General features: G+C 40.6%; 1 protein-coding gene across 5 annotated transcripts; it reads left to right on the top strand.

The window, feature by feature from the left end:
• The first annotated feature begins 22223 nt into the window (after positions 1-22223).
• Positions 22224-103364, top strand: LOC148000836 (uncharacterized). 5 transcript variants are annotated; one of them, XR_015638247.1, is made up of 8 exons: positions 22224-22411; positions 44289-44408; positions 76022-76085; positions 84565-84864; positions 89188-89333; positions 91078-91171; positions 92701-92774; positions 102296-103364. XR_015638247.1 is itself a non-coding variant. In XM_087586784.1 (6 exons), exons 2-6 carry the CDS (start codon positions 44322-44324, stop codon positions 102411-102413), a joined length of 519 nt encoding a protein of 172 aa, XP_087442910.1. In that variant the 5' UTR covers positions 22299-22411; positions 44289-44321; the 3' UTR covers positions 102414-103364. The 5 variants fall into 5 exon arrangements, 2 of the variants coding, with proteins under 2 accessions (XP_087442910.1, XP_087442911.1); XR_015638246.1 differs by lacking the exon at positions 76022-76085; XM_087586784.1 differs by lacking the exons at positions 76022-76085; positions 84565-84864 and having other exon boundaries at positions 22299-22411.
• Positions 103365-136358: the final 32994 nt, after the last annotated feature.

Raw genomic sequence — 136358 nt, 5'->3', positions numbered from 1 at the left:
CCCATTTTGTTGACTGCCTCTTCTGTCTTCATAGTTTCACCTTACAGCAGCCTTTCAGTTTCATGTTTTATGAAAATCCATTTGCCAGTTGTTTGTATTTCCTGTGCCACTGGAGTCCTTTTCAGAAATCCCACAGCTTTTCCTTTCAGTTGAACTATATTCCACACTTTTTCCCTCTGGAAGTTTTAGGGTATAAGGTCTTGTGCTACCATACTTGATCCACTTGAAACAGAGTGAGAGATGAAGATCTAGCTTCGTTTTTCTATGCAAATGCAGTTTTCGCAGCACCATTTGTTGAAGATCCTTTCCTTTCTTCAATGTATTCCTTTGGCATATTTGAAAAAAGAATCATGTAACTGTAGTTGTGTGTATTTATATCATCATTCTAGTCTATTCTGTTGGTCTATGCATTTGCTTCTGTGTCAATAGCATTCTATTTTTATTATGACTCTGTGGTAGATCTTGAAATTATCTCTCAACCCCCACCACTAGTATTCTCTTTGTTCTGGATTGCTTTAGATGTACTTGGTCTTCTGTGCTTTTAAATAAAATTTGAGATTCCTTTTCTATATATGGAAAGAAATGGTCCTGGAATTTTTATTGGTATCTATTGATTGCTTTCCACAAGATAACAATTTTCACAAGATTTCTTTTCATCCATGACCACATTAGGTTTTTTTTCTCTTTCTAAGGTTTTCCTTAGTTTCATTTTTCAGTGTCTTGAAGTGTTTATTTTAGAGGACTTTTGGCTAGAATTATTCTCAGGTATTTAAATTTCTGAAGCAATTGTGAATGTGCTTACTTCCAGGATTTATCTAACAGTATGCTTGTCACTGGTATAGGAAGGATATACGGGTTGTCTCTATAGGTGCAGTGTCATTACCAAAAGACATGGGCTATTAAACAAAAATCCTAGTCCCAGGCATGATATATTTCCCTGCAAGTTATTGACCACAGAACTCTTAAAAACAAAGCAAAACACAGAATATTGTCATTGCGCTTGGTTACCCCCTACAGCTCCACAAAAACCTTATCGCTGAAGATGCCACACGTTAACTTCAGGACCTCGAGAAATCAGTCTCCTAACTGGTACTTCCTTTGTGCCAAGTAGCTTTCAGAATGCTGTTCAGTCTGATGGGGGAGAAGAGAGATCACTGCTTTTATTCAGCAATAAACCTGAATGCTGCAATACTGACCTCACAGGTAAAGTGTGTCTATTGCTACACCAGTGGCATGACTAGAATGGAGCCGTATCCATGGTAATTGCTACAGTATTCATAGTAGCCAAGGTACAGAATCACCTTAGATATTCATCAGCCAATGAATACATAAAACTGCCCTCAAACTCACTATCACCTAATTTGTACTTCTGATTTTGAATTAGAACTTCCGATCCTCCTGCCTCTACCTCCCAAGTACTGGGACCATGGCTTACAATGTCCTATGATCCCAAACCTTTAGGCAAACTAAGTAAACACTGAACCAAATGAGTCACCTCCCCAGTCTCCTGTGAGCTTTTCATTAGCTCAATGTGTTCAGTTAGAGTAGCAGTTCTCAACCTGTAGGTTGGAACCCCTTTAGGGGTAGCATAATCATTTCAAAAGAATTGCATCTCAGATATCCTGCACATCAGATATTTACAGTATGATTTATAACAGTAGCAAAATTATAGTTACAAAGTAGTAACAAAAATAGTATTATGGTCAGGGGCCACTGCAATATGAGGAATTATATTAAAGGGCTACAATATTAGGAAGGTTGAGAACTACTGAGTTAGAGGATGATGTAGACTTTTGGTGGGGGAGAAGAGAAAAAGGGTCTCCAAGTTCGTGGTTCCAATTTCAGTCTGAATGAAGCCATTTATTCCATGCTCCTGAAAAAATTCAGGCAAAGGGAGTAGCTTTCCTGGCAAGTTCTGGCCACCACAGAAAAAGATCAAATTTCAATGTGACTTAAAAGAAGTTCTTTCCCAGTGGTGATTTTCTGGTTGCCAAGTCAATGATCCAAAAAAGAAAAGGGGGAGGGAGAAGATGGTAGGAAATGAAGGGATAATTAATGCAAGTGGGTCCACCATTTGTACTAATCACACAAAGATTTGAGTCCCGCTCCCTGCAACATGACAGCCACGGTCAAAGGAGACATCCCATTGTTTTCTATCACCAGAACTTCCTGGCTCTTTTCTACAGCGACACTGAAAATTTCTGTGTTTGGAACTCACAGCAAAATGAACTGCCATTCTCAGATCACATAAAGAGCTGTAAATGCCAGCTGAAATTAATAAAAGAAAAAAGATTATTTCTGTGAAACACAACTGGCAAACATGTCCAGCCAAGGCAGTCTGCTCCAAAACTCAAAGAACATGAGTTTTGAAATTTTGAAGTTCCAGGCATCAAATTTCATATTTTATTTGTTACGGTTAATCTATCTATCTATCTATGTATTTATGTATCTATGTTTGTTTGTTTGTTTGTTTGTTTGTTTGTTTCTTTCTTTCTTTCTTTCTTTCTTTCTTTCTTTCCTTAATGTTGGGAGTTGGCTATGATTAACTTTTGAAGTTCATTAAAATGATTCCTTAGTAAAACGACCACTTTAAGGGGCTGGAGAGATGGCTCAGTGGTTAAGAGCACAGACTTACTCTTCCAGAAGTCCTCAGTTCAAATCTCAGCACCCACATCGTGGCTCACAACCATCTGTAATGGGATCTGATGCCCTCTTCTGGTGTGTCTGAAGACAGCGACAGAGTACTCATATACATAAAATAAATAAATAATCTTAAAAAAAAAAAACAAAACGAGCACTTTACCAAGATGCTGTAGCTCTCCACTGAACATCTTTAGTTTGTCTCAACAACTAAACCACTGTCCCGCGTGTTATTGATTTGCATGTATGTTCAAATGTTACTACACACAGTTATTAAACTAAACTAGAAGCTAGTAACTAAGACTCACTAGAAGACAACGACGGAAGATGATTCTGATCCAGTATGGACTAAAAGATGAAAAGCTGAAAAATTCATTTTCCCTTAGTTTTGATATTATTTTTGAGGTTCGCTATCCTACAAAATAAAACAGAATAATGAAGACTCAAGGGCAAAATAAAGAGACTGGGCCACACTTCACTGCACCCTGGTGCCAGGACCGGCTGCTTGATAAAAGTATAAAATCTACACTCAAATCCCCACTAGGTGAGGGAACCTTTCTACCCTAGCCTCGTCTTAAATAAATCTAGGATAAGGGAAGCAATGTTCTATGGCCCAACCAAGCATTCAACATTTATGGCTACCACTGAATCAAAATTACAACATGTATATCCTCTTAGGACCCCAGGAGCATGTGACCTAAATTCAGCCAATAAGCCCTGCCCACCTTTGGGATGCAGAAACTGATTCAGATTAGATAGGCATGCAACCTCAGTCAACCAGATGAACTTTTAGAGCTCCTACAAGATGCTCTCTCTCTCTCTCTCTCTCTCTCTCTCTCTCTCTCTCTCTCTCTCTTTCTAGAATGGAGTGTCAGTTTGAGGCTCAAAATTACTGCAGGATATGTAGCAGAGGATGGCCTTGTTGGGCACCAATGGGAGGAGAGGCTCTTGATCCTGCTTCTCCCAGTGTAGGGAATGTCAGGGCAGCAAGGGGTGGGTGGTTGGGGTGGGGACACCCTCATAGGAGGAGGAAGGGGGGAGGGGATAGACAGTTTATGGATGGGAAACCGGGAAAGGGGATAACATTTGAACTGTAAATTTAAAAAATCCAATAAAACAATTCCTGCAGGGATACACACTATAAAGGATGGTGCAGCCATCCCTACCATTAGGGAGGGATGACTCTGATGAGGATCCAGACTCTCTCGGAGGAGGTTACTGAGGGTACCGGAGCCAGACTCTGCTGAACCTCTTCACCCTACAAGATAGACCACCTTGGAATTTTCTTCCATATGAAACATTTTTAAGAAGAGAATGTAATATCATGACCCGTGGGGCATCAGGAGAGCCCCATGTTCAAGTTTGATGATCACTCCTAGCCCACATTGTTTCATTTATTCATTACCATAACCACAGGACTATGACTATTCATTTTACGGGTGAGACTACTGAAACTCTGAAAGTCACAAGATGGCCCTGGAAGTTCCAGAGTTCATCTCTCCAGTGCACTGTAGGAACCCCTGCAGTGTGTAGCCTGAGACAGCTGTTCTCAATCAGGAGGCCATGACGCCATTGAGGTTGAATGATTCTTCCATAGGGGTCACATATCAGATATCCTGCATAGCAGATATTTACATTACGATTAAAAGCAGTAGCACACTTATAGTTTTGAAGTATCAGCAAAAGTAATTTATGGTTGGGGGTCACCACACCATGAGGACCTTTATTGAAGGGTGGTAGCATTAGGAAGGTTGGGGACCCTTAGCCTAAGAGCATAGCGCCTCCCTCATACTCTAACAGCTGTAAGCTGTCACCCAGAGCCATAATACCCATTTCTCTCTTCCTCAAGGTAAGTTCCTTTGCATCTCCAGGCATCTGACATCTCTTATCTGACTTTCTTTCTAGCACCTTCTCTATAGCAGGGCTCTATATTTTTTCTCTTCCAGAATGAGAAATTCAGGAGGGCAGAAAACTTAACCTTGTTCACCCCTGTTTTCTCAGTGCCTAGCCTATAGTAGCATGAGTGGGTGCTCAACAAACATTTGCTGTATTTTTATGAACAAATATCCCAAGATGAAGGCCCCTGGCTCACCTGGAGGCTTACTCTCCTGGGGTGCGTGAGTAATTAGATGAGTCTGCACTTATCCTCAAACAGCCAAGTGTCAGACATGCTGTAGATCCCATCACACATGAGCTACCCAGAAAGTTATTTAAGAGAACAGAGAAAAGCTCTGTATGAATCATTAACAGGGCCTGGCCAAGGAGAGGGGAAATGGACTGGAATCAAGTGTTGTAAAAGGGTGGTACTTGGCCAGGTCTGTGCCAATCCTCAAGCTTCCTTAGCACAGCCTTCTCCAACCTCTTTTCTGGAGTCCTCCAAGCCCCCAGCTGAGCTGAGTACTGGGCAGACTCCCTAAGTCTTCTCAGTTTCACAAAATAGACTGTACCCTGTCAGCCTACCACCACAAGAGCGTGACTGGACCCTAGAATTTGAATCAATCACTATCTCAGGGGCTGTCCTCAAAGGGAAAGGATTTACTAAGTGTCCTCATCCACCATTTTATTGATAATTGTCTGAGTCCATTTTGTGTTGCCCTAGCAAAATACCTGAGACTGGATACTGTATTAAGAGGTTTATTAGCATATCAAAGTTGCAGCTCAAGGATTCAATCAGGGTTTTGCCTGTATCGAGTGGGACACTCCCTGGTTGTGACTGAACACTGCAGAGAAAGAGAATGTTCCACTCAGAAATTAGGTCAATCATGTAAGGTGACCTCACTATGCAACAGCCTGATTTGTAAGGACTAGCCCACTCTAGGAGGTAGGCGGGAACCACTTCATGAGCATGGAGCCCACTTGACCTAATTACCTTGTGCTAAATTCCAGCATTTCTCTGCATTGCCACAACTGGTGACTGAACTTCCAGCACATGAGGCTGTAAGAGACACACACGCAAGCCATATGCAAACCACAGCCCCTACTGAGTCTCTGACGCTGAACTTGAAACTCAACTGATGTTTCTAACAACAGCTGTCAGGGACTGACATATCCAAAGCTGTGGTAGCTGTGGCATGAGACAAGGGCTAGTGCCTTCCTCCTCATAACTCTGAGATCCAGCACAAACCTGCCTCACAGGCTCATTAGAGAACTAATATGGTGCCATTTTTCAGTGCCTATGACCATTTTGTGTCTGTAGTGTGCTTTTTATAATCAATTGTCCTACTTAACATTTTTCTGTATGTAAATGTATGTTACATGTGTGAAGATGTATGTACACATGAACACGTATGCACATGCATGTGGAGGACAGGTGTTGACACTGGTGTCTTCTTCTATCTTTGTCCATCTTATATACTGAGGCAATCTCTCAGTTGAACCCAGAGCTTGCCACTTTGGATAGTCTAGCTCTGGGGATCCCTTCTCTCTGCTTCCTGTGTTTTGGGATTCCAAATATTCCTGCTTGGTAGTGACATGGTTGTGGGGATCTGGAAAGACACATTACCCCATCACGTTGGCCCCTAATGAACACATATTAAGTACCTGCTCTCATCAGACATTGAGCAAGCTAGGAGTTGAAGGATGAATGAATGATATTGCTTGCCTTCAGCCCATATTCTGTTAAAGAGATGCGTATGTAAGTGGGTAGATTTGAGATATTCTTGAGCTCTAGGTCTCTCCTTCTCATGCTATAGCAAACATGCTCCTTGCCTCTCTTAGGAGTTCTAGGAAAATCACTCAACAGCTTTGTATCATGTGTGTTAATCATGATCTCTGCTGATTTCTTAGTCCATTTCTTATTTCTGATCCATCCCCATTTATCAAATACAAGTGACTCATGGCAGTGCTGGGACCAGAATCAAACAGACATAGAATTTCCAATCCTTCCAAGTTTGGATCCTCAGAAGACTTTGGACTAGGAGTTGGCAGAGGCAGATATCCTGAGTTTGAATAGTTACTATCCTTCAATCAATGTGATCAAGCAAAACTGGAATATAAACTTAGAATAACAAAATAGGGATAGGGATGTGGGTCGGTCAGTGAAGTATTTTCCACACAAGCTCGAGTTTATAAGTTTGATGGAAGAATATACATGGTATAAAATGGCCCTAGGTAAGTCACACTGAAAGACACATTCTCATATTCTTGAGTTCTCTGGACATAGACCATGGCACTAATATACCAGCATAGTATTAAAGGAGAAAGAATAGTACACCATTCATCACTGAACCCTTAGTGATAATCATAGTAAAGGTTCATTATGCTTGGAGGGTGAATTTTCACTCTAAATTCATGCGGAAACAACCCCATTATTGTGGCAGTGAGAGGCAAGGCCTTTGGAGACATGATTTAGTCATTTTCTAATAAAAAAATCCATGTGTAGGTAAGAGACAACCAAGATTTGTCTTGTTTTATTCCACTAGCATTGGAATCAAATCCAGTCAACTTGAATCCACCTTCACCCTTAACAGGATGCTGTGTACCAGACGTGAGCCACAGTGTCTGCATTAGTCAGGACTCTCTAGAGGTCCAGCACTGATAGAAGTGGGATTTTGTAGATTGGGCTGCATGCTTTGGGCTGTGCAGATAAACAATGCCTTTCTGGACTCAAGCTACAAAGACGGTCGACTCTCAGTCGGTAAGGATGCATGCCTCTGCTGTTCCAATCTGGGGATGACATAGACTATTGCTAGAAAGCCACTAGCCTTCAGTCTACATTGGAAGGCTTGAGAAATTGGGTTCTGATGTTAGTAAAGACTGGTGGCAGCAGGAACAACAACATAGACACACTCACCTGCAGGAGCAAAGGCAGAATCCCCGCTCATGTAGAGCTTAATAGAGGAAGATACAAAACAAGTGAGAATTACTATACCAAATAAGTACGTTAAGGGCTGCTTATGTCCTTTCGATGTGCAGGGCAAAGGAGAAACAGCTTCGCATGCCATGAGGAAACAATAGTGTAAAATTGTGTGAGAAGTAAAAGTGTACGACCTGGAACCTTGATCAACGTCTGATGTACAAAAGCTATCCAGTATTTTTTTTTAACAAAGACAGAGAAATCTTGACTGCCACTTTCAGCTTGCATAATCAGTGCATAGCAGGCTATGATCTCAGCTGCCTGCATGCCTGTGGGTATGTGTTGGTATTTGACAGAGGGATGGTAGACATTGTCTCAGGCAGAGCTCTGAGATATCACACCCATTCTCTGTGTTGTGCCCTGAAACGTAGTGTCCAGTGCTCTTCATTGATGATCCTACCTTCGAGCATTCACCCTGTCATCCACTCTCTAGGGAATCTCTTTCTGACTCCCAACTAAACCAGTTCCTGATAGAAACAATTCCCACCGCTTCCTCGCAATGCAACAAGAACACTTCCTAGAATGCTTGATGAATCACAATGTTTCTTTTTCTTCCTCTTTCCCTCTCTTTTCCTCTCGCCTCTCTCTCCTTCCTCTCTTCCCTTCCCTCATCCCTTCTAACCCTCTCATCAGACTGTCATACTCACAGGGCAGAAACCACATGTGCTTGTGCTGCAGTCTTCCTAATATGCAGGCGCCCTTCAGCAGATTAAACAAGAGAGATTTCGCATTAATAGCAGCCTAAAGTTATAAGAACTCATCTTGAGTTCACATACATTCTGTTAAACTACATGCTCCCGGGTAAAGTAAAAATGGAATTTAGGTTATAACCTGCTACTAGGAAACTCAGAATTAGTCTTCCCTGCCTTTTCTGCAATGTCTTTCAAGTAGTCTATATTTATGCTGTTTTCTAAGCAACATACATTATGCAACAGCACACTGACAGTTCTATGGATGAGCTAATAAAATAGACGATGTATAGCTTTCTCGGCTCTTTGGAGAAAAATGGGTAATGGCCCTTTAAATTTAACTGGAAGAGCCTTTTACACTGTATCTCTGATTGTTCCACATTCTGACAGTCAAATGCATTATTTATAATTAGTAATGATGGCCTTTATAATTTAAGAAGACCAATCCAAAACATATTTAATACATCATATACTAAGTCAAATAAAGGAACCAGGAAAGAGCGTGGATGGACTAACAATGCAAAAAAAAAAAAAAAAAAACAGGCAAAAAGCAATCCATTATACACGCAAGAGAGCACCTGCCCTGCAGAAGGAGGAGCTTGAGAGACTGGGAGACTCTTCTTGGGAGGTGGTGACAATCTTTATTTTTTTTCCCCTTTGCTTTGCTCCCCTCCTCTCTCCTTCCTCTCTCTCCTCCTCCTCTTCTCATCCCTCTGTACTACATACAGTTAAGAGAGTATTTTGTCCAGAGTCTCGCTATATTGCCCAGGCCATCGTTGAACTTAATTTGTAGCCTAGGGAAAACCTCAAACTTGAAGTCTTCTCGCCTCACCTCTACCGTGCTGAGATTTCAGGCCTGGACCTACACCAGGCTGATGTTCTCTCTTGACCCAGTCGCTGATTACGTGGACATGGGTAATCTGGGGAATTTCTTATAGCTGTGTAGCCCTGTCGTGTCTGTTTTCCTCTGTGCATTCCTGTAAATTTTTATAAGCTCCAGCATTTAGTGAAGCAAGGAATTGACCATTCTTGGGAAGACATAAAGGACTTCGAAGGAAAGCCAGTTTTTAGAGTAGCTGAGAGATGAAGATTTTTTAAAGAGTTAAATGAGTTAGTTGAATTCGTCACACTGAATTCAGGTCAGCTGCTCTTGAGAAAAGAGTCTGAGCGCAGCTCCACCTGGGTGACTGATTGTGGCACGGGGTAAGAGGGGCTGGGCAGTCTCTTCTCATCATCCCCACCCTTACCCCTCTTCCTCCCCACTCCTTATGTGATCTCACATTCCAGCCTGCCTCATCCACATGTAACTGTTCATAACTGTTCGGTTCTATCTCCCTTTCCCAAGAAGATCTCGCTACCCCACACCACCAGTTCCTCTAAACTAACCACAGCGGTTCTACAGACATTAGCTTGGTTATCCTTTACTTAGGAGTAATAAGGGAATAATGTAAGTGAATGATTAACACATTTGTCTTCCCGAGTTACCTTACTCAGTGAAATGTTTCTCCATTGTGTAAATGTACCACAGTTTCTTTATTCATTCTTTTGTTGAGGGAGACCTAAGTTGTTTCCAACCTGGCTATGATAAATAGAGCAGCAATGAACATGGTTGAACAAGGGCCCTTGTGGTAGGATGAAGTATCCTTTGGCCCAAAAGTGGAATAGTTGGATCTCAGTGGATTGGTTTCTGTCTTCTTGAGGAAATGCCGCACTGGTTTCCACAGTGGCTGCTACCAGTCTTCACTCTCATCAGCTACCAATCATTGGTGCCCTTACTTTATACCCTAGCCAGCATGACCTTTCACTTGCTTTATTGATCTTAGACCTTCTGATAAGGATAAGATGAAATCTCAAAGCAGTTTAAATTTGCATTTCCCAGATGGCTAAGGATGTTGAACCTTTTTTAAGTGTTTCTCAGCCATTTGTAGTACGTAGATGAGACTTGCAACTCAGGTTCCTGTTTCAGTTCCAATAGTTTTCACTTCTGGATTTCCTCAGTTTGGGTTTTCTTTTCTGATTCTATTTCTACACTCAGGTCTTTAACTGTTTTTATTAATTTCCTCCTACTGTTTGTATTTCTGTAAATTTCTTTAAGGATTTATTCATTTCATCTTTAAGGACCTAAGGATTTTTATCATAGTCCTTTAGGCCTCTCTCTCTCTCTCTCTCTCTCTCTCTCTCTCTCTCTCTCTCTCTCTCCTTTTCCTGCATAGTTCTATGTTATAGTTCTCAGGGTCTGCTGTAGTAGGATTGCTGAGGTCTAGTGCACACACACTACCCTGGCTATTTCTGTGCTGGTACCTAGGCATCTGAGTTTGGGGGGGAGATTGTAATTCTAGGTCTTGTCATTGTTGAGTGGGTATTTTGTTCCTTGGTTTCTGTTGTCCTCTAGTTTGAAGGGGAGTGTGGTGGCTGTGTGCTACCTGGTAGGATATTCTTCTGGGATCCTGTTATGTATAGTTACTGGGGGTTCCTGGTAACAGCTGACACTTGGGGATGGGGATGAGGTGGGAGAGGGGACCCGAGTGTTCTACAAGAGGAAGGAAATCAGGATGTTTCATAAGGGTCTGCTTTGTCCCCTGGGAATGGTGACAGAGGATAAGGAGGGCCTCTGGACTTGGATTGAACAAATGCAGGGAGAGGTAAGATCTGCAGTTAGCCTACTTACTTCCAGAGAAGCCCGGGGTTTCCCACAGTATGCCTACTGGGGTAAGGAGCTAGGATAAAGCAATGGGTGGGGGGAGGGGAACTAGGAGGGGAAGAGCTATGTGATCCACTGGAGACGGGGGCTGTAAGTTATCTGCTACCAAGAGACTGGTTTTGGAGGAACTGAGAAAGAGGTAAAGATCTGCAGTTAGCCTACCTGTTTCCTAGGCTGGAGTGGCCTGTGGGCTCCCAGGGAGTCTCTCTTGAACATTTTAAAGAAATAATGTCAGGGTTTCTCCCTCAGAGATTTCTTAGATGATATTCATTTGGGGTTTGGCCCCTGGGGTTTGTGCAAGTCCCCCTTGTGGTTTTGCTGTGGACTGGAGTTGGAGAATTGTTTTTAAAGTTACAGGTATACTATGCTACATTATGCTTTGTCAGGGCACGGTGCACGGCTGTGGTATCTTAGGCTGTGCTATGACAAAACACAGGCTATGGGTGATACTGCACATGCCTGTATGGTAAAGAAGTTCATACATGTTTAAGTGCCAAGTTCACGGTTTGATTACCTCCAGGAGAGGAGACGGAAACTGGCATCAAGTTGGATAAAGGGCTAGCCATAACACACATCCATATACAATTTTCACACACACACACACGCACGCACACACACACACACACACACACATATTTCTTGTATGATAGATGGTACAAATAAAGCTGAACTCATTAATCAATTCCAATTATTTACTGACCCTTGGCCCTGTCTCAGGCTTTTTTTCTAGGCAGCAGAGCTGAAGAAGCAGTAAACAAAACCCAGATAAAATTCTTGACCTCATGTAACTAATAGTCTGGCTGTATAGTCAGTTAATAAATGATTATATAACTAATTACATACTCTATCAAATCATTAGCACTGCAGTGAAGCAGGAGAACCGGAATGGAAAACATGGAGACCAGGAGAGGAAGGCATCTCTGTCGGAATTCTGAGACCATAGCTTTCTGATAAGGAGGCGATTCAGAGGACCAGAAGTACCTGAAGAAGGGGCAGTGGATCCTAGGACAGAATCTGGACTGCTCCTGTTTTCACGCTCACCCAGGGAACTGGAACTGGCCTGGAGGAGTAAGAGAATAGCTGGCAGCTAAGGCAAGCATGTTGGATGATTCAAGGCTGGAGTGCGGAATTTGGGTTTGGTGCTCCATGTGGGAGGGCACCTTAGGGCAACATCGACAGAAACATGCTCCTAATCATGGCATTGGTATAGGACTTCACATATAAGTTCATAACACATACTCTTTCATTTCAAATAACGCAAGTGTTATCAGATACTAATATAATGCTCACTCATTGACTGGACTCCTCCTCCGTTCACCAGAGAGGCATTCGTGGCACACTGGGAGCTCTCAGAAAGCAAATGTGTTTAAACAATGGACTAAAAGACCCAAGGAGAAATATTCACATGAGGTGAATACTGGTGGCTGAGAACAAATTACATTTTCTCAGTTTGATGTCAACACCACACAAGCAATGAGCCCATGTGCTGGGAGACTTGTCTGATTTCTATGGAGGATTCTTATACAACCGAAGCCATTTTCCAGGAGGCAGCAGATCACAGACCAATCCAGCACACTCGCAGGAGGGCAGCCTTCCAATTCTCTTGTTAAAGCTTCTCTTGCCAACACCTCCCATTTCCTCTGTTTCAGCTCGGATATGGAAGACATATCGCATCACAATTTAAAGTGACTCGGCTCGTCTTTAAAGAGAACCTAGTAAATGAACTTTTTGCTGCCTGACACTGTCAGTCGTGCCTCCGCTCTGGGGCCAGCATCCTGCTGTCACAAATAGTCATGGTTTGTATTTTCTGCTGCAAGCTTATACAGTATGCATTGCCTCTGCCAAGCATCCCAGATCTGCCCAGGGGAAATGGGAGTTCTCAAAGCCAAATGCTGAGCTACTTCTCTAGGAGCTTTCCAGAAGGTGCACACATGTGCGCGCATGCACCGGAGTGGGGGAGGTGAGACTCATGACCCATGGGCAAGCATCGTTTTTCCCCACCCACAACCCAATAGCTTACCGTGTCTACGGTCTCAGCTAAAACGGGCTCAAGGGAACTGGAAATGATCGCCTCTTACATTTCTTAATTCCCTTATGTTTCATCGTTTGCTGTCTATTTTGTGTGTGGAAAGGAACGATCAAGATGAGAGAGTGTGAAGAATCCATTTAAAACCAATATACACTGCTCACGGCTATGGAGAGAGGAAAAGGTCAATTAATATTTTCCCTTTACCGCCGGCCTGCCAATTCCGATAAAGCTGTAAGTTTGAAGCCACAGAGGAGTCTGGAGCTGATAGATGTCTACCGCCGAGCTGCAACTTTTACAAACGATCCCCCAAACAAAGCAAGCCACATTTAAACTGAATGGTGCCCACGGAGGACTGTCCATGGCTGACTGCATTGTTGAAGAGGAGAGGGCGAAAGGCATACAGAACCCATCCAGTGCACACATTTTAGCACTCTTTCCAGAGGCTGCAACGGTTTTACACTGACATTTCTCATACTTACTCATTAGCTGACAGTAGCTAGTACTTAAGAGGCATTTTCTGTGTGCAAAGCATCTGTAAGGTAGTGAAGAGCTACATTTTTCAACATTGAGGTAACTCACCAGAGAATCTGGCTAATAGGAAATTTCTGTTCCAGTGGTCTGAGATAGGACTGAAGGAACCAAATTTTTGAGAAGCTCATGGGTGGTGCAGACACATTGTCCTTCCAATTAGCAGGATGCAGTAACAGGAGAGTATAGCCTGGTGAGGTTGATCATACTGTCATCACTTTTGTTAATCAGGAAACTTAGGCCCAGAAAGTACAATAGATTGCCAAGGTCTTAGGCAGGAAAAAGGACCAAATTATATTGTTTTCAAAGCCTGAGAACTAGTGTCTATTGCCTCTCATCAAAATGAAATCCTCTTGATGGCTTTATCCCATAAGTAATGAATAACTTTAATAGGCAATAATAAGTGTAAGCCTTTTGGTTTAGTCAAGTCAGCCTCCCTCCATTTGAACAGCCTTCTGAAGCCTGTGTAAGGCTTGGTTTATTAAGAAAAGCTTGTTTTCCTCAATTAGACCAACAGGCAATGGCAAACCACCCTGACACTTCCCAGACTGCTCCTGGCATACTAACCGTTGTAAATGCTATTCTCCCTTCACAGGAGACATTAAGGGGACCATCAATTTCAGTAGAGAGATATGCCCTGCATTAAAATTCAGGCTGGGTATTTCTTTTAACATTTCCCAATCTAATTATTATGGAGAAGCACACAGTAAACATTCGCATATGGTATTAAAGTGATTTGTCTGTGTTCAGTTCAAGTCCAGAAACATTTATTAAATACCTTCTAGCTTCTCAGTGCTGGGACTCAGGCTACTGCAGAGTAGAGATATGAAAAACAAAGCCAGGTTTTCTAGGAAAGTTCAAAGGCATCCTCTCGTCACCTCTTGCTATTTACAAGTTGCAGATAATTAATCAGTATCACGAAGAAAAGACCCAACCTTGGACATCAATGGGTGATATCCACTCACATTAGACACATTTAATTTTAAAAGGTTTAGGAGATAAATAGGTCCAATATAGTTGCTATGACTTCTTTCCATACCCCAAACAATATGTTTGTTTTTGTGGAAAAAAATGCTACTTACTGAGATCTCCTACTAGTTCACATTAAAGCTAAAATATACTCACCTAAAAATCATTAATAGAGATACTGGAAATACAATAGTTGACATAAAGGTTGAATATGTAATGATCTAATCAAGCACATGGAGCACCTACTATGTGCAATACTGTAGATCAAATTTTGGAACACACAATGTATGTTAAATATTGCATATATCCTTAAGAAAACAGGCACCTTAAGGATTCTTAAAATTTATGTGCATGCAAACTCCCAAATATACATATATATATAAAATTATATATATACATATATGTATAATAAATATATATTTAAAATTCTAAATATATATAAACATTTATATATAAATATATATAAAATTCTATTGAGCACTAATAATGAATCAAACCAAACAATGATTTCTGCAAAGATGCAAGACAGTGTAGATATTTTTAAATGTATGTTGAGAGGAAGACCCTAAAGCATAAATACTGGGCACACTCATTGTTCTGAGATTATTTACTATGAATGAACTAGATTGCTGTTGAATGGTCTCGTGTTTCTGAAGCTGTTTCATGGAAACTGCTTAGTATCTGACGACCCAATACAAAGAGACTCTCTCTGCTGTTTCCTTTAAATTTTACTTTCACTTTTGTGTGTATGAATGTGTGTTGTATGCCCATGAGTACAGGTATAACCTTATGAGCAGAGGTAGAGGCCAAAGGAGAAAAATCAAACTGTTTGCTTGATCACCCTTTGTCCCGTTCCCTTGAGATCGGGCCTCTCACTGAACCTAGAGTTAGATGGCCCACCAATTCCCATCAATCTTCCTGTCTCTACCTCTTCCACAGCACTGTGGTTCAGTACACATGTGACCATGCCTGGCTTTCTTAGATGGATGCTAGAGATTGGAACTTGGGGCCTTATGCTTGTTCAGCAAATGCCCTTATGCATCCTGCAATCTTTCATAGTTCCTGGTCTGCTTCTTTTTAAAAAACAACACATCCTATTATTTTGCACATTGATAAGTTGGCTCCGTGTCATAAATTTCAAGAGTGTTAAGAGTTACATTTTTCTTATTGTGCTGAATATCCAATGCCTTGCATAGAGCCCAATATCAACAAAATGTTCAGTAGTTGTTTTAAGTCTTTAGAGCAAAACAGTTGTTCATTTTCTTCAACTCTTTCATAAATAGCAAGAATACAAAGCGAAGTTCTAAAAGTATTTTTCAAATAAAATAAAATTGTCATAGTCTAGAAAAATACTATGTAATAATTTATTCTTTATGTAGAAATTTAGTGGAGGCTTTCAAAGAAAATGGACTTGCTTTGAAAACAGATGAGTCTTCATTTAAGACCCTTTAATCTTGTTAATGCATCAGCAAATGTGAAAGGTGAATTAACCTTTAATTTAACCTTTATCTTACACATTGCATGAAAAGAAATATTTCCCCTAAGTGCAACGTTTTATAGTCTGCTCATGCTCGAGATTTCCTTCTGAGCCTATGATTCTGATTTGGTCCTTTGGGCTGAACTGTAGTTCCTGATAGTTTTAAAACTCCTTTAGATTCGAAGGTTTTGCCATAGTAAGAATCCTGTTCAGTGAAAGAGTGGTGTTTATAACAAAATGTGCCCCTTTTTGGAAAGCCTAGGATTCATTTCTCTCATTTTCTCTTCTGTGATCTGGTACAGACTTCTCCCTCAAAGCTTCTTCATCCATGCTAAACCTACCTTAAAATGGTAAACACCAAAAATTATATGAAGCCTTAATATATAGTAGACAGTGACAATTCATTATCATTGTGATTAAATAAGATTATTGTGGTGGTTTTGATAAAAATGGCCCGCTATAGGCTCCTATGTTTGAATGCTTGGTCCCTAGTCAGTGGAAATATTTGAAAAGGATTGGGGGGTGTGGCCTTGTTGGAGGAGGTGTGTTACCGAGGGATAGGCTTTGAAACTTCCACACTAAGTCCCTAAGTCCAGTCTCTCTCTCTCTCTCTTTCTCTCTCTCTCTTTCTCTCTCTCTCTCTCTCTCTCTCTCTCTCTCTCTCTCATTTTTTTGCTCTCTGCCTGCTACTTGCGGATCGAGATGATAAGTTCTTGGCACTGTTCCAGAGCTGTGTCTGCCTACCTCCTGGCTTGATGATCATGGACCAACCCTCTAAAGCTGTGAGCCAGCCCCAATTAAAGGATTGCTTTTCTAAGAGTTGCCATGGCCATGGTGTCTCTTCATAGCAATAGGGAAGATGAAGAGTTTGCTTGCTTGCTTGCTTCATTTTCTCACATCTAACAGGAGGATATTGACTCTGTAAGAACAATGAGGGAAAGTGATGCAATAAAGAGGCATGGTAAAAGCAAGAGGCTGTTCCCAGCTTACAAGAAACACTGCTTTACACTTAACTGTGTAAAGGGGAGCATAGTATAAAATAACAGCAAAGGGTAGATCTCGGTAAACAGAGAAATTAGCAATAGTTGTGTGTTAATGGAATTGTATTGTTACACGATGGTATGTGACACACTCTTGTAGGGTGGACAGCATTGTGTGAGTGTCCCTGCTCCACTGTCACCATATTTTAGGATATTTCTGATTGCACTGGGGATGGGAATGAACAGATCCAGCATACACTGCAGCTCACTGCAGCGTATTTAGACTGCTGTGGAATGGGACGCCTCCATGCAACATGAGATGGTATGTCTACAAATCTTGGCAAAGGAAACAGTATCTAATATATCTGACACTGAGCGTACTTGGGAACTAAGTGCATGGCTTCAAGAGGAAACAAAATGATCTGAATGTATGAAATCAACGAGAACTCCCGCATATTTTGTAGTTATTTCTGCAAGCTGTATGTCAAGTAACTAACTCTATATACACGTAGTTTTAACGTGTAGTTTTATTTGGGAAATAGGAAAGTTCTTTGTCCTAGCTGTTTTTGTTTATTTGTTTGTTTGTTTTGTTTTCCTGTGGTCAACCTGACACAAGCTAAAGTTATCCAAAGAGGGAATTACAATTGAAAAAAATGCTTCTATTAGATTGGCCTGCGGGCAAGCCTGTAGACTTACTAGTAGTGGCTGATGTGGGAGGATCAAACCCTTTGTGCTAGGCTGGGCATGTAGTCCTGGATGGTATAAGAAATCAGGCTGAGCAAGCCACAAGGAGCAGGCCAGTAAGCAGCATTCCTCAGTGGCTTCTGCTTCAGTTTCTGCCTCCATGTTCCTGCCTTGAGTTTCTGCCCTGACTTTCCTCAGAGATAGAGTATGACTTAAGAGCTGAAAGATGAAATAAATCCTTTCTGCTCACATTCTTCTGGCCATTGTCTTTTATCACGGCAAAGAAAACCCTAACACACAGTTTTGAATATGTCTCATGATATCAGAGTGAGACTTTCAGCTGCACTCTGCCCTTTATCAACACCGTTAGACCCAAGATGAAGCCCAGGAATCTGCCATGAGTAAACTGGAATCTTCCTTGAATTCAAGGACCCTGATCAATACCACCTTGAAATCATTCCATGCTCCCTTTATCTCTTACTGTCTGGTGCAGTTATGAGTTGGGTAGAAGATGGGTAATCTTTTGAAATGGCTCTCGAGAGGACTCCTAGGTATTTGGAACTTTTGATATCTTTAAACATTTGTGCCACTTGAAACTTGAAGACTATTAAAGCGGGGACTGAGGAGACAGCTCAGCCTGTCAAATCCCTGTCATAAAATTATGAGGACCTGAGTTTCAAATACTAGAACCACATAAAAGCCAGCCTCAGGTGCACACATTTGTAACCCTGGCTCTGGTAGCAGGAGGACCTCTGGAGTTCATTCAAAGACAGGTTCAGTGAAAACCCTTGGCCACAAAAGTGAGGAGGTAAGCAATGGAGCAAGATGTCCTCGGGCCACCTCCAGTTTCCACAGACAAGCAGCCTCCAACCCAAACACAGCAGCTATTAAAGAAACATGATTTACCTAATTCTATTATTTCCCTGGTGCAGAGAACAGGAATTGATTCAGAATTAAAATTCTAACCCTATTCATCTTTGGGTATAAAACTGGGAGAAACATGGTATCTTTCTCCCTAGGTTCATCATCCTGGGGTGGCCTGAAAATAAAGGATCTGTCTCCATTCCACACATCTCTATCAGCTGACATTGCTAACGATGAAAGGTTGGGTCTCCTTCTGCCCTGCTACCACGGTCCCTCCATTGGAATTGAAGGCAGGGATCCCAGCCTGGTAGAATAGGTTTCAAACGTCCATTTCTCCATTTCCTATGGCTCTCATTCTGGAAAGCTTCCTCACAAACAAGTGTTAAGATGGGACTATGAAAAGCCATTTATAGGGTTGTTCTGAAAACACAAAGGTTGTCATATAAAGTTTTTATCATATTGCCCTACACATAATAAATGCCTGCTAAATGCTGATGGTGATTTACTTTCAGAACACTTTGTTTTATACCTACCAACTCTGTAAGGGGACCTCAGAAGACCCTTTTTATTTATAGCAGCCCTGAATTTTAAAACATCAAGCAAGTGTCAGCAAATTGGAGAGGTACAAAACACTGGTTGGCATTCCGTGGATGTAAGCATGAAATGGTTCTAATACCATAGAATATTATCTCTCTGGAAACACTGTGACTCAGTACCAGAAAATAAGGATGATTATATTATATTTTAAAGGAAGCAGCAAATGTCTCTGCTAACAGGTCAACAGTGAAGGTGCAGCTTGTTCCTTAGAAGGCACATATTTATTTATTTAAGAAATTTCCCCATGCACACACTAATGTGTTCAAACAGCTGGGTGTTGGTTTATCAGGTCTCAAAGACTTTGCTGAGAGTTTGGCTGGCAGTTGGAGTTGATGTTTTTCATTGTAGCTTTCTTGCCAGCTTGCTTATCTGATGCCAAACATGGGCACACTGGTGCCCCTATTGATTTTGGGTGTGTCTTCTGGAGTTATTTAGAATAAGTGAGGTTTTTCTATTCTCATGAGCTGTTACTTTTAGAAATGTGAACAGCTTGGGTCTGGATAGAATAAAACTATTTCAAATTAACTAAGCATCTTAAGTTTTATGGGAGGAGTACACTTTGCCACCATTTGACATTTGGGAAACAACACATGTCAGTAACTATCAAAGATCGGAGCCATGGATATACCATAATTGACGCTTGACACCTCAGTCTTTACTTTCTAGTGTTGTTGATGGGCCACACGAAATTTTGCTATGGAAAAGTGACAAAGTGTTTCTGAAAGCCTGACCCACCAGCCTGTCTTTCTTTCCGTGGTAATATTTCAAGTGGCCCCTAACAGCTAACCTCATGCAAACTCTTCTACTTTGCCTCTCTCACTGAGTTTTTCTTCTAAAATGAAATTTTTGAGAGGATTCTTAGAGTCTTTTGTTTAATTTCCTGATAGGCAAAGGTAGGACCCATAGTGTCTTTTAGGATGCTCCTTCTGTCCTAATGGTTGCAGTCTAGGTGCTCACAAAAAGTCACTGAAAGAAAATTTCCCCAAGAACTTGTATTGTGGATTTTGCAGGAAGAAATGCATGCAACTGGCAATGGGCTGGAGGTGGGGCTGGCTAGTTTGAGTAATTTGAGGTTTTAGCACAGAGGCTCTTTACTTCTCTGGCACATGTCCCTGGGAGTTCTTAAGGGAGGTAACTATTGGCCCAGAAAAGGAGAACAAAGTGAGGGGGGTGGTTGGAGAATATGGTATTGACATTAGATGGATAGTACACATATGAAAAATACATATTTGGACAAATGGTCTGCTCCTGAGGGACCAGCTGGCCCTAAGAAAAACAAAAGATAAGCAATCTTGAGTCAGGATGTATTAAGTCATGCTTCACAGAGTGGGTGTACCAGGCTCAAGGGAGGCCAAATTTACTTGGCTATTTCTAGCCCATAACAGTGCTGCTTCGTATCTTGGTTCTAACAATAATAATGTTACTTTATATTGAAGAGGAAAATTAAGGAAAGGAAGAAGAGAAAAAAAGATGGAAAGGAAATTAAATATGTATATAATTATACATATTTCAGTTACATTAATTTTATTCATTTATATTTATATATGTGGGCACATGATCAGAGGATAAATTATTGGAGTTGGTTATTTCCATCAAGTAGGGTCTGGGAATTTTACTAAGGTCATCAGCCTTGGGAACAAAAGACTTCCCCCTGCCTCAGCCATCTCACAGACCTGAAATTTTTAAAAAAGGTAAAGAAGACAGATGATGAAAAGGAAGTGAAAACAGTGTAAATGCTTAGAATAATTTCAGGCATAATGAGTGAACGACTAAAAGGTTTGATATTAGTCTGCGTGTCGAGTTTATCTCTCAATGTATTGTAACACTCATTTGTAAGCAGGGCCCTGTGGTAGAGCCAAAGAGGGACAAGTTCAGAGTTAACTTGAATTCTGTCATAAACCCCTTGATCACTTTCAGCCTCAGATATCAACAGAAGGAGGCCCAGTACCTCTTCCCCAGGCCTTATGGTAGAACTTGTAAGGTTGCCTAGCTAGTCTGCTCAGAAGAATTGCCTGGTTAGGTTATCAGTAGGCATCAGCTCATTAGACTAATTATGTTATTTTGGATTATTCTAACTGAAATCCTCATGGGAAATGTGGTGAAGGCAGCCATTCTGTTTTCTCTGCTCATCAATACGAATGTCCAGGACACACCCATTAAAGTCAATTGCACAAAACTAACCCAGAAAGTAGGTAAGAGATCTAAGCAAGGATCTGCCATTGTGCTATTTCAGGAAAAAAAAACAAATTTCAACAGCTGAAAGTATTAATTAATGCAAATAAGCTTGGCAGAGAAGTTTGGGAGTGAGAGGTAAGAGGAGAGCAGAGTTATATCTTTGGCCAAGGTCAATTAGAAATGATAAGGACAAACCCCCACATCTCTGGGGGAGCAGGATCGGTTACAGCGGCGTGCTCTGCACAGTTTCCCAGATTCCCTCTGCAGAGTGCAGGAGAAAGATTAAGTGGGGAGCTTGAATTCACGGATCTGAAACTAATTTTTCTCAGTCGTCAGAAAGGATATAAATAATTATCATGATGGCAGTCCCCTCTGCCATAAATCTGCTGCGGTATCATGTGGCTGAGGTCAGGACAGACTCACCTCCATAAACTAACGGATGTTCCAGATCTATTGTAAAACTGTTTATTCTGTGTCTGCCCCATGGGAAATGGCTGTCCCTGGTTTGCTCTGGCCAACTGAATGTGGTAGGGAGAAATATGTACCGGATGAAAGCACAGGCCTGGATCTGCAATATTTGCTGGTTGGTCAGTCAGATTGTGAGCAAAATTTAATATTATATGCCACTGAGCCACCTCCCGTATTCCCTCTCCCCCCCGCCCCCACCTTTCTGCCAAGGATTGAACCTGGTACCTTTCATCTGCTAGGCAAGTGCCCTCCCAGAGAGTATGTATGGACTTATTATACAACATTATTATGACAAGAGATGGCTGGTTTTACATATAAATGGGCTTTGTCTGGAAGGCCAAACAGGAATTGCATGGTGTGCCTGTCTTCACTTTCTCACTAGTTACCAGATCTTACTACCCCAGGTTAGAAATCTCTCCATCTGATTCGGAATTCAATTATGTTTAGAAAGGAGATGTTGCTTAATATTCCCCGATTGTCTACTTTATTCTAGCTCCTTAGCAATTCCTGTTAGTGAGGTTAATCATAAACCATGTCAAAATGATAGCAAATTAGCAAATATACTGTGAGTCCTTTGGAGCCAGACTCCAAGTTAATATTAACTTTACATATTTTATTTTGTTCTCTGTAAAATTCTTAGCTGTTGAGTGATATCAACATTTCTCATGAAATAGATGAAGAGCATTTCCAGGTGATAACTTGGCCTACATCACATCCCAAGGAGTTGGGGGACAGTCTGAGTACATAGACCCTGAGTACATGTATTTCATGATCTGTATGGTTCACAATGGATCATGGATCACTGCTGCATCATCTTGCTCAGTACAATGGGTCTGGCCGCATATCATTTACTCATAGATAGAGAGGCTTCTTCACAAAGAGAAAATGTGTTCATTCACTGTAGAGAAAGACAGACTGGAAGGGGGGAAATGGCTTTATCCCAGACACAGAAGGAGAAACAGCCGAGTGGGTAAGCCTTTATAGATTCAGCAGCTTAAGAAATGTAGAATAATTAAAGCAAAGTGGTAGCAAAACTCCCAAGATAGACATTCCTCATTTTATCAGCGACTCCCACTTCCCCCTCAGACTGAACAGCTTTGTGTGAGCTTGGGAGCCTGGAAAAGCCTATTGTTCTATTGCCACTAGAAGCAGCAGGAATTCCCCTGTGTGCTCAGAGATATGCTGGCCTTTCTGCCTGTGTTCTCTGCTCCTTATTTTCACTGTCGCTAATCATTACGTTGAATATGACAGTCCTAAGAGAATGAGTGTTCCTTTCTTAGGGCAGGAAGCCAGAGACAGGGAAGATCATTCGTTTGGGATGCCACAGAGCCATAAGATTATCAAGGCGACACTGAACTCCAGCATCTCTCACTGATAGTTTCTCTCATGCTCCATGTGTACTCACCAACAAATTCACCTGGCTCAGTTTTCTTCCTGTGTCCTGACCTCTTCCATGGCTGTCACTCTCACCTGTTTTCATCTTGTCAGGAGGCTGGTTTCCACAACTGCCGGCCCACAGTAATGTGCTGGCTCCGAGTAGGCTTGAGTGACTCCAGAGTGCCACTGTAGTTGTAGCATAACCACCTAGAGGATCCCACTACCGCTTTGTCTGACCACACCCTACTGCCATGACTGTATGACACCACAGAGGGAGTTCTATGTTTCAGGCTATCACCTCCCCCTGTATAGCATCTGGTTTCATACCACTCACAGATTGGAGGGCAAGTTCTTCAGACACCTCACCACTTCCAGAAATGCCGGCACCGGTGGTGCTTGTTGTTAGCAAATGCAGTTTCAGAAGTGCCACAGAACCTACTATCACTGGATAAGTGTGACCACATGTACCGTCGAAGTCACTTTGCAGGAAGCATCCCATATCCAATGCTGAGTGCACCAGTCTGGCCTGAATTGTATGGTTTACAGAGAGAGTGGTCTTTCTGACACTGTCTCAGTAACTTCTGTGCTCTTGTCATTGAACACAACGAAGAGGCCACAGGGACAGTATACATTGGTATGCAGTTGGAAATAAAACCACTCTCCCAAGATATCTTCAGACGAAGTCTTTTTACTCCAAAGCCCATCACATAAAACTGACAGAGGTGCCATATCCACTAGATACATGCATCTCAAAGTAGGAGCGTGAGAAATGTGAAGAACCAACACAGTGTGATGGTCCCAAACGAATAACCCTCTAGCCAGCGTCCCAAAGAAATGGATACAGACGAAATCTTTGGTAAAGAATTTGAGTCTCAGTAAGATGTCAAAGAATACTGATGAACAATTAAATGTTATGAGAAAGCCAGGCACCAATAGCAGACTTGTCAAAGCATAGCAATTTTTTTAAAAGAACAAAATTTAAATATTACAATGTAATGTTTACTGTGTATGAAGGCCTGGGGAGATGGTTTTTTCGTTAAAAGAACATATTGTTTTTGCAGAGGACCTGAGTTCTGTTCCCAGCACCCATGTATTTTAGGCAGTTCACAATTACCTGTAACTCCAGCTCCAGGCCAACTGAGACCTCTAGCCTCCTATGTGAGGGCACCTGCACTCACATTCACCAACTCACACCCATAATTAAAAATAAAAACAAAATATTCTTAAATGCCCAATATTGTTAGCCAGCAGAAAAATGTGAGTCAAAGTTATAGTGAGAAGCTATCTCATCCCAGTTAGAAATATTAATTTTTCCTGGAAGTAGAGGTTCATGCCTCTAATCTCAGTGCTTAGGAGGTAGATGCAAGTTAATTACTGAGTTCAAGGCTAGCCTGGTCTACATAGTGAGTTCCAGGATAGCTAGGGCTACACAGAAAAGAACTGTCTTAGAAAAAGAGAGAAAAAGAAAGAGAGGGAGAGAAAAAAGAGAGGAATAAATAAAGAACTTATTGTTAAAACACAAAGAATAATAAATACTAACATATTAGGGAGAGTGTAAATTAATTGCAGCCACTACGGGGAAAACATGAAGAGTTCTCAAAAGCAAAGGTGGATTCAAAGGAGATGAGGTCACAAGTGAAAAGGTTCTTGTACGCCCGTCTTGACTGCAGTGCTATGCATGATAACTGGATGTGGTACCAGCCTAGGTACTCACTGACAGATGATAGTGTGAATAATATATGACACCTAGACACAAGGTGGTATTACTTACCCAAAAAGAAAATGAAATCCTCCATCTGTAGCAAAGAGCGTAGAACTGGATGACATTGTGTTAAATAAATATGAGGCAGATACAGAAAGGCCAACACTGCATGCAGGCTCTCTCCAACACATGGAATCTAATCAAAATTGACCTGAAAGTAAAACTAGTGACCACTGTAGGTTGAGAAGGGTGTGAAGAATTTGTAGATGGTAGAGAAAAGGAGGTCGGGTTTGATCTGTGGAAAAAATGAAGCTGGATACATCTTATATATAAGAATACCATGCTTAAATATACTAATATGTATATTTAATTACAGTAGCACATTAGTAACTTTTTACAGTTCTACAACTTACTTATTGGTTAACTTGCATTAACCTTGCATAGGTCTGAGTTCAAAAGGACAGAGCTCATTGCCTCTTTGGTTCATTGGCAGTCTTGAGCATGTAGTATGAACGCCATGAGCTTATGTTAAAGAAAACAGATGGACTTTACTTGCAAGCTTGAGCCACAGAGTTGGGCTCACTTCCCTCCCACATCCTAGTCTTTTGGGCATTACTTTAGCTCTATGAATCCCAGTTTTGTTTTGTTTAGTGCAAAGTGAATATGATAAGAAGTTCTGTTACATGAAGAAGAGGCCCTGGGATACTTAGCTTTGGGTCCTGAATGCATGAAACAATCAGTAGATACAAACTGTTAGATACAAATTGTTACTGGACCTACTAGAAAATCAGAATACAATTTTAGCTTTTGCTTTCTTTAGTGATGTAATGACTTCAAATAAAAACCAGGTTGGGAACGGCATTAGGATGAAAGACTGCCTTGATTCACTTAGTCCCCGTGACATCCTGTGCTACTGAATGACTTTCATATTCAAAAGATGAGGTTACTCAGTCTTTTTTTTTTTTTGGTTCTTTTTTTCGGAGCTGGGGACCGAACCCAGGGCCTTGCGCTTCCTAGGTAAGCGCTCTACCACTGAGCTAAATCCCCAGCCCCGAGGTTACTCAGTCTTAAAGAACTTGAATAACACGTTCAAAGTCACCCAAGGGTCTCATTGGTGGTTAACATATACTTACATTATCCTATTATCTTTTCTTGACCCAACCATCTCCTTACCTCAGAAGAAACACTTTGAGCATAGGAAGCCACTGGACACCCTAGTCCTGCACTAGTGCTGAATTTGGTTCTGTGAAAATTGAAATTTTCTTTCCTTCCATCTTGTCAGGTCACATTCAAATGTCACTTCATCTACTTAGCCTCTTTGACAGCTTACAAACTTAACTCCATTCCCTGCTTAAATAATTTGCGACCTTCTCTGTGTTTTTGGTTACTACAATGTTACCTTCCTTATACATTAAACTGGGATTTTCTTGAGTGAAGAGACATCATAATTCTCATCTTTCTGCCTTCACAGTACACGACACAGAGCACCACGCACTGACTTCTGGAACCGCAATCATCCTAGATTGGCAGGCCAACATTGCATTTCTCAAATGCACCTTGGCAAGACCTATGCAAAGAATATGGGGAAAGACCCTAAAGCCTTTGCACAAGTGATTAAGTTCTAAAAAGTTTGACCCAGTGGCCAGTCAAATAAGCAGAGATGCTATCTTAACATACAAAAGAAAAGAAATGTTATTAATAACTGTGAGCTGTGAACACTGTAATATTTGTTAAGAAAGGACTGTGTCTGTTTACATCAGCTGCTGGGTGAAGCCTCACAGAGACAGTTACTCTAGGTTCCTGTCTGCAAGTATAGCAGGATACCATTAACAATGTCAGAAGTGGGCTCTCTCTTATGGCATGGGTCTCAAGCTGGGCCAGTTATTGGTTCCCCATCCCCTCAATCTCTGCTCCATGCTTATCTCCACACATCTTGTAGGCAGGACAAATTGTGGGTCAAAGGTTTTGTGGGTTGGTTGATATCAACATTCCTCCACTGGAAGTGAGGGAATCTTGTGGAAAAGGTGGAAGAAGGATTGAAGGAGCCAGAGGGGTTAAGAACAACACAAGAAAATCTACAGAATCAACCAATCAACTAACCTGGGCCCATTGGGGCTCACAGAGATTGAACCAACAACCAGAGAGCATGCAAGGGACTGACCTAGGTCTTCTACATATATATATATATATATATATATATATATATATATATATATATATATCAGATGTGCATCTAGGTCTTTACCTGGAACTCCTAACAACTGGAGCAAGGGATATCTCTGAGTTCGTTGCCTGCCTTTGGACCCTTTCTCCTAACTGGGCTGCCTTGTCTAGACTCAATAGGAGAAGAAACACCTAGTCTTACTTCAACTTGATAGGCCAAGGCTAGTTAATATCCATGGGAGACCTCCCCTTCTCTGAGAAGAAAGGGAGAAGGGGATGGGGAATGGTGAGATGAGAGGCAGGAGAAGGAGAGGCTGGAGGGAAAGCTGTGGTCTGGATATAAAGTAAGTAAATTAATAAAACCTTTTAAAAAAGAAAGAAAAAGCCAACGTGATAAAGAGCTTCAAATCCAGGAAAAAAAAAAGAATCACTCCTGTTAAGTTAGGTACATGTTGGATAAATTAGAAGCATTTCAAAGTAGTTTTGGTATATGCAATTTATATCAAAACCTTGAATAGAATGGATACTGAATAAATGCTAGCTAATTTGTGAAATTTATTTGAAGTGAAATGAATCATGCATTCATATGTATAGGCATAGAGGAAGTAGAAAACCAGAAAAAGAAGATTCTCTTCTGACCCTTAAGTAGATTCCTATAATTTGGTATATTTATAGAAATGTATCTCGAATACTAAAGATAGCACAAATAATGGAAGATGGATTGAAGGGTGACAAATGACTTAATTGGAAAGGAAAATTCATCTTGTCACTTATTACCTGAATACAAATGCATGCAAGACTAGCCGGAAGGCAATTTTCATTTTATCCAGGATAAGCCAGAGCTTCAGTTTCCATAGCCTGTCATCTTGAATGTCTCAAACAGGCACTCCAGCAGTTGGTGCAATCTTGTTAGAGTGTTTGTTACCACGATTGTTAGGTGCTCTTGAAGTTGATAAAATACTGCACAGTATAATCTCATTATAGCAGAATTTGTTGAGGAATGGCCTTTCATGGGAAATACGTTAGTTACTGGATTTTTAAAAGACAACTGTGTCTTTCTGTAAGACAGACATTCTTTGATGGTTCTATCCCAAGAAATACCTGCTTGCTTAGAAAGTTTTATGGTGATGAATTTCTTGTGTACTGATTTCTATACCCTCCAGTTGATTGTTTATCGTAAATGATAATACAGAAATAAAGGAGTACAATCTGGCATTATCAGACCTTGCTCATTCTATTCCATTGTGGTTAATTTTTTTAGTCCTCCTTTCTTTTTATTTCCCTCTGTACCATAGGAGGCAGTTCTCTGTGGACTGTAACACTTAACCATACTTTACTCATGGCTTGTATATGGATTTCTGGGTATAGATCCGTGGGAGAGGGTGAACAGAAGGAGAATGAGTTTGGAAATTTTTCTTTGGCTCATGACCTGACAGGACATGCTCCAGTCATTGTTTGGAAAGTCACATTTTCCTTGCAACCTTAGTGAGTGTGATGTCAATCTTCATCATCAACCTGACTGGATTTAAAATCGCTGTGGAAATTCATCTCTGGGTTTGTCTGTGAGGATGTTTCCAGAAAGGTTAGCTAAGGGAAAGCCCACCTTGACACCTTGAAAGCTTCAACTTGGGTCCCTGAATGAAAACAGAGGAGAAACCAAGTGATCTATCAGCATTCCCTCACCTCTGCTTTCCAATTGTGGGTGTGACATCCGACTTATGTTCCTAGTTCCTAAAGCTATGACTTCTTTGTCACAAGTGACCCTACCCTCAATCTGTAAGTAAAAGAAAAATCTTCCTCCTCCAAATTGTTTTGGTCTCTTTCTGCCTTCGGCTTAGTTATTTGGGGTAGGCTGGCTGGTTAGTGAGCCCCAAGATTCATCTGTCTCTCTCCACTACCAACACTGGCTTAAACACATTAACCCTGTAGAGTCCAGTATTGAGGGACTTTCACTGATCCTTCTTGATGATTAATTAAGACACAGAGGCATCGATATAGTGTAAAGCTTTGACTTTTTGCTAGGGCAGTCTCTCAGTTAGCTATCTAACCATATCCTAATTTACCCGCCACCCAGACTCTCCATGTGATTCTCACTGCCTGCTTCCAGCTCTATCCACCTCCCCTCTGCCTCCTTCTGTGTCTTTTAGAATCTACTACATCTTTCTTCTGCATCTCTGGTGCCTGGAAGCCCCACCCCCATACTTCCTGCCCCAGTTCCGGCTGTCAGCTCTTTATTATACAGATATTACAATTCCAGTCTGAACCAATCAGCAGCAAGACAAGGCCTGATCCATCTCCTAGGTGTGCCATTAGGCATTGAGGGCTGCTTGACCTCCAAGACAGCTTGCTTTTTAATGATAATCTCAGAGAATCATCTCTTGGGCACGTGTGGAAGGAGAACCATTTACATATTGAAAGTGGGTGATAGGTCAGAAATGACATACCAAAATTCTGCCAGCTTTAGCTCTGTATTGGTGCAGAATTAACAATTGAAAATATAGGAACACATCTTTATATAATGTGAGGGAATGTTGCCCCAACAATCTGGCTGGTTTCAAACTTACTATCCTCCCACTTGAGCGTTCTATTAGCTAGGATTCCAGGCCAGACTAGATTGTATCATCTTGTAATAACCCAACACTGAGGACCAAGAATCCACTACATGAAGCCTTGGGAAATAACCCACAACAAAACACAGCGGCTTATAAAGAAGTAGATTCCTCCAGGTGCGAAAGACTAGAGACTTTTTGACCTTTTGAGACAAAGATCATGCTTATGACATTGAACCCTACTTGTTTAGAAAAAATGTTTCAGTATCATCCTACTTGTAGTAAGCAGAAACATGATAGATAACTGAGGTTTCAAAGAGAAGACTGGGTATAGTATCTAACAGATGCCAATACAAGGGCTCAGAGAATTCATGATGTCATTCAATAGTTGGATTACATGAGTAAAAGAAGTTCAGATGGTGACTCAGTGTACTTAGTATTTTATGCAAGCAAATGATATACACACTCTTGTTGAACCCCTGGTAATTTTTCTACTTTGGAAAACGAAGAACTGTTTCCCAGCCAAACAAATAAACAAGAAATAGGACAGAGGTGTCATGACCAAAGGAATGCAGAACACAGAAGTTGGGTGCAGAAAGGGTAAGATCTTAGCAATAGCATCCAAACACAGCGAGAAGGAACCCACTACTAGCTAGGAACCCACCACTAGCTAACAAACTATAGGCAATTGCAGGATGCATGAGACAGAGGCAACCTCTGCTTTTGATTTAGCTGATCAGGACTTTATTACAGCTCTAGTGAACTTATTACCCTCATTTTGTAACATCAACAAAACACATATAGTGAAGGACAGAATAAAGCATCTAGGGCTTGAGTCCACAGAAAGAGAGAGAGAGAGAAAAAGATAATTTCAGTTCCTTCTTTAGAGTTCCCTTGAGAATCAGCCTAATCAGGCTAAAGGTTTTAGAGATGCTGGCCACTGTGTTTAGGCTACTTTGTGTAGGACTCTTAGAGCTGAACCATGTCTCTCTTAATAAAAATGATGAGCACTTAGCAGAATTTAAGAGGGGACCTTTGCTTCCTTTTCCAGGGCTGTCATCACCACTATAGCTGGAAATGTTTGTAGAGCCTTCCAGAGAAATGCCAGATAAATTCTGAACCTATCCATTAGCCACACTAGAAGCTTAGTGGGTCCCTGGGGGAAGAAAGGTAGAGGAAGAAGATACAGTCAATGCAAATGCAAATGCTTCTAAAGTGATTAATTTCCTTCTGTGTTTCCGTATGCATACATATATGTGTGTATACATATGTATATGTACATGTATATACACATACTTTTTAAAGATTTATTTTATGTATATGTATTTGTTTATTTGTTTATTTTATGCACAGTGAAGACACTGTAGCTGTCATCAGACAGTACCAGACGAGATCATCAGATCTCATGGGAAGGTACCATGTGGTTGCTGGGAATTGAACTCAGGACCTCTGGAAGAGCAGTCAGTGCTCTTAACTGCTGAGCTATTTCTCCATGCCCCCTTTTAAAAATTGACATATATAATTTTTTAAAAAAACAACTTTTCCCTTGTGGCTCTTAAGTCCTAATTGGTCCTGGGGAAACTGGGGTTTTCTTTGGTTTCCTGGTCTTAATCATGAGTATGCTACACCAGGAACATAGACAAACATCTTCATGTCTTTCCAGATCAGGATTCATTTAACAACAATAAATTATCAATGTTTATTGGTTTTAATGTCAGTAATTTGTCATAAAACCCCACCTACCTTGGTAGCCTGGCCAAGGTTCTTCGATTCCTTTATTTCAAACTTAATTATTAGTGTTGGTCCTCATACTACACAGCAAACATAAAATATACTCGTGTGTATAAGTTTTTTACAGAATAAATACAAGTAAAATAGGCTGTAGCAGAGTTCAAAAGGTTTCAGGTGCCGACTGAGTCTGTATTGCTGAGATATCAAAAGGGGCTATGTTTTGGAGGGTGCTGTTAGATAGGGGTTTGAGAATGATGGTGCTAGCTTTGCAGTAAAAGGTCAAACGATCTGGAACAGGAAATAGCCAAGATGGACAAACAATTAGACCCTCAGCCAGTTGAGTAGGCCATGTTAATGTTGGGTAACTAAGACAAAGATATTCTAGGGACAGTCAAGGAACTGATTGGTCCTTGATGCACATGACAGGTATCAGATTATCACTGTGCATCTAGTCACTGGTGTGAGGTCTTACCATCGCATTATTAGATTTCCATCACTTCATGGCGTCAGTCTTGTGTGTCTAATGAATTCTTGGGCTTGCTTCCATGGCATGATTTTAATACAGTCCTATACTTGTACAGGCTCAGCTCACACTAAGACATTTATCAGGTGGCTTGCTTTTTCTGAGGAATGCACCATTTTTCTATCTACACTGGGTAGGAGATACCTGACAGAAGAAATGGTGTGTGTGTCCACCTGGGGCCTGCAGTCAGTTTTCACTTCAAAGGGAGTCAAAAGCTGTTTGTAACATGGAGTCTCCTAGGGCAAGGAACAGCCAGAAAAACCACTGTGTTATATAATATTGAATAGTTCAGAATAGGGCATATCTAATTGCAAGATTTGGAAAAAAACTCAGAAGGAAGCTCGAGGACAATTTTATTAGGGTTTGAGGGGGTGGGGGGGGAGACAGGCAAAGGAAGGAGAGATGGAGAAGAGAGAAAGCAGTGTCTTTAGTAACTGAAGGCAGCCAACAGCCAAACAGTAGGAGAGGAAAAAAAGACAATGAAGACTCAGAAAAAAAAAAGAACCACAGATCTGAGTCAGAGGACACCCAGTCCTATGCTCTTCTATCCTCAGGGAAAGGATTACCCTGGGGACAGTTGGTTAGAATTAGAAATAGACACTGCTTAGGAACAAACAGAAAGCACTCACACAGGAGTAGAGCAGCTAGTGAGCTGGGGAAGAGCCCTCCAAGCCCAGGTCTTACAGAACTGAACCTTTATGGGACACATATAATACCTACCTCTCACATATGAGTGTGTGTGTGTGTGTGTGTGTGTGTGTGTGTGTGTGTGTGTGTGAGTGTGTGTGTGTGTATAGTCTCTTTTCTCCTTTCATTAGGAAAAAACCTAGGTGGGAAAGGATTTCCGGTCTTCCTTTGCAAACTGATCTGAATGTACTGTCTTAGGGAAGCATTCTGGTCTTGGATAGTCAACTGGCTTACTTTCATGTTAATTTTGATGTTTCCCTTCCATTCTCTACTCTCCTGCTGAACCACACACTTTCCTTTCCACTTCAGACTATATCCTTGTGGGTGTGAGTTCACACCTTCACCTTGAAACACTTCTTTGGCTCCCTAGGTTTTTGTTTTTTTCAGTAATTATTTTATTTATTTATTCACTTTACATTCTGATGGCAGCCCCTTCCCTTCTCTCTTCCTAGTCCCATCCTTCCACCACCCTTCCTCATCCCCCCCCCTTTCAATCCCCCCCGGTACCAACCCACCCTGATACAGCTAATCCTAGCAAAACTAAGCTCATCCTCTTCCACCAAGGCCAGACAAGGTAGCTCGCCCAGCTAGGAGAAAGATATACAAAGCAGGCAAGAATGTCCAAGTCAGAGACAGGTCTTCTTGTAGTGTCCTTCACCCCTCTGGCTCCCTCAGTGCCTCCCAGACTCTTTTACAAGACTCCCAGAGCTCCACCTAATGTTTAGCTGTGGATCTCAATATCTGTTTCTGTCAGCTTTTGAATGAAGGCTCTCAGATATCAGTTACGCTAGGTATTTCTGTCTTCAAGCATAGCTGAGTATCATTAATAGTGTCAGGGGTTGGCTCCCATGGGGTGGGTATCAAGTTGGGCCAATCATTGGGTGGCCTTTTCTTCAATCTCTGCTCTATCTTTGTCCCTGCACATTTTGTAGGCAGGGCAATTTTTGGCTCAAAGGTTTTGTGGGTGGGTTGGTGTCCCCCTTTCTCCACTAGATGTCCTGCCTGGCTACAGGAGGTGGCCACTTCAGATGCTAGGAGTCTCATCTAGGGTCAGTTCCTCCCCATCCCAGCTTTCCAGTTTGTTTCAGAGACTCCTCCCAACAATTTCCCTTATTTGTCCCAGCCCTCTCATCTTCCACCTCTTCTCTCCCCACACCCGATCCCCAACCCAATTTCCCTCCCCACCTCCTCTTCTAACCAGTTCTTCTCTCTCCATCTACTTCAGATGCTTATTTTATTTTCCTTCAGAGTGAAATTTAAGCATCCTCACTAATCCCTCCTTGTTACTTAACTTCTTTGAGTCTGTGGATTGTAACATGGTTACCCTGTGCTTTATGGCTAATAGCCACTTACAAATGAATATATACTCAAGTCTTTCTGGGTATGAGTTACCTCACTCAGAATATTTTCTAATTCCATCCATTTGCATGCAAATTTTATGCTGTCTTTGTTTTTAATAGCTGAGTGGTATTCCATTGTGGTAAAGGAACCACGTTTTCTGTATCCATTTTTTGGTTGAGGGACATGTGGGTTGCTTCCAGTTTCTAATTCTTACAAAGAAAGCAGATATGAGCATAGTTAAGCAACTGTCCTTATGGTATGGTAGAACATATTACTTAGGTAGCAAACTACAACATATACACTAGGTTTCTAAATTATTAAGAATAGGTCTTGTCATCACTGGGTGTGTTTCGATTCTTTACTTTCTGGAGGAAACCATTGTGTACTTTAGGCACCATTCATTATTGAACATGAACTGGCATCCTACCCACCAGGGAACACTGTCCCTTCTCAGGAATTGAGGCCATTATACTCTGTTGTCCACCTTAAACCCTATATCAATGGCCTTGGATGAAACTTCATCACTTGCAACTTCAGAAATGGGTCATAGGAAAACAGCACTCAGTAAAGACTGAGACTCCCTCAGATTAAAGGGTTAGTTTTTACCCTGTCAAATAACTGCTGTGCATCATGGTGGGCCTTCATTTCTATAAGCACTGCTGCTGAGCCAGACCAAATGAATGGACTGAAGTTTCTTGTTTGTTTGCTTGTTTGTTTGTTTGCTTCTCTCTCTCTCTCTCTCTCTCTCTCTCTCTCTCTCTCTCTCTCTCTCTCTCTCTCTTACTTTGAGACAGGGTTTCTCTCTGTAATAACCCTGGCTCTCCAGGACTCACTTTGTAGACCAGGATGGCCCTGAACTCACAGAGCTCTGCCTGCCTCTGCCTCTTGAATGCTGGGATTAAATGCATGGGCCACGACGCCCAGCAAAATAGAATTTTTTTCATACAATCAGCTTGAACTGAAATATGTGTAACAATACTGGGGTTATAGTATACTGTTTTCACTCTCTTCACTGTCACAGGAACCATTTTTATTTAATTTTTTTGTGCACGTGTATGTGTGCGTGCGTGTGCGTGCGTGTATGTGTGTGTGTGTGTGTGTGTGTGTGTGTGTGTGTGTGTGTATGTTGCAAAGGATTGCATGCATGCTAAGCAGGCTCTCCACCACAGTGTTTTCCCCCAGCCTTCTTTTTCCCTCTGTTGGAGACAAGCAGGCCTTGAACTTCTTGATCCTCTGAGTAGCTGGAATTCTAGGACCTAACTAGCCACCAGGCCTGCTTCTTTGATCCCTGCTTAGGTTTGGGGTCTTAACTATAAAGTAAAGGCTCTTTTAGGACAGTGAAGGAATATTTTCCACCATGTGAATTTTTTCCCAGTATTGCACAGCTTAAGGAAATTACATTGCTTTATAGAGATTTTTTTCTCCATCTTTACTAAATTGGGTATTTCTTATTTACATTTTTAATTTTTGTTTTTGAAATCAAAATCTAATTATATCATTTCTGTTGTTCCTTTCCTTCCTCCGTGGACTATACCTTCTTACTCTTTCTCAAATTCATATTTTCTATTTTTAATTGTAAGTACAGACACATATACATACATAAATACACACTGTCACACACTTGTGTGTGTGTGTGTGTTTGTGTGTGTGTGTGTGTGTGTGTGTGTGTATGTGTGTGTGTCAGGATTAGGGTTATACATAGGATTAAATCAGTGGTTCTCAACCTGTGGGTCGCTACCGATTTGATGGTGACAAATGCTCCAGTCACAGGGATAACCTATCTGATATCCTGTATGTCTAGATACTTACATTGCGATTCATAACAGTAACCGAATTACAGCTATGAGATAGCAAGTTGATTAGTTTATGGTTGGGGTCGGTACTGTGGGAAACTATAAGGTGTCTCAGCATCAGGAACTGCTTTAGAGGATACTCACACAGTTCCCACCTCTCCTGAGCTTGTGTGTACCCCCTTTCCTTATGCACGCTCCGTTAATTAGAAGACTCGTAAGTGGGGAACCCATACGTAGGGTATGGTTGCATAATCCCAGGGCATGTGTTCCCCATCTGTAGCAATGGGCTCCTAAGACTTGGGCACAGATTGAGCAGCATGTGTGGGAAGGCTGCATTTGGGCCAAGGTCTAAGTTTTGTTCAGGGCTCTATTTTCTAGGCTTTGCACCATGTCTAACATGAAGGAAACTCCTAACTAAGACCATTAGATGAACTGTAAAACAATTACTATTTATAATTTTGCCTGGACCTATGATCAGGAGGAAGATGATTTGGAATATTTCATGAAAAGAATCTTGATATGCACCTTACTCTTTTTATATAACTGGAAAATTTTTGTTTTCCTCTCTTTTTTTTTCTAATTTATGATATCAGATTCCATTTTACATTTTTTTTCTTTTTGTGGATAACAAGATGTCATCCCTAAGATATTTTTAATGTTTTCTCTGTTCTTCTTTACCACCAAATAGTGCTTTCTTAAACCCAGGGTTTACACTGCACTGTAGACATATTTACTTTCTACGTCTCCACGGACTGTACAAATAATGTAGCTGGAGAGATTCAGCTCTATTCACGTTCTGACTCCTGGGAGGCGCTCAATCAGTACAGGTTAAAAGGGAGAACGGGAAGTGAATACAGCGGGATTGGAGAGAGGCTCCCATGGTTGAAGCACCGGCTGCTCTCACAGAGGACCTGAGGGTGTTTCCAAGCACATTTGTTGAGCAACTCCACTTTTGTTGATCCAGCTCAAGGGGATCAGATGTCCTCATCTGGCAGCTGTGGGCACCCACCCACGTGTGCCCATGCATATATACATGTGCATAATAAAGGATATAAAGGAGATTATATAACACATGACACAGGACGTAATAACAGATGTGTGAAACTAAATGAGCTTGGCTTACTGACTCTTAGTGCATCCGATGACAACTAGAATATAGCATGTCCTCACCTGTGCGGATCAAGATTTTAAGCAATTAAATTTCAAAGATTTTTTACAAGTGTCCATTTCTATATAATAAAATCTTATTGTGTTTTATATTTTATTAATTATTGTTATTATTAATTATATCATCATTATTGTTTGGGGGTTTTTGAAATAAGGTCTTATCGCGTAGCCCAAACCGGCCTCAAACCTAGTCTTTCCCCACCTCATCCTCTCAGTTGCTGTGAGTGTCTCTAATATATTCTAAAACTACTTTAAAACTATTCTTTTTAAAAAGATTATTTATTTATTTTAATGCCTGTGAGTACATATACTGTTGCTGTCTTCAGATACACCAGAAGAGGTTGTCACAGTCAATTATAAATGGCTGTGATCCACCATGTAGTTGCTGGGGATTGAACTCAGGACCCCTGAAAGAGCAGTCCTCTTAACCACTAGGCAGTCTCTTCAGCCCTAACACTGACTAATCATAGGCCTTTCGCAGAAAGTAAAACTCTAGAGCACTAGTGTCCCGGAAACCGCAATCACCTTATGAATCGACCTTGATAAGTATTATATTTATATCGTTTACTATTAACAAATGGACTCTGAATTCGTTTTTACTTCTATCTTGACAATAAATATACTTTGAATTATCTAAGCTTCCAGAAAGGATACTGCTCCCAAATCTTTTTTTTCAATAATTTATTTATTCTTTTATTCACATTACAACCCAATCAGAGATACCTTTTCCCTCCTCTGCTCCTTCCTTTACAAATCCCTCCCCCAGGGAAGGGAAGCCTGAGACAGCTAGTCCAGGCAGAGCTAAGCACCTCCTCTCCTACTGAGTTCCAACCAGGAAGGGGAAGGGGGTGCAATGACAGGCAATAAAGTCAGAGACAGTCTCCACTCCAACTGTGAGGGGATGCACATGAAGAACAAGTGGAATATCTGCTACAAATGTGTGTGTGGGGCGCTTAGGTCCAGCCCCTGCATGCTCTTTGGTTGGTGGTTCAGTCTCTGTGGGTCTCTATGGAAAAGGGTAGTCATAGGTTCGTTGACGTGGTGGTGCCCTTGACCTCTCCAGCTCCCTCAATCTTTCCCCATACTCTTCCAAAAGACTCCTTAAGCTCTGTATGATGTTTGACTGTGGGTCTCTGCATCTGTTTCCATCAGCTGCTGTATGAAGTGTTTCAGAAGACAGTTATGCTAGTTTCCTCTTTGCAAGCATAGTAGAGTATCATCAATAGTGTCAGGGGTTGGTGCTTTCCCATGGAATGGGTCCCAACTTAAGCCAGTCATTGGTTGGGTATTCCTTTAGTCTCTTTCCCATATTTATCCCTGCACATCTTGTAGGTAGGACAAATTTTGGGTTGATTTCCCCTCTCCTTCACTGCAAGTCCTACCTGGTCACAGGAGGTAGCCACTTCCGTCTCTATATACCCTGCTGATCAGAATCTGAGCAAGAGTCACCCCATAGACTCCCTGTATCCTCCTCCATTCTAAGTTTCCAGCTTGTGCCAGAGATGCCCCTCACCAATTTCTGTTCTCACTCCCAGCCCTTTCCCATCCTCCTTCCTCCACCACTACTCACCTTACCCCGACACCTACCCAATGATTTTTACTCCATCCACTTTCAATGATTATTAAGTTTCTCCTTCTGAGTGAAATTCATACATCTTCCCTTGGGTTCTCCTTATTATCCAGTTTCTTTGGGTCTGTGGATTGTAGCACGGTTATCCTGCACTTTGCGACTAATGTCTTCTTATAAGTAAGTACATACCATATGTGTCTTTCTGGCTCTGGGTTAGCTCAGAATGTTATTCTCAAGTTCCATCTATTTGCCTGGAAAGCTCATGATGTCTTTGTTTTTAGTAGCTAAATAGCATTGCACTGTGTAAGTGTACCTTATTTTCTTTATCCATCCCTCAGTTTAAGGACATTTACACTGCTTCCAGGTTCTGGCTATTATGAGTAAGGCTGTTAAGAACGTAGTTGAGCAAGAGTTCCTGTGGACTTGTGTGGCATCTTTGGTTATGTGCCCAGGAGTGGTAGAGCTGGGTGTTGAGGTAAAATTATTTCAAATTTCCTGAAAAATCTCCAAATAGGTTTTCAAAGTGGCTGTATACATTTTTACTCCCACCAGCAATGGGAGAGCGGTCCCTTGTTCCACATCCTTACCAGCATGTGCTGTCACTTGAGGTTTTGATCTTAGCCATTCTGATGGGTGTGAGATGGAATCTTAGAGTCATTTTGATGTGGATTTCCCTGATGACTAAGGACTTTGAACAAGCGCTTCTTGGTTACTCAAGATTCCTCTGTTGAGAAGACTCTGTTTAGCTCTGTAGCCCATTTTTAAAGTTGGATTATTTGGTTTATTGATCTCTAATTTCTCAAGATCTTTATATATTTTGGGTATTCGTCCTCTGTTGAATGTAGGGTTAGTGAAGATCTTTTCCCACTCTGTAGGCTACTATTTTGTTCTAGTGACAGTGCCCTAACCTTTGCCAAGGCTTTTTAGTTTCATGAGGTTCCCTTTACTAATTGTTGAACTTATTGCAAAAGCTCTTGGTGTTCAGGGATTTGTCCCCTGTGCTAACGAGTACAAGGCATTCCCCCATTTTCTCTTCTATTAGATTTAGTGTGTCCAGTTTTATGGTGAGGTCTTCTTGTATTTGAGTCTTGTGCAGGGGCATAGAAATGGGTCTATGTGTGTCATTCTTCATACAAACATCCGGGGAGACCAGCACCATTTGTTGACGATGCTTTTTGTATGGTTTTAGCTTCTTTGTCAAAAGTCAACTGTTCATATGTGTGTGATTTATAACTAGGTCTTTGGTTCTAGTCTATTAACCAACATGTCTCTTTTTATCCCAATACCATGTCATTTTTATTACTATTGCTCTCTAGTACACTTGAAAACAGGAATAATGATACTCTGGAAATTCTTCTGTTGTACAAATTGTTTTAGTTATCCTGGATTTTTAATTTTCCATACGAAGTTCAAAATTGGTCTATCAAGGTCTGTAAATAATTGTGTTGTAATTTTGATGAAAATTGCATTGAATCTGTAATTGGTTTTAATAAGATGGCCATTTTCAGTATGTTAATTTTACCATTCCAAAAGGATGGGAGATCGTTCCATCTTCTTATATCTTCTTCAATTTCTTTCTTCAGAGTCTTGAAGTTCTTGTTAAGAAAGGTCTTTCACTTGCTTGGTTCAAGTAATACCAAGGTATTTTATATTATTTGTGGTTATTGTAAAAGGTGCTTTTTTCCTCAGCCCATGTATCGTTTGTGTAAAGGAGGTCATTGATTTTTTTTTTTAGTAGATTTTGTATCCAGCCACATTACTAAAGCTGTTTATCAGTTTTCAGAGCTCCCAAATCTTAAAAACGTATTCTCTGAATTTCATCCTAGTGTATGTTAATCTGCCCGAGCATTGCTTGTTTGTGGGATGAGAGGAACACACCACTGATACGTGAGGATAAAAGTCCCACGTGGACAGGCAGAGTGGCAAAGGTCATGTGTCCTAAAATACTTCCAATCATCATTCTGTTTCTCACCTTATTATCTGTGTACCTTCCCATGAAATATTACCTGGTGTCTCCTGGTGAGTCTGTTACTGCTCTGTATCTAAGACTGGGTGTCTTGATCCAATCATTATCATAAGGCTCAAATCGGGTTCAGCTACCAAAGGAAAGAAATTCAATAGGAATAAATTCTTTATCTATGGATAAATGTCTTAAATGTTTTAAAGTGCTATTATTTCTTTTTATGAGGAAATTACATCTTCTTGGAAAAACAAGACAAAACAAAAAAACTTAAAAATGGATACAGACTAAGACATGGTCTGAGGAACAACTGTGGACACACTAAGATCTAGCATGAAGTTTGCAGAAATTCTCAACCTCAGAATAAAAACCATAATTTGGAAAAATGGTATACTGACTTCAAAGTCTGTTCTTCACCTTCAGCAGAAAACTTTATTGAATAGGAAAGGACTCCACATTATGGTTTATTAAGTTTCTTCAAACAACTTTTTTAAAAAAATTTACTCTATCACTAAGTTACAGACCCAGCCCTTTAACCAGGATGGGTATTGAACTTAGAACCTTATAAGTGGTAGGCATGGGGAAAAAGGAGAATAATAGGAAGTGAGGTTTAGTGGGGAGATGGGTGAGAAGGTAGTTCAATGGAGGGTGTTAAGGTATGGATAACTAATACCAAGGATATTTGAAATGGCCACAAAACTACTATTTTATAAGACACCCACATACACATATGTATGTATGTATGTATTATGTATGTATCATGTATGTATTATGTATGTATTGTGTATGTATTATGTATGTATGTACCAACTAAGCTATCTCATCTATATTGTTTGTGTGAATGTATATTTGTATGTGCATGCAAGCATGTGTGTGTGTGTGTGTGTGTGTGTGTGTGTGTGTGTGTGTACTGGTGTTACTTCACATAGTAGATAACTCTTCTCTAAGAAGTCATAGGTTACCAAATAAAGTCTCAACGCCAGGTATAAAATGCCATCCCTTGACTTGGTCAAGGCTATCTTGGAGACTCCCCAAATCCTACAGGCTGTGGCCATATCTCTTGCCTGTCAACTACAACTTAATGGTAACTTTCTATTGCTGAGGACACCTTAGACTTTTGTCACATGGGATGGAGAAATCAAACTGAGGTTGATCAGCAGCTTCTTCTCCAACTGCTAAGTTTCACAGTACTGGAAAGTGCTATGCAGGCTTTGTTGAGAGAAAAGTAACCCACAGTCTTATCCAGCTATGAACTCTAAAGGCAATAATGACTGTTGTGGCAAGATATGCATATGTATGCAAAAACTGTCACAGATGTTATGGGGACCACAAAGTTTTCTGAAAAGTTTTAGGGCTAGCACTACAGAAGAAAACACATGCCTAGTGCTCTAAATCTGGCCAAGAGCCCATAGTTGAGGCAATTCTGAGATCTCATCAGAGAAGTTTTTTTGAGTTCTGTGTATTGGTTAAAACAGAAACAACTTACCAAAGTAGAGAGTGTCTGTGAAATACTCAGTCACAAAAGAGACAACAGTATCATATCCTCTTTCCCAAGACTTGGAGATCAATACAAAGGACAGCAAAGAAAGATTGTCAGAGCCAGAGGTTAGGGAGACAACAAGGTGGTCTTTTACACATGGCTTTTGGCACTCTTGTACTCACAGCAACCATGGCTGCCCGAGAAAGACCCACACAAGATCAAACCAGTCTACATTTGAGCATAGAATTTACAAGGCAAATTACCAGGTCTGTCCCAAACCTGGCAGAGGTGATAGTGACAGATGATGACTTCTACGGGAGGGAGAGTCATTTTTTCAGGATTGTGATTCCCAGTAAATCAACCAGGTTCCAGTGGATGACCAATATTTATGAGTATGGGCAGCACAAATTGGGGTCACTGAGTTATCAGAGAAAAAGAGAGAGAGAGAGAGAGAGAGAGAGAGAGAGAGAGAGAGAGAGAGAGAGAGGAGGTTGGGAATGGGAGATAGGTCTAGAAATCAGGGGGAAGAGTGAGGTATGATAAAATATATTTATACATACATATGAAGTTCTTAAATGGTTAATACAAATATAAGATAATAAAGCCCAATTACAGGTTACTTTTTAGCTTAAGCAGGGAAATGTGCAGAACTATGAGATCAGATGGGAAGACAGTGCTTTGTCTCCTCCTCCTTGCACTCTCAACCTTTAATAGAAAGCATTAATGTTTCAGCTTTCTTTTAATTATTAAAAATTTTATTAGAATTAAGTTTCATGTTGACACCTTTTGAATGAAATTTGGTTTCAGTGTTTTTTGTTTTCCCCATTAATATACTGCTTTTCACTGAGACAAAGAAAAGTTGAAAAAATGAAAAAAATTTAAGTAGTAAACTAGTGAAATTAACCAAGAGTAAAGTACTACCTGTGCCTGTAGGGAATATGGCTCGCACACAGAGGAGAGAAATTACAGCTAAAAGAGAGGAGAACACTGCCCTTAGATATTTAGCCCATGGGCATGATCCAATTTAGCTGCCTGATCTTGTTTTACACTTACTTATTTTCTTTACTAAGAAAATAATAACTCATTTCTCATTAACAAGGTTTTTGCTCTTTCAGTATGTGTTGTATCTAAATTGGTTATTATACTGGGAAAAAGGAGAAAATGTTTACAAGGCTCTGTTGAGTAACATAAATAAAAACTAACCCTGAAGTGCATTTCACTTTTATTTTGCCTATTGAGAGACACAAAGACTAAAAAACCCAAGTAGCTACCTACTCATTGAGCAGAAAACATATCTGTGATGCTGTCTATTTCTTTTCTTATTTTTGGCATCATTATAACTTTATTTTTGGCCCTTGGTTGAATCGGGTTTCTTCCATATGCTAAACATGTTCTCTGTGACTGAGCACATTCAAGCCCCTCACATGCTCTGTATAAAGATATCTCCTCTTCTATTTCCCATCTACACAGTTCCAAACACATAAACCTGTCTCGGCTCTGTACAGGGCTCACAAACTCCTCACTTCAAGGCAAGCAAGAGAAAGAAGGGAAGAAACCTGCCTAAGGCAAGAGATTAGTGAGAACCCTGGAGACTTGGTTGAGTTGATGCTTGAAAGACCTCACATACATAACCAATTATCAGCATCTGGGAATGTAACTCAATATTGCTAAATCCTTTCATTTTGTAAAAGGAATCATGCACTTATGCGTTTTATGAATAAATCTCAAGATATATGAATACTGTCAACTAAATGGAGAGATACACAAACACAGACTATATCCTACACCATACTCTCATCTGTGTGCTGGTTTGATCATATCCTTAGGAGGGTGTGGCTTCTGTTTTCACAGGGATGCTATAAGGCTTAGACTTCAAAGTCTACTCTCTGGCTCTTTGCTAGGGAGGACCTGGCAAGTCTGTGTATAAAGATATGATTAATGCACATCATTGGTGAGAAAGTGGAGAGTCCAAGTTAGAAAATGCTTTGGCCACCTTCTTATTTCAGGAAAACAGGTGCAGAAATTGAGATGGCCTCAGTGATTTGTCTGAGGTTCTAGGAAAAAGTAATGTCAGAACTGGCTGGACAAACACAACTCTTCATCCAGGGCACATAGTGATTGATCACTGCCACCATATGGCCCTAGAATTTAATTCTGGGCCTGTGCAAGGAGTACACTCCCAACAGGTCACATCAGGAGCATGATGAATGAAGATAATTTTAGTCTAGGCCTGCATAAATCCTGTGTAGCCCAGGAAAGGCCTGGAGTTATTTTTGGCCAGGGTTGGGGGTGGAGGTGGGAAAGTGGTTCCATGGACTAATCAAGCTGGATCCATGCACATATGTGTGATTTTTGGCTAGGCCAGGAGATTGGATATGGTGCAGGTGTAAAAGGGCCAGGAAGACCTACTAGAGGGAGGCTGAGCATGGGATGTCGTACCTAGGCAAGGACTGGGGTTTGGTGTGGTGAGGGTAATTAGAGTGGAGAAGAAGTGGAGAGAGAATACAGACAGCCTCTTGGTCCACACCATGCACGTTGGCTACCTATTTTAATATTTTTATTTTGCTGTCTTGTTTTGTTTTTATGCAGGAACCCAACTCAAGAGCCTTCAAAAGAAACTCCATGCACATACCTGCCCCTACCACCTGTGACATACAATGGAACTGGAAGTCATATATCATCATATCATATCATCTCATATCATACAAGGTAACCTAGAAATAGATACATAGTAGAGGTCCTCACTCATTAGTGAAAATTCTCAGAGAGAAAGAATGGAATGGTAGTCATTAGAGACTGGGAAATGTAGGGGCTATAGGGGAGAAAGAAATTAAGACTGCCAAAATGTAGTTGAAGGACAAGGCATTTAGACTAGTTTTCTATAACAGAGTAGTAATTACTACTTAAAATATCACATGATGTCTATCAAATCACTATAGCAGTATGAGATTGTCAGCACACAAAGGAACACTTGAAGAGATGGAATGTTGATCATCCTGGATTGCTGATTGAAGATTGTATTTATGTGTCAAGATTCCACAATGTTCTCCTTAAAGTTGTACACATAGAGTATGGAGAGATAGCTTAGTGTGTATATGCTGGTTATGCAAGCATGTGGACATGAGCTCAGTCTTGGAGTTCATGTAAAACATGTTTGGACAATTACAGACTAGTGATAGATGCTGTCCAAAAAACAGAGTAGATAGTTTCTAAAGAATAACAACTGAGACTGACCTCTGGTCTTCACACACACACACACACACACACACACACACACACACACACACACACACACACACACACCACAAAGATGTACAAAGATTATATCTCAATTAAAAACAGATAGCCTAGAGACCTGGAATGGAAAGGCTCTCAGGGGAAGTCTATGGGGGTGATTTTAGTTGAGACTCCTAGAGGTGAGGATTTTTAAACCTCAGACTCCTAACAGTGAGAATATTGAGTCAAGAAGTGGCTGGGCAGAACCCTCAGTGGAGACCCCAAGAATCCAGCCAGGACTTTTGACCAAAAATTTGTCCTGTCCTCAAGAAATACAGGGGACAAAGATGAAGCAGAGACTGGGATAATGGCCAACCAATTACTGGCCCAACTTGAGACCCATCTAATGGGCAAGCACCCATTCCTGACCTTATTAATAATACTCTGCTCCATGCTTGCACACAGGAGCCTAGCATAACTGTTCTGAGAGGCTCCACACAGACAATGACTGAAACAGGTGCAGAGACCCACAGCCAAACATTGCATGGAGCTTGGGGAGTATTATGGAAGAGCTGGGGGAAGAGTTGAGGGACCAGGAAGGGTCAGTAATTGCACAGGAAGATCAACAGAGTCAACAAATCTGGCTGGACTCTTGGGGGCTCTCCAAGACAAAGAATATACAGAGAATGGACCTAGCCTGCCCCCTTCCCCTTCCTCCGTCACATAGACAAATGTTCAGCTTGGTCTTCATGTGGATTCTCCAACAACTGGAGCAGGGATGTCCCTAAATCTGTCATCTGCCTGTGGATCCCATTCCCCTAACTGGGCTGCCCTTTCTGTACTCAATGGCAGAGGATACACTTAGATATGCAGAGACTTGATGTACCGGGGTGACAGAATACCCAAGGAGGGCCTATACCCTCTCAGAGAAGAAGGAGAAGGAGAAGGTGATGGGGGTAGGCCTGTGTGAGTAGAGGACAGGGAGAAGGTGGGGCAGATATCGGGATGTAAAGTGAATTAATAAATTAACTAATGAAAAACAAAACAAAGAAACAAAAAGCCAGGAAGCCATTATAATAGAGAGAAAAGCTGCAGCTTAAGAACAAACAGGCTGAATGCATTCAAACTACCTATTGTCCATTAGAAACCACCTTACTACAAAAGAAACAAAAACCATCTCTGTCTAAATGGGAATGCAATATTTCTTAGAGTTGATTTCAAATTGCTCCTTCAAAATGGAAGAAATTAAGTTTATTGGTTTCCTCAAAGGGCCCTGCAGAGACATCAATGCCCTAACTGAACATGGGAGACACAAAGAACCCTGACACTAAAGATGGTCTACAAGATACTGATCTACAAGATACTCTGCAGAAAATATAACTAATTCAAGCCTGTCCTTATTGTGGCTTACTATAAAAGTCATTTTTCCCAGGAAAGTATATGTATTTGACGGTACTCTAACCTAGAATTCAGTTCAAGCTGGTTTTATCTCCCCACTGAATGGTGCAGGTCCCAGGTTTAAAAAGCCTGTCTACTTTTCCCTTCTCCAGTTGCTCTGCTGATTAATGAGTCTCTTTTATGAAAAATTGAAATAGCATATGACTGACAAGCATTACCTAATTCTTATAAAGTTAAGGATTTGTTTCAAATACTTTTTATAATGTATCAAGCTGAATTGATAAACTAAGTACATGACAGTACATGACTATAATAACTTATGCCATCAATATTCTGGTTTTGATACAGCTGGGCTGCATTTCCTGATTATAAAATATTCCTGGTGACATAAGATTTTCACAACTACATTTGCATTTTGCTATAGGAGTCCCATAAAATGAGAGCAGAGGAGGACAGGGGAGGAGAAACCATGGGTCTTTTTAATGATTGCATGATTCTGATTTCTAGGAACGTAGTAGACAAGGGTAGTAACTAGAAATACTGAAGAAACAAAGTTTCGTCTCGAACCATGGGCAATGCCAAAGAAAATATGCACTTTGACCTCATCTATATCCAATTCCAGTGTCCATGGAATTCAAACAGATGATGGTGGAATCTAAAAAAAATAGTGTCTTTTAATATCTCCTGGGAAAGCAAAGAGAATGTAGGAGACAAATTCCATGGTTCCATTCAGGTTCGTTGTGTTGGGTTATTCTTTTCTACTTGCAATTCTGAGCAAACGTGGCATCTCAGGAAGCATGTATTCATGGGTCTGAGGGTGCCAGTCCTGACACATACCTGGATCCCCTAGACGCAGTGTAAGGCTATCTGCAGAAAGAACAGCTGGTGTTCACGGAGCCCTTGCCATTTGCTATATGCTGTGCAACAATGTCCATGTATTATGACATGGTTTATAAACCCATCAGCCTGATTCTGTGAACCCCTTCCCTTTAACCCAGCCCTTCTGTTGAGTCATGTGCCCAACCCCAGTCAGAGTAGAGCCAAGAATTGATTTTTTTTTCACTTCATGGTTTCAATTTCATCCTTGCCTCATTGCCTAAGACAGCTTCAAAAGAGAAGGTTGGTACTCATACATGGCTACAACACTACAGTCATGTGTCACCACAAGATGAACTCTGGGAAAGGCCTAAACTTGTTGAGACTCCAACTCAGTTTCCATCCCACGTGCTCCCTTCTCATTCCTATGTCTGCTCTCACCTTCATTCCAGAGAATTAATGCATCTCCTTAGTCATAGCTTACACTTTGCTTATGTTGACAAGCCACCATTTGGTCTCCGTTACATCTTATATTCTTCTTTCTCTATGTAAACGGTATGATTTTGTTGACAAACATGTTGGTTTGTTTTTATTAAGATCTGCTTAAATATCCTTCTAAATATTTGTTTTTACATGTATATGCTCATATTGATCTCAGCCTTGGTCAAAGAAGCTTCCGTTTACAGTGGGAGAGAGTTAGCTCAGGCTCACAACTAGCCAGGGTGCTAAGAATAAGTGGCTATTGAATCCTCAGCCAGAAATATGACATCACTCCCTCCAATACTCAGGAAACATGGAAGAGGGGCCAGAAGAATATAAGAGGGTCAGTGGGATTTCTTATTGTGTAAAGGCACTTGCTACCAAGCCTGATGACCTGGGTTCCATGCCAAAGACCACATGGCAGAAGGAGAGAACTGGTCCTGCAAAGTCTCTTCTTAGCTCTATACTTAACGACATAGTATTCATTCAAGCATATGAATGTTTGCACTTACACGTGCAAGCATACACACACACACACACACACACACACACAAAATACAGGAAACTTGGAGAGGTAACGATCATGAGACGATGTAAACAAAGTACATTATATGTAACATAAAATTGTGAAAATTAATTTTTAAAATGTAATAAAAATACCCATTTAATTGTCTTTAGCTTTGTTCCACATCTTATGTGTTCTATAAATTATGTGTATCCCTAAGAAAAAGGATGTTTTAGGCAATTTCCTGATTCTGAATTGCAAATATTTAGGTAACAAATACTGATAATATCTGCATTATTCAGTTTCACTGTGATTGTTACCTGTGCTGAATCTTGGTCTGAAACAAAGTGGGAAGGAGAGCCTGGCTTCTCTTTCAGAGCCCCAAGAAGCCAAGGGATACACTTTGCTTCACAACCACACTTGCCTGTGATTGAGTTAGACCATTCAGATGTTCATGCCAAAGACATACAGAATGACAGAGGAAATGCACTCATAGGAAGACTGCAGTGAGGAAAGAATATAATTCGAAGATCTAAGGGGTGAGCATGTCTTCTGTCCTGGTGTGGCTTTAGTCCCTGCTTCCTGTGATTCTATATTCCCTACACAGCTTCAGTTTGTCCCTTCAGCTTTCACACATTTTCAAGAAGACTTTTTGTGCTCAGTGGCTGGTATCGGTTTGGGACTGGCAAATCAGGGCATGGAAAAATGTAGTTTTCTTTTCTCCTCCTCCATTGCTATTACCCTCGATTGAGACCCAATTGTCTAATTAATGGCTGGATCAGAGCAATAGCCTCTTCCTGCCTAATGTCTTTATATCCACCCTCACTTTCCTCTCATGCCCAATTTTAGCCAGCCTACCTAGCTCGGGCCTGGGTATCTCAAACTATTTTTAAATGTTGTATTACTTTCCTTGGAAAGAAGTAAACAAACAAGAACCACAAAACCGATCTATTTAAATCTATTCATCCCACATAAGGTACCTACAGACCAAGGAAAGGAGGATTCTGTAGGAGCTCCTACAGGATTCACATTTGGCAGAGAAACGATCCTCAAAGAGGAGAGAGTAAAAAAATTGATGCAGGCTGACTGAGTCAAACTGTATCAAACTTTTTGAGTCTGACGTCAAGTGGCTTATTGCCAGCATATTTAGGCATAGTACAAGTTGGATAAATATGTCTCCTAGTATAATAAAATCCCCAGTGCTCAAGGAGGCATAATTATATTGAAACTCAACTCAAAAATATATATGATTTCTTCCAAGATGATGGGGTCTAGAGATAAGCTACCTGTATTAACTTAAGAGCCTAGGGAATGATATGCTGTGGTCTTGGTCCTACAGCTAGTGTGCAGGTAGGTCCTTTGGAGTTATTAGCTAACTGTGGTCCGGGTTGTGAATATTGCCTGGCCCAACAGCTAATGCAGTCAACAAGCTGTTAGTCACCTCCAATTCCCAGATTTCTGGACAGAAAAAGCAGGTTATACTTCCTTAGAGAGGATAATCCTGTGCACTTAACATTCTTGGTTTTCCTGGTGATCTGTGGGTACAAGGACCTTCATGCTCCCCACAGGATTCAATGAAAATCTAAGTTGGTGAACCAAGGCATTTGTTTGGTTACTTAAAGGAACATGGGTGACACTTGAGCCACTGGGAAATTGCATCCTCAGCATAACTAAATCATGAATAGCTGGCCCGTTACAGAGTCCCAAGCCCTGGCCAGGCTTCTACAATCTCAGGACTGTAGTATCCCCCACTCAGAACCACATAGAGTTAGAGTAAGAAATGTAACCATCTTGGCTAAAAGAGAATCATACATTCCTTCTGTACTGCCTAGGTTGTGTGTGTGTGAATTTGATATGAGCTACAATCATCAGAGAGGAAGAAGCCTCAGCTGAGGAAATGCCTCCAAGAGATCGAGCTCTAAGGCATTTCTCTCTCTCTCTTTTTTTTATTAATCATTTTATTTGTTTACATTTCAAATGATAGCCCCCTTCCTGGTTACCCCTCCACAAACTTCCCATTTCATCCCCTTCCTCCTCTTCCCCTTTGTCTATAAGCATGTTCCTCCACCCATGCATCCACTCCCACCTCACAGCTCTAACATATCCCTTATTCAGGGGCATCAAGCCTCTACAGGACCCAGGGTCTCCCTTCCCATTGATGTCAGATCAGTGATCAATGGCAAAGGGCCCAGCTCATTGTGGTGGTGCCATTCACAGGCTGGTGACTCTATAAAAGAGTAGGCTGAGCAAACCATGCGAAGCAAGCCAGTATGGAGCACCCTCCACGACTCCTGCCTCAGCTCCTGCCTCCAGGATCTCAACCTGTTTGACTTCCTGACTTGACTTCCTTTAATAATTAACAGCAATATGGCAGTGTAAGCTAAATAAACCCTTTCCTCCCCAACTTGCTTTTTGGTCACGATGTTTCATAAAAATCAATAAAAACCCTAACTAAGGCATCTTCATTCAGTTATTCAGTAGTTAGTTGGATAACTACTGAATTGCTGGATCCTCAAGTTAAATTAATACGGGAACTCTAGGCCAAGTGAAGAGAAAAGCTGAAACGTTTCCATCCAGAGTAAAAATGTGCGTTCAGAAAGGGTTTTCATAGTTCTTACAATGTAAACAAATACACTCATTTCCTGGCTTCAGTTTCATCTTTTCTATGAAATTTTGACTGCTGCAGAAAGGAAGGCAGACGGAAACCAGAAATCTTTTTCTAAGGTTTGGCCAATCTGTAGACAAGTCTTTATCAATATTCGCTCCTCATTTCATTTAAGAAAAACAAAGGTTGATGAATTTGCAGGCCCTTCCTAAGAGCTTTGGAGAGGCTATTCAGAGGGCAAGTCTGTGACTATTTGCTCTTTGTCCCTGGGATAGCACTAAGGCCATTGATTGGAACACTTTCCCTGGTTCTTTCACCCTTGTTTGCTGCCTTTGAACACATACTGGGGCAGGAGTGACCAAAAGGGGTGTTGGGATTTTGACATGGCCCTAAAAATGCAACCTACTTTGCTATTTCAGATTTATGAAGTTGAGCGTTCCTCAGAACCTTTTACGACTTAGGTCTTGGTTTATTTCCCACTGTTGGCTTCAATTTGTGAAGATAACATGACCAAGGTGACTGTCATTGTGGAGACTCGGTTGGGCCATTTTCTGAGTGGCTGTTTGACTATGAAACAACAGGGCTCATGGTTTGTTTGGTAGGGCACTCAGTTTATTTGCCTTTCTGTGTGACTGGGGTGGCTATTCACCCTTAGATTTCTGTTTAATCTTTCCTTTCATGTTTGAAGAGTAAAAGCTATTTGGATTTACCTTGATCCACATTGCAGGGGTGTAGGGTTTAAAAAGACATTGTGTTCTGCCTTTGTTGTGTAATAAAAAATATGTTTTTTAGAATATCTGTCAGCTTGCATGGAGTTTGAGTAAATTTTTGAGAGATTGCTATTATAATTTATGTAGGAATGAAAAATAGTGAATTTATGATATTTTGGTGACACACCCTCTGGGAGAAATCTTGATGAAAAGCCCTTTCTGGATCTGCGAGTGCTCTGAATTAATGTAACTTTTTAATGTGTCATTTGCTGTGTTATTAGAATAAATGGCTTAATAGGGCCTGACAATTTGGTTATCGTAACACCAGAGATTTTTCTACGAAGCCAGATAAATACACAACAGCAACCAAAACATAGACAGTTTTTCCTGATGGCTATAGATGTAAATTTCCTCTTTAATTTAAAAAATATTATTAATTAATTGACTATTAACTAATTGAGGAAAAGAGAGAGTGTTTCCTAATTATTGGGTATTCTATGATCAGAATTTCTTTATACTCAAGACTGCCCTGGCTGTACTCCAGGATGTACTCAATAGGATTTACTGATCTAATAATTAATTTTATGACTCTTGCTTTCATGTCGTGTGTTGTTTCCCTTTTTATTTGGACAACTTTATGCATGTCTGTGATCTATTTTGGTCAGACTCACCGACAAATTGCACTCTTATCGTTCCCCCACTCCTTCTTGCCCCTCCCACTGTCATGTCCTTTCTGTGCATGTCTTCTGAGGTAGTTACAGTTACTGTGCATTCATGATTACAATGGTCATGTCCTGTCTGTCTGGACAACGGTCTTAGAGCACTCCTCTTCATCCTCTAGCCCTTATTGTGTCAGTTCTGCACTCTCTTTAGCTATGTGTCTTGGGCCTTGGGGGACATAGTACTCAATCATCACCTATTTTCAGGACCTGGGCAAATTATGAGCTTCTATATTAACCATTGCCCATGGCAACAGGAAGCTTATCTGACAAAGACTGAGACCAGCACTAGTCTGTAGGTACAAACACATACTTACAAGGCTGTTTGACTGTATGCCCATCTGATAAAACATCAGTGGAAGGATCTCTCCTAGGGCCTGAGATATCCCCAACTATGGGCCTTTGAGTAGATTTATAGTACTAGGCATGTATTCCATTTTGTAGATAAGGCTGAAAAGTCATCAGAGAGCAACCTCCCCAAACAGTCATGATGCTATTGTACAAGTAAGTACTTCCTGCTTGGTATATCAGTATTATGGCATCTGAGGTCCGCACTGATGATGGATGGTCCACACGAGGTCCACCACTGATGACTTTTCTTTCCCCAGAGCCTGGATAGCACCTCCCGGAACTGTGAATGCTTACCATTGGAAAGGAAGCTGCCGGCTCCATTCCAGCTTGACTTCTCTGTGTTTTGTTCTTGTATATATGAGATGTACTTGCTCCATAAAAGAAGAGTTCATTTGTGATCATGAGTGCTGTTATTACACTCCGTAAAAGATCTGGACTCTAAAGTTCTACTGTTTGTCTATGCCGTTGATCTACCATACCTAGCCAAGGACGGTAATATGCAGAAGTAAAAGCTAAATTCATATGCATGTAGCTATAATGATAATTTTTGTAGGGTCTGTGTTCCTCAAGTATAGAAGCCTCCAAAATGCACTTAGTCCTCCAAACTGGAATGTTAGTGAATCTAGCTTTCTCAGGCTCAGGTTCATGTGTTCCTAATTAGGATTGGAATATCCAAGCAAAGATAATTATACTGTAGATTGCTAATTTTTCTGCAGAATTCCAACCATGGCATGGCTATTGGGTCTTTTGTCATCCGCTGTTTTGTTCACTCTCTAAAGAATTTAGAGGCAAATTCATGAAAATTACTCTGACAAGTGCTATCAGACTTAAACGAAATTATTTTATTGTCTTTTTATGATAGGATGTTACACCCAGGAATTAAACTTGAGAATGGATCTTAGGTCGGGGTCATCCTAAGTGCTATTTATTTATATCTGTTGCTTGCAATGAATAAAAAGGAGGTTTGCTGGCATGGAGTCGTGCACATCTGTCATGTACAATCCCTTAGTCCCCTCTGTGGAATTAGATCACACCATCAGGACAGATGTCATCCTTGTAAGGACGGATTGTGGAAATCAAGCTCTCAGATAGTTGATCAGTAATGTCTTCAGAGGAAAGTGTTCAAAGACAATGAAAGGGGGGTTGTCAGAATGAAGTCAACTGACACTGGGCATGGTTCATGCCTGTAGCTCCTGCACTTGGGAGGCTAAATCAGGAGGACACTGAGTGTGAGGCTAACGGGCCTTCGCATGAAAGTGGGGTCATGTATGCTAGCCTTCCAAGAGAAAAAGCTGAGAGGCGACAGACATATTTCTTATGTATGGCTACCTGATACATATTAACAAACTCTAAGATTCATTATTACATGTGTTCTGCTATGGTTTCTGTTTCAGGCACCACGTATTTCAGTTGTTTCCATATCGAGTGTAGCATATCATCCCCAATCCTGCAAGGCTAATGTAAAAAAACAAAGATGCTAGAATTGTAATTGTCCTTGTGAGAGAAAGGATATTCTAAGAAAGACAGCTGGGCTCTCTGTCTTCCGCCATCGGATTGTTGAAACAATGATCACCAAAGAATTAAAATTCCCCAGAAACCCCAGGCTAGGAAAGGAAGCCTCTAAAGACTTGGTGTCACCCAGAGGAGGAAATTGCCTCCCAGGAAGAGATTTGGAGGAGTTCTGCTGAGACAAACAAACAAATACACATTTTCTGCACCCCCCTTATCCTATCTCTTATAAATTGGTTACACACGCAGCTGCAAAAGAAGCAGAGAGAAACTAGAAGTATTTTACCTGATTTGTTGAAACTGAATAAATCATTTTTTTTATCAATGTGCCTCTTAAATTTTCAAGACTTTATGTATTTGCGTGTGTGTGTGACAGGGGTGGGGGAGGTGTGTGTATTCACACTCATGATTCTTCTGCTAAGACTCCTGGATATTGAGATTGCATTATTATCTCCAGTCTAATGCCTATATATTGAACAAGCAAATTAATTTAAACCACATAACAAAAGAAGGAACCCTGGATTCCACAGGCTTCTAAGTCTCACCTTTCTTCTTGCCTAGTTTGTAGTTACATGCAGGTCACCCCAGAATATTAAAAGCAATAAAACAATTTTCAAAAACTAATAGAACTGAATGTCTACACAAATCACAGTGAGTCATATTGCCCAGCAACTGAATGATTTCCTTAGAAGTTCCTCATGGGACACTGACTCCCCGAAGCCAGGTGCAAGTCGCTCTTCTCTCTGATGGGGGGAGGATAACGGACTATTTTCCAAATCTAATTTAGTTTTCATTCTCCATCTGAAGGCCAGAGTAAGCATAATAAAGACATGAATCATGGCTTTCCTTATTTCTGTTTGAACAGCCAACTGGTGTATAAACAATCTCTAATTGTTCCCTCGATTGATTCCTCAATAGCATCAATGATCCTTATGTCACCTTCCGCATGATAAAAGGGACCTGTAAGCCACAACTACTTACTGTGTATGGAGATGCCTGCCTGTGTTATTGCTGTCAATACAGCATCATGGAATCCATCAGCCTCTTAGGAGAGCTTGGGTCCTCTCTAGGGAATTAGTGCTATAAATCTGGGAAATGAGCTTGCATTTTACCCTGTGTACACAGCTGTTTTTTATTATTCTCCCAAGAAAATGAGATTCTGCTGGGCTGTTGGCTACTCTCTCCATTATCTTGAAGCACCGTGGCTGGAATTTTTATCAATCGGGTCACGAAGCCTGTAAAGTGTTACAAACTTTCTAGAGTTTGGGAAGGTTAGAGGTAGATGTAATGGTGAGATCCATGACACATACCACTATGATAAGAGTCTCATGCAGAACCAGAAAAGGAACAAAGAGGTATTATTTGGAGCATGTGGAGCTCTCCATTCTAATGCTAAGGCTCCATTGTTGTACCAAGTCTCGCCTACCACCAGGGAAGGCACATAATGTTGAGTGAACATGTTTGGGTTTTGGAATCAGCACATTCCTTATTTGGGTGTTCTATTCTGGCTGCTGGATACCAAATATTTCAGCAGCAGTGACACTGGAGTGCTCCCCTCATGGGAAGGTCTTATGGTAACTCAGCTTCTTCTCTGTCCCCGTTGGACTCCTCATTCCCTTAAGTCACTAGGTTATAAAAGAAATTACAATGTTAACACAGGTAACTGATGCAGGAGGAAATTTAAATTACTACACCACAGTGGAGGCAAGGAAGTTCTAAATGGAGGAGATCCCTTACTACGCCCTGCCCCATGTTAATTAAGGTTACTGGGATACTAGATACTTAATCCAAGCAAGACGATAGATGGTCCAGACCCTTCAGGAATGAAGATTCAGGGTCACCCCATAAGGTAAAATACAGAATCTAAATTCTATTGGATGTGAAAGAAATACAGACTAAGTACTAGAAGAAGGTAATTATAAATATCAGCTAAAGCCATATGACCAGTCACAGGAACAAGATTTGTAGTTGCGATGAGTGTTTCTGTCCTATTTTATGAAGAACATATTGTGCATTCACACACGCATATGTGTGTACATACATATATGCAAATATGCATGTAGATATTTTAGGTATTTGTGGGTTTTCTCTGCTACTATTCCTTGTCATGGAACTTAACACTGATGAAATTAATATCATTAACTAAGTCCTGTTAGGTCTGTAATGTCAGTTTTGGCTTATGAGATCTCAGCGAGTATGCGTTTCTCCAGGGACTTTGCCATCCATCCTGGGAGATGAATTATTATGTTCTTGCTTGTTCCATGGTGTAGCTATACAATGTTAGGCAGATTTATTATATTGTTATTGTGTTTATTTTGAAATTAAGCCTGATATAAAGAAATGTTGCATGGTATCAGGTTGATACCCATGTTCTACTATTTCTATTTTATTAAGGAACTCTGCCTAATACTAATGTGGGAGTGCCAGGGAGCCCATCTCATTTTCTCTGCTTTGAAATGCCACATCTCCCTTGCAAACACTGTTTTCAAGGAGGCTGCCCCTAAAATGATGCAGGATAGCTTGCTGTATACCTCATCTTCCTAGCCCATCTGCTAGTGACACTAGTAGAAAGACGAGCCTCTTGCTGTTGGCTTAAACTGCAGGCTTTCCAGAGCTGATTCTCATTGGCCTAACTTGGCCCAGGTGCCCAATTCTCAAAGCAATGCTTGTCCCCATGGTGATGGGATGTGCTTGCTGGGCAGCCCTCTGTCACATACCATACCTATGCTAGACTGGAGGGGCTGTATAGTGCCTGCTTTTCTTAAACCATATTGTCTTCAGCTTTGAAGAGATTATTCATCAAAGAAATTCAAGATGCTAAATGTTAAGTAAAGGGGGAAATATTCTGTCTTTTCTAGGGAATTTCTTTTCTCACTCCTTATGATACTCTATCCTTCTGATTCTTCAGATAGCTAGTACATCAGGACACCTAGGGATCTCAAAGATGGTCACCACTTAGCTGCATGATGAAGGGGCCATTGTAAACATGTTAGCCTAAGCTGAACAAGATGTTGACTTTCAACATCAACCATCCAAGCACAGGTTTGAAGCTATTTTATTTCAAAGCAACAAAGAAGGTAACAGATGAAAGATTCGTCTTTGAAAGAACTTCATGCACTGTGTCCCTCATGTGATGGCTTTCATTTTTCTCAGGTTCAAATTCTTTAGAAAAGTTCACTAGCGTTGAGGAACAAAACCGGCTTTCTACACTGCATTCTGAATTTGGATTCTGTACATGAAGGAAGGCTGGTGCTCCTTTCCAGGGTCTCTGAGTCCTTCACAATTTGTGCTTCCAGTCCACACTGCAGGGTCTCTCCACCAAAATCACTTTTCCAGTGGGGTGATTTCATGTTCTCCTTTTGGAAGACAGTAGCTAACTCCATCTAATAAGTGCTATCCATATACAGTGGGTGGGGTCATTCACTAGAGCATGGGAAACCTACAGATACTCAATTCCTCAAAGAGACGTGGCTCTCCTCCCAGCAGCCATCAACTTCCAATGGCTCCCTCTCGGGGGGTGGAGGCCTCGGAAGCCATACCATGTTCTGGAATTTTTAACTGGTTTGTTCTTCTGAAGATCTTGTGGAGGTAACCACAGCTGCTAAGAGTTCATGTGTGCAACAGCCATGTAGAGAAGACAGCGTCTCCCAGCACCACTTCCTGTCCTCTGGCTTTTACATTGTTATAATTTGAAATTTATCTTATGTATATGGGTGCCTTAAATATGTGTATTTTCAAGTACCATTTGCATGCCTGATGCCTGTGGAGGGCAGACAAGGGAATCAGATCCCTTCAAATTTGGGTACACATTCTAAGTTAGATTACGGGTGCTAAGACTTGAACCAGAGCTCTCTGGAAGAGCAGAAGTACTTTTAACCACTGAGCTATCTCTGAAGATCATCTTTTTTCCCCCTGCTACTTTGTGTACTATAATTCCTAAACCTGAGGATGGAGGGTTGATACATATATTCTTTCTATGAGTGAGCACATACGATCACTTTCTCTCAGTATTTTTAACAGTTATAAGTCTCTGCATTAACTACTAACTTACTGCAACGGGTTTCTCTGCCAAAAATTCAGAGCAACACATATCTAGGGATATAAACGCAAATATTTAGAAGACAGCTTGACAGCTTATCACACAGTATCAATAGTTTCTGCCCTTGGCCCTAGCCATGATTTTTGACAATTTTTTACAGTATCAAGCATGAATACCCCTGTACAGCATTCCTCAAATCCATTCAAGGGAGGCAGTGTACCCCCATAACCAGCCTTATCACTACTGTGCCAGTGAGCACACCTTGCTGGACAGAACTATGTTATACCGCAAAGTCTTAACAATTTATACATAGAGCAGACATATGTAATTATTTAAACAGAATGCTAAAGTTCCTCCAGTGGGAATTGAACTCATGACCTCTGGAAGAGCAGTCGGTGCTCTTAACTGCTGAGCCATCTCTCCAGCCCCTGAAACCACAGAGACTAGGACTTACTCAAAGAAATTTCACTTGACCAAGGTCTGCATTGAGCTCCTCCTCAAATTCATGTGTTTATGGTCTACTAACTTGCCTCCGTCCAGCCTTAATCTCGCTTGCTTTTTTAATTTTTTCCCTTAATCCCTCCCTTCTCTATCTCATTCCTAGTCTCTCTTTTGTATGCATTATGAATTTCATGAGTCTTCAAAACCAGCATTTTTGTTCATTTCTGAAAGAAAAAAAAGAAGAAGAGAAAGGAAAACAATTCTACATGTAGATAACCTGCTAACTTTGCAAAAGAATTGTCTGGGTTGGTGATTCTCAACCTTCCTAATAGTGCAGTCCTTTACTACAGTTCATGTTGGGGTAATCATATAATAACAAAGGTTGTTTTTGTTGCCACTTCGTGACTACAATTGTGCTACTGTTATGAATTGTAATGTAAGTATCTGGTTCTCAGGGTATCTGATATGTTAACACAGTGAAAGTATCATTTGACTCAAAAAAGGTTATAACTCACAGGTTGAGAACTGCTAGTTTAGGTTAACCCTGGGATGCTGAGTGAGGTCTTACTAGACTTCAGATCTTGGACCATTTCCAGAGTGTCCATTCCAAGTGACAACAAGTAAAATTCTTTGCTGTTTTTCGAGGCTTTGACACAGTTTTTGTGCCAGAAAATTTGGTAGAATTATAAACTTTGATAATGAAAGAAAGGTGAATGGGGAAAGATGGAAACATTGGAGAGCCTATATGAAGCCATAAAAAGATCAATGCCTGTATTGCTTAAAGAAATAGGATCGATTCGCACTCTCAAGGTGTGACCTTAACTTACTTAATTCATTTAAGTACTTTTGACAAAAGAGAAAAATAAGTAGAAGGGAGTTGGTGACACAGAATTAGTTTTTAAAATAGGTTCGGTCCCCAGCTCCGAAAAAAAGAACCAAAAAAAATAAATAAATAGGGGATGGGGGATTTGGCTCAGTGGTAGAGCACTTGCCTAGCAAGCGCAAGGCCCTGGGTTCAGACCCCAGCTCCGGAAAAAAAAATAATAATAAAGAGATCAAGGCCATACGGCATCAGAGTGCATTTAATAGGATGAGAACCTACTGCTTCAAAGCTTACAGTATGGGTGCTTTACCAGATTTAACAGGATTCTAATTTAAGGCATTATTTTTCATTCAACATGCTCTGTAAATACTGAGGGTCTGGGCACCAACTGAGTGAGGCAGATACCAGGATTTCTACCTTTACTACAGAAGCCTTTAGGGTTTGGCAAAGGTGCTGGGAATGTCTGTGTGCACTTTTCTTTCTTGCTTTTTTTATTGGATTTTTTTATTTACATTTCAAATATTATTCCCTTTCTGGATTTCCTGTTCATAAGCCCCCAATCCCATGCCCGTCTCCCTTTTTCTATAAGGGTGTTTTGCCTCCCCCCAACCAATCCCCCCATTCCCACCTCCTCACCCTAACCTTCCCCTATACTGGGGGGTCCAGCCTTGGCAGGACCAAAGGCTTCTCCTTCCACTGGTGCCCAACAAGGCCATCTTCTACATATGCAGTTGGAGCCATGGATCTATCCATGTGTACTCTTTGGGTAGTGGTTTAGTTCCTAGGAACTCTGGTTGGTTGGTAGGTGAGTGATATTCCATTGTGTAGATGGACCATATTTTCTGTATCCATTCCTCTGTTGAAGGGCATCTGGGTTCTTTCCAGGTTCTGGCTATTATAAATAAGGCTGCTATGAACATAGTGGAGCATGTGTCCTTGTTATTTGTTGGAACATCTTTTCAATATATGCCCAGGAGTGGTATAGCTGGATCCTCAGGTAGCACTACGTCTAATTTTCTGAGGAACCTCCAGCCTGATTTCCACAGTGGTTGTACCAGCTTGCAATCTCATAAACAATGGAGGAGTGTTCCTCTTTCTCAATATCCTCACCAGCATCTGTTGTCATCTGAGGTTTTGATCTTAGCCATTCTGACTGGCGTGAGGTGGAATCTCAGGGTTGTTTTGATTTGACTTCCCTGGTGAGGAAGGATGTTGAACATTTCTTTAAGTACTTCACAGTCATTTGGTATTCATCAGCTGAGAATTCTTTATTTAACTCAGTACCCCATTTTTGGAGAGGGTTATTTGATTCTCTGGAGTCTAACTTCTTGAGTTGTTTGTATATGTCGGATATTAGCCCTCTATTGGATGTAGGATTGGTAAAGATCTTCCCCCAATCTGTTGGTTGCCGTTTTGTCCTAATGACAGTGTCCTTTGCTTTACAAAAGTTTTGCAGTTTTATGAGGTCCTATTTGTCCATTCTTGATCTTAGAACATAAGCCATTGGTGTTTTATTCAGGAAATTTTACCCAGTGCCTATGTTTTTGAGGATCTTCCCCACTTTTACTTCTATTAGTTTCAGTATATCTGTTTGTGGAGGTCCTTTTCCCACTTGGACTTAAGTATTGTACAGGGCAATAAGAATGGGTTTATTTGCATTCTTCTACATGCTGACCTCCAGTTGAACCAGCATCTTTTGTTGAAAATTCTATCTTTTCTCCACTGGAAGATTTTAGTTCCTTAGTCAAAGATCAAGAGAGCATAGGTGAGTGGGTTCATTTCTGGGTCTTCAATTCTATTCCATTGATCTACCTGCTTGTCTCTGTACCAATATCATACAATTTTTATCACTATGCTCTGTAGTATAGCTTGAGGTCAAGGATGGTGATTCTCCCAGAAGTTCTTTTATTGTTGAGGATAGTTTTCACTATCCTGTGTTTGTTGTTATTCCAAGTGAATTTGCAAATTGCTCTTTCTAACTCTATGAAGAATCGAGTTGGAATTTTGGTGGGGATTGCATTGAATCTATAGATTGCTTTAGGCAAATTGGGCATTTTTACTATATTAATCCTGCCAATCCTTGAACATGGGAGGTCTCTCCATCTTCTGAGATCTTCTTCAATTTCTTTCTTCAGAAACTTGAATTTCTTGTCATGATTGGTTAGAGCCACACCGAGATATTTTATGTTTTTTGTGACTATTGTGAAGGGTGCCATTTACATAATTTCTTTCTCAGCTTGTTTATCCTTTGAGTAGAGGAAGGCTACTGATTTATTTGAGTTAATTTTATATCCAGCCAATTTGCGGAAATTGTTTATCAGGCTTAGGAGTTCTCTGGCGAAGCTTTTGGGGTAACTAAAGTTTACTATCATATCATCTGCAAATAGTGATATTTTGACTTCTTCTTTTCCAATTTGTATTCCCCTGAACTCTTTTGTTGTCTGATTGCTCTATCTAGGACTACTATATTGAATAAGTAGAGAGAGGGTGGGCAGCCTTGTCTAGTCACTGATTTTAATGGGATTGTTCAAGTATTTCTCCATTTAGTTTAATGTTAGCTCCTGGTTTGCCGTATATTGCTTTTACTATGTTTGGGTATTGGCCTTGAATTCCTGATCTGTCCAAGTCTTTTAGCATGAAGGGGTGTTGAATTTTGTCAAATGCTTTTTCAGTATCTAATGTGATGATCATATTTTTTCTTTGAGTTTATGTAATATATTACATTGTTGGATTTCTGTATATCGAACCATCCCTGCATCCTGGGATGAAGCCTACTTGATCATGATGGATGATCATTTTGATGTGTTCTTGGATTCCATTTCTGAGGATCTTATTGAGTAATTTTGCCTTGATATTCCTATGCAGGACATTGATCTGAAGTTCTCTTTCTTTGTTGGGTCTTTGTGTGGTTTAGGGATAAGCGTAATTGTAGCTTGATAGAATGAATTAGGTAGTGTTCCTTCTTTTTCTGTTTTGTGGAATAGTTTGGATGTATTGGTATTAGGTCTTCTGTAAAGGTCTGATAGAAGTGTTCACTAAACCCATCTAGTCCTGGTCATTTTTTTGGTTGGGAGACTTTTAATAACTGCTTGTGTTTCTTTAGACATTATGGGACTGTTTAGATGGTCTATCTGATCCTGTTTCAACTTTGGTACCTGGTATCTGTCTAGAAAATTGTCCATTTCTTCCAGATTTTCTAGTTCTGTTGAATCTGATGATTTTTAAAATTTCTTCAGATTCTGTTGTTATGTCTCCCTTTTCATTTCTGATTTTGTTAATTTGGTTACACTCTCTGCCCTCTGGTTAGTCTAGCTAAGGATTTACCTATCTTGTTGATTTTCTCAAAGAACCAGCTCCTGGTTTTGTTTTGTTTTGTTTTTTTTCTTTGTATAGTCCTTTTTTGTTTCTACTGGGTTAGTTTCAGGTCTGAGTTTATTTAATTTCTGCTGTCTACTCCACTTGGGTGTATTTCTTTCTTTCCGTTCTAGAGCTTTAAGGTGTTCTGTCAAGCTGCTAGTGTATGCTATCTCTAGTTTCTATTTGGATGTATTCAGATCTATGAGTTTTCCTCTTAGCATTGCTTTCATTGTGTCCCATAAGTTTGGGTATGTTGTGCCTTCATTTTCATTAAATTCTAAAGTCTTTAATCTTTTCCTTTATTTCTTCCTTGACCAGGTTATCATTGAGTAGAGCATTGTTCAGCCTCCATGTGTATGTGGGCTTTCTGTCTGTTTTGTTGTTATTGAAGATCAGTCTTAGTCTGTGGTGATCTGATAGGATGCATGGGATTATTTCCATCTTCTTGCATCTGTTCAGGCCTGTTTTATGACCAATGATGCGATCAATTTTGGAGAAGGTACCATGAGGTGCTGAGAAAAAGGTATATTCTTTTGTTTTAGGAGGAAATGTTATGTAGATATCTGTTAAATCCATTTGGTTCATAACAGCTGTTAGCTGCTCTGTGTCTCAGATTAGTTTCTGTTTCCATGATCTGTCCATTGCTGACAGTGGGGTGTTAAAGTCTTCCACTATTATTGTGCGAGGTACAATGTGTGATTTGAGCTTTAGTAAGGTTTCTTTTATGAATGTAGGTGCCCTTGCATTTGGAGCATAGCTATTTAGGATTGAGAGTTCATCTTGGTGGATTTTTTCATTGCTGAATATGAAGTGTTCCTCTTTATCTTTTGTGATAACTTTTGGTTGAAATTCAGTTTTATTCGACAGTAGAATGGCTACTCCATCTTGTTTTGGGGGACCAGTTGCTTGGTAAATTGTTTTCCAGCCTCTTACTCTGAGGTAGTGTCTGTCTTTTTCACTGAGGTGTGTTTCCTGTATGGAGCAAAATGCTGGGTCCTCTTTACATATGCAGCCTGTTAGTCTATGTCTTTTTATTGGGTAATTGAGCCCATTTATGTTTAGAGATATTAAGGAATAATGATTGTTGTTTCCTGTTATTTTTATTGTTAGAGGAGGAATTATGTTTGTATGGTTCTCTTCTTTGGAGTTTGTTGCAAGGAGATTACTTTCTTGCAACAAACTTTTCTAGAGTGTAGTTTCCCTTCTTGTGTTGGAGTTTTCTATCTGTTATCCTTTGAGGGGCTGGATTTGTGGAAAGATATTGTGTAAATTTGGTTTTATCATGGAATATCTTGGTTTCTCCATCTCTTTTAATTGAGAGTTTTGCCGTGTGTAGTAGCCTGGGCTGGCATTTGCATTCTCTTAGGGTCTAAATGACATCTTCCTAGGATCTTATGACTTTCATAGTCTCTGTTCAGAAGTCTGGTGTAATTCTGAAAAGTCTGCCTTTATATGTTACTTGACCTTTTCTCCTTATTGCTTTTCATATTCTTTTTTTTTGCTTTGTGCACTTGGTGTTTTGATTTTTATTTGACAGGAGAAATTTTTTTTCAGGTGCAATCTATTTGGAGTTTTGCAGGCTTCTCGTATGTTTATGGGCATCTCTTTCTTTAGGTTAGGGAAGTTTTCTTTTATTATTTTGTCGAAGATGTTTACTGACCCTTTAATTTGGGAATCTTTGCTCTCTTCTATACCTATTATCCTTAGGTTTGAATTTCTCATTGTGTCCTGGATTTTCTGGATGTTTTGGGTTAGGAGCATTGTGCATTTTGCATTCTCTTTGACTATTGTGTCAATGTTTTCTATGGTATCTTCTGCCCTGAGATTATCTTTTCTACCTCTTGTATTCTGTTGGTGATGGCTGTGTCCATGACTCCTGATCTCTTTCCTATGTATTTTATCTCCAGGGCTGTCTCCCTATGTTACTTCTTTATTGTTTCTATTTCTACTTTTAGATCCTGGATGGTTTTGTTCAATCCCTTCACCTGTTTGTTTGTGATTTCCTGTAATTTTTTTATTGGATTTTTGTGTTTCCTTTAAAGGGATTCTACTTGTTTACCTGTGTTATTCTGTATTTCTTTAAGGGAGTAATTTATCTCTTTCTTAAAATCCTCTATCATCATCATGAGATGTGATTTTAAATCCAAATCTTGCTTTTCCGGTATGTTTGGATATCCTCTATTTGCTTTGGTGGGAGAACTGGGCTCTGATGATGCCAAATAATTTTGGTTCCTGTTGCTTAGGGTCCTGTGCTTGTCTCTTGCCATCTGGTGTCTCTGGTGTTAGCTGGTCTTGCTGTCTCTGACAGTGGCTTGACCTTCCTGTAAGCCTGTGTGTCAGCACTCCTGGAGACCTGCTTCCTTTCAGAGTGATCTGGATACACAGAGATGTGCCACAGGGTCAGCTTCGGGTGCAAGTGGAAACCAGAAAGATACTGTTGCAAACTGCTCCTCATTTCTTGTGTCCAGAGTGCTCCAGGCGGGTTCCTCTTGGGCCATGAATGTGAGAAGAAGTTGTGGTCTACCCTGAGTTCTCAACATTTTCTGCACTTCTGAGAGTCCAGCTCTCTTCCCCACCAGATTTGGGTACAGAGAACTGTGGGACTAGGTCAGCTCCAGGTGCAGGCCTACCATCAGTATTCTTAAACACTTATTTTTTTCAGCCAGTTTTTTGCAGACACTTAATGAAAAAGTGTGCATTCAATGCTAAGAGATTAAAGACTGCTGGTTAATTCTGCTTAGTGAGAATGAACTTATTGAAATAAAATGAGGGTTTTTTCCCCCAAAAGACAATAAAGATAAAATTATGTTTTAATAAATAAATAAATAAATAAATAAATAAAAAATACTAAAGTTCTCATTCTTAAAAAGTTTTTCAGCTACTTAAAAATCCGAGTCAGCAGGAAAATTTCTTCTACTGATTTTTTTATAGTATTTTGATAAGATACAGTTTGAAAGCCACAGAGAGTAAAAGAAATGGTGAGAGAATTATAATCCTATAATATAGCATAGCAAGCCTTGCTCTAACGTCACTCATGGTTTCCAGCCATCAAATGGCTGATGATGTGTCTCATCTTCGCTTTCAACATTGCTGTCCAGCAAATACTGAGTGGAGCTGAGTAAATTGATTTGAAAGCTCACCTGAAGCTGGCTTTCCCCTGACTCCCGAAGTCTGAAAAAAGAGCCTGGATGCTTCTCTAAAGTTAGGGATCCTGTATACCAGCACATGTGCTCACTGCGCACAATCCAAGCTCTCATTAAGGGAGACATTCTAACATCTATCCTCCGATTCCTCCCTGTCAGCTGGAGCCTTCATTACTTACACATAATTTGTGGGAATATCAGTGCTTACTCTTTAAAGCTGCTGATTATCACTGTTTTAATAAGTAATTATGTTTAACATCAACACAAGCATAAAGTGTATATACTATTTGATCTTCTATTTACTAACAGAATGAAAATCGTAAAACGTTACACATAGCCTAAGATCTTATCGTAAGCCATTGCCCTACTTTACTGTAATGGTTGAAATCAGCATGAATCTAGCTGGATCTGTGAGAGTGCTCTCTCTCTCTCTCTCTCTCTCTCTCTCTCTCTCTCTCTCTCAGTCTGTCTGTGTCTGTCTCTCTGTTTGTGTCTGTGTGTATGTGTGTGTTTGTAGGTCAGAGACAACCTTGGACATCATTCCTCAGGTGCTATCCACCTTAATTTTAATTTTGAAATGGTGCCTCTCAATGACCTGAACCTTACTAAGTAGGCTAGTCTAGCCACTCAGAGAATCTCAAGGGTCCACCTGCCTTTGCCTTCTCAGTACTGGGATAACTTGTGCAAACTATCAGACATAGACTGTTTTAAATGTGGGTTTTAGTATTTGAACTCAGGTCTTCATGTCTATAAAGCAGGCACGTTATCAACTGTGACACATTCACAGTGACACCTTACCACTCCACTACTCAGTGAGTTTCTGGGACTGTCATAGAAACATGGCAACAGCCACTGTCTGACAAATTGCCCACCTCTAATCCTCTCATCTTCTTGGTGGAGAAGTTTCGAGCACTTGTCATGGTGGAGGTTCCAGTGAATGACACAAAGCCACAGCCTATCAAAACTTCAAATTTTGAGTCCTGCTTCTTGCGTTCCAGTACATTTCAAATTCTATGGACCATAAAACAAAAAGTGTCTGTCTCTAAGTAGTAGGATGCCATAATTTAGTTCAAACATCAAGTATAACCATTTAACATAGCTATTCAAATGAGAGTGATAGGAGCTCATTGGATGAATATTTCTAAGGGAGAGACTCAAGAGATGTTCTTTTGCGGACCTAGGGCAGATGGACCTGGGCTCCTTTTTGACTTCCGGTACTTTAGGGCTGATCCTGGCTTCCCCTGTTATAAGCATCTCCATTTCTCTTACTGTATTTCCCTGATTTCTTCAGTCACTTCTCCTCAGACATAGATTCATTTCTAGTTTTCATGAAACTAGAATCTAGCAACAGTTAAACATTCTCTGAGTGCCTGGAGCACTTTGGAAAAGAGATGTTACAGAAATGCAATGAATAAATAAAGACTGCCTTATACCCTCAGGCCATTGCATTGCCTGGTGCCAAGGAAGTTAGTTGTCTAGGGTTTGAATAAGTAAGTATGCTACTGAACACTGGAGTGGAGGGAACTTCATTAGAGGCAGAGAGCTTACTTTGGGGTAGTCCACTACAATAAGGCTAAAACCATGTCTCTTATACTTATCCATTATTTTCCTTTTGCTAAGATCCATGCATCCAAGTTTAAACCCAATGCTTTTATCTGTAATGTATTTAAATGATTTTTATATGCCTTTCCCTTTCTGCATTGCAGTGAAGATGTATCTTTGTGTAAGCACAACACATGCATTCTCAGGGATCCTCCTGTGCTTATGTAATTATATTTGAGTTGATAGTCAAATTCTCTAGGGATACTTGAATGACTGAAAATAAATAGAATACTGTTGGTGACCTTCCAAGAAGTAGGAGAGGTAGACACAGCAGGGGGTGCTGGGCACAGACCATGATATTATCACAGGGAACAGTGTATTACCTCAGCTTTCTACATCCTTATCACAAATTCCACTTTGACACATCAAACAGAGAAAGATTAGGAAGAACTCACATCATCCCAATTATGGCTCAATACACTGTGTATTTGTTATCCAACAAAGGAAAGTAAACTCTTGGGAAACTATTTCATGCTAGGTTCTCTTTACTAGTGATAATGGGCAGAATCATGGGGAAAGTGGAATAGATTGTACTTGGTGAAATGACGAAGCAAAGTCCTTTATAAAGGACAGAGTACATATTCACATTGGGATTTTCCTATAGAGATGATTACATTGGGTTGCAATAACTCACTGACATGGAGGTGACAGCTTGAAGAACAGAGCAGGAGTGGATTTGCAAGCACTCCCATTGAGACAGGGTTTTTCGAATGAGTCATGATCAATCTCCCACACTATATAAAGAATGAATTTCATTGTCTCTACTATTATTGTGAAGAGGTGATTTTGTTCTCTGATATATCTACCTTAAAAAAAATACATTGGCTAATATGGCACTGAGATGTTACCACTAACAAGTAGTATGCCATTGAATCAACCTACATTCACAGCATTACATTTATGTCTGCAAGAGATTACAAAGTGAATAACCTATGTGTACACAATCTAAACATAATGGATGGGCTTAACATTAAGCTACAGACAGAGTTCATTGAAAAATACCCTTTGATCTGACAGGGTTAAAACAAAGGGAATAGTCAACATGAGTCTCCATTGGGAACTTAAACTGAGAAACAGAAAAGGAGACAGTTAGTAGGAATTTGACTTTGTCTAGTAGAGGAACCCTACCAGATTAGACCATGATAAGTTGCACTTGGGGGCAGGGAGGTGATTATCAATTTAAAAGCAAAAATAATATGAATTGTAAGATAAGCAAACATGAGTAATCTATCCACCTTCTTCCTTTTTTTCCTTCCTTTCCTCTTTCCTATTTCTTTCCAGTTCCATCTCAAAAACATTACTAACTGTTTACCCTATGCCAAGTGACAGACACACAGTGACATAAAAGACAGATGATAGGACTGTGGACACCATCTTGAGTAGCATAACTAAAATCCAAGTGATTGAATTGTATCAGGATATACTATTGGTCTTCTGATTTATGGAATAATACAAAGTAAATCCTTGATCATGTGGTACGAACTGAGGTGGGGGTTGCAAGGATACATGTTGCATGCAGAGCATGCAGGCCCAGAACAGGAGGAAGTAGTCTTAAATCCTGCAAGTCTCAAAATGGGATTTTCAGTGTTTGGACATGTCTAGACCTCACTCCTACTCCAGATCTATTCTCCCCAGTTGGGAACATGGCTCAGTTGCCCCAAGTGTCTGCATAGTGATCCACTTTGCTCTGAAGTACTTGCTGAATTAAAAGTGGAATACTGAATCAGAGATGTAAACAGAGGTCAGGCCAGAAAGCCTCTGGTCATTGCAATATGGCTTTATAGCATTTTAGGGTCTTACACACCAACAAATATAGCTTACTAACCACCCTTCCAGGAGGGCAGACTGAACCTTAAATCATAGTAAAAAAAAAAAAAGGAAAAAGACATTGACTAAGCCCTAAATCCATCATTTGATTCTCAGGAGGACTATTTAAAAGTGTAGGGACAGTGGAGCTGAGGCTCAGGGGTGAAACTATGCTTCTCCAGCACGCCTAAAGGCCTGGATGTTATCTCTTGCAGTGCACAAACTAACGTAAAAATGCAACAAAGGAGGGCTCATTCCTGAGGGATCAAAAATGGTGCACAGATGAGATGCTGAGGGGATGGTGGTCTGTGCTAAAGACTGTAGATTCTGATCAAAGAGCAATGAAGTCAGCAAGGAGGACTATGTATGGTATGATCACGACCTCCTTGGCTTTTAAAAATGTTAGTTTTGTCTGCTAAGAAGAGAATCAGTAAGGGATTTGGAAGTGGAAGCAAGATGAACTCCTAATGATCATGGTGGTAGTCCCAGAAAGAGAGGATGGCCTTAGGATTTGGGAGAAAGAATGAACTTGACAATAGTGGCCAGATAATGATGCAATTTTTAGATAGAAGTTGGGAGTAAATGACAGGTCAGAGTAATATAAGGTTTACTTTCGAGTTTTTGCATTCAGGAAACTGAGTTGTTAACTGAACACACACTAATCTCATTCATCATGATCCAGGCAGGGTCAATGTCAGATGTGTGAAGCCTAGAAAACAATGACTAAGACCGTGAGATCTGGGGGTTGATCTGGTTTGGTGTAAATGTAAATTTTATTTGCCTGATGTAATTGTCTCCAAGGCTTACTGCCTTAGTCTGCTAACCTAGGTCGAGTCCTGAAAGCTTCTAGCATCTATACAATCTTATCTAAGTCTAGAATGGTTTCAGCATCTGAGACTTGTTGCTGAATAAGCTTACCCCTTCCTAGTTCTTCCTGAACTCTGGCTGGCTGGTTCAACTCAGTTGTTCAGGCTCAAACTCCTCCGCAAGATAACTAATTCAATTTGCTCTCCCTCCCTCCCTCCCTTTCTCCCTCCCTCTCTCCATCTCCCTCTCCTTCCCCTGATTGCTCTACTTGGTCACAATATGGCAATATGTTCTGATCTTCTGACTCCTCATTCTCTGGCTTGTTCTGTCTTCACCTGCATCTAGATTGTTCTCTCTCTGAAATTGTCACTTTAAAACTCTCCTTGTAAAACTGCCTCCTTTCTCCTCTGCATTGCTCCCTTAAGTAGCTCCCCTTCCCTCTCTCTTCTGTGAGAGTTGTGATTTCCGTCAAGTCTTTCTCTGATTTGTCACTCTATCGCTACACAGTTTGCCATTACTTTTAAATATGGGTGCTTTCTTCTACAAACTAACTTCACATTCATTGCTTGGGATTAAAGGTGTGTAACAAGGGCATGTCTATGTACCAGTCAGTCAGAGTAAAGGTGTGTGCTAAAGGTGAGCTACAACACAACTACAAGTAGATTTTTCTAGTAAATAACACAATCTTGGGGTTCACAATGTGATCAAATATCCTGCAACAGATTGGTTTAGTTAGTATCCATGCATCAGTTTTGGGTGTCCTAGGAGAAACTTTTAAAGCTTTCGTTTTGCTGGGGGAGACTCAATGAGTATAGTAGGGTTTGTACAGATATATGGATGATGGGCTATTTACAGGAACATGGGGATAATAGAACTGTGGTCCCAACTTAGGTCTTAATCACAGCCCCGTCTCCTTTGTTTCCTCCTTGGAAAAGTTTCATATAGCCAAGGCTGTCCTCAAGGATGGCCTTGGGCTCTTGATCCTCTTACCTGCAGAATGCTGGGGTTATAGGCATTCAGTATCATGCCCAATTAAGATTTGCAAATCTTCAGTGGTTCGGTATCTTTTGTGTTTGTGGTTGGTATCATATATTTTTTCATATGTCCTTTAAAACTTCCCCCCACACTTTCAACTTCTAGAATCCCCTGTACTGGACCCCAATTACTCCGCTACAGTGCTTGCCTTGTCTAAGCTCTTCTCCCCAGTTACTTCCTGTCAAGGTCTGCTTGTTCTGTGCCTAGCTGTTAGTGCTGTCCATTAGTCCTGGCTTCAGCAGTCCCATTTGTAGATTTAGAAGACATTGCCCAATAGGAGAGAAATGTTACTAATGCTACTAATGTTACTAGTTTCCCAATACACAAAGCTAGAGCTTGAAATTCTGATAATGGCAGACTTTTAAACAACTTCTAGTTTGGGAAGCAGAAATTTCAAGAATCAAGGCCACGTTTTCTTAGGGTGAAATAAGGACAACAACTTCCTAATTTCACCCCTCTTAAAAAAAGGATAAAATTGTGAATTCCCATGTGTCTATTGTTCTCTACACTAGAGCTTAATGGGAACCACCGAGCATAACAGGCCCTTAACAAATACCCCATACATTGGTTTGAGGTAAATATCAATGAAAATTGTGGTGTCTCTTTGCACTGAAAGAGAGTGAAGAACTGCCAGTACTGGAGCGATTGGAACAAGAAGAGAAACATCACTGGTATTATAAGTACAAACTTTATCCTTTTTTTCTGTAATTATAATTTTCATAAAGCCTTGAATCAACATTATTTAATATTACAGACTTAGATTCCCCATGATGGATTATTCTTTTAAATAATGTATACTAATTTTACTCTCACAAAGAACAAATGGTAATTAAGCGGGTTTTGTCATTCTTTATCCCTTTGCAATCTGGTCAGCATGAGTGACAGTTGATTGTGTTAACTTTAGCCAAGGCTCTGTTTACTGGGATTTTGCCTCATTTCTCACAATGGTTTACTTATTGTACCTAGCCTAAGACAATTAGACCATTTCCTGGAAGTCAAGTGGGGGTTGGAACAGAATTGGAAACAGAAAATGTTGAATTCAAAGGGCAAAGGACTTTCTTTTGATGATACCAAGAGTGCAGAATGACAGGTAAAAACTTTGCCTAATTAGGAAAATCTTTTATTACTACAAAAGCTGTAGGTTTAAAATTAGACTACTTGTCAACCTATGGGGATTGGTTGAGTCATGTGGAATCGGAACACAATGGAATCTCGTTCCAGCCTTCTATGTTTAGTTCCGCTCAAACTCATTCTATTTATCTCGACATGCATACAACCCAACTTAACAAGCAGTAATTACTGGGTAGAATTAGAAATATCCAGGGCTTTTCCTAGATTTCAGCAGCTTTGTCTACTGAACTAATGGATCCTAGTATGGCTAAAACCTAATTTTTTTTTAGCACTTTGAATTACTGATAAATATATGTGTGAAAAAATATAATTCATGGCTGCCCACAACCTTCTTTATGTTGATCCACAATCAAACATAGCTGTTCCAAACTTTTCCTGAGGTCTCAAATTATTCATGAAAAATTTAAAAGGGAATAAAAGAATATTCTGGAACTAAATATGAGTGGCCCTAGTCCAGATTCACAAGTTCAAGTTTCCCTAAATTTGTATTGTAATGTAGTAAAAATGTCATGAAGTTTTTATAGTAGTGTAGTGCAGAAAGTCATGAATCAATATAAATATTAAATACATTGGTTGGTACATTCAGTCTTTGCTTCCCCATCTGCCACTCTTAAATTGGTCCTCAACCTCAACTGGTGGATCCTGAAGGGGAATGGAAGCAGAATGGCCAGGAGTGGAAGAGACTAAAGGCCATAGTGAGCACAAGAATAGACTCACAGGAGACAGCTTCAGTGCGACAGCTCATTTAATAGGGGGAAGAAAGACTAGTCAAACATTTGGGGCTGGGTAGAGTCTTTAGTGGTGAATGTACCTTTCTGGCCAGGGTTAGGGTGCTGGGATGCTTCATTTGCATAAGGAAGAATAGCAGTTTAACTTGGCTTCTAAGCTATGCAGGGCTATGTACATCAGGATATGCAGGCCCAGGGGTGGGGTTTGCATCTTTAGCTTTATTGCTATATGAAAAAGACCACACACATTGGGTGAGCTCTGATGGCTCTGTGTTCTATTGCAGGCCCATGAGATCAGATCCAGCGGATGGTACTTGACTCATGCAGGGCATACTTGAAAGGTCTCTTTTGAAAGGGACAAGCATTTCTGGCTACATGAAGAGCATCCTGTAGATTTGTGAAGTGTATTTTATGAATGGCCTCACTGTTATGAGTTATTTGTGCTTCAGAGTAAAGTAAGCTTAGATTTAAAAGTGAGGAAATGATTACAGTCAGGAAATACAGAAAACATGCAAGCCACACTAACATTGCCAGTATGCGATATGGTCTTCATGAAAGCTTGAAATGGGACAATATGCAATGTTTATTTGCATAACAATCCAATATATTTTAAATTTTATTTGTTCGTGAGAATTTCATACCTGTGTACAGTGATTAAACTTCTCATTTCTTCTTTCAATTTCCTCCAATTCCAGGATATTCCTTCCAATTTCATGTCTTTTTTTTTTTAAATAACCTACTTAATACAGCTAGTTCTACCCATATGTGTTTGGTGTTCTGTACAGAGGGGCAGAATTCTATCAGTTTGAATTATATCAGTGGCCACATCCTCAGAAAAGAGAGTGATCCCCTCTCCGATTATTTATTGCCATTAACTTCTTGGTAATAGGTTTGGGAGATAATTCACCCTGTCTGTGCTGAAATTTTGTCTGGCTTGATCTTGTGCATGTCTTGTGCAGATGACTCTTGATGCTGTACGCTCATGGATGCAGTGGTTACATCATGCTGAGCAGTCAGCATTACTCTGCTTTTCCAGCTCTTACATCCTGCTTGCCACCTCTTTTCATGTTTCCCAAGACTCAAGGCATGAGGGAGTAGGAGATAGTGGGGAAAGCAGCATTTGGTACAGCAGCACCACAGGAACCAGCATAGTTTGTTTTCTATTTCTGTGATAAAACAACATAAGCAACAGCAGTTTCGGGAGGAAAGGGTTTATATATACCAGGTCAAGGTCCACTAAGGGAAGCCAAGGCAGGAACTGGAGCCAAGAATTGAAGAAGCCAGGGGTGATGCTATTTCATGGGCTGCTCAATTTGCCTTATTTTACATCCCAAGACTACCTTCTCAGAGATTTTAACACTTAAAATAGGCTGGGACCTATAAGTAATCTAAAAAAAATTCCCACAGGCTTGCCTATAGGCCAGTCAGATGAAGGCATTTTTTCAATTTAGGTCCCTTCTTCTCAGATGACTTCAGCCTATATCAAGTTGATAGAAAACTAACCTAGTCGCATACCCTCAATATTTTAACCAGTTCCCTGCTGAACATTGCAAAACAAAGCTTCTCTGACCAAGGCTGAGAGTGTCCTAGGTCTATAGTTGAAGCATAAATATTTAGAAGAAGATTTTACAGCATGTCCATTTAGCAAAACTGCAATCACATGTTCTACCCTATATTCTGTGGCCTCCATAGTCTTGGGCTTTTGACTAGGATTACATACACCAGGCAAATACCCATAAATATCTGCAGAGTAGGTACCAAATTTGTTCATAAGGTGTGGAGTTTGATCCTCGGAATTCACTTGTGAAAAACCTGGATTTGCTGGTGTGACTTGCTGTTGTATTCCAAGTACTTGGAGTGCAGAGGCAGGCAGATCCCTAGAATTCACCAATCAACTGGGCTCACTTTCTTGAGCCCCAGGTCAAAGGAGAGACCCTGTTTCAAAAATAAGGAGATGGCTCCTCAGGAAAGATGCTGACAGATGTCCTCTGCCCCCACACATAAATACCACACACACACACACACACACACACACACACACTGGCAAACATGCTCACAAACACATATGTACACACATGCCTGCACACACACTCACATGCCCACACACCCATGCACCAAAACACATATGCATACTCATGTGCATGAACATACATACACATACACACTCACATGCAGATTCACATCAGGACTCACACACATGTACCCAGACACAGGTGTACACACACAAACACACACATACACACTCACATGCATACTCATAGCCACTTACAGGTTTGTTTTTTTTTTTTTTTTTTAGTGTGAATGTAGAAATACTGAGAAGATATTTTTTGAGAGATCTGATCAATGAAAGAAACAGAGATGATATGTGCTGAGGTGTTTTTAAGTCTCAGGAACTTAAGTGGCTACATTTTCTTTGTTAAGAATATAATATAATGATTATGCATCCATGGGCAAACTTGGTGTAAGGAGTTTGAGAATTAATATCCTCGAGTTCATGTCACTGAAGTCTATATACAAATCTGCCTTTCCAAAAACAAAATGGCCCAAGGTTTGGTCACTGTTTTCAAAAGCCAAGATAATGAACATTTTCTTTCTACAGTAGTGTGTTTCGCATGTCAGTGCTGCTGTGAGATCCTTCCACAGTCTTGCTCTCTATCAATTATTCTCCTAATTAATGCTCTTCAGTGTCATACAAATAAATAAAAATATACCACCTCTCTACATAGTTGAATCTGGCTTAGTTTGTGTGTGTATAATGGGATCTGGAGGGTGTGTGTCTGTATGTGTGGTCTGTATATGTTTGTGCCTATATGCATGTGTATATGCGTGTATGTGTAATTTGTGTGTGTGTGTGTGTGTGTGTGTGTGTATGTGTGTGTGTATCAAGTGAGCCTGAGAGATCCTCCCATTTCTTCCTTCTCAGCCTTGGGACTTGAAGTACACGTGGCCATACTGTTTTTTTATATTGATGTTGGGGCTTGAACTCGGATCTTCATGCTAGTATACTTCACTGAGGTACCCCCAACACACACTCCTGTGCCCTGGATTTTTTTCCTTCAGTTGTATTAGACTGCTCATTTTCTGCTCTCCTTTTACTTCAGCTCTTTACCCAAAGGACATACACTGATGTATCTGCGTCACACAGCCTTGACCCCAGCTCACCAGGTACATTTTCTTATAGTAAAAGCTTCTCCACCCTTTGATGTGTTTAGGTCTTTGTTTCATTGTGCCTTCTGGAACTGATAGATCTCTCTGTGTAGCTATCAGGGCTTCACATCAGTCAGTGTTGTTAGCTGACCGATGCTTCTTTTCTCCACAGCAGTCTAATAAACATATCAAAGACTCATGCTCTTTGTACTCAAAGAAATTTATCAAATACACAAATGGGTCAGAAACATTCTGATGCCTTCAGTGGAATCTAGTCCATTCTCTTTTTGGGGGGGCGGGAATCTTGAAGCTGAATGTGCTGACTGTTCTTTCTTTTGAACCCATGGGTTTCCTCTTAGAAACGGTAGAGTTTCAGACAAGGCAAACACACCCAGCTTTCCAAAGTCTTCCTAACAGAAATATAGAAGGAAGCAGAATTCACATTTTCTTCCTTGGAATCCTCGCAGCTGTGAGGGGAGACAGAGCAAAATGACTAAAGAGAAGGCAAGCATTGTGATTAAATTATGGAGATTTCTAAGAATCTGTCCATCAGACAGCGTTGAGGAGGAAGTGAATGAAAGGAACAGGAACACAGGAACACGCTGGAACCCTGTGTTCGACCGAGAACAGGGAACTGGAGAGTGACAGGGAGCCACTGCTCTGTGTGGCTTGCAATTGGATGTAATCAGTCACAGCTGTTTTGTCTTAGAGGAATGTCTCTGAGCTTTGTCTTTTTTTTTTTTTTTGCGCCAATGACAGCATCAAGAGCTTGTAAAACACAATAAATAAATGTGGGATTTGGACCTTGATGCACCATTCATTGGCTTCTTGACTCTCAAGTTTGTCTTAGGTCTGCTTTCTTCTTCCATCAAATGAGAATAATGAAAACACCCACCTCATTGTGTAAGTGTTAGGCCAGGGAGATGATTCAGGACAGCCTTGGCACACTACCCAACCCACAGTATGTGCTTGATGAGGCTTAGTTGGCATTGTGGTTTGTAGTAGTTGCTGGTTATCTCTGGATCTTGGCTTTACAGTAGCTGAGCCTATGTAGGGGCTAGAACAATTTCTGGGAAGCTTTCTCTGTGCATATATTGTTTGTGCATATGACAGTACTCAGGGAGGGACCTAGGGACTATTCCTCCAGTGAATAACCCCGAGAATCTGTACACTGAAAAGGTGGCATACTGCAAGTGGTATACAGAGGGTTACCTGAATGTTCCCATGTACTTTTGCATGAGGCTATTCAGGTACAGAGGATATTGTCTCCTTGTCTAGCATACATAAACTGAAAACAATCCTCAAACAAGCAACAGGAGTCTACTGGTAAAGTTCCAACCAATGCATATCCCCAGGCCAATCCAAGCCTACCAAATGCGTTCTTCAACAGAGAAGGAACAGCCCAGGTGAAGCTCTGCTTCTCCTAGCCTGACTGATGGTTGCTGAGGGATGAGAGTTACTGGTATGAAATGCAGCTGGCCACTTGGTAATGGAATAGGGCTCAGAAGAGCTGTGTCCTCTTTTGCCTAAAATAGTGCAGCTAGCTAGTTAGAGGGCATTATGGCTGCTACCTCACCATCCCATGTAGTTGGAGAGTCAGAGATACTTTTCATCTCATCTCAAATGTACCTTCTTTCTTTTCTGGGTGTGTGTGTGTGTGTGTGTGTGTGTGTGTGTGTGTGTGTGTTGTGTGTGTGTGTGTGTTGCTGGGACTGGAACTCAAGACCTCAGGCTTGTCATACAAATATCCTAGCACTGAGCTACAGTCCTAGCCCTAGTTCTGCCTGGACTTGTCAATCCTCCACGACCGCAATGACCATGTCTTTAAGGTAAGCTCAAACATCATTTGCTCCTAGCACAGACACTGAAATAGCTTGAAAAATGTATTATCTTGACTTCAATTTAGAAAGGTGAGGAGTGCAGCATCTCATTGCAACTCTGAGCCTAAAAAAAGAAACAAAACAAAAAGGCTAAACATCACTTTTTCTTGGTTACTTGGATATCAGGCAATTATCACATGATTACTCAGGCTGGTAATGAAATTAAGATAAAGTTTCATCAAAATAGCGTATGTAATTTTGCAGCCGAAACAGAACTGGTATAAATATGAGCAGATGTGTCTGCCTTGTTGGGATTTAAAAATACAGAAACATTGTTCCCATTTCTGGTAAAAAAAATAATCTTTACTTTGGATGTGGAAGGAGTGTGGCTCAGAGTTCTGGAAGTGACAGGGACAGTTGGAAGTCACACACAGGAAGATTCTGCATTCCCTGTGGCTCAAAGGCAGGTGGTCATAACCTGAGAGATGCACTGTGTTTCTGACAGCAGTTATATACATTGGGGATTCCAGATAAAATGGTAACATACATGTCAAGATCAACATATAAATTTTCTTAGGCAGGTGACCTACTGGTCTTTCTTTAGTAGGAAAAGCATTCTGGGCTGAGGAGATGCATTTGTGGGTAAATGCTTACAGGGCAAGTAAAAGTATCCTAGTTTGAATCCTCAGAACTCGGGCACAGTAGGCACAGCCACACACATCTGCAACTATAGTGATTCTACAATGAGATAGGAGGAGGTAATGAAGAGAATCCGGGGAACTGCGCAAACCAACTAGCAGGATACACAAAACACTGAAGAACAAGAGATTCTGTCGCAAACAAGCTGGAAAGTGAGGACAGTCACCTAAGCTTTCATCTGACATCTACATGTTCTGTGTTTTGAGTACAAAATTCAAGCTGGCTCCTGGCTCCAAATCTGTTCTACATACAAGGTAGCTTTGTCCACGACAAACGACTTATCCAGGGTTGTGTTCTGCCTTTTCCTTGCCAGAACAGTGTTTCTTTGCCTAGGAGTGCTAACTGGTTACTGCCATAAGCCTCTTGCTTTCTACCAAGGTTTCGGGAGAAAGCAAGGCAAAGGAAAGATCTCCTTCCGGGAGCTGTCAGACAGAATCTAGCACACAGAGGTGCTGGCTCTGGGGCTTTCTGCCGTGATGAAGAGCCCAGGTTCAGGAGGTTCCTGGTGACACTTCCCTTCTCTTTGCCCTCCTTGTCCATCACACTTGCTGCAGGGATGAGGGTGACACGGTGTGGCTGGTTGATAAAAGTGGAAGCTCAGAGCAGAGGACCCCACCTCGACAGGCTTACCACCACCCACACCCAACCCACATCCTCCAGAACCTCTCTCTACTCCCTCTTGAACATGAGTTTGGCAGGAGACCAGAACAGTTGAGTCACCCTTAGGAAGGAGTTTTTCTCACCACATCCACTAGTGGAAAAATACCTAGGACTCCAAGCAGTCCCAAGCACCACAGTGAAGCAATAGTGTTGTGCTAGCAGGTGCTGCTTTTGCGTGTCAGTACTTTAAATAGATAAATGTCCTTCTCTGTCCTCATAGCTTAAAGCTACCTTGGGCTGCAGAGAATAAACATAGGTATTTGGAATTTACCCTTGTCTTTTCCGAAAGCCATTCTTTATCAGCTAGGCTGCCCATCTGGGCCTGTCCCTGTCTACCCCTGCAGACAAGAGATTTTGAGAAGAATGTATTTTTAGGGAGACTCTAAGCCCTAAGATCTTCAGAGAGCATAATAGGCACACAAATACAAGCATTAGTGCTGTCACTCCCCACCCCCTACTCTGCCAGAGCTCTGGAATCCTCTGAGCTCTTTCCCGGATTCTCAGATTTAAATCTCTTGTCAGTCCATGTCCAGAGTCCCAAACAACTGTTACTTGGAAACTTCTTGGGTGTCACACAGATTTCAGACTTATAAAGTTGACAGATGGAGTGTCTTTTGGGTATACGCCCAAGAGTGGAATAGCTGAATCTTGGGGAAAGTTGATCCCAGTTTTCCGAAGAACCACAATATTGTTTTCCATAGTACGAGTTTGTGCTCTCCCCGGCAATGGAAAAGTCTTCCCCTTGCTCCACATCCTCGTCAGCATGAGCTGTCATTGGTGTAATTGATCTTAGTCATTCAGACATGTGTAAGGTGGAATATCAAAGTATTTTGATTTACTTTTTCCTTCCACAAGGATACTTGTTCAACTATGCTCAAAGCAGCAATATTCATAATAGACAGACACTGGAAACAATCTGGATGTCCTCAACCAAAAAGTGGATAAAGAAAATGTGGTACATTTATGCAATGGAGTATTACTCAGCTGTTAGAAAAAGTGTCATCATCAAACTTGTAGGCAAATGGGTGAAACTAGAAAGCCATCCTGAGTTAGGCACCTCAGACCCAGAAAGATAAACATGATGTGTACTCATTTATAAGTGGATTTTAGATGTTAAGTAAAGGACAATTGCCCCACAATCCACAGACCCCCCTGGGGTTAGATAAAGTTAGATAATGAGGAGAGGGCTGAAGACAGAAGGAGAGTTGCTATACATAAATCTCCCAGGGACAGAACAGTAGAAGTATTTTGTGGGTGGACTGGTGGCAGTAGGGATGGTAACAGGAGGAATCAGGTATAGGAGGGAGGAATAGAAGGAGTATGAGAAGAGAAGACTAGAACAGGTGTGCATCTAGGGGGGCAATGTGGAAACTTAATGCAATGGAAACTTCATGGAACCTATGAGGGTGACCTTAGTGAGGGCTCCTAGTAATGGGGGATATGAAGCCTGAACAGGCTATTTTCTGTTACTAGGCTAGGCTCTCAGGAGTGGGACTGGGACACCAACTGAGCCACAAAACCTTTAACCTACAACCTGTCCTCTCCAGGATGAGCTGGAGCAATGGTGTGTGGGAGTGGCTAATCAATGATTGGTCTAACTTGAAACCCAAGCCACAAGGGCAATCAATGCAGAACACTACCTGGATGATCAGTATCAGGAAGCTGGATGGCTTAGAGACCTTGGATAGAACCAAACCGGGCTTTTAAAAAAGCCAATGAAATGATTCCCCATGCTATCCTGCTACAGAAGGGTGCCCAGCCCAATTGCCATCCACGAGGCTTCCTCCAGCAGTCGATGGGAGTATATACAGTGACCTAAAGCCAACCATTAGGTGGAAAAATGCAGAGGAACTGGAGGAAGGATTATAGGAGCAAGAAAAATAGAGGACACCAGGAGAACACAGCCCACAGAATCAACTAAGCTGGGCTCACAGGGCCTTACAGAGACCATGGAACCTGCATGGCTCTGTACTAGACCATCTGCATACAGGTTGTTTAGCTTGAAGTTTTGTTGGATTCCCAATAGTAGGAATGTCTCTGATAATTTGTCTGCTTATTGGACCCTTCCCTTCCTACAGGGTTGCTCATCCCACCTTGCTATGAGGGTTTGTACCTAGTCTTATTGCACCTTGCTATGCCATGCTTAGTTGTTATCATGGGGAGGCCTGCTCTTTTTCGATGGAAACGGAAGATGAGTGTGTTTCTGGGGGAAAGGGAGGTGGCAGGGGGCACTGGGAGAAGGAAGACTGCACTCAGAATGAATAGTGTGAATGGAATGAATAGTTAGAGAATAATAAAGAAACAGAAAAAAAGTTGACAAAACCTTTACTTCCAGATGTTTGCTGATTGACAGACAGTTACTGTAGACCCCTGTAGTGGCTTCAGTGCTACTCTTCTTTTTTCTGAGCCCTGTCATTCTAAACATGGCCTAATGATTATTTCTTCAAAACATTTCCAGAATCATCGAATTTATGACTAACTCAATTTTGTTGTCACTACAAGATAAGCCAACCTTCTTTCTCCCTGACTTCTGTAACAAATACCGAGACCTTAGGACAACTGAAGCCATAATAAAAGTAACATTGAAGCTTTGGAAGCCAGCATGCAGGCAGCAAGACTTGTAAAACTGAGAACAAAGACCTACTCCATCCAAGTCCATTGTTACGGGAAATTCCCTAAATGTATTAACCTTGCTTTCTGGTTTCTATAGTTTTGCTTCTGGCTAACTGTTCTTGGTAACTGGGGTGGATCAACCCAGGACATGGTTTCATGCTTAAAAGACAACCCTAGAAGGGATTGGAACTGGACTGGGGTCCTAAACACTGGTATAGTTGGCTTGAACTCACATCTAAGTGGTGTTCTCTGGTGGATATCTCATGCCATGTCTACAGTAAATGCCTGCTTCATTCCCTCTCCTTCTATCTGAGATCTGTGCAATCAGCAACATAGAGATCATGCCACTCTGTCAGAGCCTTTTCCTCCCTTAGCACAGGGGTCAGAGACCTCACACAGTGCTACCAAGCCCTCCCACTGTGCCCCTTAGGCCTTCACAGGGCCCTGCCCAACCTTCACAGTGAACTCTTGATGTTCATCCATGACTTTTTCTGTTAGTATCTCACTCCAGGTCCCTTTCCTCAACCACACTGACCTCCTTGTTCTCTCTGAAAGCTAACATCACCGCTTGGTGTCTTCCTCAGGGCCTTTGTGCTTACTGTTGCTGAAGTCTAGAATACACTTTATCTCTTCAGGTTTTCATGTCTTTGTTTAAATGTCACCTGCTCAGAAAAGCCTTCTTTGCCCACCCTATCTTAAATTGCTACTCTTGCCCACCAATCCTCTTTCTCTAACTCTTGAACAAATATTCGTTTATCAGTTCTTTCTCAATAAAATTTTATTTAACTGTTTTTCACTTTATGTGTCTGAGTGTTGACTGCATCCATGAATTGCACATTGCTTGTGTGTAATAACTTCAGAGCCCAGAAGATGCTGGGTTTTGGATCTCCTTGAACTGGAGCTGCAGGCAGATTCTGGGAACCAAACCCAGGTCTTCTGCAAGTGCAATTAGTGCTTTTAATCCCTGAGTCACCTCCCCAGCCTCGTGTCTTCACTTCTTCGTCTCTGTAGCCTCTATACTTGCACACTAAGGTTGAAACTGAATGATGTTAGCAGAATGCCTTTCTTTTGTGCCCTTGGGACTGACCAATGTGACACATAGCACAGTAGGCACTCAGCCATTATTCACTGATGGAAAATTTTCAGTTCTCCGGAAGCAAACTGCAAAATGTTACACAGCTGTAAAAAGTATTTGAGCTTCTATGATTCTGGATCCATTGCAATCTGTCTATCTATCCATCAACATATCATCTGCCTTTGCTTCCTAGTTCTAGACACATTTAGACTGAAAGAATTGAAATCAGGTAAGTATTCATTATGCCACAGTGTGAGTGATCTTCAAAGACATGGGAAGAGATTGTCAATGTTAGGAGAGAAACAATTACTGTTTCCATGTTCTAATAGAGTGCCAGAGTGCCTTTCCTGTGATATGCCTTTGTGAATTCATGGGTATTGGGGCATTTTACTATGTTTTATTTATGGCATGCATGCTCCTAAGCTCTCTTGTATAGTGTATGTACAGTGAATTCAAAGTCATGTGTATACCAGGCAACAGCTCTAACTCAATTATATTGGCTGTGGACATTTTACCATTTTTAGTTTTACCTTGATAACAGTAAAAACATATTACTTTTCCAAGGCTTTCATTCAGATGAAAAAAACAAGGCTCCAAAATTTAAAATCACTTACTGGCTGTGACATGTTTGGTAGAAAGAAGACAACCAGAACTCCAATTAAATCACCCTAACATCGACACCATGCTCCTCTAAGCATGTTGTCAAGTGTCCAGACAGAATATTGTTCAAGCTGCCAATTAGCAGTACTATGCTCCTCTGGGTCCCTATTTCTTTGCCATATAACCAAAGTGTGTCGCACCCCAATTAAGGACGTCTTTCTTGGGGTCAGTACTGAAGCTCATCTCTCATTATCGTATGAACTAAGGAGGGAGATCTGCTAAAAGAAGTGAGCCATAGTCTTCTTTCCTACCAAATACAGTCCCATGTGATATGCTCTTAAATTCTATTTCCTACCTGGCTTTGGAAGCAAAGCTGCTTTACTGTTAAAGGGGTCTGGGGGTATAACAAATACTAGAGAGGTTTCCTGGGACACTAAGGTAAGCCAAGTCCCTTCATTGCTTCCTTTGGTGAAGAACTTGTGGGCTTGGGCTCCCAAAGGGCTTCTGGAAATGAATTCACATAAATAGAATGTATCTCCTTTTGTAACTATTGCACTAATCTTCAAGTAAAGGGCTCATAGATTATTTCAAGCCTTCCTTAGTTACAGTCTCCACCTATCACATTAACGTTTCAAGATGAACTCTGAAGGGAGATTCCGAGGCCACTCCAATGGATGTTTCCCAAGGGTGTGATAAGATTTGGCACTGCTACCCTCCCTGCTCTCCCTCTGTGCACAGGTATCCCTTCCTTAAACCTTTCTCACAGAATGCACCAGCTATAATCCCTGACTAGACTTGAATACCTGGTTTTAGTTTCCTAATAAACAACAAGTATTCAGACAAACCAATTTACTCCCCTACAAGGACCCAGAGCCATAGCACAAAGTCTGCCTCCCAGCATCTCTTGTGGCCTCCTGTGACTGAAAAGTACATGGAGTAGCATAGTGCTGTCAGTGCCTTCTGTCAAGTACCAAGTGGCTTGTGCTTGGCCATCCTCCAACCCGTAATATGTGGATCTCTCCCTTCACAGGGTGAAGAGGAGAGCCCCAGAGTAAGCATGTTCCACACGAAATAACTTGGATTACAAAGTACAGTCTCTGAGGGCAAGGAAGAAGGGTAGACCTTGCACTGAGTCTGAGATATTCTATGAAGGCCATGTGCTAAGTTAGAAAACAAATATTGCTGCTGGGGACATCAGACTTCCAGGACTCACTAACAACGATGTGCGTGCTTATAATCTCAACAAAGACAAGATGGGATACAGAGACAAGTGGTTCACCAGGAGTTTGCTGACCATATAGTCTAACCTACTGGGAGGAGTTTCAAGCAAGTAAGAGTCTCTATCTCAAATAAATGTTGGAAGGTACCTGAGGAATGACAGCCAATGTTGTCCTCTGATCTCCATGTGCATGTGCACACATGTGTATGGGCATACTTGAACACACATTCATGAACACACATACACACACATACACACACAGAACACACACACACAGAACACACACACACACACACACACACACACACACACACACCCCAGACTCCTCAGTGGTTCTTAATTTATAATTTTCAAATTGTACTTTAGGATCAAACGTACACAGACGTTATGCCATAAAGCATGTATTTTGATAACTTTAGTTACTTCTGGAATAAACGTAGGGGAGCTCAGAGTTTCAGTCAATAGCTTTGACAAATACAATAAACCTAGGAGTCAGGAATCAATTGTGTAAAGTTAATTGATTCTCACTTGACTGAAGCCCACCTCTGTTTAAATATATTTGTTCAGATTAAACCTTCTGTAGCTGTGCCCAGTAAATGAGTCAGTGTTCTAGGTGGTAAATTGGGCTCAGTGAATTCAATTAGAAGAATGTAAACACTGGTCAAATTCTCTACTGACCAGTTTCATTTTTTCTTTGAAAGTTACTTGGAAACTATGGGCAGTAAATTTTGTCATTTGTAGGAAAAGAAATGAAACTGAAAAAAAAATCAAATTAAGAGAATTACACCAGTCTCAGAAAGACAAACATATTTCTCTCATTTGTGGTTTATAGATTGTTTATATTATACAATACATATTATTATCTATATTATGGGGTGTATGAGCATGTATACAATAGCATACAATAGATGCATGGAGAAAATTAAGCAAAACAATCTTCACTATTGGCAGTGCCCCTTAATAGTAAAGGTAAGTTAACTCTCCCTCCTTATTCATTACAAAAATTTAAAACATCTGGACTTTCTAATGCCACAATGCTAGAAGTACACTTCTGGTTTTCAGGTGATGTCTCCCACCTGCTCCTGCTACTTGGAAAGTAAAAGCAGGAAGAACAGGAGTTCAAGGCTAACCTTGACTAAAGCATGAGCTTTAGGCCAGCCTGGACCAACCTATCTTAAAATGAAAATGGTAGAATAAAATAAATGCACTCCTGTTTATAAACATATCTTCCCAACAGCAGCTTAAATCACACATCCATAATATAGTCTACACGTGTACACATGCCTTTACTACGACGTCCTTGGCCAGGTTTCTCTCTGTGGGCCTCAGGTACCATGCTGTGGAAGGTGGCAAGGAGTCCCTTAAGCAGGCCAAGGAGAAGGGTTGGAAGTCAAGGCCGTCAAGCAGAAACAGAGAGACTCACAAAGAACTGGAGGGGCTGAAATTAAACGCTCTAGAAAGAGTCCTTTCGTTGCAGGTGGAGCTAAGAAGTCTGGGAAATTTCCTGGCTCCTTTAGATGTCTGAAGACGTAAAGCTGGCATCCACAAATAAGAGGAAATGTTCTGTGTGTCTTTTTGGACTTGGGTTGCCTCACTTAGAATGATTTTTCTAGCTGCATTCTTTTCGCCTCAAATTTTCTGATTTTCTTTTTCATAAGAGCTAATATTCCATTGTATGAATATATAACATTTTTATTATCCACATACCAACTGATGGGCAGGTAAGCTTGTTCTGGTTTTTGGCTGTTGTGACTGGAGCAGATTATTGCCTCTCTCAATCTTCATCACAGGGTATAGTAATTGACACAGAGCCCCCACCTGGGCAAGGTGCAGAGAATGTGATTGGAGATGGTTCAGCCCTAACCGGGACATAACAAAAAGTTGAGTAGGTAGGGAAAGGGTATCGGTCTCGGAGAAGTTGGAGTAGGGGGCTATATGATCAGAAAAAACTGTATGCAATTCTCAAATAATAATTCAAAATTAGGAAAAAGGAAACCTGGAAAAAGGAAGCTGTGCCTTGTGTCTGATACGATGGTGGCTTTTTCCACTCCTGCGGAAACATGTAGATACTAGGGCAACTATCATAGATAGAGACCTATTACAGATACCTATCTTCAGCTATTTATAGCAAGAGAGGTGTTTTCTTAGAGCAACTTAAAACAGTTGTAAAACTATTGGTAAGTGTATGTGTAGGATGTGTATAATTATGATTGTCTATGCGGATATGTACTTGTATGTGTATGTGTCTATGTGTATAGACATCCCAGTTTCTATAGGTCGAGAATCTAGCCCTGATGTTACTAACTACTTCCAGCTCAGAGTTCCTGCAGGCTGGAGACCAACCATCTCTCTGTGAGCTGCAGTCACTACAGGGCTAAATTGAAGCTGATAGATGTCCACTTAAGTTCATTTACAGGGTTAATGGCATTGATGGTGGCTCTTACCTTTGTGGTCTGTGGGCCTCAGCCAAATACCATATTATATGAGCTACTTCCTGCTGCTCAGAGGACAGCCACCTTCTCCCGACTTGAAAGAGGGCAAGACTGTCTTTTAAAAATCCTAGAAATGACATCCAATCACTCTGCTACATTCTGTCCTTAGAAGGAAGTCACTGGGTTAAGCCTACTCTTAAATGAAGAGTATTATACAGATGGGGACACCAGGGTATGGGCATGGCTGGCCCAGCATGAGATGCTTTGCTACAGTAGACACTCAGGCATGCCTATGTGCACAGAATCTGAGCTAAAATCCTGAGGGTTTTCTGCAGCCACAGAAGTGAGACAGGTTGACAAACAGGACAGCGCAGGACTAAGTGCTTAGAGGCTGGGAGAAGGCTCTGCAGTGCCTCCCAGGGTCACTGGCTGCCCACAGGGCCACCTGATTGTGGATGCCCTGTGTGTTAGCTCTCTCCGTGCCTTGATCTCACTCCTCTCTTCAGTGTTGCCCAGAAATAAGCTCACGTCACTACAGTGTTAACCTTTTCCTCAGAACTGCTCATAAGCTAAAACCTAAACATTTCAGCAGCATCAGAAGAAACTTCTAGCACAAAGGACTTAGCACACCCATGTATGCTGTTCTCTTTCAATTAATATTTGTTTCTTTGAGTTATTAATGTCTGTCTACAGGCTTGTGTTTACTGTAAGAGTCAATGTCTTCCCTTTGTGTGTTGCTTTAAGATGAAGAAAGAGTAATATATATAATATATAATATATATAATATATGTACATATATATATATTCTAAGTTTATGAGTGTTCTAACTGCATATCATGTATGGGGACCAAACGCATGCTTTATGCCTTGAAAGGTCAGAAGAGGGTATTGGATCCCCTGGAACTGGGGTACAAATGGTTGTAAGATGTCACATTTGTTCTGGAAACCAATCCGGGCTCCTCTCTAAGAGCAGCAGTGCTCCTTAATAGCTGAGCCACCTCTCCAGCCCCAAAATGGAAAATTCTAATTCTCTTTATCACTCTTGTTGACTGTAGGCTTCAGAGAAAAGCATGGAGATTTATCAGTTTGCATAAACTGTTAGCTCTAACCTGGTCTACTAGCTGACGTCTGAACAGCAAACTGGCTCTTAGAGATGAATATCTCTGTGTTCATAAGTGTGTCTTTGTATGGCATAACATATATTTGAGAGTTTGAAAGATAAATGTATAGTGAGAGGCAAACAGAAAAAGAAAGATGCTACACTCGAAGAAAGCAAATTACCTAGACAAAAATTATTCAAAGAAAAATAATGTTGAGGTTTGTAGTTGTCTTTTTGGTTTTTGCATTATGTATTCCAATTTGACCTGGAGCTTGCTCTATAGCTCATTCTGATGTAGAATTCCCAATCCTCTCATGTGCTGAGATTATAGACATGTTCCATCAAACTGCTGACATTTCCTTTTTCTTTCTCTCTTTCTCTTTTGTTCTTTCTTTCTTTCTTTCTTTCTTTCTTTCTTTCTTTCTTTCTTTCTCTCTCTTTCTTTCTTCCTTCCTTCCTTCCTTCCTTTCTTTCCTCCTTTCTTGCTTTCTTTCTATCTTTATTTCTTTCCTTAAAGGATAATTTAATAAATTCAGTTTCTTTGTCCAGACTCAGCAGAGACAAATCCTTCTCTGCAAAGTGTCATTGGAAAGGAATTATCAGAGTAACTAGTGGGGGGTGTCCTGGCCAGCCCTTCTGTGGACTCCCAAAGTGAGAACTGTAATAGGACATTTTCTAGAACATTCCTCAGTCCCAGAAGAAGGAAACTTAGCTCTAAATCTCACATCCCAGCTAATAGCCAGAAAAAAAAATTACCTCATGAGATGGCATATTTGAGACCCTTCAGGATTTGTAGTTTTCTCTTATAAACCACATTGATACATAACTCAAGAATAGAAATACTACTAATCTGGAAAATTGCCCAAGATTATTTGAAAATTCCTAGGAACATTGTGTTTGCAGAATGAAGTTGAAATAAAGGACTATAAAAGCTGTGGAAAAGCACAACAGAAATATCTTCTTCCAGCACTATACAGCAGAGGGGATTTACACAGCGAAAAGAGCCATATCAGACATTCTCCGTGTGAACAGCCTGTGTCTGCTTTCAGGTACTTACTTGACTCAAAATGGCTGAAAGGGTTTTCCCCTTTCGTATTGAAAACACCCACCCTTGAGTGCAGAAGGAGTGAGACATTTGTTTGAAGAGAGCAGCTGTTGGAACTGGCAGCGCCTCAGCTATTGTGAAATAGCTTTTCAACCTGTACTCAGTGTCATTACAAAAGACTGCACACCTCTGTGGAGACTGTCAGAGGCTTTCTGGACCTTCTTCACAAAGCCTTTCACATATTGAAAAGGTAGCAAAAGGAAAAAGAGGAAGTTATTCATGGATCCCACTGAGAAAGGTGACAGCCCATTGTAGGAGTAGCATGGTCTTTGAAACTGGACAGATATGGGTTAGAAATACAGCCAGGCCACACTCATGCCCCCAGAGCTTTAATATTAGATGCAATTTTTTGAGCCTCAGTTTTATTATCTGAAAAATGGTGATAGGTACATCTCAGGGTTGAGGATTTATTTAAAATGTGCATAAGAAGCAGGTTCTAACTCTCACTCCAAGGGTAAGCTGTCTCTTCAGATGTTACTGTGTCCTCAGTGGTTCTAACGGATCTGTAGAAGCCATCTTATATGGGGCCAGTCATACCTCACACACAGGCAGTCACTGTACTTGCTGGTTTGTGTTGGAGAACCATGCTATTAAGGAGGCAGTCCCCCATGTCCATATAGCTCTCTGAGCTTGGCACAAAATGGAGCTCAGCGGGGCTTTCCTTTTTCTGCCTGACCTTTCCTGGAGAGTGTCCCTGAGCACAGGTTCTTGGCCTTGTCTGATCAATGACCTTGGGCCAAGCTCTGCAAATGCTGCATAACTCAATACGTAAGTCCTGCTCTAGCTTCTGCCCATATGATAATTAGGTTCTGTGTTATGACCTATCAGTCTTCTCCACCTGTACCCCTAAAAGCCCTTACATTCCCTATCCCTGTAACAATACAGTAGAGTTATCTCAATGCAGAGCTCTCCAGAATTCCTCCTGTCATTCTCATAGCCATCTGAACCCTGCTTGCCTTCTTCTGCTTCCTTGTCCTAGATGGCTGGTGGTCAAAGACCCCCAAGGAAAAGTGAGACTCTTAGTATTGAGAATGAATCAGAATGTAGGGCAGCTTATGCAAGATGTGGCACCACCTTCAAAAATGTCTGATGATCTTGATGATCTTTTAAAAAACTCTTCTCATGTGGTTATGTAGGTGGTCTCTCTCTCTCTCTCTCTCTCTCTCTCTCTCTCTCTCAGTGTGTGTGTGTGTGTGTGTGTGTGTGTGTGTGTGTGTGTGTGTATGTGTGGTACACATGTGCCACAATGTGTGGAGGATAGAGAATAGAGTCGCTACATAGGTCCCTCCCTTCCACCTTGTTGAAAACAGGTTCTCTTTTGCAATTCAGTGTTTCATATGCCAAGCTAGCTGGCCAGGGAGGTTCTGGGAAATCTCCTGCCTCCATCCTGTAGCTTACTGCGGAGCACGGGGTTACAGACACACTCTGCCATGTCCAGTTTTTGGTGGGTTTTGGGAACTAAACTCAAGTCCTCATACTTGCACAGCAAGTACTTTACCCACTGAGCCATTGCCCCAGCCCAAATGTCTGGCGTATACATGATGGACATTAGCAAACCTGTGTTGTGCTGCATATACCAAGCCAATAATAAATCCTGGGGACCTAGAGTGAAACTTTTGTCATTCCTCTTGGTTCTGATGATGTCGTCTGATGATAATTCGGAGGATTCATTTTTCTCCTCTTTTCAGACCAAGGGAATCCAGTAGTCTTGTTCTACTGTCTTTGAGATGGGATGAGACCAAGGACCAGACGTGGCAAGAGCCGTCATCACTAGAGAAATGGGTAGGTGTGATTCTTAGTATGTAAAACATCTAGCCGTTCTGAACAACTGAGAACGGGAAATTCTCTTTCCCCAGGTAAAATAACAGTCACCATGTTCAGATTCTGAGCCAGTTAGATCTGAACCTAGTTACTCTCTAACATGTAAGTTATGTATGACCTTGATTTCAATTTTATTAGTTTTATTTTATATAATTTTTTTCTTAACACATGTCTCCATTGATTTTCTTTTGTTGGCGCTAACCCTAAGATTAGAGACCAATACTTGGGTAATGTTGTGGTAAAAATTAAAAAAGGGTCATTTTCTATCAGTTCCCACAAGCTGCATCAGCTTACTCTGGCAGCTACTCTGTTACATGGTCTGCAAAGCTGCCCTCTTGAGGCTGTCTCCCTTTTAGTTCCCTCTCCATTCGTGGCACACACACGCACACACACACACACACACACACACACACACACACACACACACACACCCTTTGTTTATTGTTCAAGGAACTGATGTCATTTTTATTTTATAGGTGAAGAAATGAAGCAACATATTTTAAAGTAGAGTGACTGTCCACAGAGCTAACAAATGGCAGGGCCAAAATTTGAACCCAGTTCTGCCTGATTTTAGGGTTTGTGCTCTTGACCTCTACATTAGGACTACTAAAATGGAATAAACATCTGTACAAAATGTATAAGAGAATTCTGTAATGCTATCCATTTATTCAGAGTGTAATAAATTATTCCAATCCACATTTGACTTCATCCTTTGCCATGATGCTTAACTCTAGACTTCTTTAGTGAGAGTAGTATTCAAAAAAAGGCCCCAGACTAACAGAAGTACAATGTTGGACATTGTAAGCCTCTCTGTCCACACAGAAGAGGGGGAGAGACCCAGCCCAAGGGTTCCTGTCAGACTTTGGAGGGTAGAGAACATAAAGCCAGTTAGGAGGAAAGGAGAAGAATATTTATGGGAGGATGTGGGTGGCTTGTTGAATTTAAATGGTTTAAAATTTGGACTAATTGAGACAAAGGGTTGGGGCTTCCCAGAGTTGACTCATACCCATAGTCGTAATATAGATGAATTGAGTTCCGTTTGGTTGACTGTACCTAGTTTCTCTGTGTTGGCTGACAGCTACAGGAAGACCTGTTTATTTTACATTTTTGTGAGTCATTCCACCCAACCTCTAGGCCTTGGCTTCCAGAGAGGAGGGAAAGAGGAACAACATTCTCAAGGGAGAGTAAAGAGCTTGGAAGTTTAGTTGGAGTCTTTAGAGCACTTTATCTAGAACAGATCTGGAGCTTAGGTCCTCTCTTCCAGTCCAGAACTATGTGTTGGTTAATGGAGACATTGTACACTTGGGACACAACAACGTGTATGATTATAAATTCCAATTTTGTCTTGTGCTGTCTGGCTTTGATACCCTTGGCCTCTTATAGGACATTTCCTTTTCTTTAAATGCAAATAATCTTCATGTTTCTCCCACTTTAATATGTTATATCTCATGTATATTCCATGTGTCTAATGCATGACAGTTACTCAACAGGTCACTAGGTGTGGATATCAGTGTGAGAGACATGATGCTGGTTTATGCCTGACCTTTGCTGGTTGGTGGACAGGGTAAGTAAGACTTTTCAACACTCAGTTGTTCTGTCTGTGAAATGGGATGTAATACTCTCTATAGCATTATTATGAGATTAAGGGCTGCATTATTGGCTATGATGATTACTATAAGCAATTATTATTAATGTCTTTAACTTAGCTAAGCACTCTTATATGACAACATATTTAGTGTGATTACTAGAATATAATACATAATGAACAGTTATTAAGTTAATAATGGAAGCTAATATTTTATTTTTGATCTAGAAAAATGTTAACTCTATATAATTCAGTGGGACCTCCCTGTCCTATAAGGCCAACCTGAAATTCTGTGTTTATTCACCTAGTAACTGGGATGCTTTTGTTTTGTAGAAGCAGCAGAAACCTGAGATTAATTGCTTCTCCTGCAGGGCTTTGAGCAGTGACCGAGTAAACTTTCAGGACTCTAATTAATCCATCAGTTTTCCATTAAGTTTCTCAAAGCTTAAAGAACCTGGTTTCCCTTCTGGTGACACAGCATAGCAGTGAGAAAATAACCCTAGAAAACTGATGTCCCAGGAAGAAGATGTGACCCAGTGGCAACTGAAGCCAGCTTTTCTCTCCACCAGGCCACTGCAGTCTGTTAATCAGTGCCAGGTGATAGCATCTTTCTCCTTTCTAGCTGGCCACTCTAGTTTCTGGTTCTTAATGATTCTTGGACTTTGTTCTGTACTGAAAAATAAATTCATGGTGCCAGCCTAGACTTCTTAGTTTGTGACAAATTCGCTTCATGGAGTAAGATTTTGAAAGTGTTTAAGGATAAAATAGTCTCTCCTGAAATCACTTCTGCCTCATCAGAAACTTCTTCCTGACAACCATCCCAGGGCAGCTCTGAGGAGAACAGTGTGTGTTTTTGTGTCTTAGTAGAAAGGTTGCATTGACTAGACTGAGAGCATGTGGGCTGTGCAATATTCTAGGGGAGAGGGTTAGCTGGACTTTCAAACAACTTAGATATGGGAAATGAACAAAAGGAAAGAAAGAACTCAGGCTGGGGATGGATGGTGGTATCATCCTCAGGGAGTGTGACTGAGGCAAGAAGGGTACTGAGCCTATGAAAGGAAACGAGAGTGTTGTTTTGTCTGTGTTAAGTCTGAGGTTCCTGTCAGACAGCTAAATGTCAAGGAAGCTCTGGGGACAGTGTAGGAACTTGGTACAAGTGTGGTAAGTAGTGTTCCTCACACTATTCTGTAAAGCAAACGAAACAGGCTCAGAGAAAGCCTTGGCGTGGGAATAAAATAAACATCACCACTATCACAACACTAAGAGATTTTTCAAGCCAATCTGACAGCAAGAAAGATGGTGGAGAAGCCCAGAGTTAACAGCTCTCAAGGGAGCTCACACAGGCGTCCAATGCTGCCCTAATCACTGATACACATAGTATATCTCTGTGAGCTCACCGAGAGCCCAAGAGCCCCATACCTAGGAGGCTGAGGCTCCAGGGGCTTGAGCATCACAGCTGGGTGTGGGCAAGGATGAGACTGCTAAGTCCTCAGATCCTTAACCTGAGTTCAGAATAAAGGAGGCAGCTGCTCCTCCCAGGATCTGCCATAAGTGGGACAGAAAAATGACCAAAAGTGCCAGCCAGGTTTGTTCTACCCTGTGAGAAACCTATCTATGGATCATCTATGGAGCAACAGCCCTGGGGACAATGCCCCTTGTGCCCGCAGAACCTGAGCTAATAGGAGATAGAGAGGAATATCATGAAATAAATATATAATTAAGTTGGGGATTTGGCTCAGTGGTAGAGCGCTTGCCTAGGAAGCGCAAGGTCCTGGGTTCAATCCCCAGCCCCGAAAAAAAGAAAACAAAAAAAAAATAAATATATAATTAAAAATGGCATTTGGTAAGAATAAGGAAATTGGTTTTACAAATTCTTCTAGGTTGCTTCTCTTCTGTTTACAATTTACATAAGTTTGCATTGTTTCCAAAGGTGTTCTCCCCTCTTCCCTTAGGAGTTTTCTATCAGGCCACTTGGGTTCTGGTCACCCATCCATCATCCAACATAGCCAATAGGAGCTACATCCATTTGCTACATGTCTTCAACACACAAATGCTTTTATTCTGCTACTCAGAGAAATACTTGCTAACTTAGTGCTGCAACTGAGAAAAGCTAGTTTGTTTGTTTTGGGGACTTGCTGTTTTACTTCATTGGAATATCTTAGAGGAGGCCAACTTCCTTCAGGCACAGTTGGAAATAGGATTGATCGATTGATTGATTGATTGATGTGTGACCATATTTCGCATATGTGTGCCATAGTGAATGGGTGGAGTTAATAGGACAATTCATGAGTGTTCACTCTCTACTCTCACCATGTGAGTTCCAGAGAATGAACTCAGGTTCATTCATATTACTCACCCAGATTCAGGAATTTAAGTGTTATTTTCTGGGTTATCCTACTGTCCTCACTACGGGTAGCACACAAGTGCCTTTTCTTCTTTTGCAGAGAGGTTTAACGCATTCACATGTTAGAAATACGTGGTACTACAGAGTGTTCGTCTTTATGGTTTAGAATGTTGGGTCTCCTATCAGCTCTTGTAAAGGGACACCACATGTTAAGTTGGGTGTTGTCTTCCCTAGAACAAGGTTCTCACAGCCTTAGGATTTACAGCTCCATCAGTATCATAAGAGACAGAAAAGTGAAGTGTCCTATAGTGACATCAATGTTTCCACTGGTATCTCAGTGATAGAGAAGGGTACTATCCTATAGTAACACCAAAACAAAAGTATCCTTCAGTGCTGACTTGTTGGCTATTGGTGTCACTGTCGCTGCCATTATAATTTCATTCTGGGAAAATATTGGAAGCCACAGAAAGAAGGTGAGATAATCAGAAGGTCCCTTGTCTGATTATTGACAAGTGCATGGAGGAAGAATCTTTGATGAGAGTTGAATGACGCTGAAGCTACAGAGCGCTCAACAATCAGATTCCGAGAGCTTATCAAAGAAATAGCAATCCGGTGGAAAGGCAGGCCAATGGAAATGCCCAGACTCAGTGCTCTCTGTGACAAAGTGCTTCCACTTCCTTTTCAAATCCAAGTCATTCCTTTTCTTCTGGAGTCTGGCAGGCCAATCTGCTTCTTATAGCTGCAGAACTCTGCTCACAGAGGCACTGCCTGTCAATTGTCCCTGTAAAGATTTCCACTAAAATAAGCCAGGAAACTGTGGCTTTAAAAAGCCAGGTAAATGGTATAAAGAGCTTCAAAACTGCAGTGTGCAGAATGGACCTGAGGTATAATTTATTGGATATGTGCATTGTCATAAGACAAAAAAAATGGTTGAGTTGCTAGTATTTTAAAAATCAAGTGATTGGTTCTTTTGTTTTTTGATTGATTGATTTTTAATCCCCATCCCAGGTTCTTGGAAACTAGCATAGCCCAGCATGCATTTCTGTGTGAGTTTGTCAATGAAGCTGAAGCCCAAACTGCCTTAGCTAGGACACAGAACCCTCAGAGATATGTTCCACTGCAAAGAGCTTAATCCACTGGGATACTATGACCATTGCTTTACATGCTGCCGGGACAAAGTACCTGTGCAAAGCGACTTAAAGACAGAAAGATTAGTTTTGTATCACATTTCAAGGGAAGGTCATTAGGGGAGAAAAGGCACAGCAGCAGGAGTTTGAGGCAACTGGCAGTAGTGTGTCTGTGGGCAGGCAGTGACAAGTGCCAGTCCTGGATAGCTTGACTGAATGCTGCAGCTTCCCTAAGTTTTTTTCTTCTTATTCAGTCTGGGACCCCAGTCCATGGAATGGTACTGTCCACATTCAAGGTGGATCTTCCTAACCTGAGTAACAGAATGCCTAGAGCCTCTCTACCAGGTGACTCTAGAGCCTACCACATTGAATACAAATGTTAGCCATCACAGTTATGGCTTTCTTAACAAGGCATCTAGAAGTGGGCATTTCCAGTCTATGGGGTGCCATATAGGCATCTTCTATGGATGTGTTGACCGCAGCTGCCTCATTATGTATGATGAGAAATGCCTCCCTTAGAAGACTGTTTCTTCTGATCAGGAAGAGAAATCTTTCCCTGAAGTCATTTCAGATTTCTCCAGGCTCACACTGTCCAGAGACTACTTGGAGCTGCTGGCGTAGGGTGATCAGATTGCCATGATTTGTTTTCAATCCTGACTTAACTCCTTAAAATGAGTACTACTCAGCTATTAAAAACGATGACTTCATGAAATTCCTAGGCAAGTGAATGGAACTAGAAAATATCATCCTGAGTGAGGTAATTCAATCACAAAAGAACACACACGGTATGAACTCACTGATAAATATCCATTAGCCCCAAAGCTCAGAATACCCAAGAAACAATTCACAGACCATATGAACCTCCAGAAAAAGGAAGACCAAAATATGGATGCTTCAGTCCTTCTTAGAAGGGTGAACAAAATACTCATGGGAGGTAGAGAGTAGGCGGGAATTGAGAGGAAGAGAGGAAGGGGAGGGGAAAAGGGGCAGGATCAGTTATGGGAGGAGACTGGGATGATATACAGAGAATCAGGAACTTGAAGAGAGGTGTGTAGCAATGAGGGATGGTGAACTGGGGGTGGCCACCAACAAGTCCCAGATGCCAGGAAAGCAAGAGGCTCTCAGGACCCAACAGGAATGAGATTAGCTGAAATGCCCAACAAAGAGTAGGGAGAACCTGCAAAGACCATATCTAGAGGTTTGGCAAGGTCCCCAGTTGGGGGGATGGGACCACCCACTGATCTCCAAATTTTTAACCCAGAATGACTGGAATTACAGGCCTGCACCATCATGCCTGGCATGCAGTTATTAATGTAAGATGAACTTCAACATATAACAAGGACACATGCTCCGCTGTGTTCAAAGCTATTATTTATAATAGGCAGAAGCTGGAAAGAACCCAGATGTTCCTCAACAGAGGGATGGATACAGAAAAAGTGGTATATCTACACAATGGTCTACTACTCAGCTAGCAAAGACAATGACTTCGTGAAACTCTTAGGCAAATGGATAGAACTTGAAAATATCCTGAGTGAGGTAACCCAATCACAAAAGAACACACGTGTTATGCACTCACTGATAAGTGGATATTAGCTCAAAAGCTCAGAGTACCCAAGATACAATCCACAAACTACATGAAGCTTAAGAAGAAGAAAGACCAAAGTGTGGATATTTCAGACATTCTTAGAATGTGGAACAAAAATACTCACAGGAGGAAATATGGTGACAAAGTGTGGAGCAGAGACTGAAGGAAAGGTCATCAGAGACTGCCCCACCTGGGAGATCCAATCCATATACAGACACCAAACCCCTACAATATTGCTGATGCCAAGAAGTGCATGCTGACAGGAGCCTGATACAGCTGTCTTCTGAGAGGCTCTGTTAGAGCTTGACAAATACAGAGGTAGATGGTCTTAGCCAACCATGGACTGAGAACAGGGTCCCCAATGGATGATTGAGAAAAAGAACTGACGGAGCTGAATGGGTTTGCAACCCATAGGAAGAACAACAATATCAATCAACCAGAACCCCCAGTGCTCCCAGGGACTAAACCACCATCCCAAGAGAACACAGGGATGGACATATGGCTCCATACGTATATGTAGCAGAGGACCTTGTAGGGCATGAATGGGAGGAGAGGCCCTTAGTCCTGTGAAGGCTGGATTCCCCAGTTTAGGGGAATGTCAGGGCAGGGAGGTGGAAGGGAGTGGAACAGTAGCTCTGGCCTTTCCACTCTGACTCCAAGGAGCATTAGCAATGCACTCCAGCACAGAGAAGAGCAGCAGCAGCAGCAGAGGTTCAGTCCCATCTGGCAATTCTCAATTCGGCTACTTTAGAGCAGTTGCTAGGCAGTTTTACCAGGAGTCTAACACTCATCTCTTCAAGTCATCTATGAATTTAAACAAATCCCAAAGGTTAACTCTTTAGTTCATTTTCTGCCAGAAGGTGAGAGGCTCAACTCGTACTGAGCTGTTGACATTGTGCCCTAACTTTTGTTCAATTTCTAAAAAATAATTTTTCAATACATTGCACAGCAAAGTGCTTCTCAGACTGGTGTCTAGTAGCATGCAATGTTGAAGCTTTGTGGTTTTTGTTTGTCTTGTGTGTGTGTGTGTGTGTGTGTGTGTGTGTGTGAGAGAGAGAGAGAGAGAGAGAGAGAGAGAGAGAGAGAGAGAGAGAGAGAGAGAGAGAGATCATGGAGCTGTTGTTAAACTAGAGTGGCTCTGTACCAGCTTGAACATTGGATGGTCATTTGAGACTACAGGTGTGTTCGACTTTGGAACCCTGTGAAGGTTCCATTATAGGAGTAAGGCGAGGAAGACAGCACCTCAACTGTGCATCACAGGGGAGGCTGCCTCCTGCTTCAGGGACATATTGTACTTGATGAGTCACACGCCTTGGGTGAAAGTCAGAGTGAAGGACTATCATCAGGAAAACAAAGAGCAAATGCTGACAATTTTGCATTGTAGCTGACTTCTCAAACTTGGGTAGCCACTGTAAATGGCAGTATGATGGTACCTCAAAATGTGAAAAATAGAACAACCATATACCATATATATATATATATATATATATATATATATATATATATATATATATATATATATATATATTCCTGAACACATACCCAAAGGACTAAGTCAGCACAATTCAGTGGAACCTGGGTACCCATGTTCACTGCCACATTATTGACCATAGCCAAGCAGTCTACATGTCTGTCAACAGGTGAATCTATAAAAAAAAGCCTTTTAAAGGGGTGAAGTGAGTAAAACTGAAGTATGATATGTGTATAGATTTCTAAATATACAGCACTCTGTATGTTAATAGCACTTTGTATATTAATAATAAAAAAATAGAATAGGGAGGGAAAGAAATAATTACTTGCTGAATACAACCCCCTCCCCGCTTCAAATCACTATTGAACATTTGGAATCCAAGTAGATGAGAATTTTCTCAGAGCTCATTGAATAAACTCAGCAGTGTCATTTTGGCTCAGGGAGTCATTCCCTACTCCAGACAAATGTGTATTTGTATAAATGTGTGTCTCTGCATTGTTGGCACTGTCATGGCTTCTGGTGGCCTGAAGTAATCAAGAGGGGAGTGATAATAATAAAGTCCTACTCCTTCCCAATAGGCTTTTTCTCTTACAGGACTGCCAGGAGGAGGAGGAAGAGGAGGAGGAGGAGGAGGAGGAGGAGGAGGATGAGGAGGAGGAGGAGGAGGAGGACGAGGAGGAGGAGGAGGAGGACGAGGAGGAGGAGGAGGACGAGGAGGACGAGGAGGAGGGGAAAAACAGGGAGGGAGAAGGGGAGGAGAAGGAGGGGGAGGAGGAAGAGCGGTTACTCCAAAGGCTGAGTGTGGTAGGAAGCTTGTGTGTCCCACACTTTGACAGGGCGGTGTCTAGCCGTGGGAACTCTGGATCATCATGCTAAGTATGATACCTGAGGTGGTTAAAATAATTTAGTACTAGATCAAGGGAAGTAATGGAATGATATCCTGTGTAGCATTGCAACGAGGTGAACACTAATATATTTACCTGCAGCTGCGTTTCCTGGGCCTCATGTGCTTAGCAGAGTCCTTAAGAGAATTATGTATCTGACATCTCCCAGTTCTTTGTTTAATTGGAGTCACGAATCTTCCTGGGGGCCATTATAAACTCTCCTACGTTTCCACGGACCACAGGCTCCGTCAGAGAAGACTTCATACTGAAGTTAGCGCCTCTAATGTATGGTTGTAAACTTGGGAGAACGGTTTCTTTGTCATCAGTTAGCTTTTACTATGCACATAATACACAGATTGTACTAGGAATGTTTTCCCCACAGTTTTGTAAAGCCAATAAGAACAGGTCATTGTGAGTTTCTTATCTATTTTTCAGGTATGTTCTCCATTTCAACAACTTTGCTGGATTTCCTTGGGAGCACTAGGGGATTATTATCAGATGGCTTCAGCCATCATAACTCTCTTAATCATCTTGAGAATTAATACCCCGAGGTTCTTATAAGTGACCTCATAGGTTGCAGGTTCTTGGACAGCATCTTGCTGCTGTGATGTTTGAATTTCTTTGTTGTGGATTTTAATAAACTTCCCCCACTGCTGCCGAGGAAGGTGGCACTTCAGCACTCTTTCTAGAAGTTTACTCTTTTATTAGGCACTTAATCTGTCAATTCTAAAGCACATGCTTGGTGCGTTTGGTTTTATTATTTCTTTTATTTACATGGCAAAGAGCTTAAGGCTCATACAAGAAGGATTTTTTTTTATTTTTAGTTTTGCTAAGTCGTGACTACAAATTGTGGGAACAAGTTACTTACCCAGTGTGCAGGACTTGAGAATCTGGTATTCATAGTACATGGTGTTTTGTTTCTTCACTGTGTACATCTCTGCAGAAATTCCTGCTTACCTAATGTTTGCATTTTAAATATTACAATATGGTCATATCTAGGCTTAGCAATGAAGCTCAGGGACATTAATTTCCAATGCCACCAAGTGGTGTTAATAACTAACAGGTTCTGAGTTTTATAAAGAGTCAGATATGTTGCTAAGTGCTTAAAACAAGAAACAAGTTGTCATCTGGAACTACTGTCTTACTCCATTTTCCAAATGAGGAGAGCAGGATTTGAATAAATAAGCAATGCCAGGTTCAACAGGGAATCCAGGACTGTATCAAAGTAAGGTATTCTGCCTCGGTGGATGTAGAAAGCCTTAAAAACTAAGGCACTTTATTGCAAAATGCATCCTTGTATTGGAGACATAGAAGCAGACTGCAGTGTTCAGCAATGAGTCAGACTTCTGCACTCTCTAATATGAAACAAAAAAAACAAATAAACAAATAAATTTATGATGTTTTAGTGAACGCTCCAGCTAGTAGTTATTCTAATGGTTTTGTTAATGACTTTACTCTCATATTTATAGAATCATTAAAGACCAAGGGGATAATTTATAGTTTCTCAGTCACGCTTTATGGCATTTGTGGGGAAAATATAATTGGAAGCAGTGTGTTTGGGTGTTTTATTACACCCAACAGACAATGGCTGTTGCATTACTTTTACTCTATTTTGCTTGATATTGCTGGGTTCACCTGCACAGATTAATAATGATGTAAAACCCCTACCACTGAGCCTGTACTGCCCAATTGCCAGCATATAGGTCACATTCCTGCAGAACTTTGAAAGCTTTAACAAATAAGTCTTTTACGTATAGTATGAAGATTGATGGAGTTGCCCCTTTGTTTAGAATTTGGAGGGATATATAGCCAAGAAAGGACAGCCATGTTTCAGAGTTTGGGAACAGAGCTGAATAGAGAGAGGGTCCAACTAGAGGTTACTGAAGAGAGGGGTGGAGAGAGGTACCTTTCTAAACAAAAAGAATTAATGTTGATGTGAGGGTTATTGAAGCTTCAGAAAAGGTAGCGTAGACAAAGCATCAAAGGGGCAAGTGTCTGGTGAGGTGGAGCCCATGGATATTCTTGGTGTAATGCTCAAGGCCTCCAGGCTAGTACTCATTTTTGCTATTCACCTAATTTGTCTTTGCAGGATTTATCTCTTCCCATCTGAATTCTACCTTTGGATACTCTGCTGTCCCCGACTCAGATGTCAGGCTGTGACATGTCTCAATATTCAGTCTCAACATTTCTGGATTTTGATGAAATGACATGAGGGCGGCAAAACCCATTCATTGCAAGTGTGGTAGTTCATGGATTTGACAATTTGATCCTGCATCACAGTCTCCAGAGCATCACTGCATCTAGTAACTTTCCTTCAGTCTCATTCTTTAGCTTTGCCTTTAATTCTAACAATCAATAAACTTTGCACCCAAATTTTCTGTTGCTTTCAACTCGGCGCCCAAATCAAGTAGTTAGTTTGGTTTCCTTTTAAATGTTTTTAGGACTTTTTTATTCCAAATATACACACTCTATTTTTATCGAATCTGTCACGTCTTACCACCAACTCAATAATGCGCCCACCCTGTTTCCCTCCAAAGTTCAAGTCCTTTTATAAAACGTATTAATAACTTTCTGAAGCCAATTAGGCATGCCTTTATGCTCATGGTGATGGAGCCTCCCAGTAGGGCACGAACCATCTACTAAGGCCATGAATTTCATGATACAATCTCAGTAGTCAAGAACATTTGTTACCTTTGTAGAGGACCCGAGTTCAGTTACCAGCACTCATACTTTGGCTTACAACCACACACAACCCAGTGCCAGGGGATCTGAAGCCCTCTTCTGAATTCTGTGGGCAGCAAGCATACACGTGACGTTTATATATACATCCAGGTAGAAGACACATGCATATAAAGTAAAATAAATAACTCTAAATTTTAAAAAGCACAGAAAGTTGTTTTTAGGAGCAAAGTGAGTTCCCAACGGTAATTTTTTTCTGGCACTCCCAAGAAAGCAACAGAGAAGAGCATCTAGGCATCCATCTATAGGAACTCCCTCCTTCCCTTTCTCCCTCTCTCCTTCCCTCCCTCTTTCCTTCCCTCCCTCAGTCATGTTATGCACCAGATTTATTTGAATTTTGTTTCTATTTTATTTCTAGAATTTTATTTCTACTCTTTTTAATTAAAATTTTATTATTAAAAAAAAACCCTGGAAATAAATACATTCTTTCAACAGTTTTTTTTCTTTCTCTGCTTGTGAAAGGAGCAAAGTATTGGAGTTTCTATTTACTCTCTTGGCTCTTCTGAAAGCCTATTAATCAGGATGGAGGGTAATCAATAGAATCCAAAATAGGATGCCCTACACCCCCATCAGATCACCGTAAATAGGCACACATTGCAATTATCATCAGAAGGATTTGTTACATCTGAGAGTAGATGAAGAAGGGAGAGACTGAGCATGGGAATTAAATCCCCAAGTCATTTCTCACTGGTTCTCTTGTGGCGTAAACCTCCAGGTCTGCCTGGGTTTGGCTGGGCTTTTTCCACTTCTGTCTTGTTCCTAAGAATAGAATTTCTCTTCTTGCTCTGATGCGTTCCGCATAATAAACACACTCTTTGCACTCTCTATGACTGTTTTAGCACAATAACATTTTAATTTCAGTCTCTTCCTTCCCTACCGCCTTCTTATTCGCAACGAGCTGGGTTGAGTGAATGTCTCAGAGTGATGGTAAAGATATAGTAATAAAGTCTCTATCTCCTGATTTATAGGCAAGAGCACTTGGTCAGGTTTACAGGTCATAGATATGGAGGAGTCCTTGGTTTAATTCTTTAGATTCTTATTTGGAGCCTCTTTGTTGGCAATATATCTGAAGGCAAGTATTAGCACTCTCTTTAAGATCAACGTTAAACATGGCAGCAGTCTAGGACCAGTCCAAACAAACACACACGAGGACTCACTTTGGGCTTTCTAAGCAGAAGGCCTTTAGACAAATGTTAATGTGCTGTAATTTATATGGAAACAGGACAGAAATCACTAGTAGAAGAGTGAGAGGTAAGAAAGCCAACAAGATACACTTTCAGACACTCTATACGGGCAGAGGATCCCAGTATCCTTGAGGAGCTGAGAGATGGTGCTGGCAAATGCATCACATGATGGGAGAGGTCCTGTGATGTGGAAAGAGCTTGAGATTGGTACTCATCAAAGGTCATCTGACACTGGACAAGGGCTGCACTGAAGGCATTCAGTCTCCAGCCTTCTGTCTGGACCTGCAAGAGTGTGTTTCCACACAGCTAGGTGAAACCTCCTCAGACAGGCAGCCTTTACTGTGAGGAGATTCTCACTAACGGTATATACACAGAGTACCAGACAAACCTCCTATGGTGAGTCATGTGACTATCTAGGAAATAGGGGTGGGGTGTAAAAGGGCAGAGTAATGCCTATTAGAAAGTGGTTTGAAGGGCAGGTCACGCTTGTCCCAGGACATGTTCTTTCCCAAGAGATTCAGTGACTTTGAAAATGTAGACATTATAGAACAATCACGTCAGGTTTAATCAGTGACCAAATTCATGTTCTTGAACTATCAGCAAAATAAAAATAATAATTCTGGGTTTGCGTCACATCACAGAGTTAGGGCACTGGAGCCCAGAAGACAGAAAATAGCTTCAGTTTTATGAGCTCTTTGAATTTGAAAATACTTAGGTGTTTCTTTTCTCTCTGGTAACCATATATTTCCTATAATGTGGAAATGGCTTATTTTTATTACATTAACACTTCTAAAATATGTAAGATGTGATTGTCTTATTTCACCCATGACTGATTATATATATCAGTGTATATGTATGTATGTTATGTATATATATATATATATATATATATATATATATATATATATATCTCCCCTTCACATATGAATGTTCAGCAGATAGCAGTCAAATAGGCAAATGCTCATTATAGAAACTAGAATGCAAGGATTCCTGGTGATTGAGTGACTCACACTTTAGTATGAATAAATTTGTCAACTCTTTTCCTCTAAGGAAGGAGGAACAGATGCAATCATAGAACACTGAGAGCCAGGGGGAAGGAATGGATAAAAATGGAACAAAGATCTGTTCTCGCCAGCTACAAGATTTTACATCTGCAAAATGAGGACATACTCAGCACCTGATGTTTCTGCCTGTCTGGTTAAGTTTCCACTGGATGCTTCACCTTGAGATTCTGTTAGGAAATCATCTATTACCTGTTTCACTGTGCAATCCAAGCTGCTTGTGAAGACTTCACTTACACCTCACCTGATTGTAGCTTTCTATCATCTCATGGGGAGTGTCTACGTATTAATGACCAGAGAGAAACAGAAGATCAAAGGAGAAAAAGAGGCACATTCTACAGTTCTTTTTTTTTTCTTCTTTTATTCAGAGCTGGGGACCGAACCCAGGGCCTTGCGCTTGCTAGGCAAGTGCTCTACCACTGAGCTAAATCCCCAACCCCACATTCTACAGTTCTTAGTCATGCTCTAGGATCCACCTGTGACTGTAGCTCCTACAATGGACATGACTTACCCCCTCATCAGGCAACTTTCTAAAATAGTTTTTACTAGAAACAAAGAGACTTTGATGATAAAAATGAGTTTAAAACTAAGTCATATGCAAAGAAAATTGAACCCGTGGTTGTCTGAAATAACTGGATCAAAGTCCTTGCTCCACTACTGGCTGAATGGATGAAAGATGTCCTGTGTCTTGCAGTGTCTGTCTTCAGTCTAAGTATTGCCCCAGAGAACACAGAGTGACTTTTACATAAATAGGCTCTGAGGCGTAAATAAATACTAAGAGAACTTTGTAAGAATATATTTAATTAAAAAAATGAACGTTTTCTTTTCTGTTGGATATTTTCTTTACTTACATCTCAAATGCTAACTCCTTTCTTGATTTCCCCTCTGGAATTCCCCCATCCCTTCCCCCTACCTCTATGACAGTGTCCCCTAACCCCAATCTCTCCTGTCTCCCTACCCTGCCTCTCAGGAGACAGCTATATCAGGCTTCTGTCAGCATGCACTTGGCATACACAGTGTTGTCTGGCTTTGGTGTCTGTCCCCGGGTAGGGCCATCTCTGGATGACCTTTCTCTCAGTTTCTGCTCCACACTTTGTCTCTGTATTTCCTCCGGGAAATATTTTGTTCTTTCTTCTAAGAAGGACTGAAGCATCACTCTTTGGTTTTTCAACTTCTTGAGTTTCGTGTGGTCTCTGGATTGTATCTTAGTGGTTTGGTGTCTGACTCTGGGTGGCCATCCTCTCCAGCATCTGTTGTCACCTGAGTTTTTGATCTGGTTTGAATGAGTTGAGTCAGATCTGGGTTCTGACTGGTGTGAGGCAGGATCTCAGGATTGTGTTTCTCTGATGACTAAGGATGTTGACCATTTCTTTAGGTGCTTCTCAGCCATTCAATATTCTTCAGTTGAGAATTCTTTGTTTAGCTCAGTCTCTCATTTTTTAACAGAGCTATTTGATTCTCTGGAGTCTAACATCTTGTGTTCTTTGTATATATTGAATATAAGTCCTCTATTGGATGTAGGATTGCTAAAGATCTTTTCCCAATTTGTTGGTTGCTGTTTTGTCTAATTGACAATATCCTTTGCCTAACAGAAGCTCTGCAATTTTATGAGGTCCCATTTGTTGATTCTTGATCTTAGAGCGTATGCCACGGGTGTTCTGTTCAGGAAAATTTCCCCTGTGCCCATGTGTTAAAGGCTCTTCCTCACTTTTTCTTCTATTTGTTTCAGTGCATCTGGTCTTATGTGGCAGTCTTTGATCCACTTGGACTTGGACTTTAAGACTGTCTTGGTTTTCACCTACCAAGGGACTGTTGGAAAGTCTCAAAATCTTCTTTCAAAGTTCAGCCTTAGAAGTGCACTGCATATGGGGATGCTCAAGACCTCCTTGGCTAAGTTCTACTTTCTTATTGTCTTGGCATTTGAGAGAATCAGAGAAGCTTTTGACTTCTAGGAAGGCGGTCAATACTCTTTACATTGAGGTACATAGAATACAGAAACTGCAGAGCTGAAAGTTGAAACACCTGCATGTTCTGAAGATTGACACTATAGCTTGTCTCATCCTATATAGTTGTCAGTACTGTGGCCATACTTACTAAATTTAGAAGTAGTCTAGTTCCTTCTCTTGAGCTTGGGAATTTCTCCATTTCCCACTTGTGCATAGAGCATAAATAAAAAATTATCACATGACTTCAAAGACCAAGAGCATTAGTTCTCTCTCCATGTCCCCATATAGGACAACACATTTAAGATGTCATCTCCCAAGACTATAGGAAGCCATATCACCAGATCACTGCGGAAGTGCAAGTGAGTGAAATGCTGCCTCACAACTCCTGTCCCAAGGTCTATCTCTCAGCCATTGTATTCTTCAGTGTGTCCCAGCTCCTTCGGGCAGAGTTGGACCTTCTCTGCTACTTTAGAATCCTTGACACTAAGAATTGGTTTATATCCTTGAGTGCTGTGTGGTTATTAATTGTCAGTAGACAACAGATTATCCTGATGAAATCAAGGACATTGAGAAACATTCTCAAGGCTTAAAACCATTATATTTGTGGGAAGAAAAATCTGTCAAAGAGGTATCTCTACAGATGCAAAATAAGCAAATAAACAAGAAAATTAATACTGTCACAGTTCATAACCTTACATTACCTTAGGACTCTGCATGCTGATCTTCAACTAAATTGTCACCACCTGAGAGCAAAAGGCTATGGAGATGGTGTTCTGTTTGGAAAGATCTCAAAATTTGTAGCCAGGACTTTTAAGTGCCCATTTAATGTATGAAAAACCAGACAGTCAGCACAACAGAGAGCCAAATAGTGAGAGCCTTAAGGTAATCAGACCTGAGCTCAAAACCTTACTCCAAATGAATGAAATCAACCAAAAGGGAGGAGCAGGCAGGGTCACTGTGCTGTTTTTCCATCTCTAAAATGGAGACCCTAATACCTACTTTTAAATTTTATTTTTTGAGATTAAATAAAACAAAGCAACACTTATTGCTTTACCTAATATACAGTAAGCCTTTTATATCTTTTAAGTATCTCACTAAAGGGGCTAGAGAGATGGCTCAGTGGTTAAGAGCACCCGACTGTTCTTCCAGAGGTCATGAGTTCAATTCCCAGCAACCACATGGTGACTCACATCCATCTGTAAAGAGATCTGATGCCCTCTTCTGGTGTATCTGAAGACAGCTACAGTGTACTTATATATAATAAATGAATAAATCTTTTTTAAAAAAGTATCTCATTAAATTAATTATGTTTGCTATTATGTTCAAAGTCATCTTATCCATTCTGGAGTGTAAAGTAAATTTCAACAGAGACAATACTCTACAGTGTAGCTTTGCTCTCCCCTCCATCCCGTTCTTTACAGGAATTGCTTCGCTTAGTTAGTATAGTCTATGAGTCATGTACTATCTTCAACCCACTTATGAGGAAAAATGGTAAGTATTAGGAGTGTATCGCCATGCTCAAGGTCACACAGAATTTAAAGAGTAATCACAACTTCTCGGTCACAGTGCTTAATCACTGTGCATACTGTGAGTCTCCATTGCTTCTGTTCTATGTTAGTTACAAGGCAGAAGGCTGCTTTGGGGTTGGTCTGCACCATACTACATTAAATGAATTGTCTGTGGCTCTGCAGAAGCTTGGGGTCTTTTAGGGCCACCACAATGAGGGACAGAGCACATCATAATTCAGATCTGTGCAACTGAATGGAGAAAGGATGGGAAATAGAATTTAACACGGAATAAGAACAGATGCACTTTGGTTCCTTGTGGATGAATCAGCATCTTCAAAGCAAATTTAATATGAGAAATGTTGCCAGTCCCCATTCAGTGGAGATCTGGTACTGAGGCCAAAACCACTTAAATGACTCAGGAAGATCTGGGCTTATCCTTTTGACTTGGATGTGGCGTGTAAAGATGGATAGTTCTTTCTCTTTGATCCGTGGCCCAAGCTGGCTCAAATGGCCTTTGAAAGATCCTCAACTCCAGCCTACTTCCTGTCCTAGATTGACAGTGTTTGCCAACCACTCCCCTAATATAATAGACCTCCCACAGCTCAAGTGTTGCTCATGAACCAATATCAGCATTTTGCCCAGGGATTTCTTAGCCAAAAGAAATCTTAAGGACTATCTCCTACTGACTCAGAATTTACATTTTAACAATTATACATTGTATACAACCAGTGTACATTTTTAGGTGACTCATTGTGGTGGTATGAATGAAAATGGCCCCCATAAGCCCATGGAAAGTGCCATGTTGGAGGAAGTGTGTCACTATGGGAACAGGTTTTGAAGTCTTAAGGTCTTAAGCCTTTATTTAAGTGCCCAGTATGGCTGCCTTCTGATCCAGATATAGAAGAACTCTCAGCTACCTCTCTAGCACTATGTTTTCCTCCTTGGTGCCATGCTTCCTGTCAGGATGAGAATGGACTGAACTTCTTTACTGTAAGCCAGCCTCAAGTAAATATTGTCCTTTAAAAAATTGCTGTGGTCATGGTGTCTCTTTCAGCAATAGAAACCCTAAGATGTACCCCAACACTGAAAACACTGTTCTTGACCAGTATTCACTGAAGCCCCATGTGTCACACTCCTCTAGGTCTTAAGGAGGTAGAAAAACTTGCTAGACATGGGAAAGGATGGACAAAAATTAAGTGCAAACAGAATCCCAGGATTTAATAAGTGTTCTAGAGGAAAACAGAGCAAGTAGCTACCTTTGACTTGAGAAACATTAACCACTGGGAGTGGAAGAGGAAGAATTATTCTGAAGAAGTATCATTAACTTGAGACCAGAAGGAAAGGAAAAGTCAGACAGGTAGAGAAGGAGAGAGAAAGCTTTGGGCATAGAGCAGAGACAAGTGACAACTCCAGGAGACAAGACCAAGGGTGGAATGTTCTGACAATTCAAGAAAGGTCCACAGAGGGAGTGACTGCATAAGTGACAGAAAACGAGGCATTCAAGGACAGAAAACACACCTGCTAGGTAATTTCTTAAGATGGAGCAAACTCATGCTAGGTGACTTCCTAGGTCTCAAAGTTACTAAAGATGCTGAGACTGAACCAGCCTGGGATGCATAACAAGGCCTTGTCAGAACGATGCAGAACACAGTGGGGCTCTTTGCTCTGTGCTGATGAAGCTGAGTTTTATTTAAATATTAAAGGCTCTCTTTGGACAGTTTTGATGCGTCTCTAGCAGTATGTGGGCTTCTCCATTAGCTGGGTTTCTGACAATTTTCCTCTTCTAAACACCTGGTAGTGAGTGCTGGGGTAGGGCTTTCTTTGATTTTGGCTCTATGGAGATGACATGGAGATTGGTCCAGAGTAATAATTAAAAAACAATGGATGCAGAGGAGACACCCCTTAGTCTCAGTTGTGCTTTATAGTTGCATTATGATTAAGAAAGCTTTGCACAATTTCTTATGAGTGACTGATTCAGAACAATTCCTTGAAGGGGATGTGGTAATTTGGCCCCAGTGCCTGTCTACAGAGGGACAAAGCTGCCTTATTTTTAGCTTAATGCCATGATTATTTTTGCATGTCTTGGCTGCATGCATTTGTTCATCCATTCAACAAATATTTATTGAGTGCCTATTATGGATGGAGCCCTGTGTTTGGCAAAGTAGATGAAAGTCCGAACTTATAAAGGTCTTATTAAGTGTTGCCAAAAAGTTCAAAGACCACAGCTGTAAGAAATGAATTGCCAGGCATCTATTATATTCAAAGAGATGAAAGAAATGTAGATTCTATCAAAGGATTAGAGGTATTATATTACAGTGGAGTAAGGAGGGGGAAAAGTGGCACAACATAATTTTTTTTCCAGTCTTGAATGATGTGGATGCCATCACCAAAGACGGGAGTATAAGAATAAGGGTCCCATAGCAGGAAACGAGGCTGCACTTTCCTAGAGTACTCATAGCTCTTAGTAATTCCCAGATACTGATAATATGCTGTCCTGACTATATTTCCAGTAGCAATATTATCACAATCAGATTGGTGAAGCAGGGACAGAAAACTCAACTCATTCTTTCATGATCCCTCAGCTTGATAGTAGAGCCAGGACTGGAAGCCAAGGTGTTTGGTCCCTAAGTTGGCCTGGACAGGGAGTTCTTCAGAGGATTAGTGTCTGCTTCGTGGGGAGGTTAACTAGAATATCACACACGTACCTTTGTGAAGCTGATTTATAGAAGAAAGCTATATTCTTTAACAGGCCTTTAATAGGGACTGGATTTTGGTTTGCTGTGGGAAGCTAAATATTGTATGGCAAAGAGAATTTAATTGTGAATTTGGTGTCCGCATCTCCCCTGCAGTCTGACTGAGGATTTAAAAGGGGACTGATCAGTTACCTCTCTCCAAAAGCTTCCCCCTAAAGGTACACCAAGGTTATTATTCACCGAGATCATGGCTAAACGTGAGCAGGAACATGATAATAAATGCAAGGAAGAAACCCGAGACGCTGATGAGTAATGGCCTTGGCTGAAACATGCTGAATTGTTAATACAGTGTCACACTTGTGCTAAATGCAGAGTGCCTTACACACAGCAGTCATGAGTTATCACTCTTATACCTGTGCTGTAGACAAAGGAGTCAAGAAGCAGAATTAATGCCTCGTAACTCATAGATGACAGAGCTGGACCTCACCCTCACCTCTGTTTTAATGCAAAGTTTCTACAGGTAAAGCTCCCTACGGGATCAGCATGGCAACTCTGTTCCTGGCAGCATTTCAACCATTGAGTTATACTAGCGTAAGTCCAACTGACCTGCTAGAGCACTGTCTCAGAGACTCAGATGCATATGGCTAACCTCTCCAATGTGCCTCTCCTGATCAGCAGCGACTCGTGTGCCTTCAGACAGAAGTAGAACCACTCTGACTTTTGTGTTAGTGACCCCGGAAATGAGTCAGCTGAAACTAAACTCCAGAGGAGGCAGTACCTACTGCAACTCCAGATTGCAGCGATATAAATAGGAAAACGCAGCTTGATTAATTCTGGCTGTACCGTTTTTTGCTAGTGATGAGTTATATTAGGGACCATGGAAGGGCGGTGGTCAGAATCTCTCACAGCTCTACCATAATTAAACCTCTATAAATATATATATATATATATATATATACATATATATATATATGCCCTTCTTTTTAGGGGTTTTATGATCTTAATGCACTGATAGGTTTTGGATTAATTTTGATTGATGGAATGGTTGGTCTGGTCATTTACATAAATACAGTCCTCCAAGTACAGCCCCCACGTGTGGCATAACTTCAATATGTGTGGGAGGGGGAAAGGGGAGGGAGAGGGAGAGGGAGAGGGAGAGAAAGGGAGGGAGGAAGTAAGTTTGTAGAGTATTTTACAGTAAATGTATTCCCATATGGCTTTTTCAAATATCTTTAGTATTATTTATTCCTCTTCCTTCTTCTTGAGTATTTTCCCATATAAAGTCCTCCCATGTTTTTCCCATTTTCTCCCTCATGAGACTTATGCCTTATTATCCATTCCCTAGAGCTCCTTTCTCTCTCCCCATGTTCCTTTATTACTTTCCTGGCATCTGCAATTACTTCAGATTATATGCTCATATCTAAAGTTTGGGAGCTTGAAGCCACAAATGAAAGAGGGCATGTAATGTCTGTCTTTCTGGGCATGGGTGACCTTATATAGAGTGACCTTATATAGTAGAGCATTTTCTAGATCTACCCAACAAATCTCAAAATTTCACTTTTCTTTACAACTAAATAATATTTCATAGTGGATTATGTACCACATCATTGTCCACTCACCAGTTGAAGGACATTTAGGTTATCTCCATTTCCTATTGTTAATAGAGTGGCAATGAACATGGCCATGCAAATGTCACATGACCATACAGGTATCTGTGGAGTAGGATGTAGAGTCTTTGGGCCTATGTCACAGAATGGCATAGCTGGGCTGTATGGTAAATCTGTTCTGGTCTGTGGGTAGTGGTAGCACCAGTTTTCATCCTCACCAGGACTAGATGATTGTTCCCCTTCCTCTACTTCCTTTCCAGCACCTTTTTGCCAATTTTCTTGCTCTTAGGCATCCTGACAGGCATATGAGGAAATCTCAAAGCAGTTTTAACCTGCATTTCTCTAAATGCTAAGTATGTTAATACTTCGAAAGATATCTCTTCTTTTAAGAACTCCCTGTTCAGATCTGTAGCCTATTTTTTTACATTGCATCATTTGTTTTCTTGACATTTTATAAGACGTCTTTGTATGTACTGAATATGAATCCTCTATCAGACACATGGCTGGAAAAAATTATTTTCTGGTCTATGGGCTTACTCATAACTCAACTGATTATTTCCTTTGCTGAACAGAATACTTTTCATAAATAAAATTTCAGGGAGGACTGGATTCTTATCGTAACAGCTTTCCAACTCTATTCATGTATGAACACCCCAAATCAGAAAGCAACTATAAAATCTAAGAGGCCTTCCTTTGGTGTTTTGAGCAGGAAGTCTAGAGTGAGGGTTGCCAGTTCACACTGAGTGTGAGTGTACTGTTTAGTGACTTCTCAGAAGCCAATGCTGACTTTCAGGAAACAAAACAAAAACTGCAGAATTATCAGTACAAATATCCAGAACATTTTGTTGAAAAGCAACAGCTGCTATTTTGAGTAACAGGATCTGGATGACATTGTAGTGAGGTCCACATCCCCTGACACACAGGAAAAGCCAGCTTTAGAGGTCAAGTCCTAGCAGGTCGTAGTTATTTAAGATAATAAGTGTATGTTAATGATAGAAAGGGAGGAGTGGACATAAAAATGAATTCCAGGGAATGTGTCCAAATCAGGATGTGCCTCCTCCTGCTAGCTGAAGGGCTGTCATTCTAAACAATCCAGCTCAGAAGATATTCCCTCCAGGATGCATGCTCCTTTCCTACCCAAACGATAAAGTGTTGTGCTGTTGTTCTAGGCTGCCTAAGGAGAGTATGTGTAATGGGGTCTTTATTAATCCCTAGAGGGATTGTCTTATGCAGATTAGTGAGAAGGAGACTCAACCTCCTGGTTCAAGTTTTTTATCTCAAATTCAGAAAAGTATCTCTGGAAATTTGCTGCAAGCAAACGTTGTTCACAGAAGCAGAACAACAGCAGTTGAATGGTCAAGTATTTATGGTCAACCTTTAGCTCAAAGTCACATTGTATAGGGATTTAGGAGTGATCCAGAGACCACTTTTACCCAAGATAGTTTTAGCACTTACAATACTTTTAGGAATACTTTCATGAGATGGCATAACTATAGTTTAGTAGCCCACTGCATCATGGGCTAATAACATAGCAAATGAAGAAAACAAAACAGCAATAGCAACAACAAACCCAGTAATGCACAATTCTGCACTTTTATTAAGCTTAATAAAATAGTATTTCAAACTGTACATTCACCATAAGTACACAATTAGTAAAATGTTCACACTTCCTTTGGTTCCCCCACCCTGACGTTTTGTTTTCTGTACCTGGTTGCCGCGCCCAACCTCAACCAGCAAGGAAGACACGACCACAGGAGATCTTCTTCAAGCAGTTTTACTCAGGAACCTTGATACAATCTTCTGACCTCTATCTCTTCTGACTCTCTCCCCCCTGACTCTCTCTCTTCTGACTCTCTCTCCCGGGGAACGCCCTGCACCACACTTAAATAGCTAGCACTGGCCAGTCCTAGCAAGCCATGTGGGTCATGTAGATAGGCTGTCACTATGCAGAAGCTAGCAGGCCAGGCAGACATAGCCAAATAAGGACTTGTTTACTGCAAGGAGCGCTCACCGTTGGGAGGGTGGAAGGCGGAAACCAGCGCCATCTTTGAGGCACAGCACGTCGGAGCTCTCTACACCTGGTCTTTCCAGGTTCTCTGCTTTCTATAGGGTTGCTCCCATCACTGCCAGCATCAGATCTTCTCTCTTTCCCTTTAAGGACCTTTTGTCTGTGCACTGCAGGAGCCATTATAAGGCTTGAGATAGGGCTATTGAAGAGTAGGGTTAGGAGACAACCTTGTCCAGCTTCTCTGTGGCTCCTGCTTCACCTTGACTTGGTATCCTTCTACCTTTCTTTGTTATGTGTAGCCATAACAGGAGTACATATATGCAGAATACAGCAGCAGGCATGGCTTTGCTCAGTCCAGGGATCTTTGTTAATTCTTACATCTTCATCCTACCACTTCTATGTGCTAAGCATACTGTGTCACGCCCTGTACCCAGTATGCTAGAGACATGTTGGTGAGTGTTATAAATAATCAGAAGAACTGAGCAGTTGCAAATGAGCTGGTTTTAAAGGAAAAAGTCACAGCTCTTATAACTTATAACTTAGACTCTGAGGTATTCTGAAGGATTAGACAGGGCCTCCTTGGAAGGAGACCTTTAGTCTGAGATCTGAAGGGTAAGATAGAGTCACTACACAAATCAGTGTCTTTCTGTTGGAGAATTACAAGTGTTTTTACCCAGGCATCTTATTCATGCTAAAGGTCAGAAAGAGGCAGATGTAGGGAGTGTGTGTTCCAGAGCAAATCCACTGTGACTTAAGGCTCTTTGCGATTTGAGCCTTTAGATTTTCCAGTTAGAGAACACTCAGAGGAAAGATGAACAAAGGCAGAATTCAGGCCAAGGTTAGTGCATTTCTATTTGTGAAAGCAAACCCCGGCATAAAGGCCATGGAGGATAATCAATGGCCTTGTGCTTAAGAGACAGACTGTGCTGTGGAAGATAAAGATGATTTGCTCTGACTGTCTATGTCAGTTACTGGCTTGGTTATCGGAAATGCCTGGGGACAAAGATAGGACCATGGAGACCTGCTCCAGGAATCCACAAAGCATCAGTTATGCAGAGATATCTCTTTATGTAATGGAGAGTAAGTGTGTTGATGGCACCAGAGAAAATAATAAGGACAGAACAAAGCCCAATTTTCCAACTACAAAAGACAGGCTAGGCAAAGGGGTTGCAGTAATTCAACGTTCAAGATGTGATATCGACTGGCAGTAGGACTGGGTGTAAATGGCTCTTATGTCAGGTGCTACTGAAATATACATATTCTAGAACCTGGGGCAACTATGCTCATTATTATATATCTCATTGTGTCTGGGGCAAAATGGGAGCACCATCCTGGGTTAGTAAACTATGGCAGAGTTTGTTCATGCCTTTACTGCAGTTAATCCTAAAGATCATAGGGGCATTTGCACTTGTAATTTGTGTCAAGTTTGTCATTAGTGCAAGCCTTGTATTACCACAGTGTAGGCAGGCTGGTGTCAGGATGCAGGCTTCAGCTAATTGGCAAGAAAATATCATTCTCCAATGATGATAGTTCTTCTCCTTCCACATCCTCTATACCCAGAAAAATAAATGGTACCTTGGAGGCAGATACTTAGTGAGAGAAGGAAAAATGAAAGGGCTGATGCAGTGAGGAGAGAAGGAAGAAAGGGAAGGGAGAAGTCTGATCTGAGCTCTAGGCTGGGAGGTCTCAAGTCTGGCTCCTGCCAGAATCATTGCACTTTCTATTTATTATATGTTGTACAATATAGCACACACACACACACACCCCACACACACACCGAGAGAAAGACAGAGAGAAAGAGAGACAGAGAGAGAAAGAATGAGAGAGAGAGAGAGAACGAAAGAGAGAGAATGCTTACAAGAGTTTTATGGACATACCTCAAGGGTAATAGGCATCCCAGAAGCCCCTGCTGTGTCTTCCTCACTGCCAAAGATAACCACTACCTGGACTATCAACTCTGTGGGTGAGTTTTGTTTTCACAATTCAGATTAACAGAAAGGCACATTCTCAGGTATCTGGCTGCTTTCAGCAAACAGCATTTGAGATTGGTCCATACTGTTGTATTTATCATCAGAATCTGTATCCACGCTCTTCTTAGTGTTTTGTTGCAGTAAGAATAAAAAAGCACATGACCAGTTCCCACACTTACCTCTCTGCACTTTCTCTCATGGGCTCCCTCTGACCTGGGCAGTCTTCCTGCACCCTGTCTTCACTCACACCTCCATCCTATTTCACACTGCTGATGGCTACTCTCTCTACCCAATCTAGCTCCCAGGCCAGCTTGTTACCACGCCAGGCATACATATCCCAATTCTGTTGCAGGTCCAGTGTGTCCCACCAGCATATACTCTCTCAAACTCAATTAAGTTGCCACGTGAAAGAACACACCACACAATATCCTCTGATCCAACTGATGAGGTATAATTTGCCCATCTAGACAACACAAAATTCCGTATACACCAATCCCTTAAGAATAGTCATAACAATCTATAACTATGGGCTAAGAATAATCTTAACATTTGCAGCCATGTTCTCTCAGCTCCTCCTTCTCCTCTCTCCTCTTCTCCCTCCCTTCTAAAACCCCTGTTTCTACCTCCCTTCCTTTTAGTCCAATAGCAGGCCTCGTTTTATCTTGTCTGCCTTTACCTGCAAAATGACATCAACCTGCAGTGGTTGGATGTTTGAATACAAATGCTGTCCATTCTAGGACAACTATTCCTTTTCTGTTTTTAACTAGACTCAGCAGGACTCTGGGGACCATGCTTAAAATGCTGCTTGATGTAAAAAGGAACAGAAGTCCTGAGCTACAATGACAACTTCATTAGTTCTTGTCAATCCCAAATTGGTTGCACCAGTGTGTGCACTTGCTTCTAGGGTTGCTCTGAAAACATCACTCCCATGTAATGATGGGATGTCATATGGCCTTATCATTTAGTTTTGCAAACATGTGGTTTTAAGGACCCTGCAGTTTTAAGGACCACGGCCCTTGGTAATTTATACAGTTGATGACCTTTCCTTATGTCAATTAATCATCCAGATTACTGTTTCAAAGTTAATGCTTTTGGTCATTTGCTTGATTTTTATATTTTCTGCCTTTCATTTCTTGTTTTATAGAAGTCCCAATATACTCTGCATATAAGTTCTTATTTAATACATGTATTAAATGTTTGTTTCACTCTTGAGTATTCCTTTTCATTTAATGCAATTTTAACAATCATTAATCATATGCTCTTAATTTTAATATTTTCTGGTTGCTCAAATTTTTTCTTTCTGGTTGTTCTTTGAGTGTGTCATTTTTACCTTTGCTAAGCTCATGAATATATGATTTTTCCTTTTTAAAAACATCGTTATTTTTCCCTTCTTTATATAGATACATAATGAGTTTGGCATTGTAGCTTAAGTATGGTGTGAAGTTAGTGGTTGTTGTGATATTACTAAAGAATGGCACTACTGGTTCCACCACATCATGACTCCACACTGGGCCCCTGGTACTCTTGGACCTGGGTGGTCGCTCCCTGGCATTAGTTCTGGCACCATAGGGCCATATAGAACTAACCTTAATTTATCCCAGCGGCGGCTGGCTTCAGTGTGACTCCACACCACATTAGCCTAGCTATCTTCTAGCCCTAGAGGTTTCTCCGTTGCCCTGGCCAGCTGGTCCCAGCTACCAGGTAACATTAAGATTCAACAAACTGCAACCCAACAATCAGATTTATGTGTTAAATTCTCAATCTACAATACATCCACACAATAAACTTACAACCAATTGATAAGGATATAAACGACCACCTAGATAAGATAAATTTGTCTACAGAAATCCATTCCAGCTACCTTGGCAATTGAGGATCACCCAGATCTGTGTCACCTTCTCAGTCTCCATTTTGATTCTCCTTCCTTCTCCTTCTCTCCCTCACTACAAAAACTTTGTCTCTGCCTTATTTTTTTACTGTCCAGTCATGGCCTTTATCTAACTTCTGCCAGCCCTCACCTTCATAATGACATACAACCTAACAGGTGACAACTGTTTTCCATTTAGATATCTGGTTGACCCAACCTCAGCTGTCTTTGTCTGCCGTATCACACTAGGTGTGCAGTCTTACAAGAGGTACTGGCTCCACTTACTAGGTTCATGTTATATAAGGTGAGCCCTTACAGATCTGTTCTATTTCAGGATTGTCTTGGTTTTTCTTGACTTTCACATTTCATTATAAATTTAGCATCAGCCTGTCAGTTTGTACTAAAAATAGCACACTGAGGATTTGACGTGGATTGCATTGAACAAGTAGCTTAGTTTGGGAGAGGTGATATATTAAGCATATTGAGTCTTCCTTCTCATATATATATATAGATGTATATTTACTTAAGTTTTTATAACATTTTTACAGTTTTCAGTATTAAATGATCTTGTACACCTATTATTGTTTTTATTTTATACGTACTTAATGGATTTTCATGCCATTGAAAATGGTACCCAATAGCTTTTTTTTAAAATATAAAACAATGCCAATGTGTAGGCATATGACATAGATATCCCGCTATAACTAGTTTATGATGAGGCCACAGGTTCTCTAGTGTAAATTTGGAGCAACTTTCTCTAGATCTATTTACTCACTTGCTTCAGCAAATCATCTTTCCATTATGTGAAGATGCTCAATTTGATTATCTATTTCACTGGTTCAGGAATTCTTTGTGCTTCATATCTGGTGCTAAGTGTAAAACCCAGAAGTAAAATAATGTGACCTAGATTATTTCATATTTATTTATTTTGAAATTTTGGAGGCAGATCATTTTCTGTGTAGTTAAAGATGCCCTTAAAGTGGTTTTTCTCCTCAGCACTGAAAGTGCTGGAATTATATGTGCATGCCACTACACCCAGCATTTTCATGCTTTCTTGTTAAGGTGTGTGGGGTGGCTATCCTAGTGCATGTCTTTCTGTAATTAGATACTTAAAACAGTGTAGTTTATAAAACAGAGATTGATTTAGCCCACAGATTTGGAAGTTGAAGTCTCCATGAATAAGGTGTTGGCATCTTCTCTGCAGTTGGTCAAGGCCTCATGGCTGTACCATAACACAATGAAGAACATTACATGGTAAGATACGACAGGTTACTAATGCAAGGCTGTCTTCCATTTCTCGTAGAGTTACTAATGCCATCAGGGAACCCACTCTCTTGACTTCATCTAATTCCAATCTTCTCTCAAAAACTAACCTCTTGACACCATTACTCTAAATGCTGCAACTGTGAGAAAAAAAAGATTTTTCTAAGTGCAGTGTTGTGGCTCTGAAGGGAAGAGTATCTTGGAAGTCAGGAGCCAAGAAATACTACAGTCACACTGCAAAATGAACTGTATACAATAGGTTTTCTGGGAGTGAAAAACCAGGGATAATGGCTGCCTCTTCACAGGACAGAGAACCAGCTGGGAACTGAAGGGGATGCCAGTTTTCTATATGCCAGTTTCTTGGGGATAGAGTTTTCCATGGTGGAGATTTCTGGGGTGGGAATTGATGGAATTTCAAGGCAAGCCCATGGATTCATTAAGATCCAGGATTGGTGAGGTTTTGAACTCAGGGATTGGGGGAGGCTGGTAAATTTTCAAACTTGGAAGTGGGTTTTGACATATATATATATATATATGCGTGTGTGTGTGTGTGTGTGTGTGTGTGTGTGTGTGTGTATCTCAAAAGTCACCATGATTTATGGAGCTGTGAATGCTACACCATTTCATTTACATCCTGCTCATGAGCATGTCCATAACTATTTAAGCAAGCATTTTTATATTAATTTCCATGCCTGAACAATATAGAAGATCCTAGAAGAACAGAGTGGAAATCAAGGCCACCAGGAAAAACCCAGAGGCATCACAGAATAATGAAGACAAAATCAACAGTGAACACACAAGAGCAGGGTGAGCAATCCGTAGCTCCTTAGCACGAGTGACAGAATGTGCCAGTTACCACCAAAGAGTATGATGGTGTGACATAGAATTCCACAACTAAATATCAGTAGTTAAACCCCAAAGTACCTCAAAGATGCTGTGTGCTGCTTTTGAAGATAGTAGCAAAATTGATAGCATATTTTAAAGAATTTAAGTGTCACTGGGGGCATCTGCAGCCAACCCTTGAAGGGTAAGTGCCCTGGATTTAACCCTTTTCCTTATAACATAATCTGCTGTTTGGATGATTGAGAACTAATGCTTACAGTATCGCCTGAGTCATCCATTTGATTTTCCTATGTTATCTTCAGGAGCAAATTTAGAAGCAGAACATTTCCACGGGAGATTGAATTATTTCCCCCTGGAGCTGCATTTCTCCAATTCCTGCTCTAGTACCTTTGTATTAAACCTTAAAATAGAAGGATCGATACTGCTTTTTATCTGTGAAATTAGTCTTTGGAGTCATTATTCAGCATAAAAGGAGGCAGAGAGTGTTTCCTCACCTGAAAACAGACTAACTTCAGATAAGAGCTATTTAAGTAAGGGTTTCTATTTGCTGTAATAAAATGTCATGGCCAAAAGTAAGTTGTGGAGGAAAAGATTTATTTCAGCTTTATAACTCAGGCCAGGAACTCAGGGAAGGAACTTGGGAGCAGGAACTGAAGTGGAAGCCATGGAGGAATGCTGCTCGCTAGTTTGCTCATCTTGGCTTGCTCAATATGCTCCTTTACAACACAGGGACCCTTACCCAGTTCTGGCATCATCTGTAATGGACTGGGCCTTCCCATATCAATTGTTGAATAAGAAAATGTTTCCTAATTGCTCAGAGGACAAAGTGATGAGGGCATTTCCTCAAATATGTCTAGATCTGTGTCAACTTGACAAAAACCAGCCAGAACAAGTGTCCTTCAAAACATTTGAATAAAGTCTGAGATTTTGAAATGACAGATATTGCTTTCTGCCAGTAAAAGCAGTGACAAAAGTCTGTAGAAGCCAAGACTTTCTGCAGTGCTTAACTTGAAACCAACAATCACACTAATCAACATTTACTTGAGCTACTGTTGGGGATATCTGGTCAACCACATCTTGACACTGACATATTAGGATTCACCAACTTATTACATTTTAAAAACTTCTGTATGTTATTATTGCACAGCTATATCCTTTATATTGGATTATTCTAATTTTTGACATGAAAAAACCTAATGCACTAGAATTAAGATATTGTTTCTCTGATTTCCTTGTGTATAGTTTACACCAACAGAACATTTCTGAAAAGCTTTATAGCTATGAAAAGAATATGAGAGTTTAACCCCTTCTTCAGGTCCAGTTCTACTACGACAAAAAGTGTATATGGACATTGTAACATCCTTTGTACTGGGGATAGAGCTCAGTTGGTAGAATTCTTCCCTCTGCATGCATGAAACCCTGGGCTTAATCCACAACACCCAATTAACTGGGCATGGTGGCTTGCATATGTTGATTTATCACTTACTTCGGACAGCTGAATAGAGATAGAAGAATCAAAACTTCAAGGTCATCCTTAGCTACATAGCTCCATTGAGATCATGCTAGGATATATGAGATCCTATCTCAAAACAAGCAAACAAATAAACAAACAAAACTTCCTACAAAAGCCTTTGATAGTTCTCAGAAATATTGGGATGTTTTGCCTATATTAAACACTTAAGTACCTCATTCTTAGTAAGTTGCTATATACAGAAGTACAGGGATGACAGAGGCTGTGGAAATGTGATGCCCTGGGGGTAGAAGAAGTTATTTGGGTAATAACATTGTTCAGAATTTCTGCTATTTGGTAATAATAATTTTTAAAAAACCCATAACAATGTCTGTGTAGTTTATTGATGTGTTTATAATTCCCACAGACAATGCACCTTCCTTAGTTACTATATAGAGGCACCTGCTCTCCCTTCCCTGCCACTGGGTGGACTCACGTCACTTCTACTTTAAGGAAGGTATGTCCCTCTGTCTCTTTTTAAAAGAACCTTTAGCATTTCACACCGTAGCTGGCAGAACTGGTTTCACTGAGCACAGTTTCTCTACCTTCGCACTTCTGGCATGGGGGCTGTGGATAATCTGCACTGCAGACATTTAGTGATGTCCAGGCCTTGGTCCCCAAGAAGCCATGTTTTGACAGGTTGTCAGTTAGGTAAATGAAAAATAGCCCTAGATGTTTCCTTGAGGTCAAGATGAATGGAAAGAATAAACCCTGTTACATAACCCTCCCATCATGTCTCAGGAAGAAGGTAGCAGAAGTAGGATTTTATTCGTTTGGTGTTTTTTATTCTTCAAGATGTATTGAGATTTCAATTTCAATTAAATATGTGTATGTGTCCATGTATAAGTATATGCATGTGTGTGCAGGTGCTTTAGGAGGCCAGAAGAAGGTAATAGAGCACCTGAAGTTATAGATGATGTGAGCCAATAAACATGGATTCTGGGAACTGATCTCAGATTCTCTGTAAGAGCAATATGAACTCTAAACTGCTAAGCCATCTGTCTAGTCTCTACTTATTGTTTTTGTTCTGGGGACAAGGTATTATTCGGTCTGGATGGAACTTGCTATGTTGCTATAGATGACCTTGAACTCTTGATTCTCCTGTTGGAATGAACTTGGTTTGTTCAGTACTGGAGTACCCCGTGTATTGTGCATGCTCGTCCAGTGTATCACAGAAACTGCGCTAACTCTTCAGCTCAAGAATTAGAATTTTAGTCTAGACAATTTTAACCAGTAGTATAAGCATCATATAGTAACACTGCAAATGCAAATTCTCTGACCCTATTTTAAACAGTAAATTATAAATTCTCATAATTTAGGGCAGTTCTGAGTGATCCTAAAATACTAACATTCTTCAGTGTCTTTCAGTGTTTCTCAGTCTTGGACTTCACTTTCAAATTGCTCAGGGGAGAAAAACATGGATACCCAGGCTTTTTACCACATCAGCTGGTGTGTGAGTGCTTATGCTTGGGTCCAAGGAATTTTGCTTCTCTTTGTCTGTGCTGATTCTAAGTTCCCCCTAGTAATATTAATGTAAGCCAGATTTGAAAGTCACTGGCACTTAAACAGCTTTTCAACATCTTAGAATAGTTATTTCTTCATTTTTTGAAGACAATGTTGGAGGTGACATTTCTTTCATTTTCTGGCTTGCATCTATAGTCAGTCAGTGTAATGTCTTAAGGTTACACGTGGTATATGAATTGATTCATCACTTCCATCTAATAATGGCCTTGGCTGAATTATATATCCTTTTTGTACCTTGACATTTTCTTCTGTAACTGAGAAGAAATACTTGTGTTTAAAAAAAAAAAGGAGTGCATTTGGAGGAGAATATTCTCACCACAAATGCAGAAATAAGTTGGGTCTTCTGCTCTGTGGCTTGATACTCTGTGACAGGCTGATTCGCAAAGCAGGTGGCCTGGGCCCTTTGTATCTGCCTGTATCTGTTCCACACAGACACCATTGAAGCTGTCGTTGAGTCACTCAGAAGACTCAGAAGTGATTTAAAAACAAACTCATCTGTAGTCATTAATATTCATTGGATAGGTTTTGAACTATCATGGGAATAAACATCTAGGCATGTCTGTGAGACATATCTAGATTAGGTTAACTATAGTGAGAAGACCTATCTTAAAGGGTCATGGTACCCTTTCATGTACAGAACTTAATAAAAGCAGAAAGTGTGCTGGCTGCCAGCATTCCTCATCTCGCTGCCTCCAGACTACAGGTGCAACTAATCCCTTGCTCCTGCCTCTTAAAGTCATCTTGAAAGAAGGAGCCTCAAGTGAGGAATTGCCTGCATCACATTGGTCTGTGGGCATGTTTGTGGGGGTGGTTTTTGCTGTTGTTATTGTTGTTGTTGTTGTTATTGTTTTGGGTTTTTTTTTTTTTTTTGACTGCCGATTGATATGTGATGGTCCAGCCCACCGTGGGTGGCGCCATCCCTGGGCAAGGGAGGTAGCTGAGCAAGGCAGAGACTGAGCTGGTAAACAGTGTTCCTCCAAGTTCCTATTTCAGTTCTCACCTCACATACCCTTAAACTGTGAGGCAAAATAAACTTTTGCATTTTTATGTTGCTCTTGTCAGTTATTTTATCATAGCAACAAGACAAGGAACTAATGCAGCTGCAGACGTCTTTTCTGCATGGCCTGTCTAGACCTAGAGGAACACTTTCTGGAGCAGGCACAGCTAGAAAAGAACAAGAAAAGAGATAGCATCCGGGAAGGCTTTGTTCTAAATAACCTCAAGTATCCACTTTTTATCATTGCTTCCCTGGAATCTTTATTTCCATGTCCATCCCTTAGGCACTGGGCTAGCCTGGTGCCCCGAGTAAAGATGAGCAGGGCTATTTCTTTATGTTGTTGAGAAGGAGTTCAAAGAAACAAAAGGGCAGCAGAGAAAGGAACGACCTAAGGGGCTGTGCTACCTTGTTCATCCCTTCCATTCAATAAAACAACCTAAGGCCATTGCCGTACGCCATTGAAAGAAATGTATTTTCATCAATGAATTAATGAGAAAACAGTCCAGAGGTTGGGAGTCCATGCTTGGGAATATAAAAAAGATGGAAATGTCAACTTTCCCCAGAAATTCAGTTCTCACATTAATCTGACGGTTTGGAAGACCTGTGTTTAGAAGCATATCTTTATGAAAATTTTATCATCACAGTGTATGTGTGTGTGTGTGTGTGTGTGTGTGTGTGTGTCTGTGTCTGTGTGTCTGTGTGTGTCTGTGTGTGTGTGTGTGTGCGCGCTTGATAGGGGGTGTTCAGGCCAGAGGATTATCTTGGTTTGTGCTCTTCCTGAGCTATCCACCTTGTTTGTTCTGGGGTTTTTTGCTTGCTTGTTTGTTTGTTTGAGTCCTGGTCTTTCTTCAGGACAAGAGTTAGCCAATTAGAAAGCTTGGTTGCCCACTCTGTCCCCACTTCCCTAGTGTTAGGATTATAAGCACATGCCGCCATGTCCAGATTTTTTGCCACGAGTTCTTAGATATGAACGCAGGTCCTCATATTTGAAAGACAAACGATTTACCAGCTGAGCCATCTCCTCCCCCCTCCGCTGCATTGCCTTGTTGCATTGGTGCTGCATATGACACATAGCTTCAGCTGTGTGACCCGATACACAGCTTCCCTCCTTCATGTCTTGCTTTTCTCTCTGTAAGGAGAAATACCAGTGCCTGCTAAAACTGGTATAGAGTAATTGCAAATGTTTGAATGACTCTCTTGCATTAGGCTCTTAGCTACTAAGAAAAGAAGTCAGATTCAAGTTCTTGTGCACACTAGACCTTCAGGACATGCATGGTGAATGGATGGATGAGTTCTTGTATGAACAGATCAAAATGATGCATTGACATAACCTCAGAGAACTTTGTCTTCCCTTGGTTTCATATCTTATCAAGATCTTCAAATTGCAGCAAGGCTTCTAGCTCATATGTTTACTGGCCTGATTTTCTGAAATCATCCCAGAGCGTGAACTCAGCTGGATCAACACCATTGTTTATTTCTGTATTTCTCCCTGACTTTAAGGGACAGTCCACATGATATGTTGACTATATTGCATGTTATGATTGAGTTACACTCTTAAGAATATAGTTATTTATTGTTCGCATATTTCTACATAATCAATTATTCAATTTTTGGTTTAAAATGTGTTGTTTGAAAAGAATGTCTGGAAGTCTTGCTCATACATACACACATGTAATAATAATATTTAGTAATACAAAACAGCTGACTGAATACACAAAGCAACATGGTGATTAAAGGGAGTTACAGTGAGTTATAGACACACACACAACACACACACATAAACACACACACACACACACACACATATATATATACATATATACAAACACACATACATACATACTTATACATACAAACACACACACATACACACACACATAGACACTCACACAAAATTAACCTTCAAAGTAGTGGGTTTCACTATAGTATTTGTTATAACTTGTTATCTTTTCTATTTTTATTGAAAATAGTTTTTTCATACTATATATCTGATTATAGTTTTCCCTCCCCCAATTCCTGCATCCCCTCCCATCCGGAACCACACCCTTTCTGCTTCTCATTATAAAAAAAAAAACAGACATCTAAAAGACTAATAATAAAATAAAATGAAAACAAATCAGAATAAACAAGCAGGAGGAAAGAGCTAAAGAAAAAACACAAGACACACATACAGATGCAGACACACACACACGCATTCACAGGAATCCCATACAAACATAAAACTAGAAACCATATTACATATGCAAAGGTTCTGTACAGTTCAAAAAAAGGAAAGCCCTGACTGAACTTCATGAGACAAAGAACCTCCAAGGTACCATTCAGTTTATTTTGTGTCAGTTACCTACTGCTGCCTGCGGCTGCCTGAAGGCTAGGTGGACTATAACGTGGTCCTACTTCTTCCTCCCCACTGCTCTCTCCCACAAAAGTGGTGGTCTCCTTCTCCCCACTAACTAGACCTCTCTTCTGTCTTCCTGTCACGTTTAAAAACATTCTTGAGATGATCATAATATAGAACTGTAGACCACATCACTCCTTGTTTGGGGTCACAAAGAGGAGGAGAAAGTAGCTATGGTTATGGAACATTAATATGAAGAACTTTTTTCTTATTTATTTATTTATTTGTTTGTTTGTTTGTTTGTTTGTTTGTCTTTACATCCTAGATTATGTTTCCTTCCCAGTCTACCCTCCAACTATTCCATATCTCATACTTCCTCCTTGTCCCCCTGTCTCCACTGGATATTCCCATCGCTCCCACCCCACCAGACCTCTAAACTCCCTGGGGCCTCCAGTCTCTTGAGGGTTAGGTGCATCTTCTCTAACTGAACCCAGATCCGGGAGACCTCTGCTGTGTATGTGTTGGGGGTCTTATATCAGCTGATGTGTGCTGGCTAGTTGGTGATCCAGTGTCTGAGAGCTCTCAGGGGTCCAGGCTAATTGTGACTCCTGTTCCTCCTACAGGGTCACCTTCTGCCTCGGCTTCCTCCAGCTTTTCCCTAATTCAGCCAGAGTGGTCAGCAGCTTCTGTTCATTGGTTGGGTGCACATATCTGCATCTGACTCTTTCAACTGCCTGTTAGGTCTTTCGGAGGACAGTCACGATAGGTCCCTTTTTGTGAGGGCCCCATAGCCTTAGTAATGGTGTCAGGTCTTGGGGCCTCCCCTTGAGCTGGATCCCACTTTGGGCCTGTTGCTGGACCTTCCTCAGACTCTTCTCCATTTCTATCCCTGAAGTTCTTTTAGACGGGAAGAATTATGGGTCAGAGTTTTGACTGTGAGATAGAAACCCCATCACTCACTTGATCTTTCAGCTGGAGGTGGGCTCAACAAGTTTCCATTCCCCACTGCAGAGCATTTCATCTAGGGTTACCCCCTTTGAGTCCTGAGAGTCTCTCACCTCCCAGGTCTCTGGTACATTCTTGAGGGTCCTCCCAACCTCCTTCCTCCCGAGGTCACCTGCTTGCATTCTTTCTGCTGGCCCTTATGGCTTCAGTCTTTTGTCCCCACCCAATACCAGTTCCCTTTTCCTCACAAATTCCTCCTGCCCCCTTGTGGTTGCTTGCTTCTCCCTCTCAAATGGGACTGAGGCATCCTCACTTGGACCCTTCAGCTTGTTGACCTTTTTGAATTCTGTGGATTGTATCTTGAGTATTCTGTACTTTTTTGGCTAATATTCACTTATTAGTGAGTACATCCCATGCATGTCCTTTTGGGTCTGAGTTACCTCAGGATGAGTTTCTAGTTCCATCCATTTGCCTACAAAACTTATGATGTCCTCCTTCTTAATAGCTGAGTAGTATTCCATTGTGTAAATGAACTACATTTTCTGTATCCCATCTGTAGTGGGACGTCTGGGTTGACTCCAGTATCTGGCTATCACAAATATGGCCACTATGAACAGAATGGATCACGTACCCACTGTGGCATGGTGGGGAATCTCTTGGGTATATTCCCAAGAGTGGTATTGCTTGGATTTTAGGTAGATCTATGTCCAATTTTCTGAGGAACCTCCAAATTGATCTCCAGAGTAGTTGTAACAGTTTGCAATCCCACCAGCAATGGAGGACTGTTCCTTTTTCTCCACATCTTTGCCAACATGTTTTGTCACCTGAGGTTTTGATCCTAGCCATTCTGACTGGTATAAGGTGAAATATCAGGATCATTTTGATTTGTATTTCTCTGATCACTAAGGACTTTGAACATTTCTTTAGGTGCTTCTCAGCCATTCAAGATTCTTCTGTTGTGAATTCTTGGTTTAGTTCTATACCCCATCTTTTTTTGATTGGGCTGTTTGGCTTTTTGGTGGTTAACCTCTTGAGTTCTTTATATATTTTAGATATTAGCCCTCTATTGAATGTGGAGTTAGTGAAGATTTTTTTCCAACCTGTAGGTTGCTGATTTTCTCTTATTGACTATGCCCTTTGCCTTACAGAAGGTTTCCAGTTTCATGAGGCCCCATTTGTCAATTTTTTATCTCACAATGTGAGCCATTGGAGTTCTGTTTATGAAATTTCCACCTGTGCCAATGAGTTCAAAAGAGTATCTCAATTTATGTTGAGGTCCTTGATCCACTTGGATTTGAGCTTTGTGCCAGGTGATAAATATGGGCCTATTTTCAATTTTCTACATACATAAGCCAGTTAGAACAGCACAATTTATTGAAGATGCTTTCTTTTTTCCTTTGTATATTTTTGGCTTCTTTGTCAAAGATCAAGTGTGCATAAATGTATGGTTTTATTTCTGGGTCCTCAATTCTATTCCATTGATCAACCTCTATCTCTGTACCAATATCATGCAGTTTTGTTTTTTGTTTTTTTAATCACTATTCCTCTGTAGAAGAGCTGGAGTTCAGTGATGGTGATTCCCTCAGCTGCTCTTTTATTGTTAAGAATTGTTTTTGCTATTGCGGGTTTTTTGCATTTCCAGATGAATTTGAGAATTGCTCTTTCCATGTCTTTGAAGAACTATGTTAGGATTTTGATGGAGATTGCATTGAATCTGTAGACTGCCTTAGGTTGGATGAACATTTTTATTATGTTAATTCTGCCAAACCAAGGCAGATCTCTCTAGTCTTTTAGATATTCTTCAATTTTTTTTTGAGAGACTTGAAATTATCAAATGAATCTTTCACTTGTTTGAGTGAGTTAACCTCAAGGTATTTTATATTCTTTGTGGTTATTGTGAAGGGAGTTGTTTCCCTAATTTTTTCTCAGCCTGTTTATCATTTGTATAAAGGAAGGCTACTGATTTGTTTGACCTATTTTTTTTGTGAAATTTAATACTACTTTTATTTAACTTTCTCTATCCTTTTCAATGTTTTTATGCATTTTTTTCTTTTATTGGATATTTTAATTTACATTTTATATGTTTTCTCCTTTCCCTGTTTCCCCTCCAGAAACCCGCTATCCTATTCCCCCTCTCTTGCTTCATTGAGGGTGCTCCCTCACCCCCATACCCAGTCCCTCTCACCTCCTTGCCCTGACACTCTCCTACACTGGGTCATTGATCCTTGAAAGGATCAAGGGCCTCTTCTCCCATTGATGACTTACAAGATCATCCTCTGTTACATATGCAGATAGAGGAATAGGACCATTTCTGTATACTCTTGGGATGGTGGTTTAGTCTATGGAAGTTCTGGGGGTTGTGGTTGGTTGATACTGTTGTTTATCTTATCAGGTTGCAAACTCCTTCAGCTACTTCAGTCCTTTCTCTAACTCTTCCATTGGGGACCCATTTCTCAGTTCAATGGTTGGGTGTGCACATCTGCCTCTGTATTTGTTAGGGTCTGGCAGAGCCTCTCAGGAGACAGCTACAGCAGGTTCCTGTCAGCATTCACTTCTTGCCATCTGCAATATTGTCTGGTTTTGGTATCTGTATATGGGATGGACCCCCTAGGTGAGGCAGTCTCTATTTGGCCTTTCCTTCAGTCTCTGCTCTACAATTTATCTCCATATTGCCTCCTGTGAGTGTTTTTCTTCCCCCTTCTAAGAAGGTCTGAAGCATTGATACTTTGATCTTCCTTCTTCTTGAGCTTTCCGTGGTCTGTAAATTATGTTTTGAGTATTGTGAGATTTTGGGCTCATATCCACTTATCAATGAGTAAATACCAAGTATGTTCTTTTCTGATTGAGTTACCTCACTCAGGATGATATTTCCTAGTTCCATCCATTTGCCTAAGAATTTCATGAAGTCATTGTTTTTAATAGATGAGTAGTATTCCGTTGTGTAAATGTACGACATTTACTATATCCGTTCCTTGTTGAAGGGCATCTGGGTTCTTTCCACCTTCTGGCTATTATAAATAAGGCTGCTGTGAACATAGTGGAGCATGCATCCTTGTTATATGTTGGAGCATCTTTCAGGTATATGCCCACGAGTGGTATAGCTGGGTCCTCAGGTAATACAATGAGGAATCACCAGAAAGATTTACAGAATGGTTGTAAAAGCTTGTTCCACCAAAAATGGTGGCGTGTTCCTCTTTCTCCATATCCTAGCCAGTATCTGTAGTCACCTAAATTTTTGATTTTAGCCATTCTGACTAGTGTGAGGTGGAATCTAAGAGTTATCTTAATTTGCATTTCCCTGATGACTAAGGATGTTGAACATTTCTTTAAGTGCATCTCAGCCATTAGAATTTCCTCAGTTGAGAATTCTTTGTTTAGCTGTGTAGACCTTTTTTAAAAAGGCTTATTTTATTCTCTGCAGTCTAACTTGCTAAGTTCTTTGTATATATTGGATATTTGCCATCTATCAGATGTATTATTGGTCAAATGGATACAAATTGGAAAAGAAATCAAAATATCACTATTTGCAGATGATATGATGCTGTACTTAAGTGACCCCAAAAATTCCACCAGAGAACTCTTAAACCTGATAAACAACTTCAGCAAAGTGACTAGATATAAAATTAACTCAAACAAATCAGTAGCCTTTCTCTACTCAAAGGATAAACAGGCTGAGAAAGAAATTAGGGAAATGACACCCTTCATAATAGTCACAAATAACATAAAATACCTGGGTGTGACTCTAATCAAGCAAGTGAAAGATCTTTATGATGAGAACTTCAAGTCCTTGAAGAATGAAATTGAAGATCTTAGAAGATGGAAAGATCTCTCATGCTCTTGAGCTGGCAGGATTAATATAGTAAAAATGGGCATCATGCTGAAAGCAATCTACAGATTCAATGCAATCCCTATCAAAATTCCAAGTCAATTCTTCACAGAGTTAGAAAGAACAATTTTCAAATTCATTTGGCATAACAAAAAACCTAGGATAGCAAAAACTATTTTCAACAATGAAAGAATTTCTGGGAGAATTACCATCTCTAACCTCCAGCTATATTTTAGAGCAATCATACTAAAAACTGTATGGTATTTTATTGGTATAGAGACTGACATGTAGATCAATGGAATAGAATTGAATATCCAGAAATGAACCCACACATCTATGGTCACTTGATCTTTGACAAAGGAGCTAAAACCATCCACTGGAAAAAAAGATAGCATTTTCAGCAAATGGTGCTGGTTCAACTGGCAGTCAGCATGTAGAAAAATGCAAATCAACATATTCTCATCTTCTAGTACAGAGCTCAAGTCCAAGTGAATCAAAGACCTCCACATAAAACCAGATACACTGAAACTAATAGAAGAGAAAGTGGGTAAGAGCCTCAAACACCTGGGCACAGGGGAATTTTTACTGAACAGAACACTATGCTCTAAGATCAAGAATTGACAAATGGGACCTCATAACATTGCAAAGCTTCTGTAAGGCCAAGGACACTTTCAATAGGACAAAACAGCAAGCAACAGATTGGGAAAAGATGTTTTAACAATCCTATAGCTGATAGAGCTCTAATATCCAATTTTTGAGCTAATTTTATATCTGACAACTTTGCTGAAATTGTTTATCAGCTGGAAAAGTTCTCTGATATAATTTTGGGGTAACTTATTATATACTATCATATCATCTGCAAATAGTGATGCCTTTATTTCTTCTTTGCCAGTTTGTATCCCCTTGATCTCTTTTCATTGTTTTATTTTTCTAGGTAGCACTTTGAGTACTATAGTAAATAGCTATGGTAAGAAAGCTATCCTTATCTCATCCCCCATTTTAGTGGATTTTTTCAAGTAATTTGTTATTGGCTGTTGGTTTGTAGTAAATTTTCTTTTATTATGTTTAGGTATGGGCCTTGAATTCCTGATCTTTCCAATACTTTTACCATGATCGGGTGTTGTATTTGTCAAATCCTTTTTTTTTTGTATCAAAGGAGATGATCATGTGATTTTTTTCTTTGAGTTTGTTTATATAGTGGATTATGTTAATGGATTTTTGTATATCGAACCAACCTTGCATCCCTGAGATGAAGCCTACTTGATCATGGTGAATGATGATTTTGATGGGCTCTTGGATTTGGTTTGCAAGAATTTTATTGAGTGTTTTTGCATCGATATCCATAAGCAAGATTGGTTTGAAGTTCTCTTTTTTGGTAGGGTCCTGGTGTGGTTTAGGTATCAGCATAATTGTAGCTTCATAGAATGAATTAGGTAGTGTTCCTTTTGCTTCTATGTTATGGAATAGTTTGAGGAATAATGGTATCAGGTCTTTGAAAGTCTGGTAGAATTCTAAACTAAATTTATCTGGCCCTGGGTTTTCTTTATTGGGAGGTTTTTAATGACTTCTCCTATTTCCTTACGGAATATGGGGTCTTGATTTATCTTTTGTATGTGGTATCTGTTTAGAAAACCATAGATTTCATGAGGTCCCATCTGGCGATTCTTGATCTTAGAGCACAAGCCATTGGTGTTTGTTTTCAATTTTGTTGAGTATGGGCTCTTGTAGTAGGATCTGATGATTTTTTGAATTTCCTCAATTTCTGTTGTTATGTTTCCCTTTTTGTTTCTGATTTTGTTAATTTGGATACTGCCTATGGGCCTTTTAGTTAGTTTGGCTAGGGGTTCATCTATCTTGTTGATTCTCTCAAAGAACCAGCTCTGATTTTGCTGATTGTTTGTATTCTTCTCTCTGTTTCTTTTTTGTTGATTTCAGGAGAACTTTTTTTTAAATGGCAAAGTCTGCAGTAGTTAGGTAAACCAACACTCAGTGTAAACTCGCATTAAAGTTTGTGCACACACAAGGAAATCTGATGAGACTCAAATTAAGGCTCTCGCTCACAATATCAATTTTTTATTGCAATGTTTGCTTATATAGTAACATAATATGATACCCATGGCAGAAATCTAGAGATAGGTAAATGGGCTCTGTCTAAATCATACCCTACAACTGAGTGTGACTTATTTTGAAATTATGCCAACATAAAAATACACATATGTCCACATATTTATTAGCATGTATATGTTTGTGTGTACATATACACATACACAATAAACCCTATCTACACACTCCTCTGAAGAAAGCTGAATACTGTCATATCTACTATGGCTCTGAATCCCTCTCTCTGACACCAGTTTCTTTACTTTCTCTCCACAAGGAACCACAACTCCGTCTGGTTTCATCTTTCTCTGGCTTTTCTGTACTACTTTGTCATACATAAAGAAATGTCCTGCCAAACTACCTATAGTAACAAAATACTGGACATAGCTCTTTTTTTATTTAAAAAAAAGTACTGACAGAATTGCAATAAATTCATACAAAGGAAAACTGGGCATGAATAAAATGAATAATAATTATATGGTTTAAGGAAAAAGGTCCTCAAAAATAGAATTCTGGATTGAAAAATAAGTAGCAGAAAATAAGCCTGATCTCACTTATAAAAGTAAAACAATCTCTGTACAGCTCTGTGGTACTGTGTAAGGTTTTATGGGCAGCTCAGCACCATTGTCTGAAATGTAGCCTGTTACAGTTTCAATTTGTGAACAGAGCTCTCCAGATGCGACAGTTTGAAGGATGGGGGACATTTGGTCAACTGTCTCCAGTTTGATCGCAACAGTGCCTTTAGATTTTTTTTTCCCCTGATGACCTCGGTTTCTGTTTAGAATTGGCTTTACTTGACTAGAGAAGGATTTGAAGTGGAAATAGGCCATTTTCCCCACACTTTGGAGGAATCATTTGGAAGTTGCCTGTCACTTGCGATTTCTTTATGCATTGCAGAATTGTAACAGCTCCCACAATGCTTTTCCTGTGGTGAGCTTTGGAGAGTGTTATTTTTTTGGGAGGAGACAAGAACCTGTACCACATGTTACAGATTTATAAAATACTAAATTTTGGTGTCTATCATGCTAGTTTGAATATAGCCACTGTTCGGGGTTGGAGTAATTATTTCATCTCATCATTTGGCTTTTCCTTTGCATTATGAGCTTATCCCAGGCCTCTAAAGATATGCATTTCTGGGGCTTTGGCTAAAGTGATCTTTAATGACAGAACAGCAACCCTAATTCAACAGGTCATTCACAACTTGCCAGGCTTGAGTCTGAGAATATGACATGACCTGACTTAAACTTCACTTATATATAACCTATGTGAATGTTGAACTATGCAAGCCAGATATGATGTGAATTTAGCTAAAATCACACAGTCAGCTGAGGGCACAGACATGATTTGGCTCTAAATCTCTATTAACTGTGATTTTCTAGCGACACATTTGAATCACCAGAATCAGGCATCTAAACTGTTTTAAACATACAAAACACAGAATGGAGGCTCCTGGGTCAAAAACCATTGTAGACAATCATATTTGAGGATGACTCTTTAAAAATAAACTCCATCTTCTCATGGGGAGTTGTGGTGAAACAAAGACCCCTCCTACCCATGGGCAAAGTATCACAAGTTCTAATAAGGACAGTTTTTCTTTGTTGTAGCTCACTCTGGCTGTCTTCTTACATAATTATTGGGAGATATTATTAAGCACGTTGCGTAATGCCAACAATTACTCTGGGTGCTGGGAATATAACAGAAAATAGCTAGGCTGCTGTTCTTTTGAGCATCTATTCCATTGGTATATGGGGATCAAGGCATAAAGTACAAAATGCATGCCCTAATATTAGATTCTGTTAAATACTAAAATGAAAATCATTTTTAAAGCAGCTAGAAGAGAGAGTTGGTGTACTGAAGTCAGTTCACACTAACCTTTAGGGAATGACTTCTAAGCTTTCAGTACATTGGTAAGCTGGTTGCTGGACACAGTCATTATTACAACTTAAATGACATAATCCTGCAATTAAACAGATTATATTTAAAAACAAAGATAATGTTATTCAAAGTGGAGAGTTTCTTCATTCTTTTACCAGATTTCTCTCCTGGCCTAATGCTCATTTATAATGAATTGGTAATAGTTGGCTAAGATACGTCTATCCCCACTGTCATTAGGAGGGCAGCACATTCATAGATGAAAATAAGAACTCATAGGAATATTTCACTGTAAAATTTTACCAATCAGGGCTTGAGCTCCTGTTTATTTGTTTGTTTTCTTATTGAAATTAG

The sequence above is a fragment of the Rattus norvegicus genome, chromosome 15 (assembly GCF_021556685.1).
Source record: "Rattus norvegicus strain SHRSP/BbbUtx chromosome 15, alternate assembly SHRSP_T2T, whole genome shotgun sequence".
NCBI lineage: Eukaryota > Metazoa > Chordata > Mammalia > Rodentia > Muridae > Rattus > Rattus norvegicus.
Note: the sequence above shows the minus strand (reverse complement) of the source record. Positions and strands in the feature narration are given on the sequence as shown.

Coding starts and splice junctions, on each gene's coding strand:
- LOC148000836 (XM_087586784.1), top strand. CDS start 44,322: ATGCACATACCTGCCCCTACCACCTGTGACATACAATGGAACTGGAAG. Junction 44,409..89,187: donor ATCATCTCATATCATACAAG/GTAACCTAGAAA, acceptor TTGTGTTTGCAG/AATGAAGTTGAAATAAAGGA. Junction 91,172..92,700: donor CGTCATCACTAGAGAAATGG/GTAGGTGTGATT, acceptor GTTACTCAACAG/GTCACTAGGTGTGGATATCA.